The following is a 144,179-nucleotide window of genomic DNA, read 5'->3' as shown; positions in this document are numbered from 1 at the left end:
ACACGGGTATATGTATATGTGTAGACGCGAGGAGGATTGCCGAGGCATGCATGTAAATGTGTGGACGATATAGAATAGTGTAGCTACCATAGGTTTAGAAGTAGGTATACTTGTAGTTAATCGGCAAACCTTGAGTTATTCCGAGGTTGCCAGTATTATATCTAGTAGTGTAAGCTGGAAGTTATTCAGTAGGAAATTGAGTTATACTTTTATTTTATGAGATATTTTTAAATGATTCTTATTTTTCAAAAGTTCAGTTCTATTTCTACGTTAATATTATCAGTAGCTGGTGTTAACATGATTTATTACTACATACATAATACAATAGATTTATGTCACCATGATTATTGAACACTTATGACCCGTTTAGTGTTTCCAGATAGCATGTCTAAAATTCGTGGCAATAAATTGAATGGAAATGAACTGAGTCACTTTACATAAAATTAAAGAGAGCGGAGATGGTGGTGATTTGTGTGTAAGCATTTACACTCGAATTACCTGATAGTTGGGTCGTAAGACACTGTCACAATCGCCTTTTGTTGTGAGGTGTCATGCACCCACAACTAAGGCAGACGCTGTCATCCTGTCTCGCATTTACTGTCCTACAGCACCCGAGGAGTACCGCTGTGATCTTGCGTTTTTTATCGATAAGCTGATGATGATCACAAGTCATTGATAGCTGAATATGAGATGCTAACGCCAAAAAAAAAAAATGGTTCAAATGGCTCTGAGCACTATAGGACTTAACTTCTGAGGTCATGAGTCACTTAGAACTTAGAACTACGTAAACCTAACTAAGACTGTAGCGCCTAGAACCGCTCGGCCAACACGGCCGGCTGCTAACGCTAAAGACGTGGCAAAATATCGATCTATATGCTGCTATGGCTAACGGCCGAGTTTTTCTCCCAATGTCACCGTCCTCTAAAGGATTTACATGCATTCCAAAGACGCCCATGGTTGCTCTCGGGAGGCACCGTCAGGAAGCTGCCATGATGAAGCTAGCAGGTAGCATCTTGTCAAAGCAACCGACATCAGACTAGAATAAAGCCAGTATTAAAAAAAGAAAGCAACGCTACCCCATTATCTTTGTTACATGTCTCTAATTACCGAGAACATGCACTATTAACCTTCAGTATACTGGGCAGAGCTCTGTTCAGTATACTGACTGGTTTGATGCGGCCCGCCACGAATTTGTTTCCTGTGATAACCTCTTCATCTCAGAGTAGCACTTGCAACCTACGTCCTCAATTATTTGCTTGTGGTATTCCAATCTACATCTACATCTACGTCTACATTTATACTCCACAAGCCACCCAACGGTGTATGGCGGAGGGCACTCTACATTTACAATTATTTTCTGCAGGTAAAATGTCACTGGTATAAAAAGTAATCTACAGCATCCATGACAAATCATCTTCATATAGAAGTAGAATTTACAAATTAATAACTACAAAGAGGAAAGGAAGACTGGGAAATTAGTTGCAGCACTATAATAAATGAAAACAAAAGCAAAGCTCTGCATACTGGCCCTGATGGGCCAATCAGGACCAACGGATCCCCGTGTGTCCTCTGCCAATGGCATCACTGCACGCAGCATGGAGAGGCATAAAGTCCACACACCGCCCCCCCCCCCCCCCGGCCATTGTCGGCTCTCTTGACCCCGGTGCCACCACTTCTCATTCAAGTACCTTCTCAATCGTTCTCACAAGGCAGAGTGAATCCCACATCAGTCCTCCCACTAACAGAAAACCCCTGGCAGTACCTGTCTTCCTCTACAGTTTTTGATCTTTACAGCTCCCTCTAGTACCATGGAAGTCATTCCCTCATGTCTTAGCAGATGTCCTTTCATCCTGTCCCTTCTCCTTAACAGTGTTTTCCATATATTCCTGTCCTCTCCAATTCTGCGTAGAACCTCCTCATTCGTTATCTTATAGGTCCACCTGATTTTCAACATTCGTCTATAGCACCACATCTCAAATGCTTCTATTCTCTTCTGTTCCGCTTTTCCCACAGTCCATGTTTCACAACCATACAATGCTGTACTCCAGACATACATTCTCAGAAATTTCTTCCTCAAATTAAGGCCGGTATTTGATATTAGTAGACTTCACTTGGCCAGAAATGCCTTTTTTGCCATAGCGAGTCTGCTTTTGATGTCCTCCTTGCTCCGTCCGTCATTGGTTATTTTACTGCCTAGGTAGCAGAATTCCTTAACTTCATTGACTTCGTGACCATCAATCCTGATATTAAGTTTCTCGCTGTTCTCATTTTTACCACTTCTCATTACCTTCGTCTTTCTCCGATTTACTCTCAACCCATACTGTGTACTCATTAGACTGTTCATTCCGTTCACCAGATCATTTATTTCTTCTTCACTTTCACTCAGGATAGCAATGTCATCAGCGAATCGTATCATTGATATCCTTTCACCTTGTATTTTTTTCCATAATTGTTTCCTCGATGTACAGATTGAAGAGTACAGCCTTGTCTTACACCCTTCTTAATACGAGCACTTCGTTCTTGATCGTCCACTCTTATTATTCCCTCTTGGTTGGTGTACATATTGTATATGACCCGTCTCTCCCTATAGCTTACCCCTACTTTTTTCAGAATCTCGAACAGCTTGTACCAATTTATATTGTCGAACGCTTTTTCCAGGTCGACAAACCCTATGAACGTGTCTTGATTTTTCTTGAGCCTTGCTTCAATTATTAGTCGTAACTTCAGAATTGCCTCTCTCGTGCCTTTACTTTTCCTAAAGCCAAACTGATCGTCACCTAGCGCATTCTCAATTTTCTTTTCCATTCTTCTGTATATTATTCTTGTAAGCTGATTGTGCGATAATTCTCGCACTTGTCAGCTCTTGCCGTCTTCGAAATTGGGTGGATGATGCTTTTCCGAAAGTCAGATGGTATGTCGCCAGACTCATATATTCTACACACCAACGTGAATAGTCGTTTTGTTGCCACTTCCCCTAATGATTTTAGAAATTCTGATGGAATGTTATCTATCCCTTCTGCCTTATTTGACCGTAAGTCCTCCAAAGCTCTTTTAAATTCCGATTCTAATACTGGATCCCCTATCTCTTCTAAATCGACTCCTGTTTCTTCTTTTATCACATGAGACAAATCTTCACCCTCATAGAGGCTTTCAATGTATTCTTTCCACCTATCTGCTCTCTCCTCTGCATTTAACTGTGGAATCCCCGTTGCACTCTTAATGTTACCACCGTTGCTTTTAACGTCACCTAAGGTTGTTTTGACTTTCCTGTATGCTGAGTATGGCCTTCCGCCAATCATATCTTTTTCGATGTCTTCACATTTTTCCTGCAGCCATTTCGTCTTATCTTCCCTGCACTTCCTATTTATTTCATTCCTCAGCGACTTGTATTTCTATATTCCCGATTTTCCCGGAACATGTTTGTACTTCCTCCTTTCATCAACCAACTGAAATATTTCTTCTGTAACCCATGGTTTCTTCGCAGCTACCTTCTTTGTACCTATGTTTTCCTTCCCAACTTCTGTGATGGCCCTTTTTAGAGATGTCCATTCCCCTTCAAGTGTACTGCCTACTGCGCTATTCCTTATTGCTATATCTATAGCGTTAGAGAACTTCAAACGTATCTCGTCATTCGTTAGTACTTCCGTATCCCACTTCTTTGCGTATTGATTCTTCCTGACTAATGTCTTGAACTTCAGCCTACTCTTCATCACTACTATATTGTAATCTGAATCAAAATCTGCTCCTGGGTACGCCTTACAATCCAGTATCTGATTTCGGAATCTCTGTCTGACCATGATGTAATCTAATTGAAATCTTCCCGTATCTCCCGGCCTTTTCCAAGTATACCTCCTCCTCTTGTGATTCTTGAACAGGGTATTCGCTATTACTAGCTGAAACTTGTTGTAGAAGTCAATTAATCTTTCTACTCTTTCATTCCTTGTCCCAAGCCCATATTCTCCTGTAACGTTTTCTTCTACTCCTTCTCCTACAACTGCATTCCAGTCGCCCATGACTATTAGATTTTCGTCCTCCTTTACATACTGCATTACCCTTTCAATATCCTCATACAGTTTCTCTATCTGTTCATCTTCAGCTTGCGACGTCGGCATGTATACCTGAACTATCGTTGTCGGTGTTGGTCTGCTGTCGATTGTGATTAGAACAACCCGGTCACTGAACTGTTCACAGTAACACACCCTCTGCCCTACCTTCCCTATTCATAACGAATCCTACACCTGTTATACCATTTTATGCTGCTGTTGATATTACCCGATACTCATCTGACCAGAAATCCTTGTCTTCCTTCCACTTCAATTCACTGACCCCTACTATATCTAGATTGAGCCTTTACATTTCCCTTTTCAGATTTTCTGGTTTCCTACCACGTTCAAGCTTCTGACATTCCACGCCCCGACTCGTAGAACGTTACCCTTTCGTCGATTATTCAATCTTTTTCTCATGGTAACCTCCCCCTTGGCAGTCCCCTCCCGGAGATCCGAATGGGGGACTATTCCGGAATCTTTTGCCAATGGAGAGATCATCATGACACTTCTTCAACTACAGGCCACATGTCCTGTGGATACACGTTACGTGTCTTTAATGCAGTGGTTTCCATTGCCTTCTGCATCCTCATGTCGTTGATCATTGCTGATTCTTCCGCCTTCAGGGGCAATTTTTCAACCCTAGGACAAGAGAGTGCCCTGAACCTCTATCCACTCCTCCGCCCTCTTTGACAAGCCGTTAGCAGAATGAGGCTGACTGCTTATGCCGGAAGTCTTCGGCCGCCAATGCTGACTATTTATATTGTATTGTAAACGTTTTAAGTGGACTGTCCTAAGAAAAAACTCATCCAGCCAGCAGATTTCGTCTTATACATACTGACAACATCAGCTAGGGGTATTACAAATCTACTTAGATAGTCACATCATAAAGTGACATGTTCACATGACAATTTTATAAATATAAATTATCCAGAATAACATTCTGAAGCGATTCCTCACATAAAACGTACAAGTGCAATAAACTATGAGCTGCAATTTGATGATACCAAAGCAGAGAACTGTGAAAATTATTCTGACATACGAGTGTTGCTAGAGTGTCTACTGCAGTCAGCATGTTGCACAGTCTTGGTTAAATCATAATGTTGTTGTTGTGGTCTTCAGTCCTGAGACTGGTTTGATGCAGCTCCCCATGCTACTTTATCCTGTGCAAGCTTCTTCATCTCCCAGTACTGACTGCAACCTACATCCTTCTGAATCTGTTTAGTCTATTCATCTCTTGTTCTCCCTCTCCAATTTTTACCCTCCACGCTGCCCTCCAATGCTAAATTTATGATCCCTTGGTGCCTTAGAATATGTCCTACCAAACGGTCCCTTCTTCTGGTCAAGTTGTGCCACAAGCTCCTCTTCTCCCCAATTCTATTCATTACCTCCTAATTAGTTATGTGATCTACCGATCCAATCCTCAGCATTCTTCTGTAGCACCACATTTCGAATCCATACATGGCTACACTCCGTACAAATACTTTCAGAAATGATTTCCTGACACTTAAATCTATACTCGATGTTAACAAACTTCTCTTCTTCAGAAACGCTTTCCTTGCCATTGCCAGTCTACATTTTATATCCCCTCTACTTCGACCATCATCAGTTATTTTGCTCCCCAAATAGCAAAACTCCTACACTACTTTAAGAGTCTCATTTCGTAACCTAATGCCCTCTGCATCACCCAACTTAATTCGACTACATTCCATTATCCTCGTTTTCCTTCTGTTGATGTTCATCTTATACACTCCTTTCTTTTGTTTCCTTTACTGCTTGTTCAATATACAGATTGAATACCATCGGGGAGAGGCTACAACCTTTTCTCACTCTCTTCCCAACTACTGCTTCACTTTCATGCACCTCGACTCTTATACCTGCCATCTGGTTTCTCTAATAATAATAAATAGCCTTTCAGTCCTTGTATTTTACCCCTGCCACCTTTAGAATTTGAAACAGAGTGTTCCCGTCAACATTGTCAAAAGCTTTCTTTCAGTCTACAAATGCTAGAAACGTAGGTTTGCCTTTCCTTAATCTTTCTTCTAAGATAAGTCGTAAGGTCAGTATTGCCTCACGTCTTCCAATATTTCTGCGGATTCCAAACTGATCTTCGCCGAGGTCCGCTTCTACCAGTTTATCCATTCGTCTGTAAAGAATTCGCGTTAGTATTTTGCAGCTGTGACTTATTAAACTGATAGTTCGGTAATTTTCACATCTATCAGCACCTGCTTTCTTTGGGATTGGAATTGCTATATTCTTCTTGAAGTCTGAGGGTATTTCGCCAGTCTCATACATCTTGCTCACCAGATGGTTAAGTTTTGTCATGACTGTCTCTCCCAAGGCCGTCAGTAGTTTTAATGGAATGATGTCTACTCCCGGGGCCTTGTTTCGGCTTAGGTCTTTCAGTGCTCTGTAAAACTCTTCACGCAGTATCGTATCTCCCATTTCACCTTCATCTACATCCTCTTACATTTCCATAATTTTGTCCTCAAGTATATTGCCCTTGTATAGACCCTGTATATACTCCTTCCACCTTTCTGTTTTCCCTTCTGTGCTTAGAACTTGGTTTCCATCTGAGCTCTTGGTGTTCATAGAAGTGGCTCTCTTTTCTCCAAAGATCTCTTTAATTTTCCTGTAGGCAGTGTCTATCTTACCCCTTGTGAGATAAGCCTCTACTCCTTACATTTGTCCTCTAGCAATCCCTGCTTAGCCATTTTGCACTTCCTGTCGATTTCATTTTTGAGACGTTTGTATTTCCTTTTGCCTGCTACATTTACTGTATTTTTATATTTTCTCTTTTCATCAGTTATTTTCAGTATTTCTTCTGTTACCCAAGGATTTTTACTAGCCCTCGTCTTTTTACCTACTTGATCCTTTGTTGCCCTTACTACTTCACCCCTCAGAGCTACCCATTCTTCTTCTACTGTATTTCTTTCTCCAGTTCCTGTCAATATTTCCCTTATGCTCTCCCTGAAACTCTGTACAACTTCTGGTTTAGTCAGTTTATCCAGGTCCCATCTCCTTAAATTCCCACCTTTTAGCAGTTTTTACAGTTTTAATCTACAGTTCATAACCAATAGATTGTGGTCAGACTCAACATCTGCCCCTGGAAATGTCTTACAATTAAATCTCTGTCTTACCATTACATAATCTATCTCATACTTTCTAGTATCTCCAGGATCCTTCCATGTATATGATTCTTGAACAAAGTGTTAGCTATGATAATGTTACGCTCTGTGCAAAATTCTACCAGACGGCTTCCTCTTTCATTTCTTACCCCCAATCCATATTCACCTACTATGTGTTTCCTTCTCTCCCTTTTACCACTCTCGAATTTCAGTCACCCATGACTATTAAATTTTTGTCTCCCTTCACTACCTGAATAATTTCTTTTATCTCATCATACATTTCATCAATTTCTTCATCATCCGCAGAGCTAGTTGTCATATAAACTTGTACTGATGTAGTAGGCATGGGCTTCGTGTCTGTCTTGGCCACAATAATTCACTATGCTGTTTGTAGTAGCTTACCTGCACTCCAATTTTTTTTATTCATTATTGACCAACGGTGTTGTTGCTCCTGCCACCGAACTTCACTAACTTTATCGATACCTACTAATGTAATAATTATGAAATCCTAGTAAGGTTGACCATAATTAATTTGACGAATTGTATGGCACCAAATCCTGTAATGGAGGGATACGCCGAAAAAATGATACGAAATGGGTAGAATGGGCTCTAAAATTGGCAGATTGGCAGGATAGACAGTAAAACAATTGACATTTGTAATAATGGTGTAACGCGTACCACAATTTTCCTCGGGTTTTCTCCATGCCAGCTTATGCTGACTGCTAAAACTGCTCGAAATAACCAATTTATGAAATAACTAATTTTTAATTTCTTATTGCTACTTTCCTTAACAAACCTAGAAATCAAATAAAGATTGAAAAATGTTGACTCCTGCAGTGTCAAGACACATAGAATAAAAATATCAAATGGGCAAACAAAATAAAACTTAGTGTGTCCAATGTTCGCCGCTTTTGTCGAAAAGGTACAACTGGGTGAACATTACAACAAATAACCAGTATTGCAGTGATTCTAACTGTTTAAAACTCTGTTTAAAAATCATGTTGTAATCGTGGATCTTGCCACTGTTTGGGCTTTACGAAGAGTCAGTGTTAAAGGATGAAAACTATAAGTTTGAAGAAGTGTGTTTTTCGTGTTAATTAGCCAGTTTTCAAGGGATACAAGCACATAAAAGCATATTATGTAGACACAGGCTACAGATCAGCAACTTTCCATTTTTATTGTGTAGTATGAATGCATTGTAGCTAATTTTGTAATTTATTACTGTTACCATAATTTCGTTCCTCTTTATTGTTTCATAGAAATGCCAAACCTTTAATCTTTTAAAGAATATCAAGCATTGCGCTTCATTGCTGCGTCTCTTGGCAGCAATATTTCCAGACTAGGATTGGTGCCATTCTGTAATGAACAGATTTTCGGCGAGCACAGAAGCTACTGTATAGATCAGCTGGAGGCTAGATTTGCACACTAGAAGTACACGCGTACCTTAAGCCAAAAAATAGGCCTCAGAAACGCTATACTAGGTCTTATCCCATGTATTGCTCGTTTCTGTTGACATTGTTATTAAAACAGCAATAATCGATTTTCCCAATTTCTATAATAACGCAGTATTTCATACCAACTTAAAGTTTATGGTTAAAAATTACTCCTCCTTTAAGAAAGGGTCACTTAAAAATATTTTAGCGCTGCTGCTATTGCCAAATGCTATTTCAGTTTTTTATTCGATTATTTGTAAAAATAGCAAAACATCTGTTATATATGAGACCAAACAAATACCGAAAAATGTCGGTTATATAGAAATAAAACACCAGTATTGGTGTTAACCAGACGGTTTTCTCGATACCTACTCCTTTAGAACTACCAAACGTGCGCGTCTCAACCAAGTCTTGCCTGGAGACAGTGGGCTCTCCCTCCAACCATCTACCAGCCCAAATTGTAACGCCTCCCACCAACCAGATAAGGTTGGTTGGTTGGCTTAAATGCGGGAGAAGGGCAACCAAATAAGGAAACGCAAGTCTCGAGTCTCTTGGCGCTACAGAGATGTTCTTCAAGCTGTGCAGGAATGTAATTAGAAAAAAAATTATTAGAAAATGTGCTTACAATTTAGAGCTATGCACACCGCAGAGACTAGATATGATCAAAGGTATCCTGACAATAATATGATATTGTCTGCTGTCGAATGGGATGCCGCGTGTATACCAGTTAATGCCAATGTCATTGTTCCAAAACACTGCATGCAGCTAACCAGGGTACAACGGCGCAAAAACTAGCCTCTTTACCACCATTTCTTCTTGTCATTTGATGTTGGTTAAGCACTTACAATTATTTGTGGTCAATGTACCTCACTGATTAAGGTAGCTGATTATAAACATAGGTTTATGCACTGATGCGCCAAAGAAACTGGTATAGATTTGCATATTCAAATACAGAGAAATGCAAACAGGCAGAATACGGTTTTACGGTCGGAAACGCCTATATAACACAACAAATGTCTAGCGCAGTTTCTAAATCGGTTACTGGTGCTACAATTGCACGATTTCAGGATTTAAGTGAGTCTGAACGTGGTGTTATAGTCGGCTCACGAGCAATGGGACACAGCACCTCCGAGGTAGCGATGAAGTGGGAATTTTTCCCTACGACAATTTCAAGAGTGTACCGTGAAAATCAGGAATCCGGTAAAACGTTAAATATCCTACATCGCTGCGGCTGCAAAAACGGGATCAACGACGACTGAAAAAAACCGTTCAACGTGACAGAAGTGCAACCCTTCGACAAATTGCTGCAGATTTCAATGCTGGGCCATCAAAAAGTGACATTGTGCGAACCATTCAACGAAACATCATCGATATGGGCTTTCGGAGCCGAAGGACCACTCGCGTACCCTTGATTACTGTAGACACGATGTTTTACGCCTTGCCTGGGTCCGTCAACACCAACGTTGGACTATTGATGACTGGAAACATGTTACCTGGTCGTGATAGTCTCATTTCATATTGTTTTGAACGGATGGATATGTACGGATATGGAGGCAATCTCATGAATCCATGGACCCTACAAGTCACCAGGGGACTGTTTAAGCTGGTGAAGGCTCTGTAATGGTATGGGTCATGTGCAGTTGGATATGGGACCCCTGATACGTCAAGATGTGACTCTGACATGTGACACGTACTTAAGAATCCTGTCTGATCATCTGCATTCATTCATGTTCATTGTGTATTGCGAAGGACTTGGGCAATCTCATCAGGACAATGCGACACTCCACTCATCCAAAATTACTACAGAGTGGCTACAGGAACACTATTACGAGTTTCAACGCTTCTGCTGGCCACCAGACTCTGCAGACATAAACATTATTGAGCATATCTGGAATGCCTTGAAATGTGCTGTTCAGAAGAGATCTCCACCCCTTCGTACCCTTCCTGATTTATGGGCAGCCCTGCAGAATTCATGGTGTCAGTTCCCAAGAGCACTACTTCAGGCATTAGGCGAGTCCATGCAACGTCGTGTTGCGGCACTTCCGCGTGCTCAGGGGGCCCTGGACGATATTTGTCAGGTGTAGCAGTTTCATAATGGTTCAAATGGCTCTGAGCACTATGGGACTTAACATCTGAGTTCATCAGTCCCCTAGAACTTAGAACTACTGAAACCTAACTAACCTAAGGACATCACACACATCCATGTCCGAGGCAGGATTCGAACCTGCGACCGTAGCGGTCGCGCGGTTCCAGACTCAAGCGCCTAGAACCGCTCGGCCACCCCGGCCGGCGTAGCAGATTCTTTGGCTTTTCGGTGTACATACATAAAGTAGAACAGCTGCGTTAGCACTAGCCCACTGGCTGTATTACATGGGCTCCACATTTTTGTAACAACAAGCATATCCATTACAAAAGTACTCGTATTTTGTTTATCCTTTTACAGCTCTCATAGATTAATTCGAGGAAGTCCAACAACTTGACATCCTGTATTCAGGTCATAATGCTTATAGCAAAGATCATTTTTATTTTATTGTTATTTACTATGTGCAGTTTCTCCCATGTGAGATGGGCCTATTTTTTAGGTGTGTAAGGTAAGTAGTCCTACCTACAAAACATTTTGTTAAAAATGGCTACTATCCGTTAATAAGTCTTCAGAAAAGGAGATGTAATGTTCCTCTCCTTTTCACATGCATTGACACACTTTCATTAAGAAATTCCATGTGGATGTGCGTCGGGTTTCTCAGTGCGAGGTTTACGGAATGAAAGCAATATTCTTCCTTTAGAACACAAACAATGGTAGAACTGAGAGTTCAGATTACCTGGCTATATGCATACACTAGCGATGCAGTAGCAACTAACCGAAAAAAGACTAAAAGCAACTAACCACCGAGAAAACAATATTGTATCAATTCATCAATTAATTCACAATTTTATTATACTTTTTGGCGAAGTTCTTTCTTTCTCAGGACTTCATTAACTTAGCAAATGCCAGATCGTTAACCTATCAAGTTTCCTAAGACAGACATAGCACCAATAATTCGCATGTATGCTTCTGTAAGAGAAAAGGTGAATCAGTCCTATTTATGTTTTCCTCAATATTGTCTGAAATTATGCACATGAAATTTTATTACTAACGTGCGTTTATATTTTGCACAATTGCCTTTCGATCTTTATAATAGTATGTCTGATTGAGGCTAAGTTGCAGTGGGCCGACAAGGAACTTGTATTTTCTTTATAAGTACACGCTGAACAAGCTAGCATTGTGTACCAGACGGGAACTCTAACCTGTATATCTGCTTTTTAAAGTTGGAGTTGGTCCATTAAACGTGAAGTTGGTTGTGCATTATCCATGAAAGGCACACAACATGGCGCATATGGAACGTCAACCTACAATTGCAACGATCATACTTTTGTTATCCCCATAGATCTCATTATAAGACTGACATTCAACGAATCCTCTGAGTTGCTCTGCTGGTTGGTTGGTTGATTTGGGGGAGGGGACCAAACAGCGAGGTTATCGGCCCCATCGGATTAGGGAAGGAAGGGGAAGGAAACCGGCCGTGCCCTTTCAGAGAAACCACCCCAGCGCTTGCGCGAAGCTATTTTGGGAAATCATGAAAAACCTAAATCGGGATAGCCGGACCTGGTTTTGAATCGTCGTCCTCCAGAACGCGAGTCCACTGCGCCACCACGTTCAGTGATTAAGCCAGGCAGTTTCCTCTCAGGGCACACGGTATTTCATTCTGTTTGTTCACGGGCACCGATTAGATAGATATCCCACTGAGGCTTTACTGGAAACGGGTAACACATCTCGTATCTGGCGTTATCGAGTAACAAACACAGGAAAAGCTGCTGGAAAATAACACTGATCACTGGGAACTCTATGTTATCACCTACCATACACGTGGTAGCGACGTGTTAAAACCTATCAGTCCATATTGGAACGATGTGGTGCCGACGTAACACCGATACAGGAAAGCGTTTGCATATTTATCCACAGTAATTACACAAAGCTCAGTGCTGAAACTACGCTCAACGTAGATGACGTAATTCTTAACACTACGGATTAGTTCGTCCACCGAAAATTGTGTTGTAAGCTCCCCGAGGTTGCTGTAAGTCGTTTAAGGTTAATGCCTGCCGGTATCGTTCTTCTGAAAAGTAAAAGGTCAGCTTTGCACTCGTTTTGTGACCAGTTCGAGGTTAGACATGCTCTCTGTAATGGCCCCCTCCCCCTTGTCGTATTAACATACTTCTCTTTCCAAGGGCTCCTTATAGAAGAATCGTTGGTTCTCAGATAAAATGGTAACCAGAGAAACTACAAGTAACACTTTTACATAAAAGTACTTTCCCTTTAGATGTGCAATAGACTGCTACAATAATTTCCTGTAATACTGGGTGGATGAAATTAAAGTGCAGCTACTGACAGAGATCCAATGTGGGTTGTAATTATCGAAAGGCAGCGAAACTTGGTAGATATTATAATGCTTTAATGCGGAATAAATCAGTGGTGGAAAAATTTAGTTTCAATTTTGGCCACCCTGTGCAGATCTGGTGCCGTGATTGCAAGGAAGGTGTAGAGAAATGTTTCCATAAGTAATGCCTTAGGAATGCGACGTAGGTAGAAATGGTCATACAATTGAGAATGCATAATTTGATTTCATTACCTGGCGCTGACACAACTTGTCCAATGTCAGCGCCGGAGACGTCGAGGAGACGCTGTGCGGCACCTGATTAGCAACTGGTGGTCAAAATTGGAATAAATTCCTTTTCAGCGTAAATCGGTTCCGCATTAAGGCGGCATGATCTATCAAGTTTAATGGCCATACGACAATTACAGCCCACACTGGCCCCTGCCAATAGCTGCACTTTTTATAACCACCTGGTACTTTCTTCGTGTTGGGGGTGTTTGTACCGTGGTATTAGTTTATTACTCGGAATTCACTAGTATGACTAATACATCACCTGTGCCACAAATGACATGTATTTAGTAAGGCAACTGATTTCATAATGTGTTCATTTCATCTTCACGTGTCTACGCTCTATTGCGCTAGCATTTTATCCAAATAAAAAATCAGATCTGCATATAAGCCAGGAAGCACTCGCATCTTGCATATAGTTTTGTAATACTATAAGAGAACATTTTGAACGGCCCGACTGTATCCCCTTAAATGTAATGCATCCTGCAATTTTCGTAACGTACACAAAAGTTCTAAGACTCTAAGACAGTGGAGAGCACACAAAAAGACGCAAAACGTCACATTTTTGCTGCCGGAGTCTGCGTCTATTATCTGCGTTTCCTGCAAATGTCGTAAAGGTTGATAACATTTCTACTATCAGTGGTGGTGGTTAGTGTTTAACGTCCCGTCGACAACGAGGTCATTAGAGACGGAGCGCAAGCTCGGGTTAGGGAAGGATTGGTAAGGAAATCGGCCGTGCCCTTTCAAAGGAACCATCTCGGCATTTGCCTGAAACGATTAAGGGAAATCAGGGAAAACCTAAATCAGGATGGCCGGAGACGGGATTGAACCGTCGTCCTCCCGAATGCGAGTCCAGTGTGCTAACCACTGCGCCACCTCGCTCGGTCTACTATCAGCGTTCTAACTAATCCTGAAAAGGCCAATGCAGTGAGAAGTGAAGAAAGTCTGTGTGATTTCTTAGCTGTTTTACCATCAAGTAGTCCTTCTTATCCCACGAAGACGATAGCCACCCATCTCCTGTGCTATATGAGACCGTTGACCTAGCAAATTGCCGGTTTCTAATACATTCAAATTAGGTAATTTCAGGTAATAAGAATGACCCAGACAGAAAGTCTGTCAGGTCGGGAAGTTGGAAGATGGGAACCTGACTATTTAAATAATCTGTCCCCTCTTATCAGTGAACCAACAAATTTACTTCTCATGAGGTACAAGAAAACAGTAATGAATTCTTTATATAGCTTGACTAGTCAAAGTGTATGCCTGGGTATGAGGGTGGTACTGTAACGGTGTACTATGTGAGAGTTGGCTACACACATATATTGTACGAAATGGAATTCAAACATCATTGTCATAATCCTTATATCAGTTGATAGTGAGTGCCGTAACTGGTGTTCAGAAATAAATGAACAGCGTAGTAGCAGTTTTTTTTATAGTATAAGACAGCTTCTACACAGGGGCACACTGAAAGAGGTTACACTGTTTCAACAGACTAGCGTTATATTTGGGACGCCAAAATTATCGCTGAATCCCTGACATGTTTCACTCTTGGCAGCAAGCAGTATGCCGATTGATAACACAAACATTTGTTTGTGAATGCGCTGCTGCAACTCTCTTCCGTATATTGTTATATATATGTGTGTACAACGGCCGTTTATTGCACTTAATTACTCCAAAAATACACTCAATATAGCTGCAATAGGATTTCAGCACTTAAAGCACACAGAGAAATGAGAGGTGCATATGGTATATTTGTGATTACACTGAGATATGAATGGTAATCATAACTGCAGAACTTTATAGAGGAGGAACAGATATTCCCAAGCACTTACCTCTTCCCTAGGATTTGTGCTAGAGACACTACGTTTTCTGTTATAATTTACTAAGTTACTTGACATGATGGTTAGTATTTTCACATATTTCATAATCCGTCGAAAGAGAATGCTGAAAATTAACAGTTAGATCATTACACAGTGTCAACTTACTGCAAAAATTACATGAAAATGTGACGTTTTTATATGTCATACCACTGCGTGGTTACGGGGAAGTGTGAAGTTAAGATATGCATGAGTATAACGGCAAACTGTCTCTCGAAGACCCCCTCCCCCCCCCCCCTTCAGTTGGGTAACATCCTTGATTCAAGTCACACATCTTAGATGAGCAGATTACAATTGTACCTGTCTGAAGGTTCAACAGACATTCTGCCTTGCGGCTACCATAGGGCCTGAAGACAGGCAAACGAGGGGTATCGCTAAGCAACTGTGAGGCTCAATGTTTGTCGATACATCATAACGCGTTCAACTGAATCGTTTGAGTGGGACTCAGGGGCCTGCCCAGGAAGACCTAGAGGGTGTGGAAAAGGACGGATGAAAATGCGTGAGTACAGTTTCCTGTCAAAAATCACGTTCAAATGTCGGGGAATGGTTTTCGATGGTCGATAGTGGTTTCAACTTGTACGCAAGAGCTATAACTATGGTCACGCTGCCCTCCAAAGGGGTTAGATTACCTTTAATGACATGTTTCTCCAAAGTGTCCTTACAGAAGGGATGAAACGTTCTAGGTTGAGAGGGGTGTGATCAAAGGTGTTCAGAAGTGGTCAAAGAACCTCTTCCTGTTGCTCGTCACAGTGTTATTGACCGCGAAATTTGTGGGTATCAACGCCCCAGGGAAAAGGGAGGTTTCGTAGACGCCGTTTATGCCAACTCCTGAGGCATTTACGAGTCGATTTTGAGCGGTGGCGTGTCTGTAATGTTTACCTCGGCCACTCATAAGAAAACGTACGGTTTCAACGTGGGCGTCACGGTTCTGCCCTCCATCGCAGAGGAGTCAAAATAAGGGGTGAAATGTGGTCAGAGGGGCTGTGACACCCAGCAGCAGACCGTATTATTAATTTCGGACCTTTCGATAAGTATGGAGGTGTGATTACACATGTCAATCACATCGTGATTACGGGCAGCATGGGGTTCACGCCTGAGCCTCAGGACGTGCGCTAGCAGCGCATGTCGGGTGTTTCAAGCGTCAACTTCGCGTCTCAATATCTCGGGATGTAATGGGAATATTGGGATGCAATCAACGCCATTGTGTATGTGCTTTGTCATGCTATGAATTGCTGAAGAAAAAAATATAGGAGTTCCATTTGACAAAAAAAAACATAAGTTTGTGTTAAAAAGCACATATCCTTTCGTTTTAGAATGTTTCAAAATATGTACATTCTTGGCCCCAGCCCTACATTGATACCAGTGAAAGTCGTTTTCCAATAGCTGTTATTGTTCCAGAGATATTTTGGGTGGACAAGATATCTGGGACACCCTTTATAGTGAAGGACAATGACTGCGTGTCACCCATCGCTTGCGACAACCCTCTGTAAATTCAAAGTTAAGTATTGTCAGTCTCCTTTATTGTAATGAAAACTATTAATGTGATTTGTTTGAATTGTTGTGTAGCTGTCCGAGATAGCAGCATCCTTAGACGCCATGTAAGAGATGAGTGGGCTGAACTCCAAACTCTATGCGGACCAGGTTCCACGTAATTGCACCCTGGCAGTTCCATCATCATTTTTTCCAACTGCCTCAGATATGTTAGCGTAAAAGTGTATGCTTACTAGCTAAAGCGACATTACTTCGCGTTTGCTAAATATGTGTAATAATTGGATATACGTCCTAATCTCGCTCTCTTCCCTCTCTGTTTTCATCTCCTACTCCCCTCTCTCTTTGTTGGTCTCCTCCTTCTTCTCCTCCCTCTCTCAATCGATCAGTTCCTGCCCCTCTCACTGTCTATCTTCTCCTCCCTCCTATCTCTCTCTGTTTCTCTTTCCCCACCCCTCTGTTCAACTCTTTTTCCCCCCTCTCTAACAGTAACTTCAATGGCAGTATTTGTCATAGTTCTAATCTGCAAACGGGCAGGACTCCAAAGTTTCGGACAGTTCAGTTTTCGGTCTAGTAAAAGAGTATATATGGGACAAACTCTTTCTCGAATAGTTAACAGTTTTCATGCCGTGCTGTCGGAGTTAAAACTGATTGTGGGAAGAGAACAAAAGGGCACATCTTACAGTATAGCGTTTCACAGCATTTTCTTTCTTATAGGAAATCTGCAAATTGCCGTTTGAAAAATATAAAGCCAATGTCCGTCAGAATGTTTGTCACAGTATCGTGTAAAAATCTGAAGCAAATCGGTCAAGAACTTACTGAGATTTTTCACAATGATTCAAACATTCTTCTACAGTTCTTTAATAAGACGAATCATGTTGATCCTAGCTAGTGTGACCTAACTATGGCAACACTTTCTCTGGAAATATTAAATTTTGTGGAAATAATTGCCATGGGAAGTAAACATTAACGTCATATGAGAGGTATCAGAGATCTCTTGGAAAAATGTTGTTTCATTTCTTAAAAGGCGTATGTTACTGTCCTGATTGTTCCATTGTCGTCGTTATTTTATTTTATCATTTGAAATTTAGTTTCACTGAACAACAAGTAAACTAAATTCCTCAAATTTTCTGAGAAGCTTGTTAAATATGGTTCTACAAGAACTGCTTGTTAAAAATACGTACAGTTTTATTATAACAGAAAAGAAGAGTTTCTTGAAAATGTTGGCAGGTTGCCTTGTATTGCAGAACAGCCTAACGTACTGTATTTATAATGAAGGAGAGAATGTAAGTTGCCTCTTTCTGTGTTACAGCCTTAGGTTTAGACTATGCTCACGCTGCGTCTCCATCCTGTCCGTGCCAGGAATGGTCCTCACTGGCCGACATAGTATATACACTGTGTGATCAAAAGTATCTGGGCACCCCGAAAAACATACGCTCTTCATATTAGGAGCTCTGTGCTGCCACCTACTGCTAGGTACTCTACATTAGTAGTCATTGAAACATCCCCTTAGAAAAATTATACAAGACTGTGCTTAAACTGTCACACAATATTTTTAGTGCAACGCAATCTCACTTTCAAAAATCCCTACAAAAGAATGCCCCAGACTAACATTAACCTATACCTTCCACAAATCACTTACGTCACCAAAAATCTTCGTTACTCGAACTACTGCAATACAGGTTGGTCATCACAGATCAGACCCACTGTAGGCCCGGTAGAGGTTATGTTATTGGTGGGCCACCAGAGGTGCAGACCCACTGCAGTCCTTGTAGAAATAATGGTATTGGTGAGTCATCAAAGGTCTAGACCCACTGTAGTCCTTGTAGAGATGGCTAGCAGCCAACTTTTGCAACTGTCAGGTGCACAATCACCATTGAAGAGTCTTGTGGACAATATAGCAAGTCCATAAACCACCACTTGTCCACTCACAAAGAATTTGTTTGAAATGTCCTTAGAACCAGCAATGCTGTTGCCCAGTCCCTTGCTGAAGTAATAACATACTTGCAAACACTATCAGTCCCTACTTCTCACATATTGTCCATATACTATGACCAACAGAAAAGTGTGCATTGAAATGTAACTTACAGGTTACTTAATTTGATGAACTGGTGTCAACTACAATTTTATAACATAAGAGTACAATAACAAAGGTACAAAATACATCATTAAAACATAATAATATAGATAACATCTGTAGTAATAGGGGCTTTACAAAAGAATAGAAATAAACATATACATCAGTGTTACAAAAATTATGACATAAGTACATATATAAAAGATCAGAATAACTTTTGAAACATCAACTTCACACATGAGTATTAGAACAAAACAGAATAAATAATGTGTAAACATCTTTACGAAGTAAATAACTTGTTATTAATGCAAATTGTATTTGAGGATAACAGTATTCCTCATCATAGTGAATGTAGCTTAGTATTAGAAGAGAAAAAATTCTATGAAACAGTACACAGAGACAGTAAGAAAATAAATACACAAGGGTACACAAACACATAGTGGGATAACACAAAAGGAAAGGACAGGATTTGTTCTCAGGCTAACATTTGGTACTGCAGTCCAACCCAAAACTTCATTCCATAGATCGTCCCACTTATTTCAACATTTGCTTCAGCCAAAAAAAAAAAAAAAAAAAAAAATCATATCCAAGCATGCTTTCTATATTCTGTTCACATCCTCTTTCAAAAATAGTTTTTCTCCACTGTACACTACTTTTTTGGCCAAACCATTTTCTTACAGTTTCTCAATGCTTTTCTTCCAATTCATCATAGTTAGCTTCTTATATATTCTACCCCCTCTTAAGCTAACTTAAACTTACTGAGCTCAGATGCTAATCAAAGGGACGATGCAATGCAGCAGCACAAAATAATTAACATAAACAGCAATGACAAAAGAAATGCAAATTGGCAAAAAAAAAGGCAGCAATATAGGGCTTAGCAAAGCATATGCAACATTACAAATAATATACAGCAATGAACAGCAACAAGAAAAGTAAATCAGTAGTAAAACTGACTTAACAGGGTAATACAAAGTGAAATTCTGTAACACTATGCCTGGCAAACAGCAGCAGCAAATGCAATAATTTATATCTAAATATGACAAAGCTCAAGCAGAAAAAATATTACAGTAAAGACAACAATTCAGAAAAGGGAAATGTCTATTCACATCTTAATGTCTATGTTATTAAAGTGGTCCACCACAAAACTTATCCTATGAAATAAATTACCAAGTACTTGAAAAGAACATTACGTATGCAGTTCCTGTAAAGGGAAATGTCTTTTTGTGCTCCCTCATTTTTTTCGAAGTATATCACAAAATTATTATATACTGGATCTGTAGACAGAATATTTTTATATTAGTACATATATAAAATTTTATTTTAACCATTGCTGCAGTGCCGCTAGAAACTAGATATTAAACAAAATAGACAAAGCAAGGCGTGGAATGTCATTCACTAGCCATATGGCGTTTCATAATGCAGTAAACGATCTTTCAACTAGCAAGACAATAGACGTGAAATGTTTTTCATGAGTTCATTTCAGTAAATGTCATAAATTAAGAGCTCCACAATGTAATCATATGTTTTCAAGTTTGGGCGTGTCGTATTTGCGATGCTTTCTACAAAGGAAATGAGCTTATTAACGAAATCGTCTGGAATGCAAAGTACCCATAGCTTGTCATCAACAGTGCAGCGTTTGAACAGTATGTTGTTTCTAACCAGATTATAATGCCGAATCTGTGTGTGTGTCTTTTCATGCCATTTACTTTTGATGTCTTTCCAAATCGGATCTTTATCTTGTTCATGAGCAATGTCCTTTAAAGATGTGGTGATGAAGATTTCAAAGGCGACTTTCTGAATGTAAAGAATACTGAAATTTTTCTCGAGGTTGCTTTCTGTGTTACTTTTCTCAATCCCAGCCGCTGCGCGTGACACTGCGTCCGCAACAATGTTCTCCTTGCCGGGAATGTAAACTATTGTGAAGTGGAATTCTTTCAGAAACAATGCCCAACGTTTTAACCTGTCATGATTTAATTTTGAAGACGTAAGAAATTGTAATTCACGATGATCACTGTATACTTTTACGTGCTTACCATAAAGAAAGAAAAAGATTTTGTTAAATGCCCAAACGATAGCTAAAGCTTCTAATTCAGTAACGGAATAAATTTTTTTAAGATTTTGTTAACACTCATCTAGCAAAAGCAATGGTTTTCTGAACGGTAGTGTCATTTTGTATGGCTTCTTGAAATAAATGGGCACCAAGACCGACTTTAGAAGAATCCGTGCTAAGGCAGATACCTTGTGACAGACCTGCATGAGCTAGTATTGGCGTTAAGTAGCGATTCTTTCAAAGAATTGAATTCCAACTGTGTTTGTTCGTCCCAGTTCCAAATAGTATTTTTTCCAGTGAGAGAACAAAGTTTTGGTGAAACTAGAATTTGCATATTCAGAAAACGACGGTAAAAATTTACGAGACCTAGAAAACGGCGAACGTGGTTTTTTGTGGATGGAACTGGAATGGCTCTGATTACTTCTAACTTTTCAGGATCCGGCTGAATGCCTTCAGAAGAAATAATATATCCCAAAAACTTCACCTTTGTCCTACCTAATTCAGACTTTTTCAAGTTAACTGTAATTCCAGATTCTGCAAAAATATGTAACACGCTGTTGAGGATGCGATTATGTTGTTCCCATGAGGCTTCTGCTATCAGAATATCGTCCACATATAAGGTGATGTGACGTTTTAAGAACTCAGGTAATATGGAATTTAGCCCGCGAATGAATGCTGCCGAAGAAATGTTCAAACCAAAAGGAAGTTTCCGAAACTGATAACAAACGCCGAAACAAAGGAAAGCTGTGTATTTTCTACATTCTGGATGAAGTTCGATCTGATAAATGCTGGATCTGAGATCAATGGAAGACAACACTTCTACACCATTAAAATTTTGAAGTAGTTCTTCCAACGTTTGCGGCCTGTCTGTTTCAGGAATAATGATAGTATTCATTTGTCTCGAATCTAAGACAAGCCTGATCGATCCATTTTTCTTCTCATCAACATGTAATGGATTGTTGTATGAGCTTACTGCAGGCTCAATAATGCCCTCGTCAAGCACAGATTGTATTTCTGTTCTAACACGGTCCCTATAATGTGCTAGAATTACGTATGGTCTAAGACAAAATTTAGTATGCTCACGAACACGAAATTGGTATTGAAATCCCTTGATTGTTCCTGTTTTGTGCGTAAAAACTATGGAATGTGCTTGTAAAATCTCAAAAAGGTCCTTCCTATCCGTCTCATTACAATTCTCAATTGTTTGAATTTTATTCTGAATTAACTCATTAGTTTCAAATATGCCGTCGATATCATACCTGTGAGTACTTGCAGAGTGATTGTTAGTGTCTAGTTCCGTAGAAAATTCCGAACTGTTTTCTAACAGAAGGTAAAGCCGATTAATTACCTCGTCATGGTTTGAGAGCCAATCTTCAAATTTCAAAGCTATTGACTTACCTTCTTTCTCTAAACTTATTTCAGCATCGTGAAAGTTTAAGATTGCTTTGTATTCATTCAAAAAGTCTACTCCCAGTATAATTTCCGTTAACAGTAATGGAACAATAAGAAATTTCATAGAGAAGCTGTGGCTTTGACAAAAGAATTCTAAGTTGGTTTGTTGACGTACATCTACACTTTTTCCAATGACTGCACCTTGTAATTTAATCTTGCGTAACGGAAGCGTCCCCCCCCCCCATGAACCATGGACCTTGCCGTTGGTGGGGAGGCTTGCGTGCCTCAGCGATACAGATGGCCGTACCGTAGGTGCAACCACAACGGAGGGGTATCTGTTGAGAGGCCAGACAAACGTGTGGTTCCTGAAGAGGGGCAGCAGCCTTTTCAGTAGTTGCAGGGGCAACAGTCTGGATGATTGACTGATCTGGCCTTGCAACATTAACCAAAACGGCCTTGCTGTGCTGGTACTGCGAACGGCTGAAAGCAAGGGGAAACTACAGCCGTAATTTTTCCCGAGGACATGCAGCTTTACTGTATGATTAAATGATGATGGCATCCTCTTGGGTAAAATATTCCGGAGGTAAAATAGTCCCCCATTCGGATCTCCAGGCGGGGACTACTCAGGAGGATGTCGTTATCAGGAGAAAGAAAACTGGCGTTCTACGGATCGGAGCGTGGAATGTCAGATCCCTTAATCGGGCAGGTAGGTTAGAAAATTTAAAAAGGGAAATGGATAGGTTAAAGTTAGATATAGTGGGAATTAGTGAAGTTCGGTGGCAGGAGGAACAAGACTTCTGGTCAGGTGACTACAGGGTTATAAACACAAAATCAAATAGGGGTAATGCAGGAGTAGGTTTAATAATGAATAGGAAAATAGGAATGCGGGTAAGCTACTACAAACAGCATAGTGAACGCATTATTGTGGCCAAGATAGATACGAAGCCCACACCTACTACAGTAGTACAAGTTTATATGCCAACTAGCTCTGCAGATGATGAAGAAATTGAAGAAATGTACGATGAAATAAAAGAAATTATTCAGATAGTGAAGGGAGACGAAAATTTAATAGTAATGGGTGACTGGAATTCGAGTGTAGGAAAAGGGAGAGAAGGAAACATAGTAGGTGAATATGGATTGGGGCTAAGAAATGAAAGAGGAAGCCGCCTAGTAGAATTTTGCACAGAGCACAACTTAATCATAGCTAACACTTGGTTTAAGAATCATGAAAGAAGGTTGTATACGTGGAAGAACCCTGGAGATACTAAAAGGTATCAGATAGATTATATAATGGTAAGACAGAGATTTAGGAACCAGGTTTTAAGTTGTAAGACATTTCCAGGGGCAGATGTGGACTCTGACCACAATCTATTGGTTATGACCTGTAGATTAAAACTGAAGAAACTGCAAAAATGTGAGAAATTAAGGAGATGGGACCTGGATAAACTGAAAGAACCAGAGGTTGTACAGAGTTTCAGAGAGAGCATAAGGGAACAATTGACAGGAATAGGGGAAAGAAATACAGTAGAAGAAGAATGGGTAGCTCTGAGGGATGTAGTAGTGAAGGCAGCAGAGGATAAAGTAGGTACAAAGACGAGGGCTGCTAGAAATCCTTGGGTAACAGAAGAAATATTGAATTTAATTGATGAAAGGAGAAAATATAAAAATGCAATAAATGAAGCAGGCAAAAAGGAATACAGACGTCTCAAAAATGAGATCGACAGGAAGTGCAAAATGGCTAAACAGGGATGGCTAGAGGACAAATGTAAGGATGTAGAAGCTTATCTCACTAGGGGTAAGATAGGTACGGCCTACAAGAAAATTAAAGAGACCTTTGGAGAGAAGAGAACCACGTGTATGAATATCAAGAGCTCAGATGGCAGCCCAGTTCTAAGCAAAGAAGGGAAGGCAGAAAGGTGGAAGGAGTATATAGAAGGTTTATACAAGGGCGATGTACTTGAGGACAATATTATGGAAATAGAAGAGGATGTAGATGAAGACGAAATGGGAGATACGATACTGCGTGAAGAGTTTGACAGAGCACTGAAAGACCTGAGTCGAAACAAGGCCCCCGGAGTAGACAACATTCCATTAGAACTACTGACGGCCTTGGGAGAGCCAGTCATGACAAAACTCTACCAGCTGGTGAGCAAGATGTATGAGACAGGCGAAATACCCTCAGACTTCAAGAAGAATATAATAATTCCAATCCCAAAGAAAGCAGGTGCTGACAGATGTGAAAATTACCGAACCATCAGTTTAATAAGCCACGGCTGCAAAATACTAACGCGAATTCTTTACAGACGAATGGAAAAACTGGTAGATGCAGACCTCGGGGAGGATCAGTTTGGATTCCGTCGAAATGTTGGAACACGTGAGGCAATACTGACCTTACGACTTATCATAGAAGAAAGATTAAGAAAAGGCAAACCTACGTTTCTAGCATTTGTAGACTTAGAGAAAGCTTTTGACAATGTTGACTGGAATACTCTTTTTCAAATTCTAAAGGTGACAGGGGTAAAATACAGGGAGCGAAAGGCTATTTATAATTTGTACAGAAACCAGATGGCAGTAATAAGAGTCGAGGGGCATGAAAGGGAAGCAGTGGTTGGGAAAGGAGTGAGACAGGGTTGTAGCCTCTCCCCGATGTTATTCAATCTGTATATTGAGCAAGCAGTACAGGAAACAAAAGAAAAGTTTGGAGTAGGTATTAAAATTCATGGAGACGAAGTAAAAACTTTGAGGTTCGCCGATGACATTGTAATTCTGTCAGAGACGGCAAAGGACTTGGAAGAGCAGTTGAACGGAATGGACAGTGTCTTGAAAGGAGGATATAAGATGAACACTAACAAAAGCAAAACGAGGATAATGGAATGTAGTCAAATTAAATCGGGTGATGCTGAGGGAATTAGATTAGGAAATGAGACAAAGTAGTAAAGGAGTTTTGCTATTTAGGAAGTAAAATAACTGATGATGGTCGAAGTAGAGAGGATATAAAATGTAGACTGGCAATGGCAAGGAAAGCGTTTCTGAAGAAGAGAAATTTGTTAACATCGAATATAGATATATCTATCAGGAAGTCGTTTCTGAAAGTATTTGTTTGGAGTGTAGCCATGTATGGAAGTGAAACATGGACGATTACTTGTTTGGACAAGAAGAGAATAGAAGCTTTCGAAATGTGGTGCTACAGAAGAATACTGAAGATAAGGTGGATAGATCACGTAATTAATGAGGAGGTATTGAATAGGATTGGGGAGAAGAGAAGTTTGTGGCACAACTTGACTAGAAGAAGGGATCGGTTGGTAGGACATGTTTTGAGGCATCAAGGGATCACAAATTTAGCATTGGAGGGCAGCGTGGAGGGTAAAAATCGTAGAGGGAGACCGAGAGATGAGTACACTAAGCAGATTCAGAAGGATGTAGGTTGCAGTAGGTACTGGGAGATGAAGCAGCTTGCACAGAATAGAGTAGCATGGAGAGCTGCATCAAACCAGTCTCAGGACTGAAAACAACAACAACAACGGAAGCGTGGGGCAATCGTTCGATTTGTTGCATTTGGTAAAAGCTGTTTCACTAATTACTGAAATGGTACTGCCTCAGTCAAGTACTGCCGTAAATTTTACGGCATTTACAGTTATGTGAATCACAGGATATGCAATGTTGTTATGTTTTACGTCGTGTTCCTGGAGTAAGATGTCCCTAATGTCTTCCATTTTTACGTAATTACTAGCTACGGTAGCTGCGTCGTCAGTTTCATGCATACGTTTTGTGGCTGGCAGTGGTATGAGTCATTGCCTATTGCGTCTTTGTTGGCGCGCGTTGTTATTGGGATTTGGAGACCTAACTTTACAAATTCACCTTGTCGAGAGGGCCCTGCTCTGTTTGAATCCCGCCAGTTCTGCTGCCATTCAGGTCTGTCGTTACGATCATATCGTCTGTCGTCATGTCGGTAGATTCCATACTTCCTTTCTAGTCGGTCACGTGGTGGAGAATCGTAACTGCCCGCTGGACCGTTGTGTCTTAAGTTATTCTGTCTCCCTTGATAATAATTATTTTGGTTTCCATATTGTCTGTTTCTCTGATTGTCTCTGTGAGAGTCATTACTGCGGAGAGGTGATCTTTCCCTGTAATTATTACTACTCTGCCAACGGTTGTCATACGGTTGGTGTCTGTTTTGGTCACGATTTACGTTGTACGAATAGCCTTGTCGTGTATTACTTCTGTCATCGCGGAATTGTGACAGGTGTGACCTGTAATTGTTGTGCTCCTGTTCTCGCGTTCCGCGATTGTCAGTGTCAATTTCCAGTTCTTGTAACAGTCCCTGAAAAGCTTCAGTATCGTCTTTGCATCGTCCTGCTAAAATAATCTGTCGTAAAAGTTCAGGTAATTTTCTTACGTAACATGTCTTCGAAATATTTGACAAGACTGGAAAATTCAGATTGTTCAAAATGTTTCATCATTATGATGCTATGTTTTACTCGGTCTTGTGTAGCTTGATACCAATATGCTGAGAGGAAGGTATGATAAAATTCTCCTTCACTGTGACAATCGTGAATGACCGATCGCATTCATACAGCTGGTTCATTCTCCAAGTAGCCACACATAAATTCTAATCTGTGCTCTAATGACCAGTTGGGAGGAAAACAATGAGAGAATTGATGGAGCCAGGCTTGTGGATAAATGTCGTGTCTAGAATTCTTAAATGTTTTGAATTTACATGCAGTAATGAACAGCTTATAGTCAAAATCATCGTGTCGGCGGGTAGCATATCGGTCATTGTTACGTCGTGTCGGCGGTTCCATCTCAAAATTCGGTGTACCTTGCCAATTCCTTTCATAATTTCCGAAATGGCCTGTGTTATTAGTTTGTGGCTTTACCGTATTTCTAAGTCCCTCTTCCCGTGTTGGAGCGCGAGTGTCGTCTGAAATACGTAATTCTTGTATTACCTGTGTCAGCTGAACTTGTACTTCCCGGATTACTCTTTGGTGTTGCGTATTAATTTGATTCTGATTTTGTTTGAATTTCCTAATTTGTTCGCACTCTTCTGTGTCATTCACATCATCATCTACCTCTGCAGATAAGTTAATGAACTGATCCAAAAGTTCGGCTACTTTCTCCGATAGTGTACTTATTTCTTCAGTATTGTTTTTCTGAACCAAATTTCAGAGTGTCCATTTGTGTTGAAATCGTATCTACTGTGTCCTTTAAGGTTTGCTGAGTTTTTGCAAGTTGCGTAACCGAATCGGTAGATGCAACTGAGTCAATTTTAGCTTGAAAGGTCTCATGATTTTAATGAACAATAGTTTGCAGTTCTTTTATGGCTGATTCGTGATTCCGTAATGTATTTTCATGCCACGAAAAAATAGGTTGGAAATGCTCACAAATTGGTGTTTTTACGTCATTACAGACTTTTTGACATTTCGATTCCATTTTATGCAACTCAGTAGTTAAATCTTCACGTGTTTGTTCAAGCGTATTTTCCACTGAGTCTACTTTTGAAGCTTTTGTTCCACTGTGTCTAACTTTTGAAGATTTCGTTCCATTGTGTCTAACTGTTGCTGTATTTCTCTGGTGTTGTTCCATTGTGTCTAGCTTTTGAAGCTTTTGCTGTGTTTTTCTCTGATTTTGTTTCATTTGTTGCATTAATTGCAATAATAATGTATTAGTGTCTGGAATCTGTTCCTCAGTGCTTTTCGGCAGTGCATTTGCACCGGCAACATTCACATTTTGACAAGCAGAAAATGTGTCTTGACTTATTTGAGAAAACAGTGAGGACGCAAAACCTGAATGTACAGTATCTGCAAGATTGTGTCCTGTCATTTCGGATTCCTGACGCGGGCTGTTGCCGACCGACAGATCGATAATGCTTCCCTGTTCACTAATTGTTTCACTGCCTAAACCATTACTTGCAGCCCGCTCCATTTCCCTATGCACTATTACCAAATTACTACTTTGAACATTAGTTAATTCATTACATGGTGGCGCTAACACACCGCTTTCGTCTTCACTGTCATTTCTCAGTTTACTTTGGAGCCTAGTATTACGTTTTTAACACGCCATTATTGTCACAATATTTCACACGACAACACAGAAAAACACAATTTGAAGAGCAAAAATAGGACAACACATTAACATAGCAAATAATATCTACACTCCTGGAAATTGAAATAAGAACACCGTGAATTCATTGTCCCAGGAAGGGGAAACTTTATTGACACATTCCTGGGGTCAGATACATCACATGATCACACTGACAGAACCACAGGCACATAGACACAGGCAACAGAGCATGCACAATGTTGGCACTAGTACAGTGTATATCCATCTTTCGCAGCAATGCAGGCTGCTATTCTCCCATGGAGACGATCGTAGAGATGCTGGATGTAGTCCTGTGGAACGGATTGCCATGTCATTTCCACCTGGCGCCTCAGTTGACCAGCGTTCGTGCTGGACGTGCAGACCGCGTGAGACGATGCTTCATCCAGTCCCAAACATGCTCAATGGGGGACAGATCCGGAGATCTTGCTGGCCAGGGTAGTTGACTTACACCTTCTAGAGCACGTTGGGTGGCACGGGATACATGCGGTCGTGCATTGTCCTGTTGTAACAGCAAGATCCCTTGCCGGTCTAGGAATGGTAGAACGATGGGTTCGATGACGGTTTGGATGTACCGTGCACTATTCAGTGCCCCTCGACGATCACCAGAGGTGTACGGCCAGTGTAGGAGATCGCTCCCCACACCATGATGCCGGGTGTTGGCCCTGTGTGCCTCGGTCGTATGCAGTCCTGATTGTGGCGCTCACCTGCACGGCGCCAAACACGCATACCACCATCATTGGCACCAAGGCAGAAGCGACTGTCATCGCTGAAGACGACACGTCTCCATTCGTCCCTCCATTCACGCCTGTCGCGACACCACTGGAGGCGGGCTGCACGATGTTAGGGCGTGAGCGGAAGACAGCCTAACGGTGTGCGGGACCGTAGCCCAGCTTCATGGAGACGGTTGCGAATGGTCCTCTCCGATATCCCAGGAGCAACAGTGTCCCTAATTTGCTGGGAAGTGGCGGTGCGGTCCCCTACGGCACTGCGTAGGATCCTACGGTCTTGGCGTGCATCCGTGCGTCGCTGCGGTCCGGTCCCAGGTCGACGGGCACGTGCACCTTCCGCCGACCACTGGCGACAACATCGATGTACTGTGGAGACCGCACGCCCCACGTGTTGAGCAATTCGGCGGTACGTCCACCCGGCCTCCCGCATTCCCACTATACGCCCTCGCTCAAAGTCCGTCAACTGCACATACGGTTCAGGTCCACGCTGTCGCGGCATGCTACCAGTGTTAAAGACTGCGATGGAGCTCCGTATGCCACGGCAAACTGGCTGACACTGACGGCGGCGGTGCACAAATGCTGCGCAGCTAGCGCCATTCGACGGCTAACACCGCGGTTCCTGGTGTGTCCGCTGTGCCGTGCGTGTGATCATTGCTTGTACAGCCCTCTCGCAGCGTCCGGAGCAAGTATGGTGGGTCTGACACACCGGTGTCAATGTGTTCTTTTTTTCATTTCCAGGAGTGTATATATAGCAGTTCATGACATCCAGTCTTACAAATTTCAAAACTCCGCCATCTCCCTCCCCACGTCCACCACTGCTTGCGTCTCACCTCCAACTGCACAACGCTATTCGCTGTTCACATCCAGCTTCCCGACACTACAATGGCGAGTATTACAACAATGCCAACCAGCCACTGACTGCACACAGCACAGCCAGTGATTTTTCATTCAGAGCGCCATGTGGCGTTACCAATAGAAAACCTAAACAGCCTACTTACATCATAGAGCAGAATGAGGCGCTCCGCAGATCTCCCAGACTTCGAACGTTGTGGTTGGGTGTCACTTGTGTGATACGTCTGTAAGCGAGATTTCCACATTCCTAAACATCCCTAAGTCCACTGTTTCTTATGTTATAGTGAAGTGGAAACCTGAAGGCGCACGTACAGCACTAAAACGTACAGGCCGACCTCGTCTGTTGACTGACAGGGACCGCCGACAGTAGAAGAGGGTCGTAATGTGTAATACTCAGACATATGTCCAGATCATCACACAGGAATTCCAAATTGCATCAGGATCCACTGCAAGTACTACGACGTAGGCGAGAGTTGAGATAACCTGGATTTCATGGTCGAGCCGCTGCTCATAAGCCACACATCACGTCCGTAAATGTCAAACAACGCCTCGCTTGGTCTAAGGAACGTAAACATTGGACTTCTGAACAGTGAAAAAGTGTTGTGTGGAGTGACGAATCACGGTACAGAATGTGGAGATCCGATGGCAAGGTGATGGTATGGCGAATGACCGGTAAACATCATGTGCCAGCGTGTGTAGTCGCAACAGTAAAATTCGGATGTGATGGTGTTACGGTGTTGTCGTGTTTTTTTTTTATTAAGGGGCTTGCAGCCCTTGTTTTTTTGCGTGGCACTATCACAGCACAGGACGACATTGATATTTTAAGCACCTTCTTGAGTCCCACTGTTGAAGAGCAATTCGGGGATGGCGATTGCATCTTTCAACACGATCGAGCACCTGCTCATAGACCACGGCCTGTGGCGGAGTGATTAACGACAACAGCATCCCTGTAATTGACTGCACAGACTCCTGATCTGAATCCTATATAACACCTTTGGGATGTCTTAGGACGCCTACTTTGTGCCAGCATTGACTGACCGACATCCTCAGTGCAGCAATTCGTAAATAATGGGCTGCCATTCCCCAAGAAACCTTCCAGCACCTGATTGAACGTATGCCTGCGACGGTGGAAGCTGTCATTAAGCTAAGGGTGGCCCAGCACCATATTGAGTTCCAGCATTACCGATGGAAGGCATCACGTACTTGTAAGTCATTTCCAGCAATGTGTCCGGATATTTTTGATCACCGTAGGTGTGCCGGAAGCTGTTCTGGAGCGAGCTGCAGATTTCTCTCAAAATAAATCCACTTTGCCCGTCAGTGATAAAATGCCGTATTGCCATTTTGTCAGTTTTTTGTAATGCCTTTCACGTTATAGACAACGCGTGACGTGACTGAAAAGCAAACGCCGAATTCAAACAGTCCGCTTTCGTTGTTCGTCTCATGCTCGTGAATTGCCCGTGACCTGGACGTTGCAGCCGCATCATCATTTACTTCTAAGCCTATACTGAGTCTCTAAATCACTGTGTGTCCTCCGTATAGCACACACACACACACACACACACACACACACACACACAGGCGCTCGCGCGTATTAATTCATGGGATACATAACCTACCGAAGAATTCTGTGAAGAAGCAGTTATGAACTGAAGAAAATTTCAAGTAATGTTCAAGCTTGGTGTTCTCGTATTTATCGGCACCTGTGAGGCAGCAGGAATATTTTAAAATAGCTGTGCGTGGGAAAGTTCAAGCACAAGTTATTAACGAACACTGAACACACGCGAGACAGATACTATTATGTGCTCGCTAAGTTAGAGATCCTCCATATCACTGAATAAAGTGCTTGAAAATTTTCTCTAGAGTACCAGCAGTAAGAAAGTTTTCCTGTATACCGTTGTTATAGTTCAGGTTGTAATCAGCAACTCTGAACGAAGACTTCACTCTTATAGTGAAAAAATGAAGATTAAGGATGGAAACAGAAGTAATCATTATAATTAATAATCTGACACTGTCATTCTACATCAGACTTCATTAGGCGGTTCAATCACTTCGCAATGTGTCCTCTTTGAACAATATGCAACATAGGATGGCTGCAGGTTCTTCCATTTCTGCCTATTATCAGTTTCCTGCCGCCAGTTCACTCCAGCTGGTTTCCTTAATTCTGTGTTCCATCTGTCCTGTGGTCTTACCCTTGCTCTTTTTCGGAAAATTGTGCTCCAATCTATTATTTGTTTTGACCATTTGCCATCCTTTCTTCAAGCGGTACGACTAGCCCTCTGCCATTTAAAGATGTTCACTCTTTCCATTAAGTCACTGGCCTTTGTTGACAGACTGATATGAACAACTTTCCTTCTGTTCTTTTTGTGTAGCCCATCACTGACTTTCTATTCCTCTTTGAGTTTTCTTAACAATGAATTTATTTACTGTCAAAAAATGTTCAAATGTGTGTGAAATCTGATGGGACTTAACTGCTAAGCTCATCAGTCCCTAAGCTTACACACTACTTAACCTAAATTATCCTAAGGACAAACACACACACAAACACACACACACACACACACACACACACACACACATACACACATGCCCGAGGGAAGACTCGAATCTCCACCTGGACCAGCCGCTATTTATTGTCCTTGTCTCATAGCGACAAGGTATTATTGGCAGTGTACATTGGTCAAAAACTGTTTTCTTCAGCTCACCCGACATCTTAGACCTCAGAACTGAATGGAGTCTTCCATAAACTTAACAGCCTAATTTAATATGACGAAATATTTTTGACCTTAGGTCTTCTTTAATATTTACAAGTTGACCCTGATAGACATACCTATTCTGTGACACTCTGCATATGCGTAATTTAAGAGATATATTGCCTTCGAGTGTCTATTTATTCTTCATTATGCTGGTTTTCACATAGTTCATTTTTAGAACTATGATAACACAAGATCATGATGACTGAATAGACATCTGAGGGAAATACACCTGTTGGAAGTACGCATCTGAACACGGGTGCAGAATATGTAGTAGATGGAGTTTATTAAATCCGAAGCAGTATGCTACTATCGAATCTTTCTTACACGGAAAAATATATTTTTAAGCAACCGTTTTCGTTGCTACTATTTGGAAAAAAAGCCGCGAACTGGACAATTATCATGTGCGGGAAATTTTTTAAAGGATCACCTTAACTGATAATTTTTTCAACACTACCTTGATAATTTATTAGTTACATCCTAAGTTCAAATGATTCAAATGGCTCTGAGCACTATGGGACTCAACATCTGTGGTCATAAGTCCCCTAGAACTTAGAACTACTTAAACCTAACTAACCTAAGGACATCACTCACATCCATGCCAGACGCAGGATTCGAACCTGCAACGGCAGCGGTCCCGCGGTTCCGGACTGAGCGCCTAGAACCGCTAGACCAGCGCGGTCGGCATATCCTAAGTGATCGCACGAGCCTCTCTGGAGCGCTGTAAATGATACGCAGGGTGCTGTGGCAGAATAAATGCAGATACTTTTAGTGGTGGCTGGGCTCTGTGTGCTGAACAACATTACATCAATAGTAACTTCATTTGCAGACATATAGTCATAGCTATTGGGAGTAATTTGTTTTTCGATTGGTTAGTACCTACACGTACATGAGCAAGAGCCAGCCATTAATGCTTATTTTCGTCTGAGCGGCAGTATGGACACGTGCACACAAAACGGTTAATCTATACCGACAGGTGTAATCCTCTTAGTGGTTAAGTTACGACGGTGCAGAAAACACCAGTTAGTAAGTTATGTGACGTGTTTGCGGGAAAACGGTTAGACGCATAGATGAAAGAGCTGACACACTGACGAGGGAATGCGTTAAGATACTATGATGACAATATCTGTACTTGTATCCTTAATTCCTTGTATAACTGATTTGTTGATGATTTTAGAATAATAATTATGATGGAAATTTGCTGGCGTCGCACAAAGGGCGCTAAAATAGTGAGTTCACTTGGGAGCGTGTATCTGAGCTAATTTACGCACAGAAACACACACTATAGACAGTCAGGTTCGTACACACAAAAATCTGTAACACATTATATTGTATTATTAGTTGGTAGTTGTTCGAGCCGTGAAGTTATCTACCTCCTCTTCTTCTTTGAAGACCATGTTACGGCGTCTAGCTTCCTTTGTTTAAATTTCTGACTTCTGTGATGTATTAAAGGCACCGATGACGCAGACAGGTAGAGTAGGTGAAATAGGAATCTAGTGAGTGACACTGACCTCGTACCATAAGAATGAATACATGTCAATATATGTCACATTGTTAGTGCACTAAACAGAAGTCCACGTCCTCTCTCTATCGTAGACGGGAAAAGGTAGAGAGCACAGAATCGATGAATTATCTCCTTCACCTTTTCTCACTAGCTTTATAGGCTTGATTGCTGTGGGTACACTGTGTTTTAATCTTTGCTGTAAACTACTTAGGCGAACGAATGGATAAAAGTGGACAGAAAATATAAAACATATGCTCGTGTAAGTAAACCAGCATAAATCCCAATACAACTGGTAGCAGATGACCATTAGACCCACAACTACTTCGTGAGTTATTGAACAGGAATTACATGTGTGTGTGGGGGGGGGGGGGGGGGGGAGGGTGGGAGGGGGGTGAGTGTGTGCGAATCGGTTGTATGGAATCTGTGCAGTAAGATGGGTCGACGCGGAGACGTGGCAATATGGCAGAAAACAGCTATCGTATTTGGACATGCCATGACCATAATGTGATTTAAATTGCTCAATTTGTTGGTGTGTCACATCGGACGGTCAGAGGTCTCTGCAAGAAATGATGTATCACTCGCGGTCATCTAACAGGACTTGGGTACAGTGGTTGTAAAGAGATCGACAGATACTCGTACCTAGGAGGAGTGCCACACCCTTTCTATAACGGTCTATACCGAATCGGACAGGAACTGCTGATGTCAGTAAATAAATGTCCATGTCAATTAATTCCCGAGTGAAAATTGAGGAGGAAACTTTCTGCAATGAATATTTCATCACAAAAGTCCCCAGTTCACATACGTATAAAAAACTACACGTCTTCAATGGGCCAAACAAACACTGAAATTGGACAGTAGCTGACTAGAGACGCATAGTGTAGTCCTATGAGGAGCTGTATATACTACCGTCTGCAATTACATTTCAGTGTGAGAACATCCCCCAGGCTGTGGCTGTACCATGTCTCCGCAACACTCTTTCTTGCAGGAGTGCTGGTAACGCGAGTCTGTGCCGTTGGGTAGGTAAGAGACGAGGTACTGGCGCAAGTTAGGAAGTGAGGACAGGTTGTGAGTCGTGCTTGAGGGGCTCAGTTAGAAGAGAACTTGCCAGCGAAAGGCAAAACTTCCAAGTTCAACTCTTGGTCCGGAAAGCAGTTTCAATCTGCACAGGAAGCTTCGGATTTTGTGTGTGTGTGTGATTGCTGTACATTTTCTCACCTTCACGTATCCATCATTAACACCAAAGACGTAGCAGCATCAAACATAAGGACAAACGGTGCTGCGAGCGCACTGAAAATGGATTATTGTTCTGAAATCAGATAAGTTCATGTCAGCTTTATCGTTCACCAGACCACAATCTTCGTAACTTATTTGTAAGAAGCGAAACTGTAAATGTAACCTTTACGCTTCGTTCTTCCATCATTTGAAACACGAGTTGAACGAAAAGCGATCAAGACTAGTTGGGAATAAAAGCTTTCTTCTCAGACTGCTGGACCATACCACACTATATATTCGCGATGTACATAAATTTGACTTAGAATCGATTCCATATCAAACCTATTCTCCATTTTCAGCTTCAGATTTTCTCTTCCTGTCGCAAAACATGAAATTTTATCTCGATAAGAAGGAACTTGCTTTATGTAAAAGTTGTCAAAGTTTTGAGAGACCTGATTCTTGTGACGAATCGCACGAAAAACAGAATTAGAAATTTGGCGAGCCTAAAATATTATTGTGACTGGAAGGTGTATTAAGAGGTGGAGTGTTTTTGGTAAAAAAGATAATGTATGTTTGCTAGCTTGCAGCACAGTCAAAAACTACCATCCTGGACTCCACTCAAGTGTCATAATTAAAATTCAATACAGTACATTCTACTGTGTTATGTAACTAGGAAAAAGTGCTCTTTAGCCTGAGAGCAAGAACTTAACGGTCTTCAGCAACGTATAAGGGAAATGTAAATTCTTCTTAAGAGCTATCACTTCCTGGCCAAATTTCGAACTTGAGGATTTGTGGAAATAGGCAGAAGACCCGGAAAAGCTCAAGAGACGTGAAGAACTCCTGAGATGTAGTTTGGTGAACTGTGCTTAAGAATTAGCTGATAGAGGTCCACCAGGCAACCTCAACGGCTCTGGGAGACTCCCACAGGTACAGCAGAAAGTTTTAATTGGCTGCTTGTGGAGTAGGCCATGGACGACAGGCGTAGTGGGGTGGCAGGCAACATGCGCCCTATCGAAGGCTCCTGCGAATAATTCAAGAGGACTGTTTAGCAGTTTGAGTATTAATAAAACACTGACACACATCTTCAGCAGCAAGTAAACTCAGCAATTCTGCTATTCGAACTGGAAATTGGAAAGAATGTCAGATAATGTTACGGTTGCAAAAGCTTTAAAGAACAGTATTTTTAGTGTTCCTTCTGTAGAGTGGACTTTTCTAATATTTGCAGCAGTACCATTTGTCTTCCTGCTTACAGAGTGCCCTGCTTCAAGTTATAAAAAAATATACATTTCCCGTATTTTCAAGATTTTTACATTTTCGTCTATTCCTTGAACTTATTTCCTCACTTTACGAGCTTTTACATTCTTTCTCTGTGATTTATTATGTTTTCGTCTCTGATGTATCTGTTCCTTTCTCATGTTACTCTTCTTTTCCATGACATGGAACACCTTTACATTAGTTGAAGTTTTGAAACGAAACATTGTGTTCCACTGTCTTTTTACATTTATTTCCGCCATATCTTTCTTTTGACCCAGGGACCACTGTTTTTGTTTATTACTCCTGTAAGTAGGAATTAAAATTAGTTTTCTTGAGTCTAATATTGTTCGTTTCTACATACCTCCCCCTGCAACAATGGCAAGAACAGATAACTCATATTTTCTTATTATATCAAATATTTTCGTGAATGTATTACTTTTTCCATACTTCGGCTCGCCTTTCACTGACCCACAGGTACTTGTAAAATGATCTATTATCTTCTGTACCTTTGTTCTTCATTCAGTCTGCAGCATAAATGTTTTCCCGTTTACCTACTATGGAGAGTAAAAGTAATTGTTACCCAACTTCTAACGTGGACGGAACTTCATAATTTTTCAAGCACTTAATTCGCGTAATTGTAATGCCTAATTGGTCCTTTCTTTGAATATCTTGTCGCCTATCACTCAGCTAAGAAATGTTACAAACAGTCTGGCGTACGTTATTACATGGCACTTACTACTAATCTATGCAAGGTTGTGTCGTCATGTAAGATATCCGTGTTCATAATAATTTCCGTGAATTTGGATCGAGTCAGGATGTAAAATTCCTCTACTTTGCAAATTCGTTATAGGAAAAATAGTTCTCTTTCATTAAATTTCTTTAATTGGCCATTTGATTTACAGACACACCTATGATTTGAGTCTAACGGTTCTAAAAAGAAAAAAAAACCTATAATTTCGTGAATACATGAAGGATGGGACGAGATTCTATTGGATAAGCCGTGGTTACATATTAACATTCAATCCGAACGTTTAATTGATAAAGCAAGTTAGATACGGATCAAATATGAACATAAGCAAAAGAAATTAGAAAATGGTATATTAAATATATTACCGTACCAATATTGACTAGTGATAGGGGATGACAGGGATATGGTCACAAAATACACGTGAAAAGGAAAGTAAATCTCCACTACTAATAACGACTACGATGCCTGACGCGTACGTAGTACGGAAGTCTTAACTCAACCCTGAGCAAGTGTTACGCCGTGAAAAATTCATTAAATTCCACACTACGAAATAAGACAAATAATTTGCACATATGCGTATACGTTTAATTCCGCTGTAGCTTCGTATTTTGGTGAAGTGAGGTTCGGACCATGGGTTGTGCGGATACGTGGAACATATTTTAAAAATTATTTCATTAAACACCAAACTTCCCATAACAGAACATTAACACAATTACAATCATTAACTCTGCAGGATTCTGTGTGAAGTGTCGAACCCGCTCTCGCTGCCTGCCTCCAGTTTTTCCTGTCTTGTGCCCTTTCCTTCCTTTCAGTGATACCCAGCACTCTGCTGTCGGACATCACCTCGTCTTCCCGTTTGCTTGTTGGTCTTCCTTGTAGTCTTGAGCCTTCTGTCTTCATTTCATATATCCGAGGGACTAATCTGGCTTGGTAATCATGACAGCAGGGCTGCTAATTGCAAACGTCACGCTTTGGGGCTGTTCCCTATGAAGAATTGGCCGGCTAGCTTAACTAGTTAATGGTTGTGTCTTCAAATCCATCTCTGTGTTGCTTGGCCAAATTTTTACCCAGAGATTTTTCTGTAAGTTTTATTTTCTAAAACTGAGAGTTCATGCAATTATTTTTTGGTCATCCTCCATGCTTCGTCTCCGTATAGTAGTACGGATCTTGTTTTGTGTTGTAGACTTCAGCTTGGTTTTCTGGTCAAGAGTTTGAAGGACAGAAGTTTTTGGAAGGAAAACTAAACTTTGTTTCCGTAGACTAGTTTCGTATTAGAAGTATCTTCTATTGCAGGAGTCATTAATATTTACACCAAGATACTTGTAGTTGGGAGTGTTGTTGAAAGGGTAGTTTTCTATCTGAAGGTTTATCACTTCTCACTTACAATAAAACAACATAAAGTTCAGCTAAGCCATCAGTCTACCACAAATCTACCCATACTTATGTCTCAGTAACATCTTATACAAGAACGTACGTAATATCTCATGAACGTAAACGTAATAACAGAACAAGATTTTAAATGTAACAGACGTTAATCACTGGTTCAATGACGTCAGATAAAGAACACAACAAATTTTTAAAAACGGTGGCGAAACCCACTGTTTTATACTCACTACGAGAAACAAATCAATTTCTCCTTAGTACCTAATCTTAATCACAAAGACAGTGAATAAATACAATTATGTCAGCTCTGCCTTACAGCATGCACTGTCACACGCCCCGCGTGCCATAAACAACAAACAACTATTTACACAGCACCCATATACTTACATTCAGGAAGTTCTTTACAAGTTGTTACACACGGTGTGCGGTTCATAATCAGTTCTTAAGCGTTTTAATGCGATTCATCAAATATATATTTATGATTCAATGGCAATATAAGAGTTGAATTGTAAGAGTGGCTGTTTTTTTATTATTTTTTTATTGAGCCATCAGCCTTCTGACTGGTTTGACGCGACCCGCCACGCCACAAATTCCTCACCTGTGCCAACCTGTTGACCTCAGAACAGCACTTGCAACCTACGTCCTCAGTTATATTATAATCGAAGTTATTCCGTGATGTATTAACACATGTCCTATCATCCTGTACCTATTATTTCTTCTTCTTCTTCTTCTGAGTGTTTTCCTTATATTTCTTTCCTCGCCGATTCTGTGGAGAACCTTGTCATTACTTACCTAATTTCGTCTGTAGCATCGCATCTGTTCCGGTTTTCTCACAGTCAGTGTTTAACTACCACACAATGCGGTGCCCCAAACGTACATCCTTAGAAATTTCTTCTTCAAACTGAGATCTCCCTTTGATATTAGTAGATGTGTCTCGTCCAGGGAAGCCCTTTTTGCCAATTCTAGTCTGCTTTTTATGTCATCCTTTCTCCGTCCGACAGGGGTATTTTGCTGCCAACGTAGCAGAATTACTTAGCTTCATCTGCTCTGTGATCGTAAATTCTAATGATAAGTTTCTGTTGTTCTTATTTCTACTACTTCTCATAATTTTTGTCTTTCTTACATTTACTCTCAATCCATATTCTGTGTTCATTAGACTATTCATTCCATTCAGCGCCTCCTGTAATTAATCTTCACTTTCACTGAGAATAGCAATGTCACCAGCGGATCTTATCATTGATATCCTTCCACCTCGGATTTTAATTCCACTCTTGATCCTCTCTTTTATTTCCGTCACTTCTGCTTCGATGTATAGACTGGACAGGGGGGGGGGGGGGGGGCGAAACCTTAAATCCCTGTTTCACACCCTTTTTAATCCGAGCACTTCGTTTTTCGTCTTCCACTCTAATGTTTCTTTCTCTGTCTTTCCCTGTAGCTTATCCCTATTTCTCTCAGAATTTCGAATAACTTGCACCACTTTACATTGCCGAACGCTGTTTCCAGGTCTACAAATTATATGAACATGTCTTGATTTTATTTAGCCTTGCTTCAGTTATCAACCGCATATCAGAACTGCGTTTCTGTCGCCTAAGTCTTTCCTAAAGCTAAAATGATAGTCGTTACCAGGTGTTATACTGATTGTGCCTTTTGTAAGTTAATCTCATTGAGGAGAAGTATTTTTATTCGATGAAATATGTATATTTTATCAATAGCGTCTGACAGCATATTCTGTGGTGCCTACGTTAATAATGTGGGTGGTATCTCATTTCTGGGAATTTTATGTTATCGTGTTAGGTGTTAAGCCTTTTGAAAAACTGAACTTGAACCTCCAGTTTGCTTTATCTTATTCATGCGCTCTGCTATTGATATTGCTTATTTTGCTAATAAAATTAAATTACATTTGGTTAAAAGCCCATTCTATAGCACTCCTCAGCCAAGCCCCACTCCAACTTAAATCCATCGCCAGCATATGATACCTTTAAAATGAAATTTTCAGTTGAAATATGGTATTAATTGCCTTTAACTGTCCTTTTTCTATGTTTCTCTGCAGAGCTACTAACTATCCGAACCTTAACTTTCAAATGGAAAGTAGAGTGGTAAATAACAGAAAGAGAGATTTTACTGCTACAGACATTATTTCAATGGTTGTCATACTAAAGCGGTTAATTATCAAAACGTACATTGTAGGTTATTCAGAATAAACTTTATTCTAACAAGCAGGATATAAATATGCAGTAACTTCACACTAACACTTGTATCACTGACTTTAGGAAAGCAAGTTATCACTTGGCACAATCCAAAATAACTAATAAACATTGACTTTTGAATAAATTTGAGCTGAAATGCTAAAGGGGCTAATAAGACCATCAAACTAGTTTTACAGTGTTTGTACCTCTAGTAATCATTTTACTGATTTGTCTCGGCACCGGTAACATGAAAAGCTTTTGTACACCTCACGCCGGTGTTCCATCACACTTTTGAGATGTCTTTTCTTCTATGAATACTATCCTTTTGCATCAGTGACCTCATTGAATGTCGTCGTTTAGGAATCTCCACATGGCTGGCCTTTTTTTCAGTACTCATTTCCCATTTGTCAGTGGCACCTAATGTCTTTTTTTCTGCATACCACAAAAGTTGGCAGCTTTAATCCACGAGGCAGAACTTATATTTGTGTTACTTTTAATCATGATCGTGCCAGTTGCCTGCTGACAATCCATAAAATAACTGTCTTTTATCTGAAAAACTTTAAGAGGTTGCTTATTGGATGTTTTGCTATGGTGTTCATTACATCATCAGGAAGAAAATGCTTCCTCACCTCCGCTCACGCACTCCTTTAGCGTTACCAGATTTTCTGTTACTTCCCTTTGCTGAATTACTCGTATAGCTTTCAGTATCCATTGAACCGCCGATAAAGACACGCAAGAGTCAGGCTTCAAAACGGCAGGAGCTAGCGGAAGTGTATAATCCCTATGTACAGAACAGCAAAGTCGTTTCACACATTCTACAGTTACCACTTTGACATGAACAAGTCATCCATCTGTTGGTCTTCGAAGCATCGGCCATAATTGGAGAGTGACATTTTAACTTGTAAAAACCATCTTCACTTTCCACCTAACGAACTAGAAAACACACTTCGTGCGAAATTGCCTCTTAGCCCTTTAGCACGATAACCCGTATCTTTTAATCTACTCAGATCTTCAAAAAATCTCAAAATCAAGCTAGAGTTGTGTTTGGATAGATATTCTTACATGTTCCTGCTAAACAGAACTGATTCTGTTTTGCTTAGGTCATTCAAGATTCTTGTCTCAGGTTCGGTATCATACATATACATCTAATACAAATTACTGCACAGCACTAACATCCTCGAGGCTCGTCCTCCGCCTTAAGGACTCACGAGGGAGCCCTTCCGCCTTAGCGCTCATCTCGGCAGTGATGTCCTCCAGAGAACGGCCCTTAGTCTCTGGGATGAAGAACCACGCAAAGATGACCCCGACAAGGCAAGATATGGAGAAGAACCAGAAGGGGACGTAGGTTCCGAAGGAGTCTTCGACCAGTTGGAACACCTTGGTGATGCCGAACGCCAGCACCGACAACAGGATGCCGACGCAGGAGTTGGAGAATCCTCTGACGGACGCGGGGGTCAGCTCGTTGCTCAACACCCACAGTAATGCGCTGCCTCCCATGTCGTAGGAAATCTGCAACAAGGAAGCCGTTTGCACTTTCTATGCACCTGAGTTAATTTTTTTAATGCATGATGAACCTGAACTCGACCGATAAAATTCCGGAGCATGTTCAGGGAAAGTTTCTGTGGTTTTTTTTTTTGTGCTAGTGACCCGTGATCGCCGGTAACGTGTTGCAGAGTAACTGCACGGTCTGATTTTATCTGTTTGTCACCACAATTACCTGATTTTCTGTGCAAATAACATCATAACAATGAGAAAACATGTGCAAAGGGCAGCAAAAGTTTAGGTTTGGCTACTTTTTCCATAAGAATAATTGTCAGCGGTGGGAAAGTAGATGTCGTTAATATATTTCGTACAAATTCATGGACTGATGTCTTATGGGGTATATATTTCAGGAAACTCCTCACTTTGACGGAAAGTGTTCGTTACACAAAAGAAAGTAATTAAAAATAGTTGGGAATATTAGCCACAGCTTCATAGTAGATGAACTCACTTATGAAATTTATTGAGAAATATTCAACTTTATTTGAGGGTAATGTAGATATCCACAGGTACAACAAGATAAGGGAAACTGGACTGCATTACCCTTTATGCATCTGCCTAAGCCACATAAAGGAGTGAAACGTGCAACTACAAGACTCTTAGACATTTAATTTTTGTGGGTAGTTAGTTAGTTATATGTTCCATAGATCAGTCTCACGGTAACCAATATCATGTGGAACATGTCAAGGGCATATGAAATGCACACATGAATATTTTTTATTGCATACTATATTTCCTTAAATGGTACGAAATTCACATACTATACCTACATATTTATTTATTCCTATTTAGGAATTCATCTATGGTATACAAGGATTTATATTTATTTTTTAAATTGTTAGTGCTGTGTGTCTGAAATTTTATTTCATCTGGTAATTTATCGAACAGTTTTAGAGCAGCATAGTTCACCCATTTCTCTGCCAAAGATAGGTTAAGTAGAGATTAGTGTAAGTCTTTCTTTCATTTGGTGTGATAATCGTGAATGTCACTTGTTTTAAACTGGTCCGTGTTGTTGAGAACAAATTTCATCACCGAATAAATGTACTGTGAGGCTTTTGTAAGAATTCCTAAGATTAAAGAGATTCCTACAAGATGTGTGATTATGAGCCCCAGACATTATTCTAACCTCTTTCTTTTCAGCAGTGAATACTTTTTTCCCCTAAGTGTTGAGTTGCCCCAAAATATTATACCATATGACATCAGAGAGTGAAAGTATGCAAAGTATGTTAGCTTGCTAATTTCTATATCCTCAAAATTAGCAATTATTCTGATTTCAAAGTTGCTGAACCTAGTCGCTTTAGGAGATCCCAAATATTAGTATTCCCATTAGGATGATCATCTGTATGTACACCAAAAAACTTAGTATGCTCTACCCTGGCATGTTATACTTATTGATGGAACTGTACTGCTTGCAGTAGAAATTTGGATGTAGTGTGTTTTATAAAAGTAGTTGGCAAGCCTACTCACAGAAAACCAATCAATATCTTTTACAAAGACATCATTTGTATCATTTTCTATTGGATTAATAATGAATCTTGTATCATCAGCAAACAGTGTCAGTGTAGCTTCTTGTTTCAGATAAGAAGGCATGTCATTCACATGTATCCAGAACAGAAGGGTATCTATGATTGAATCCTGTGAGAACACCTAAAGTAATTTCATCCCAGTTGGATGAAGTGGGAAACTTCCTTAAATCACTTAAATCATATAAAGAAGCTTTTTGATTCTTCTTATGTAGGTATGACTTAAGCCACTCATATTTTGTTCCATTTATTCCACAGAATTGTAATATCTATTACATAATGTTATGGTTCACACAGTCCAACACTTTGGGAAAGTTACAGGAAATTCCTATTAGTGACATGTTACCTTTTAAAGACTCTATTATGTGGTCAGTGAAACTGTATGTTGCTGTCTCAGTGGAACACCATTTTTAAATCCAAACTGTGATTTACTGAGTATCGCATTTTTGCTGAGATGGCCAACCACTCTTGAGTTCATTACTTCCTCGACAATTTTTGAAAATGCTGTGAATAAGGATACTGACCCGTAATTATTGACATCTTTGGTGTCCCCTATTTTGTACAGAGACTTGACAATTGCATATTTTAATCTGTTTGGGAAAATAACTTGATTTAGTGCTGCTTTGCAAATGTGACTCAGAACATCAGCTGTAACTGCTCCACATTGGTTTAATCTCTTGTTAGAGATGTTATCTACTCCAACAGACCATTTATTTTTCAATGGTTTAATGATTTTCTTATTTCACAAGAGGTTGTTAGATGAGAATTAATCTGATTAGAATTTCTCAAAACTGACTCTTCCATGTATTGCTTGTCTTTTTCTTCTGGACTTTCCTCACTCAGTTTTTCACATACACCTATGGAATGGTTGTTAAATACATTAGCTACTTGTGTACTCTTGGTTAAGCTGTCCTCATTCTCTTTAATAGTAGTACTATCTACCTAAGTGGTTACTTTTCTCGTCTCTGTTCTAACTATGTTCCATTCTGGTATGATTTTTTTGCCGAAGTTGTTAATTTAATCTATAATATTCATATATTTTTTTATTTTCTGACAACTTTTCTCAGTATTTTACAATAATATTTATTGTGCAAAATTACTTCTGAGTCTTTACTAATTCTTGCTGCCTCATGCAATTTTCTTTTCCTTTCTGAAGACACATTAATGCATGTAGTGATATAAGGTTTCCTTGGAAAGTGTTTGGTGTGATATTTCGTAGTTTACATTTTAGTAATTCAGTAATTTTTTATCAAGAAATATGTAGCATTTATCATTGACATTTGGCTCATTATATACATCTTCCCATTTGACATTTCTTAAAATTTCTCTGAACTGGCATACAGATACCAGGTTGACCTGCCTTACATTTTTACTTAATGGTTTCTACCCCAAACTGTACATCCTGCTAATATTTGTAAGTTAATTAGTTGTGCTTCATGGTCTGATAATCCATGTATCACAGGGAAAGCATATGTTAGTTTTAAATCCTTTTGTTGCACAAATACATGATCAATTAGAGTGCTACTGTATTGAGCTATACATATTGGGAAATTGATCATAAATTCTAAGTTATGTACCATTTATAACACTTCTAGTTCACTTTTCCTATCAGAACTACTTAGAAAGCTTACATTGAAATAGCCACAGATTAATAACTACTTCTTCTCGTGTGACAGACAGCATCATATGGAATCAAACTTTTTTATGAAAGCTCCCAATCTCCCAATGGGGACCTGTACACTGTTGCTAATATCAACACTACATTATCTATCTGTAGTTAACAATCACAAACGTGATGTGTTTATCGACAGAAAATTTGCTTTCTTCTACAGTTTTGTACTTATACCCTTGTTTGTTTAAATGGCAACTCCTCCTTTATCCATGCTAGATTTGCAAATGTACGACTCTTATACTGGCAATTTATATTTCCACAATTACATGGTGTTCATACAGACATAGTACATCAATCTCATTCTTATTTTTGAGATAATCTAAACACACTAACAGCTCACCTACTTTATTTTTAAGATTTGGAGAGAAATAGCAGTAATTTTTTTCAGATGCAGTCTGAAGAAGTTTTGCTTTAGCACCACTTACTATACTGTAACGAATTCTTGACTAGAAATAATTAGCCATTTATACCTGAAGAGAGTTTTAAACGATCAACATATGACTATATACATATTTTTCAATTTTAATACATGTCCTATTTTGTTCTGTTTTCAAATTAAACATTGTTATCTTCACAGTGAATTAGATTGCCGGGACATGTAACTAACTGCATCCTCATCCACAGTTATTTATAGTCATTGCACTGTAGAACTCAATAAAAGTTCGTGTAAATTATCGATTTTAATCAATAGTATGTATAAATAGACACACATTCATAGATAAGGCCGTAATATACCTCATGCGTATCCCCGCCCCCCCCCCCCAAAAAAAAAAATTCAAATTACACACGCGAGACAGATCCAACAGAAGTTGCAAGAGGAATACGTTGATTACAATGGAATTTAGGAACTGCAAAACGTTTTTTGTGCCATAGTATACAGCGGATTAAATATACATAAGGCTGTTAGTTGTTTGACAAAAACACTTTAACAAAATCTGTAAGAGACTCCAAACATACACAAAAAACATACTCATTGTAAAAGAATATGCCTATCAACTGCACCATTCTTACTTTTGTTCTTTTGTTCCTGAGCACCTTACCCATGACATGCGTCAATACATACTTTTGTGTATGCTTCTCTCAGGTATCATACAAAAAATGACAGAAGTAATAGCTTAGTTACGTTTCTGTCTATAAATTAGTGTTCATCCATGACACATCATTAAAAAATTTTTTAAAAACATTACAAAAGTCTGGCAAAGACCAAATGCTACTAAACTGAAGTCTGTTATATTTTAAAAAAAATTGAATTGGAAGTGATTGTATACTCGTGAGATATACAGTAACATAGACAAGCAGGAATCTGGAACCGAAGATTACGGAAATTTGTCTCATGAACCATGGAGTTTGCTGAGCTAGGGTGGCTTGTATTCCTCAATGATACAGGTAGTCTTATTACATCAGATTAGTTTTTCGTTCCATAGATCCGTGATGCGTAGATACTCATGGATGTGGAACATGTCATTTTTTTAAGCTGAAATAACAATACTAATTGTATGAATATATACAATACATCATTTGTTTCTATTAAAAAATTCGTCAATGGCGTAGCGGGAGTTGGCCACTAGTAAGTCTTTCAGGCTCCTCTTGAACTGATCTTTATTTGTAACTAATTTTTTTTATGTTTGCGGGCAAATTATTGAAAATGAGTGTTACTGAGTAGTGGACCCCTTTTTGAACTGAAGAAAGTGCTTTTAAGTCCTTGTGCAGATCCTTTTTGTTCCTGGTATTGTATGTATGAACTGAGCTGTTTGTTGGAAAAAGAGATATACTATTTAGGACAAATTTCATTAAGGAATAAATACAATGAGAGGCAGTAGTTAGTATACCCAGTTTTTTGAAGAGGTTTATTTACAGGATGTCCGTGAATTTTCTCCACAAATAATACGTATTACACGCTTTTGGACTCTGAAAACCTTTATTGGACTTGAAGAGTTACCCCAAAATAAATGTACGTCCGTAAATGCTTCATTTATCATATAGACGCCCTAATTGGCTTTTGAATGTCTGTGGGTATCGAGATGAAATTGATGTAATGTTACTGCTTCACATTATTACTTTACTGAAGAAAGAGAATAAACGTAGGTGCAACCACAAGGAGTGTTTGTTGAGAGACCAGACAAACATGTGGTTCCTGAAAAGGGCCAGCGGTCGTTTCAGTAGTTGTAGGGATTGGATGTTTCATATGGCTTGTGATATTGGGATTGAATGATTGATATGGCTTGCAACATCACCAACATGCTCTTGCTGTGCTGATACTGTGAAAAGCTGAAAGCAAGGGGATATTACAGTCGTTATGTTTCCCAAGGGCACGCAGCTGTATTGTTTGGTTAATTAATGAAGAAAACAAATCCCTGGATAAATATTTCAGAGGTGAAGTTGGATCTGTGGATGGCGACTGTTCAGAAGGATGTTTTCAGGTAAAACAAAACTGGTATTCTATGGGTGTGAACGTAGAATGTTAGGTACCTTAACTAAGTAGATTGGCAAGATTATTTTGAAGGGGAAATTGATAAGTTATTTACAGTGGGAGGTAGTGAAGTGAAGCAGGAACACCACGAGTTCTGGTTATATGAAAATAGCATTGCGAATACAATGTCAAAGAAATGTAATGGAGGAAGGGGTCTAATAATGCAGGTAAGTTTGAAAGAAGCTGAGTAATTTGCTGCATCCAGGAGGAGCATTAGCAAACGATTGACTGAAAGATGGGAAAGGAATAAAAGGAGACGAACAGGTGCCATTGCAAGATGAAATGGTGCAGTCAGCAGAGGATCAAATACGCAAAAAGAAAAGCGCAGTGGAAATCCTTGTATAACATAAGAGGTATTTATTTACTTGACGAAAAACTTTATATAGTTGCAACAAATAAAGGAGATAAAGGCAATATAAACGTCTAAAATATGGGATAGAACTGATACGCAAAACTGCAAAGCAGGGGCAGTTAGTCAAGAAACGCAAAAACGTGTAAGTATGTATAACTAGGGGCAAGATAGATGGCACCTGTAGTAAAATTAAAGAAACCATTGTAGAAAAGAGAACAAATGTGAAAATATCTCCGTTAACAAACCAGAACTAATCAAAGAAGGGAAACTAAAACGTGGAAGGAATGTGTAGAAGGGCTATGCATAAGAAACTAAGATACAGAAATAAAATAACAAGTGAATAAATAATGAGTTCGGAGATATTATACTGCAAGAAGCATTCGACAGAACTCTAATGGACCTAAGTCGAAACAAGAGCCCTGGATAAGACGTTATTCTTCTAGAAATATTGAGATACTTGGGAGAACGAGCCATGACAAAAGTATTCCATCTGATGTACAAGATACGGGGTGGATAAAAATATGGGACCACCAAAAACAGAAAACATCTCCAAGCTAATATGGGTAAGGAAAGCCGTCGGCATTCAAAACAACTTCCATTCGTTTCTGAATGGATAAATGCAGGTCTTATAAGGTTTTCAAGAGAATCGTATACCATTTTTCCTGCAAAATAATGGCAAATTCAGATGACGATGATGGTGGCGGAGAACGATCACGCACCCTTGTCTCCAAAGTAAACTACAAAATCTCAATAATATTGAGATCTAAAGACTGTGGTGGTCACGAGAATCACGATAGTTCGTCCTCGTACTCACAAAGGCACTCCTGAAAGATTCGAGCTGAATGAAAAGGGGGGGGGGGGGGGTGGAGAGGGCTGTAGTCTTGGAACACAGCTTCACCATTAGAGAACAAACATTGTACCATGGTACGGACGTGAAGAGCCAAAATGGTCACATAATCCTTGGCAGTCTACCCGTAAAGCTCATGGGAAACCACGATATAGCTATCCAAATCATCACCCAACCTCCATCATTGTTCACTCTTGGAACGTTAACTTAGCCAGAAGTTGGAAACAGTGTGAAATAAGATTCAGTAGATATAATTTAATACGTATATTGTTCGGTAGTTAAATTCTTATGGCTATGACACCACGGTTTCCTGTTATAGGCCTTTTTATCACTTATGAGTCAATGTGGAATTTGTGCCCGCTCTTCAAATCCCTACTTACGGAGCTACTTTCGTGATGTTTTGAGGCTGACTGGTTTCGCGAGTGCAACATTCAGATATGCATTAACTCATGCTGCTGCTGTCCTTTTAACTCTCTCCACAATACTCTTCATTGACCGCCTGTCACAATCAGTCAACACAAAATCTAGTCTGCGTTGAGTCTCAGCGGATAATGTTTCTCCGATTTCCCTGTATGCGGTATAAATCTTCTGTACGACATCTTTTGAAACGCCAAACACTTCGGCTACCCTGGTTACGGAATCACTGATAGTACGTGTACGAACACTTTGCCCACGTTCGAATGCACTTGACTCCAATATAATGCAGTCAATACACAGAAATGCGTTCTGACCAAGGATGACACTATTACAATGAAATGACAACCCTTAGCTGCTTACAGGCGTTGACATACGTCAACGGGGACAGATGAAAATGTGTGCTCCGACTGGGACTCGAAGCCGGGATCTCCTACTTACATGGCAGACGCTCTATCCATCTGAGCCGCCGAGGACACAGAGGATAGTGCGACTGCAGGCATTTATCTCTGGCACGCCTCCCGCGACACCCACATTCCCAACGTATTGTCCCGCACTACATTCGTAGTGCCCCCGCCCATTATACCCATTACTCAAGGCGCGTTGCCTATTCCCGTAAGAATTCGGGCACTTTTTGTGCATCCGCACAGAAGAAGGAGATGGTCAAGTGGCCGGTGAGCTTTAACTATATATATATTAAGATGGTATCATCTTAGTATACATAAGGATGACACTTGCAGCGTGCTGCGGACGCTGCACAAGGGCAGTTCCTGGGGAAATAGAACATTAAAACGTGCAGACTTGGAGGGCATCTGCATTTATGTTGAAGAAGAACGAAACTTTGTCTCGAAACCAAAATCCAAGAAGATTCTGGTCGTATGTGAGATATGCTAGCGTCAAGACACAATAAATGCCTTGTGTGAGCAGTAGCAATCGGAATACTCTGGACGACAGCGATACAAAAGCAGAGCTACTATACATAGCCTTCTGAAATTTCTTCACCAGGGAAGACGAAGTACATACCCGTGAATCCAAATCAACAACAGCTGCTAACATGATTGACGCAGAAGTAGATATCCTCGGAGTAGTGAAGCAATTTAAATCGCTTAACAAAAGCAAGTCTTCACGGTCCGATTGCATACCAGGTAGGATCTTTTCAGGCCATGATGGTATAATAACTCCATACTTCACAACCTTATACAACAGTTCGCTAGACGAAAGGACCGTACCCAAAGACTGGGAAGTTATGTAAATTTTCAAGAAAGGTTGTAGGAGTGATCCACTAAATTATAGGTCCATTTCATTAACGTCGATATGCAACAAGATTTTGGAATACATACTGTGTTCGAACGTTATCTCGAAGCGAACGGTCTATTGACACACAGTCAACACGAATTTAGGAAACATCGTTTTTTGAAACATAACTAGCTCTTTACTCACATCAAGTGTTGAGTGCCATTGACAAGGGATTTCATATTGTTTCCGAATTTCTAGATTTACAGAAGCCTTTTGACACTGTACCACACACGCGGCTGGTACTGAAATTGTGTGCACACTAAATATCGTCTCAGTTCTGTGACCGGATTCGTGATTTCCTATCAGGGAGGTCACAGTTCGTAGTAACTGGCGGAAAGTCATCTAGTAAGGCAGATGTGATTTGTGTTGGTCCCCAGGGTAGTATAGTGTTATATGCCCTTTGCTGTTCCTGATCTATATAAACGATTTAGGAGACAATCTGAGCAGCCCTCTTAGGTTGTTTCCAGATGATGCTGTCGTTTATCGTCTAGTAAAGTCATCAGAAGATCAAATCAAATTGTAAAACGATTTATAAAAGACATCTGTACGGTGCGAAAATTGGCAGATCATCCACATGAGTGCTACAAAGGAGTCCGTTGAACTTCGGTTACACGATAAATACGTCAAATCTAAAGGCCATAAACTCAATTAAATATCTGTTAATTACAATTACAAACAACTTCAATTGGAAGGAACACATAGAAATGGTTCAAATGGCTCTGAGAACTATGGGACTTCTGAGGTTATCAGTCCCCTAGAACTTAGAACTGCTTAAACCTAACTAATCTAAGGACATCACACACATCCATGCCCGAGGCAGGATTCGAACCTGCGACCGTAGCGGTCGCACGGTTCCAGACTGTTGCGCCTAGAACCGCTCGGCCACCCTGGCCGGCGGAACACATAGTAACAGTTGTGGGGAAGGCTAACCAAAGACTGTGTTTTTTTGGCAGGACACTTAGAAAATGTAACAGAACTACTAAAGACAATGCCTAGACTACACTTGTCCGTCCTCGTTTAGAATACTGCTGTGGGGTGTGGGATCCTTACCAGAGAGGAGTGACGGAGAACATCGACAATGTTCAGGTAAGGGGAGCACGTTTTGTATTATCGCGAAATAGGGGTGGGAGTGTTCCTGAAATGATACAAAGTTTGGGGTGGGCATCATTAAAACAATGGCGTTTCCCATTGCGGCAGAATCTTCTCACGAAATCTTAATCACTAACTTTCTGTTCCAACTGCAAAAATATTTTGTTGACGCCGACCTATATAGGGAGAAACTATCAAAATTAAGTAAGGGGAAATCAGAGTCGCACGGAATGATATGTGTGTCCATTTTTTCCGCACCTGTACGAGATTGGAATAATAGAGAATTACTGTGGAGGAGCTTCATTGAATCCTCTGCCAGGCGCATAAACGTGATTCGTAAACCATGAAGACGTAGCTGTAGATCAAGCACGCATTTCTCGCAGTGTTTCGTATTTTAGTCCAATGCCAGCACGTGGAAAAGCTATTACCATAAAGAAACAAAGATCAGCAGAAAAGGGTTACATTGTTTAGAAACATTTTTGTATTGAGGAGTAGGAGTTGTTCCCTTAACACGAAACATAGTAAGTTAATCCACAGATACAGATGAAGTATGGGAATAATGAACCTCAGAGGAGACTGTACTTCACGCCACAAAACGAAGGCAGAAAACCTTCTCAGCAATCCAGAACACAAATGGCCACACAAAGATAATTCATTACTCGGTTGCACAATGCAAGAGCGTCAACAATATATAAATACTGCCTAAGATTGTCGAAACATAATTTTGCATTCTACCTTACTTTTCATCATCAGAAAATGAATGAGTATCAATCATTGATGAGTAAAGGTGCCGGTTTTCTAACAGTATAGGTTAGTGAACAAACTGTATTGCCCCTTAGAAACAGAGATCATGAATTTTTGGAATCTATTTTAGGGTTGTATCGGTTATAAGCAAAATGTTTCAGGTGGGGACGTGGCACAACTAGTACTAATCGTGTTGTGAGTCACCCGTTGTCACTGTCCAGAATGTCCTGAAAACTTGAGGGTTCCGCAAGAGAGAGTAGTTGAAGTAGTGTTACAAAAATAATCGTCCGTGACAGATGAATAAGCATTTCAAGGCCCCACTGTTCGAAGGTGAAACAAAGTCTTTTCGTGATAAAATGAACAACGAGCAACGATTAAAAATGGAGAAAGAATACAAAATAAGTGTTTCGTGGTATGTAACACATCCTGAATAAAGATTATAGCACCAGAAATAATGACAAGTTGTATCATGATTAATGCGTGTAAAATCACTGCGCAAAATAACTACTTGCGTTATCTGAGACATAATGGAATGTGCCACATAAAAAAAATGCACCTCTTCAAATCTAGAATGCAATGAATTCTGAAAGGCGATTTCAACCTTTATGTCTATAAAATACAATTTCACAAAGTGTAAATCTAAATTACCATGAAAAGTACCGAGCAGTTCCTCATTGGGTCCTTGGGAAACACAGATCGGACCATTTCATCAAGAAAATAATAATCACTGATGTGACGCACTTTCTGTTGAATAGCTTCTTGAACAAGAAAATTACGGAATTTGGGGAACAGAAAACCCTCGAGCCGTTGCAATCACTACGAGTGACTGTGTGATATGGTACTGGGGCTGAGGGCGTAATTGGGACGTCTTCTGAAGATGGCAATGGAAAGGCATTAACAATGGACGGCAAACGCTACTGCAAGATATTATGAGAGTTTAGGTGCTTTTAACTGGATCGCATGAACGCCGAAGGGGTTTGGTCGCAAGAAGACGACGCAAGCTGTTTCATTTGAACTGCAGTAGAGGACTTGTTACGAGAGCATACATCGTCACAGGTAGCATACACTGCATTAACTTGTAAATTACTTACTTCATCAATAAATTTCAGTGTTATCATGTACTCAAAAGTTGCGTACTTTATGGGAGACCCTTTAACAAACAAAATTTCATTAAGGCAGCAAATGAAAAGGTATATCCTTTATTAACGCGAAGGTTGGTTTGAACACCAACCATGGTGCTGAGGAAGGTAGGATGTCATTCCTTCCACTGAAGTTTGAAGTGACCTACTCAGTCAGTTATTGGGGTACCTACATTCTAACGTGTCCATCGAACCATGGCACGTCTCCAAATTTATCACAGTGACAAATGATTGTGAGAAGTGAAAGAAGTGACTGGGAACAGATTAAGATCCTAAGACTGACTGGGAATCAAATCTTAGATGTTTTGGATCCGAACTGCAAACGATAGGACATGAAGTACGAAACCATATATACATAACATAAAAATAAACACACTGTAAATTGCATAATCTCTTCACTTTTCTGAAATACTTGTCAATATTGTGCACATGAGATCTGTTCTAAATTTAATTTTTGAATTGATGTTTCCATGTGGAATTGTGTCAGTTCAATTTATGGCACTTAACGTGTTCTTTTGTTGATTAAGTTTCGTTACATTACATAGTAAAAAATTTCGAGATTTCGTTAATTAATGCGTGCTTGATTTGCACAAACAAGTGTCACCTATCTGATCAAAAGCACCCAGACACCTATCTCATCTATGCTCAAAATCTGTCCTAGTTAAAAATAATAAAATCTCATTCATTTAGATGTGAAATAAACAAGCTCTCATCCCTTGAAAAACTGGGAATTTATTTTTAAGACAGAGGGAAATTTTGCAATGTTGTTAATTTTTTTATTGTTACAAAAAAGGGATGTCAATATCGAATATGCGGTAAGTTTACTGAGAGAAGCCACAATGTTTACACAGATGTCATTTTGTATGCTTGGAGGACCTATCTGCCGTCCGTTCTCAGTAATTCTGTGTCTCAAGTTAAATTGTCACAGGTAAGTAAGAAATTTAAGCGCAAACCTTCATCATTCATGGATGTGAAAGACGTATTCATAATTAAAATTTTCTTAAGCAACTATATTTCGTTTACATTTCAGGTTAATTTGACATTAAGAATTCACCTAAGTGTTTTAACACTGGACACACCTTTTTCCATACGTGCAGTGAAGTGACTTTCGTTTCCTAGAAGCGTGAATTAAATTCAAAATAAAGACAGAATATTAACAGTACTTCGACTGTAAAATAATCCTCGGGCACCTAATATTTTCTGTAATTCGTGTACTGTAAATTTACATTGTTGGTTAAATAAAACAGTAAAGCCAATGCCATTAGCAGAGGACCGGCGATAACCTTCATATCGTGTCACTGATCTTTAGTTTTGTACGGCGGCTCCTGTTAAACATGGAATCTTGAGAGAAAAAGCAGACCATCGCTTATTCAACTCTGCCATCAGATACAATACTAGTACCGTATGGAGAAAGGCTGGCTGTTTCAGTTCCTCAAAAACATGTGTCCTAGAGTCTGATGAAGACGTGGAGGGTTAATGCAAACAGCCGCTCGGTCTTTCTAACAGGTTCCAGATTATACACAAGAAACGATCTCTCCCAGCGGGCCACATGAAATATGATAGTAAGATCTTAACGATTAAAATCCGCGGGAGTTGCCTAAAAGCAAGGCCGAACTTCTTGGCTCCAGGCTTCCGCAGTGGAATCTCCTCGGAAAAATGTGAAATTTTCTGTATATAGACGTCGATAAAGAGACTAAACACCATTCTTTGAAATGGAAAACAATCTTATTGCATAAAGTGATGTACATGGTCTGATGGCGTCTTTGAGAATGGAGCATACTCCCGACGACTTTAGACTTCTCACTGACTCATCTAAATTTAGCTTGAAATCTGTTTTGCCTGACGACGGAAACAAACTCGCGTTTGTTCATGTAAAGTCACGCTGTACATATAATGACGAGATGTGAAAATTTAAAATTCGTCCTGGGAAAGTAAATTATAAAGTACATCACTGGAAGATATGTGTCGATCTAAAGGATATTGCTATCATAGTCGGAATGCAGCTAGAATACACCAAATATTGCTGTTTGATTTGCGAGTGGGACAGTAGAGATAGGAAATTACACCATGTCCGAAGTACCTGGCCTGAAACGAAAATGGTGTAGGCTAGAAAACAGAATATGCAGTACACTTTTATTTCCATATTCACACATAAAGCTAGGACTTTGGAAGAATTCAGAGATAGCTTTGAATGATGGAGAAAATTTCAAGTATTTAAAAAGAAAATTCCCAACTTTCTGTTATGCTAAGATCATAGACAGACTCTTACTTATATTGCACATTCGAGAACTATTTAAGCCGGAAACATTTAATAGCGTCATTGAAAGGGATGTGAAAGCAACTTCTGAGGTCTTCAAACATGTGTACAGTTTCTTGGGATATCAAATAGCTGAAAATTAGGGAGTAGATATCAATGAATTATTAAGGACATAGGCCCACCAAGGGCCAGGTCGCAATATTTCATTCAGGATCCATTTATTGGTCTCAGCCCACATCTCGTGGCTGTGCGGTAGCGTTCTCGCTTCCCACGCACGGGTTCCCGGGTTCGATTCCCGGCGGGGTCAGGGATTTTCTCTGCCTCGTGATGCCTGGGTGTTGTGTGATGTCCTTAGGTTAGTTAGGTTTAAGTAGTTCTAAGTTCTAGGGGACTGATGACCATAGTGCTCAGAGCCATTTGATTTTTTTTCTCTCACTCTAATTCATCTATGTAGATAATTAATTCATTAATTTTATTTCTCAGTCCTCGAATATTTTGATGCAATAAAGATAGCTGACATTTCACATTGACTGTGCTGAAATTGGGTAGAGCTAAAGTACCTGATGACTGTTGAAAATTCTTAACCAATGTTGATGTAATAAGCTAGAATTATATTTTTTGGTTTCTTTCTCAAATTGTCTCAGTCCTAACCTCTCTTAAAATTTGAGTTCTAGTGAGACCAGAAAGAAACCAAATTTTAAGAGAGGGTAGGACTGAGACAAACCTTCAGTTTGAGAAGGAAACCAAAAAACATAATTCTAGCTTATTACAACAGCATAAACAGCCATTAGTTAAGAATTTTCAACAGTCAGCAGATATTTTAACTCTACCCAACTTTAGCTCAGACAACATGAAATGTCAGCTATCTTTATTGCATCAAAATATTGTAGGACTGTGAAATAAAATTAATGAATTAATAATCTGCATAGATGAATAAGAGTCTCAAACCCAGTTGACATACTCCGCCTCTCTGAACATCATGTGAGCACTGATATAGAACTTTTAAGTGTTACAGGGTTTAGGTTAGCATCTCACTTTTGTATATCAGAAATGGAGAAAGGAGGAGTTGCCACATTCATCAGGAACTGTCATTAATTTAAGAACGTAGACATTCATAAATTTTACCTAGAACAGCATATGGAAGCATGTGCAACAGAAGTAGAATTTCACAAAAAATCCTTCATAATATTAAGTGTATATCAAGTACCTGCAGGTAACTTTAATCTGTTCATGAACCACCTCGAAGCTGTACTGGCCCATTTAACAACAAAAAACAAAGAAATAGTGGTTGCTGGTGATTTCAATGTAGAGTTCGTTAAAGATTCTCCCAATAAGAACTTATTTGAATTAGTAACACTATCATTCAACTTAATTCCCACTGTAACGTTCACCACTAGGGTAGCTAATTGCTCACAAACAGCCATTGATAATATCTTTATAGAAAAGTCCAAGGAACAAAATTATATTACAAAACCAATAGTCAATCGCCTCTCAGATCATGGCATGCAGTTTTTTCTGTTAAATGTTAACACTGAATAGGATATAAAGTCTGTTAAATCTGAGCTGAAGAGGATAATGAATAATCCAAAAATTGATTACTTCAGGACACTCCTCAGAGCATTAACTGGACTGACGTTTACAGTGCTCATGGCATGAATGAAAAATGTAACACTTTTGCTAATAAAGTACTTACTTTATTCGAACACCGTTTTCCCCAAAACTTACCAAGGTTAGTCTACAAAAAAGCCATGGATTATTCAAGGAGGGGTATCTTCTAAAACAATGAGAAAACTGTATCTGTCAATCCGAAACAGTCCCAATGTAGATGCTATAGCACATTACAAGAAATACTGCAAAATATTAAGGACCGTAATATGGACATCAAAGCAAATATATTACAAGGTAAAGATAGTCATATCAGATAATGTAATAAAGACAATATGGGATTTAGTGAAGGTGGAGACCAGTAGAACCAGACATGAAGAGGGACAAATAGCTTTAAGAGTGACAGATGTGTATAGTGTAGCAGAACTTTTTAACAAACACTTCATAACTGTTACTGAAAAGATGGAAGTGTCAGGTTCTGTAGATACTGTTATGAAATACCTCAGACCAGACATTTCGAGTAACTTCAATAATATTAATTTTACCCTCACTACCCAGAAGAAATAATGTTCATCATAAAATCTTTAAAATCAAAAACATCTATTGAGTACGATGAAATGTCAACAAAGCAAATTAAAGAATGTGATTCTGAGTTAAGTGGCATATTAAGATATCTGAGTAACCAGTCGTTTATCAGTGGAATATCTCCTGAAATGTTAAAATGTGCGGTAGTTAAGCCACTGTTTAAGAAGGGAAATAATTAAATAGAGTCAAATTTCAATCCAATTTCACTTTCGCCAGCATTCTCAACAATTTTAGAAAAAGTAATGTACAATTGGCTTTATAACCGTCTTATCTCAAATAACATACTGTCAAAGTCACAGTTCGGATTTCTAAAAGTTCTGATATATCGACACTTACAGTGAAAATGTGCTTAATTCATTAGATACAAAATTGCAGGCAACTGGTATATTTTGTGATCTGTCAAGGGTATTTTACTGTGTAAATCACAATATCGTTTTAAGTAAATTACAATATTATAGTGTAACAGGAAATGCTGCAAAATGGCTCAAATCATATATCTCTGGCAGGAAACAAAGGGTGTCATTAGGGAAGAGACACGTATCAAGCTATCAGGCATCATCCAACTGGCAACTGATTACATGTGAGGTCCCAAAAGGTTCCATTTTAGGGCCCTTACTTTTTCTTGTGTATGTCAATGACCTTTCATCAGTAACATTACCAGATGCCAAAGTCGTTTTGTTTGCCGATGATGCAAACATTGCAATAAATAGCAAATCAAGTGTAGTCATAGAAAGAACAGAAAATAAAATATTTGTGGGCACAATCACTGTTTCCTAGCCAATTCTTTGTCACTAAACTTCGAAAAAAGACACTGCATGCAGTTCAGAACTTGTAAGGGGTGGCCCATGAGTATATGCCTAACGTATGATGATATATGATTTATGATGACAAGCAGATAGAAGTGGACAGTCTTAATTTCTTGGTATTACGGCTTTATAATAAAATCAACTGGGAAATGCACACCACAGAGTTTCTGAAGCGTCTTCACAAATCTCTATTTGCGATGCGTATTGTGTCAGGCATAGGGGATGCAAAAATGAAAAAGCTGGCATACTATGCTTACTTTCATTCTATAATGACATATGGAATTAGCTTTTGGGGTAATTCATCAAGTTCCAGGCATAAAAACGTGCCGAAAGAATTATATGTGGTGTGAACTCAAGAAAATCCTGCAGAAGCCTGTTTAGGGAACTAGGGATACTAACTACTGGTTCCCAATATATTTATTCTTTGATGAAATTTGTCATTAAAAATATATCACTTTTTCGAACAAACAGCTAAATTCATGGAATCAATACTAGAAATAAGAATAATCTTCACAAGGATTTAAAGTCACTTAGTCTTGTACAAAAAGGTGTGCATTATTCAGGAACACACATTTTCAATAACTTGCCAGCAGCCATAAAAAGCTTAGCAACCAATGAAATTCAGTTTGAGAGAAGCCTAAAGGATTTATTGGTGGCCAACTCCTTCTACTCCAATGATGAATTTCTCAGTGGAACCAACTAATTTGTGTGTATATATATGTAAGTACAATGTAACTTTTGCACAATTTCATTGCAGTAATGTGTTCATTGTAAATAATTGTGTGTGTGTGTGTTTGTGTGTGTGTGTGTGTGTGTGTGTGTGTGTGTGTGTGTGTGTGTGTGTCTGTGTGTGTGTCGAAGTACAATATAACTTCTTCACCGTTTCAGTGCAGTAATTTGGCCATTGTAAGTAAGTATTGTAGCAGTTGTATTACACGTTTATTACCTTATAAATAAATAAATGAACTTTATTTTTAATTCAGTGCATTAGTATTTCTGAAATGATTCTTTCATATAGTGTTCATTAAAAAATGGCGATCATTCCACTTGGGACCTATTGGATGGTTCATTAGCTTATTTGTTTGAGTTGTAAATATTTGCCATTTATTGTTGTATTTCTGCCATGTTCTACATCCTGGAGGACCTCCTCACTGCAGATCAATTGGAATGAAAGCAAATCTAATCTTATCTAATCTAATCACATTTCGATTTCTTTCCAGCCATTTGGGACGCTATGAGTAAAGAGAACGGAGAGCCCTTCCATCAAGTCACTTTATCAATGGCAATAATGTATCAGGGCAAGTGAAACTCAACTGTATTTACAGACAGCTGTTGGAATATTAGAGAGAGGAGCTGCAGAAGCAGATTACGGACGAAAATCACAAAAACAGAAGCTCTCAAACGAGTAATTACGTAGGTAAGGCCCCAAAGTGAGACATTTTATACATATTTATATATAAATAAATATCTTTGACCACCCAAGAGCTAACAAAATATTCCTGGCGCCATATCGTTATTTTTTGACCTCAATTTGGTTTTAATTGTCTATATCTGTAAAGAATAGAGGAAACTCAAAATTTCTTGGAGAACAGTGATTAGTGGGCATTAATACGTGGTGTGTTCCCTGAAGTATCTGAAACTGTGTGTATGAGTGACAATGCATTATTGCTCAAAAAACGACACCAGAGAAGGTAGTGATGTATGGGACAGTGATCTAGAGTGAAGTAGACCCATCCCAAATATGTTCATTGGGTTAACGTCTGGACTGTCGGCAGGTGAGTCCATTTTAGGAATTTTGCTGCCCACAAACCGTTGCCTCACAGATGCTGCTTTATAGCAGGGGGTGCATTGTTATTCTGATACAATAATCGTGACCTAACTGTTAGTCTACTCTACGCTGAACACAGTGTTATATAATGTATTCATATCTTTCTCCGTTTAGTTTTTTCACAATCACTAGATGAAAGCTAACAGCGTAACATCACCTTCTCCACACTTCACTATTGCCACTACACATGATGGTACGTACTCTTCTCCAGGCATTTGCCAATCCCAAACCTTTCTGTCGGACTGCCACAGGGAATTTCCTGTTTCAGAACACTAGATCACTCGTTTCCAGTCATTCACTGTCCATTGGCGTCACATTTTATACCACTTTAAATACCGCTTAGAACTGACAACCCAAATGAGTTGGTCGTTGGGATCCACTCGACCGTTGTACTCCTTTTTTTTTAATTCCCAACACTTAGGAATGATTTCTTCCGCTGATTCTTGGAGATTTCTTGGAACCATCCTCCACAATAGTCGTAGCGCCGTTACTTATCCCTTCGCATTTACATTTAACAATCACATCACCAATAATAGACTGGGTCAACACTGGACTACTCTCTGATAGATTTTTCATTCAGGTTACATCCAATGGTAGTCAACGTTCGATGTTACTTAACTGTGACCGCCCCAGTCTGATGTCTACTGCTTTTCTCCAGCCTACACAACACTCTCTGTGCCTCTTTTTATACTGGTATCCTTTATATTGGCGATTCTGCCTCTCCTGACATCTAGTGGTCACTTCCAGACGCCACAGGAGTGGCCGGATACATTTCATCAGATAGTGTACGTTCGTATTAATGAAAAATAAATAAATAAACACACAGCGTCTTGCATTAGTTAGAATTCCTCTCCACTGTTTTTTTAAATACTTCGTAATACTGTGCATATCAAATTTATTCAAATTTTGAATATCAAATTAAAGTCTCCTTTAGGACATTGTGGCAGTTAGACTCCACAGGCTACATAATATATAATTTCCAAATATTATTATATAAATCATACTTGAATTATGGAACCAAACATATACGAGAGTATTCGAGATGAGTAGACGAGAAGATTAATGTTTACTTACGTAGTATAGAATGAGCGCTGTCAATGGTAACCAGAAGAGGCTGTGGACGGTTCCTTTGTTGCCGAACTCCATCAAGTAGAAGTACGTTCCCAGTGCTGCCACAGTTACAGCGCAGCCTCCGAACGAGAAGAGAACGAGGGGTCTCCTGCCCACTCGATCCACGAGGAGGACGCCGAGGATGCTGAAGGCCACCTGGACGGCGCAGAGGATGATGGCCGAGACGCTGGCGTCTAGTGAGCTGCCGGTGGTCTGGAAGATCTGCGTCGAGTAGACGCCTATGGTGGCGCTCCCTCCGAACACCAGTACGATCACGTAAGTAATCGACAGCTGTCATAAGGAAAGAACAGTCTCGCTTTACTGACAGGAGGACTAATTTAACTGATAGATATTCAGCACGAACATAGAAGTTTTCAAGACACAAATTAATTACAGAGATTAGCTGCCATTGACTTATATCAATGGGCCAAGTTGACAATCTGTGCCTGACTAGGATTCGGACCTGGAACTCCCGCTTTTTAGGCAGATGGTCTGACCACTATGACATCCTGACACAGTTGTCCCCACAAGCGAACGGACTACTCTGGCACGCCTCCTGTCAGACGCCAATTCTCATCTGATACCACTTTCTACTGATGTAACACCCCTGTTCATTAGTCGCATTACATGTTGTATCTCACCAATTCCTGTATGAGTTCAAGCTTGGTGTGCATCTGCACTGTAGGCATCATTGGCCGTCTTCACCTTAACTATTTAAAAGTCCAAAAGATCGTGCTTAACAGCCGTGGACGCCGATGACAGCTCATCACGGACCTTACTTAGGTGAGTCTTAATGACCAGCCGGCCATTGTCGGAGCGTTTGCAGATCATTACCGATAATTTTATCGCGTGAAGAGTTAAGAAGAGTTGAATGATAACTACACTTCGCAGCATGTTTCCCACACCCTCGACAACACAGCAGCATCGTTGCCTTTAGCGGACATTACACAAGACGACGTTCAGGTTGTGAGGGACAGTGGTGCGCTTACCACGTCACTCGGGCCACACAGACTGCTGCTCGAAATCTAACCGACTGTCTGCATCATAATGAAGTCACGTTGGATCACCATGTACCGTGAGCTTGTGTCCACCGGAATTTGCGTGCCACCTGCCTTCGTCTATGGACTACTGACCCCGCTACCGATACACGAGAGGCCGGATGATCGTCGACTACTGCCCAACTACAGAGTTAAATTCGGTCTATAAGATCTTAGCCGGGCCTCTGGCGGCGCATATGCAGACGACCACCACGTATGGAACTGATAACTCTCGCCACATCCTCTTGTGACCTCAACTGATTTCTACTACTCTTTGAACAGAGCGCACCACAACTTTCTTACATCAGTTGTCGCCTGCTTGGGCTTCCCACTTGAATTCCTCGACTCAGTTTTCCGCCTCTTACACAGAGCTTCGTAAGATTTTCAGGTAAATGGAGGTAGGTGGGACCAGTGCAAATCCACCGTTCGGTTCGACAATGATATTCACTCCCCACGATGTTTTACATGATCGCACTGGAACCACTCATAGGAGGGCTTAAAACAAATCTCTGGAATAACTTTGAGGGGCGACAACTATAACTGCATCAAGTATGCCGATGATCTCCCACTGCTGACCCGGTCGAGTGATGAGATGCACTCCATGCTTGATGGATCAGGGGGTAAGGCTTGGCGGCGAGAAGCCATATGAATGTAGCCAAGGCGGCAGGGATGCATATTGGGAGGAGCCTCCGGGAGAGCAGCGTGGCACCCATGGCAGTGGTAAATACGATGAGATATTTGGTTATTATATTTACACAATATGTGTGTTGTGCGGCTACCACAAACTTTAAACGACTACTGCGGGTGACACGCACAGAATTTTGTCAAAACCTACTTCGATGCAAAGACCTACTAGAGCAACCTGAGGTCCTTAATATTCAAGTGGTGACAAGTCGATACAAATAGCTCAGGTGCTCCCACTACCGACAGCAATAGCATGAAGATTGTAGGTGGCGGTAGGATTACCTTACTGCTGGATTGCCGTTTAAAGTCCGCTACGGTAGTTTCATCCACTCTTTGTGCGAGGGTGGATTGGACTTATAAATGTATGAGTGTGTGCTATAGACTTGTATTTGTGTGGAATGGCAGAACTATAGACCCATCAACACTGTTAACTTATGGGCCATCTGTTAGAGGAACTGATTCAAGTATCAACCGTGCCATCTGTTACGGCTGTGCACATTATTCCCTCTCTGTCCCACACCTCTGCATTACTTCTCAGATATAGTTATGCGCAACGTGATCTCCATACCACTAGAGCTCCGAACGTAAGAGACATTTATAAATCGCTGCAGATATCCATCCTTGATGTCGTGATTGAAAGTAGAAGCCATTTCTACGTGGGTGTGAAAAATGTGGTACCATGTTCTCATCTGGAAAACCAAGATCAGGGACAGGTTGCACGCTATCGGACTAACGGGTTCTTCGTTCTGCCTGCAGTGCCACTTGGATCTGGTGGATTAAGGTTTGACACATGGATACTTGTACAGAAGGTCCCCGCCTGCTATCTTCGCACCCCACCTTACACAATTGACTATCGGCTTTTTTATGTTTGGAGGATACTTACTTCCCGACCATCGAAGATTCAAGGTCTGGCATGATTTAAAGCGACGAGAGTTTATTACATATTCTGGGGTAATGAGGAGGTGGTTATCGACTATTGGCAATGTCTCCAAGACAGTCATAGCACACTTGAGCGCACTTCTCGTTACCAAAATGGAATGTCTCATGTACCTGTCTCTAACTACAATTCCACGTTCAAAGTCTGTTAATTCCTGTTGTGTGACCATAATCACGTCGGAAACCTTTTAATTCTATGCCTGAGAACCAATGACAGTCCATCACTGCAATATCCGTTTATATCTCGTGTAAATTATGTATATGTGCATATCGCTCACCTCAGCGTAGTTGTAATCGGAAAGAGAAAGGTGTTAAGTTCGATAAAGTGTAGGTTTTTTACTTTGCGTCAACAGAAAGAGAATATATTATTTTTATTAAAGAATGACAAACGCTTATTTTTATTCGAGAACGAATTGCCAGCCAGAGATAATCTAGCAATCGCCATCACGCGACGAGTAATGGTGCCCTCTACGCAGCTCTATGAATGCGGGACCCATCGAGTCCGTGATGCAATTGCCGTTTTACTTCCATGGTTCCCGTAGTCGGAGACAAAACTTCAGAGAATGGTCGTAGTTCTATGTATCGACCCTCCCCTCTCCGACCGTAAGTTATAACTGAAGTAAACACTGGCCGTGAACACCAACATTGTATGGACAAACAAACTGACTACGACTGCCTGAGAAGTAGGAGAAAACATTGGTGCAACCTGAGAACAAACTCCTTTAAAGATAGTTCTTGACATAATGCGGGTATGTTAACTTACCACGAAGGCCCTACGCGCACCGGCGTTCCTCCGCAGTTCCAGGAAGGCGTCCGCGGCGCTGATCTCGTTCTTGGTGCGCTCTTCTAACGCCCTCTGGATGGCCTCCAACTCGCCTATTACATCTTTATTCGAGCTTTTCCCACGCAACCGCATCAGGGCTTGTGCTGCCTCCTGCGAGCGGTGTTTGGCAACCAAGAAGTACGGACTCTCCGGCATCCACCAGAACGACGCCACAAACAAAATGGGGCCGGCCATCATGAACTCCGTCACGCCGTCGAATGGTGCGTAGGAAGCCACAATCATCATCAGGAAGGCGCCTACACTGGCCATCAGCAGACCAAGTGAGACCAGTAACCCTCTGATGTGGTCCTGTGCTATCTCCACCACGTACAGAGGAAACACCTGTGGGAAAACAGTAAAACATTTTCAATTTTAGCTTTACATACATTCTTATATTTTGTCTCTTGAAGAGGTGTACATCATTTAATTTAATATTGAAACTGCAGAGAAAAATAGAAATTAATATTACTATTTCTCACTTTTTCTTTAAACAGTTAGTGTTTCGAATGCTTGATGCGAACTATTCTCGCTGTTGTCGACAACGACCGGTATAGTGATTTGGTGATCATATGGGGCATTCAATGCACAGAGAACCAAATCACAATCGCATATAGAAAATTTGGAGAGAAATAGCCCATGTTTTACTTTATAATTAATCACAGGTGCCGATATGATTTTAGTGTTCGGTAACAGGGAGTGATCTGACAAACTAGTGACCTTAATCTGTATTCCTGCCTTAAAATAGGCAAAAATGTGACAATAATCCCTTCATAATTGATTGCTATTACTCTTTTAACACATTTTCTGATGATGGTGTCGTACGCCATAAGTACAACGACCACATTGTGGTTAAATGAAGTAGGAAAAATTTCTGCCCTGAAAACGGGTATCACAGGTTTTGAACATAACGCAACAGAAACAACCAGCACAGAATGGCCTTGTGGAGACAAACATAATGTTTAGCCGTACCTCATATGCATCGGAAAATGACCTGGGTAGGCTCGAAGTAAAAGACTGAATTCAAATCATTGGATTTATTAAAAATTACTTTTGTATGAACGAAATTTGAAATGTGAAACAAGCAATGTTTATAAATGCTGCGGTCCCTTGCCAAATGAAGACTTGACAACAATGTAACAGACGAAATGATCCGTATCTGGGTTACCTCTATGGCAACAAGGGAAAGGATTTTATAAACTTGCGCGTGATCCAACATACTGCAGCAGGGATATGCGTTGCTGAGGGCAAAGAACAAAAGAGAAAGTAACCGTTACTGAATCCCAGATATTCGCGGGGCTGATAAACTTACGATTTCCACGGGACAAGAAATGGACGAGAGAAAAATGGATATGAGCTACAGTTAGTGAACCAAGAGAACGAGCATACAGGTGATGGAAAGAATTTAGTTTCGTGGCAAAAATTTCAGCAATTCTGACAGATTTTGGTACAACAAGGAATTTAGAATGCAAACAGTCTCCGATGGCGGCCTAACTAGCAGTACGCCAGTTAGCAGTTGCATTCCGTCTGATTCTCATTGTCTCGTCGTACAGCTGAACGGGGTGTCCACACCGGCCCAGAGGGTGTCCAACACGTCCAGACTATAGCTCGTCCTGACTTCAGCTGTCTACCCTTCCTCCTCTACATCCACAGAGGGGAGGGGGGGGGGGGGGGGGGAGTGCACGTATTACGACGTTCCGGCCAATTACGGGCCTAGCTTCCGGACACAACACAACCGCGCAATCGGCTCGAGTCAAAAAGCGCGTCCTATGGATCCATTGCTCGTCAGTTTTAACGGACATTTTGCTAGAAAGATCTACCCCGAATTTGCAGCAACAAATGGAAACACCCGCCCTCGGATTTCACGCGTAAAGTCGCGGGAGCCAAGAACACGGAGGGCTCGGGTCCTGTGCCGCAATTTCTCTCCTTGTTATTTGATTTCTCCATCCTCCCTACCCTCTACTATTGCCCTGTGCATTTCAGACGTTCAGATCTCCGTTTCTAAGCTCACAGAAAGCAGAACATTTACCTTAGCCCACAGCCTAATTAACAGAACGGATTTCGATGGCGCTTAGCCCCAATCATAAAGCATTTCTTGAAAGAGTACTCCGCCCCGCCATTTGACTGTATGTTTCTTGTGTACAGTCTAGGTTTCAGCTTTCACGCCATTGTCGAATACAATGATCTTTGACACAATAATATGCTGTATTCCACTAAGAAGTTAATTTTCCATCATTTGTATCATGTTAAGCAAGTGTGTTGAACCGTGTTTTGTCATTCTGCGTGGTACACAGCATATGATGTTAATGATCTAAGATCATTCCACTCGATAATGACATGAAAGCCAAAATCTAGGTTGTACACACGAAATAGAAGGAAATATACAGTCATACAGAGATGTATACTTTCAAAATATAATAAATAGGTAAAAATAAAATAAGAATAAGCAACAAAATGAATTTCATGCAAGGCAGTGAGAATTCATGAAACAGAGGCTGCTGATCATAAAGGGAAAGTTAGGATTAAATAAAACACGTACTGCACGGATAATTTCCTATAGGCACTAGTCCAAGTAGAATACGGGAAAGATGGCATATAGAAACGATAAAAGACCGCACCTAATTGAAAGGATAAAGCGTAGCGAAAAATGTACTCAAATAAACGTACGTCTTTCATCAGGACACAGTTTACACAGTTTTGAAATATTTGAATGATAGGTTGCGTTGGTTGGGGAAAGAGACCAAACAGCGAGGACATCGGTCTCATCGGATTAGGGAAGGATGGGGAAGGAAGTCCGCCATGCCCTTCCAGAGGAACCATCCAGCATTTGGATAATAGAAGATACTTTATATCATGTCTTCTCATAATGAATAAGGGAAATTTTGCTACGTTCAGTACAAAAGCAACATTTTGCACTTTATTTTTCTTTACATTGAATGTATCTTCCTCTTTATTCTAGTTTTCAGGTATTATTACCCAGACAGTAAAGAAAACACTTCTTAAATATACAGGGTTTATCAAAAAGAATCATCGGATTCCAAATGATTCAGCCTTACGTTACTGGCCTCCAAGGTCACCGGACCTGACTGTATGTAGTTATTTCTTGTGGGGGTTTATAAAAGACTATTTATGTGCCTTCGTTACCAACAACAATGAATGAACTGAAACATCGCATAACAACAGCTGTGGAAGGTGTAAATCAAGACATTCTCGCTGCAGTGTGGGAACAATTAGAATACCGCGTTGACATATGCCGTGCATCCCAAGGGGGCATGTTGAACACCTATGTAAAGGTATAAGAAAAACCATTTTGAGTTTCCCGTTCATCAAAAAACAAAATTCATTGTATTTGTTTATTAGTTTCAGAAATACAGACTTGCCAAATCGGATGATTCTTTTTGATACATCGTGTATAATTGTAATTTTATTTTCTGTGACTCCTTATGATAAATATTTCCAAATAAGAAGTCTTCCAGTTAAGACTCTAAGAAAAACGTATGCACCCATTTCTGTTTCCTCTTGCGAAGCTGATGAAGCTCTGTCACAGATTCACAATGTTAGGTCCCTACAAAGAAGAAGGTGACGCATACGTGGAATCAGCAGCAGTAAATTCACCATGTACTTTTTCTTCGCTTTTGTTACTGTTCCGCGTTTCGCATAAAGAAGGGCCTGCTGATCGTTACAAATGTATGTCATGGGATAGCAGGGATTTTTTCCTAAATCAGTCCGTCAAAATGCACCTCAGGGTTCAGTGTCTGTTTCAATGTCCGGAGAAAATGAGATTTCGTTTCATAACATAACGATCTCACAGTTAGCCAGCTGAAGCTATAAACATTTGTTCTTGTCGAATTCTCCTAGTTCCTGGACGGTAATAAGTCTGGGAATTTGGTATTAAGTTCAACTTCTGCGGTCATCAGTCCCCTAGAATTTAGAACTACTTAAATCTAAGTAACCTAAGGACATCACACACATCCATGCCCGAGGCAGAATTGGAACCTGTGACCGTAGCAGTCGCGCGGTTCTAGACTGTAGCGCCTAGAACCGCTCGGCCACCCCGGCCGGCGGTATTAAGTCTAGGGGACATATCTTTGCTTGTCTAATGATATCCTTTCAACCATTTGGTGTCTAAATTTGCGAAATTTTCCTACCGGCTTCGGCGAATAAACCAAACTCAGTATCATTAGGTTATTAAGAATGTGCTGGTATCAAAAACTTTTGATCAATGGTTGAGATTTCACGCTCGGATATTGACATAACTTCATAAGAGACAATGATATTTTAGTGTTCTTCTGTTGACCGATTACGGAGCCTGGACGTAAAATCGTGTCAGTAAGCGCAGAGGTTACGCATCCTCACATATTTCACTCCAATCCTTAAGAAACAAATGAAGCTAATGCCTTTAGGATTGGCAGAAACAACTCTTTTTCCGAGGTCTTATAGTCAGACCTGACTGAACATGTCCCCGGAGGTACTCATTGTTCCGTCTGTAATCGCTGATTTTCCAGAAGCAAAGAAATATTTTTTCTCTCCCTTCTTCTCTGTGTTGGTTGTGCTATTGTGACATGCAGCAGGGTGCGTTTCATATGTCCCTCCAAACCGCATTCAAATGACGTGATTGGAAGAGTGCGACTCAGCGGTCTGCACCAGACTGGGGCTTTGCTTTGCTGTTTTGCTGTTGTGGTTTTCACTTAGACGATGGGATTCATAAATTTGTGTTCTCTAGTCAGTCCCGTATAAACCTTTTCAACTCTCTCTACTGCCCACGACATCCACTTAACTCTTTTTACTGTAATCCTGTCCAAACAATCTACAACTCTCCACAGTTCCCTTCATTACAGAATTAGCTATTGCTTGATCCTTCAAGACATGTCCTACCAGCCTGTCTCTACTTTTTGTCACTTTGCGCTATTAATGTATTTTCTCCCCGATTCAGTAATTTTTCATTTTTTATCCAATGAACCTTTTTAACTTTAAGTATTCTTCTGTAGCACTACATTTTTGAAAGATCTATTTCTTTTTTTTCTCTCTGTCGGTTTCTTTTAAAGATTACGTTCTGAACTAATACTTTCAGAAAAGATTTCGTAACCTTCAAAACTTTGTTAGATGTTAAAATAGTTACGTTTTCAAGAAAAGCATTTTGGCTAATGCCTGCCTGAACGTTATATCGCCTTCTCTTTGCCTCCATCAGCTTTTGCTGTACAAATAGTAGTACTCAGCTACTTTTAGTGTCTCCTTTTCTAATCTAATACCCGCAGAGTTATCTACAACGTGTGCATTCTATTACCCTGTTTTGGCCTTTGTCACATCTCATCTTAAAACTTCTTTTCAAGACGCTACCCATTCCGTTCGTGCTAATCTTGCTACTCCCTACAGCCTCCAGAATCTGATTTTCATAATCTGAATTTTGCTGCCCGTATAATTTTTGCTCAGTAATGCTACTCAGCACGTAATTAACTGGTCTATATGGCTCATTAGGGACCATAATTACGTCTTTCTGCCAATAATTATTCTACTACGAATTTCGCTCGTACTTATGTCATTTCACAGTCATTTCGTAGTTTATTTCAACATTTAGAATTTTAATGATCTCTGTAGCATAATATACCACACTCTTTTTGTGTAGTGTTGCAATCGCTGCTTGAGAAAATATTTGTTGTTGTCATATGGTGCTGATGCGTTTTAGAATATATTTTGCAGCGGTATCAGTATTTGTATTTACTTACTAGTATTCAAAACTGTGTAACTAAATGTGCCCTAGCACAAAAAATGAATAAAACTACAACGACAAGAAGAACAAAAATTTGCCTCGATCGCTATTGCTTGTATTACTGATACACTGTCGTCTACAGAGTGACCCAGGACGAAAGCCCACTTTTCAGTGATATGACAGGGACTGTCATTCGATGCAAAAAACTATACAAAGCATGGGATCGAAAATGGATGCCTAAAGAACTATGAACACTCCTTCACCTTATATACTTTGAAACAAATATCTTCTACTGCAAGCTATTTGCTTTTCGCATTATGACAAGTGGTAGTATGGACCAAAAGAAGAGAAAATGGTCAGTAAACTTAGGATCAGAAATGAGTGAGTGTCAGCGATATGTCGGCCTAAAAAGCAGTGAAGAAAGTTGCCAGAAGTGGACTGAAGACGAAGCTGTGCATTTCATTAGTTTGTAGGAGGAAAGGCCAGCGTTATGGAGTGCATAGTTACAGGAATACAGGAACTGAAACATGAAACAAAGTTTATTGTCTGAAATGGCGGCAGTTTTCAACGCCTCCACAGAAATATTCAGCGGAATATTCACAATTCAAGGCAACAGTCGACGTATTTTTATAGTACACATTAATTAGCACACAGAAACAAGTGAAGATAAATTTCGAAATAAACGTATTGAAACACGGAAAACTGCCATTAACTTGAAGTATTATTAATGTATCTATAATGTTATGTGACGTGTTATTTGTTGATTAAGTTATTACATTAACTGTTGAAGAACAGACCTTCAGGAATTCACGAGCTGTTCCGTAAGTCAATACAAGTGAAAAGGTTAAAATAAATGTACGTCCATAAGTGCTTCATTTATCACATAGACGCCGTAATTGGCTTTTGAACGCCTGTGGGTATCGAGATGAAATTGATGTAATGTTATTGCATCGCAGTTATTAGTTTACTGAATGTTAAAGAGAATAAACCTAGCTGACGCTAGAAGTATTACTGACACAAGCAGTGTATCTGTAACAATAACTGAATTATTAATAGTACTATCTGGACTGGCACTTTTGCGTCTAATTATAAAGTATATTTAAACCATCTCTATCACTGTCATAATCGTAAAATTTTGATAATGTCTCGGATTTTCCATTTTGAGCTCTACAATGAATTTGTTTCACGATCCAATATCATCACGCTATCTCGGCCGCTCTCTTTACCGACACGAACACCGTCGTTTCTATTTTTCTTTATCACTGAAGTTATTAAAAGTATCCCTTCAGCACGACGGTTTTCCATCGCCATTTCTTCCATCACGCACAGAGCAACGACAGAAAAATCTCGTGGGACGTGATCTCTCAGCTCTCACAGACACTATCTCCCAGCTGTGTCGAAGCTGCTATCGCAAGACACTCAGACACTTACAGAAATTACTGATATATATCAATCAGACACTATCCATCAGCGAAAATTTTCTCCTAGTGCAAACAACTCCACGAGTATTTTGTGAGAGTACGAAACTGTCTGGGAGCGGAAAACTCTGACGTGTATGTCAGCCCTCAGAGGCCACGACAATACTGTCAACAGAAACATTTATTATTGGGGTGTAACAGTAGCTGGGGCGCCGCTCCAGGTAACCGCGCTTGCAGGTCATGGCAAGCACGCGGCCGCAGCGGTGAGCAGTCGTTAGCCCGGTTAGCGCGTGGCCACTGTAGCGGCGGATGTTGACGTCAGGGGCGGCGCGTGACCGCTGAGGCGGCACGGCGTTCCCGCAACGGCACGTCTGCTGCACTGCTTAGCGGCGACATAGTACATCGCCACGGTGTGCACTGGGACGCACTAGGTCACTCTAGCCGCCAGCACCGGTGTCTGCCCAGAGGAGCAGAGGCTGGCTGTAGTGGGACAGGTCGCCCAGTGTGGTGGCAGAAGAGCGGCTGCACGTCTTCAGTCTCCTACTGTAGGCCAGCCAGCAGGAGGCCCTCTCGACAACAGGCACTACGAGGGGGACACTGCAAGTGGCATAAGCCGATTACCCAGAAAATTCGCTTATTGAAGTAGGGGACAAAATAAGGGAATTTACGTCTCGCTTTATTCGTACATACTCAACCGTTTCTTATAAAAAGTACGTGCCTTTTTGCGAGTAAATGTGCCAAGCGACGTGGTGCCACAATGGCTAGCGCTGAGGCGTGATAATTTTATGCCCCGTGTTCAAAACTGGTTTATTTATTTTAATTCTTTTTCATTTATCTACCCATGTCCATAGACCATTACTACACGAATGTTTTCCTTGTGTATTGAAATAACATTCTCCTTATTTATTTGCTAAAGGTACGTCCGGTGAATGAATTAAAAAATATATAAATATATGAGAAATTTATTTGACATTGCTTACGGTGAAATTCCTGTAGTATATTTTGATTCGCAATCAACTGCAAGCGCCAGTTATTGGCACAGTGATCTGCTATCCGTGGTTTGCCGCGAAATTATTGCCAGCGCGTGAAATATTCAGCAATGGTAACGACGTTTCCTCCCCGAGTGAGATTCATACGAATAAATGTCGCCGTGGGAAACCTGCCTTCGTGCAATGCTCGTTGTATTCGGAATTTGTATATTTAGAATGTTTATATGATCGGTATCATCCAAGGAAATGCACTTCCTGAATAACAAACATGAGAATAAAACCTAGGCGCTTCAGTCTGGAACCGCGCGACCGCTACGGTCGCAGGTTTGAATCCTGCCTTGGGCACGGATGTGTCTGTTGTGCTTAGGTTAGTTAGGTTTAAGTAGTTCTAAGTTCTAGGAGACTGATCACCTCACATGTTAAGTCCCATAGTGCTCAGAGCCATTTAAACCATTTTAAATAAAACCTAAGAATTAATAAGACAATTCATATTAAAATGAAATAAACGAATATGAGAATTTAAGAACATTGTATCCCCTGAAAGTACTATATACACACACATGTTATAAAACAAATGTACGACACTTCTTTTGAAATCCAGTTGTACACATTACAATGAAGTATAACGTCCTTGCATTCTGTAAGTACATAAGAAACAGTCGTATACTAACCTTCCACGGACATAGGTAGATATATGATAAGAAAAGAAAAAAATGGGTTTCCGAACACCGGTGTAAAAATGAAAAACTGCAACACTAGCCACCGTTTTGTCTCTAACTACCATGCGGTAAAAGACACATAAAGTCCCTTGAAAACATTGACCGTCGCTTTCTCTGAAGTGGTCGAGTACCTGCAGATAATACAAGATGTTTTCGCGTATTTCGACTCCACTTCCACTGACAAAATTTTTGGCCAATCAGGTTGCGGCACATAGGTGTACTTCTCGTAAGTACGCCGCATCAGAGTCGGCACAAGAAGCTTGCAGACTGCCAGATGTCAGCAGGCTGTCAGAGGCTCCTCCTCCTTGCTGGACGTTGGTAGGCTGATCTCATTTTAGAACATTTGAGAATGACTTTCTGGTTTGGGGAAGTATTTATGAGAGTGAGCTGGTCACTATCCCTCCAACAGCTGCACCCCAACCACGGAAAAGGCAGCATGTCATCGCTACTGGCTGTTGATGACTTCACTCGTTCGGTTGTTGTTTAGTCAGTTCCTGAATGAACGTAGGTCTAATGTTGCCCTACTGCACTCTTTAGAGGCACTGGTTAGCTTCTTCCACTTTGTCTGTTTCTTGAGTGAGTGTTCTTGGAGTCTAATAAGTCTTCTTACTTCAAAGTGCGTGGTCATCACAATGACAGATCTCTGTCCATTTGAGGTCGTTTTGCTGCACTGTAAGCAGATGGTTCAGTGCCTCCGGACAGGTTATCGCTCATCACACTTCCATTCTTGCATTACCAAGGAAGGTATCCTAACTGTACCCTGCTACGCTAAATACACTGTTTTGCTCTGTGATAACATTTCTAACCCCCCATGAACCGTGGACCTTGCCGTGGTGGGGAGGCTTGCGTGCCCTAGCGATACAGGTAGCCGTACCGTAGGTGCAACCACAACGGAGGGGTATCTGTGAGAGGCCAGACAAACATATGGTTCCTGAAGAGGGGTAGCAGCCTTTTCAGTAGTTGCAGGGGTAACAGTCTGGATGATAGACTGAACTGGCCTTGTAACACTAACCAAAACGGCCTTGCTCTGCAGGTACTGCGAACGGCTGAAAGCAAGGGGAAACTACGGCCGTAATTTTTCCCGAGGGCCTGCACCTTTACTGTATGGATTAATGATGATAGCGTTCTCTTGCGTAAAATATTCCGGAGGTAAAATAGTCCCCCATTCGGATCTCCGGGTGGGGACTACTCAGGAGGACGTCGTTATCAATAGAAAGAAAACTGGCGTTGTACGGATCGAAGCGTGGAATGTCAGATCCCTTAATCGGGCAGGTAGGTTAGAAAATTTAAAAAGAGAAATGGACAGCTTAAAGTTAGATATAGTGGGAATTAGTGAATTTCGGTGGCAGGAGGAACAAGACCTCTGGTCAGGTGACTACAGGGTTATAAACACAAAATCAAATAGGGGTAATGCAGGAGTAGGTTTAATAACGAATAGGAAAATAGGATTACGGGTAAGCTACTACAAACAGCATAGTGAACGCATTATTGCGGCCAAGATAGATACGAAGCCCACACCTACTACAGTAGTAGAAGTTTATATGCCAACTAGCTCTGCAGATGACGAAGAAATTGAAGAAACATATGATGAAATAAAAGAAATTGTTCAGATAGTGAAGGGAGATGAAAATTTAATAGTCATGGGTGACTGTAATTCGAGTGTAGGAAAAGGGAGAGAAGGAAACGTCGTAGGTGGATGTGGATTGGGGCTAAGAAATGAAAGAGGAAGCCGCCTGGTAGAATTTTGCACAGAGCATAACTTAGTCATAGCTAACACTTGGTTTAAGAACCATGAAAGAAGGTTGTATACATGGAAGAACCCTGGAGATACTGAAAGGTATCAGATCGATTATATAATAGTAAGACAGAGATTTAGGAACCAGGTTTTAAATTGTAAGACATTTCCAGGGGCAGATGTGGACTCTGACCACAATCTATTGGTTATGACCTGTAGACTAAAACTGAAGAAACTGCAAAAAGGTGGGAATTTAAGGAGATGGGACCAGGATAAACTGAAAGAACAAGAGGTTGTACAGAGATTCAGAGAGAGCATAAAGGAACAATTGACAGTAATGGGGGAAAGAAATACAGTAGAAGAAGAATGGGTAGCTTTGAGTGATGAAGTAGTGTAGGCAGCAGAGGATCAAGTAGGTAAAAAGACGAGGGCTAGTAGAAATCCTTGGGTAACAGAAGAAATATTGAATGTAATTGATGAAAGGAGAAAATATAAAAATGTAATTAATGAAGAAGGCAAAAAGGAATACAAACGACTCAAAAATGAGATCGACAGGAAATGCAAAATGGCTAAGCAGGGATGGCTAGAGGACAAATGTAAGGATGTAGAGGCTTACCTCACTAGGGGTAAGATAGATACTGCCTACAGGAAAATTAAAGAGACCTTTGGAGAAAAGAGAGCCACTTGTATAAACATCAAGAGCTCAGATGGAAACCCAGTTCTAAGCAAAGAAGGGAAAGCAGAAAGGTGGAAGGAGTATATACAGGGTCTATACAAAGGCGATGTACTTGAGGACAATATTAGGGAAATCGAAGAACATGTAGATGAAGATGACATGGGAGATTCGATACTGTGTGAAGAGTTTGACAGAGCACTGAAAGACCTGAGTCGAAACAAGGCTCCTGAGTAGACAACATTCCATTGGAACTACTAACAGCCTCGGGAGAGTCAGTCCTGATAAAACTCTACCGTCTGATGAGCAAGGTGTATGAAACAGGCGAAATACCCTCAGACTTTAAGAAGAATATAATAATTCCAATCCCAAAGAAAGCAGGTGTTGACAGATGTGAAAATTACAGAACAATCAGTTTAATAAGCCATAGCTGCAAAATACTAACACGAATTCTTTACAGACGAATGGAAAAACTAGTAGAAGCCGACCTCGGGGAAGATCAGATTGGATTCCGTAGAAATACGGGAACACGTGAGGCAATACTGACCATACGACTTATCTTAGAAAGAAGGTTAAGGAAAGGAAAACCTACATTTCTAGCATTTGTAGACTTAGAGAAAGCTTTTGACAATGTTGACTGGAATACTCTCTTTCAAATTCTAAAGGTGGCAGGGGTAAAATACAGGGAGCGAAAAGCTATTTACAATTTCTACAGAAACCAGATGGCAGTTATAAGAGTCGAGGGACATGAAAAAGAAGCAGTGGTTGGGAAGCCTCTCCCCGATGTTATTCAATCTGTATATTGAGCAAGCAATAAAGGAAACAAAAGAAAAATTCGGAGTAGGTATTAAAATCCATGAAGAAGAAATAAAAACTTTGAAGTTTGCCGATGACATTGTCTTTCTGTCAGAGACAGCAAGGGACTTGGAAGAGCAGTTGAATGGAATGGACAGTGTCTTGAAAGGAGGATATAAGATGAACATCAACAAAAGCAAAACGAGGATAATGGAATGTAGTCGAATTAAGTCGGGTAATGCTGAGGGAATTAGATTAGGAAATGAGACACTTAAAGTAGTAAAGGAGTTTTGCTATTTGGGGAGCAAAATAACTGATGATGGTCGAAGTAGAGAGGATATAAAATGTAGACTGGCAATGGCAAGGAAAGCGTTTCTGAAGAAGAGCATTTTGTTAACATCGAGTATAGATTTAAGTGTCAGGAAGTCTTTTCTGGAAGTATTTGTATGGAGTGTAGTCATGTATGGAAGTGAAACATGGACGATAAATAGTTTGGACAAGAAGAGAATAGAAGCTTTGGAAATGTGGTGCTACAGAAGAATGCTGAAGATTAGATGGGTAGATCACATAACTAATGAGAAAGTATTGAATAGAATTGGGGAGAAGAGAAGTTTTTTGGCACAACTTGACAAGAAGAAGGGATCGGTTGGAGGACATATTCTGAGGCATCAAGGGATCACCAATGTAGTATTGGAGGGCAGCGTGGATGGTAAAAATCGTAGAGGGAGACCAAGAGATGAATACACTAAGCAGATTCAGAAGTATGTACACTCCTGGAAATTGAAATAAGAACACTGTGAATTCAATGTCCCAGGAATTGGAAAATTTATTGACAAATTCCTGGGGTCAGATACATCACATGATCACACTGACAGAACCACAGGCACATAGACACAGGTAACAGAGCATGCACAATGTCGGCACTCGTACAGTGTATACCCACCTTTCGCAGCAATGCACGTTGCTATTCTCCCATGGAGACGATCGTAGAGATGCTGGATGTAGTCCTGTGGAACGGCTTGCCCTGCCATTTCCACCTGGCGCCTCAGTTGGACCAGCGTTCGTGCTGGACGTGCAGACCGCGTGAGACGACGCTTCATCCAGTCCCAAACATGCTCAATGGGGGACAGATCCGGAAATCTTGCTGGCCAGGGTAGTTGACTTACACCTTCTAGAGCACGTTGGGTGGCACGGGATACATGCGGACGTGCATTGTCCTGTTGGAACAGCAAGTTCCCTTGCCGGTCAAGGAATGGTAGAACGATGGGTTCGATGACGGTTTGGATGTACCGTGCACTATTCAGTGTCCCCTCGCCTATCACCAGAGGTGTACGGCCAGTGTAGGAGATCGCTCCCCACACCATGATGCCGGGTGTTGGCCCTGTGTGTCTCGGTCGTATGCAGTCCTGATTATGGCGCTCTCCTGCACGGCGCCAAACACGCATACGACCATCATTGGCACCAAGGCAGAAGCGACTCTCATCGCTGAAGACGACACGTCTCCATTCGTCCCTCCATTCACGCCTATCGCGACACCACTGGAGGCGGGCTGCACGATGTTGGGGCGTGAGCGGAAGACGGCCTAACGGTGTGCGGGACCGTAGCCCAGCTTCATGGAGACGGTTGCGAATGGTCCTCGCCGATACCCCAGGAGCAAAAGTGTTCCTAATTTGCTGGGAAGTAGCGGTGCGGTCCCCTACGACAGTGCGTAGGATCCTACGGTCTTGGCGTGCATCCGTGCGTCGCTGCGGTCCGGTCCCAGGTCGACGGGCACGTGCACCTTCTGCCGACCACTGGCGACAACATCGATGTACAGTGGAGACCTCACGCCCCACGTGTTGAGCAATTCGGCGGTACGTCCACCCGGCCTCCCGCATGCCCACTATACGCCCTCGCTCAAAGTCCGTCAACTGCACATACGGTTCACGTCCACGCTGTCGCGGCATGCTACCAGTGTTAAAGACTGCGATGGAGCTCCGTATGCCACGGCAAACTGGCTGACACTGACGGCGGCGGTGCACAAATGCTGCGCAGCTAGCTCCATTCGACGGCCAACACCGCGGTTCCTGGTGTGTCCGCTGTGCCGTGCGTGTGATCATTGCTTGTACAGCCCTCTCGCAGTGTCCGGAGCAAGTATGGTGGGTCTGACACACCGGTGTCAATGTGTTCTTTTTTCCATTTCCAGGAGTGTATGTTGCGGTAGGTACTGGGAGATGAAGAAGCTTGCACAGGATAGAGTAGCATGGAGAGCTGCATCAAACCAGTTTCAGGACTGAAGAACACAACGACAACAACAACATTTCTAAGCGTCAGTATCAGCGATTGTAATCATAATGATTAGTGACAGCCTCCACGACGTGAAAATTCAGTTTTAATCGCCCGCATGTCTTGGTCGTGCGGTAGCGTTTTCGCTTCCCACGCCCTGGTCGATTCCCGGCGGGGTCAGGGATTTTCTCTGCCTCGTGAGGGCTGGTTGTTGTGTAATGTCCTTAGGTTAGTTAGGTTTAAGTAGTTCTAAGTTCTAGGGGACTAATGACCATAGATGTTAAGTCCCATAGTGCTCAGAGCCATTTGAACCATTGAACCAGTTTTAATCAGGTTCACTGCTGGTGATGAAAGTTCCAACACAATGAAGGTTGCGTGTAGCTAATGTTAAACTGATGTATGCTATATGTTTGTATACACGAATAATTAGTATTTAAGCGCAACACAACAAAATGGGACGAATGCTATTCTACTTTGTAAGGAAAGATTACACAACAGGTATCCGGTACTTAGATCGCACTTTCATGTTGCCTGTTTGTGAAAAAATCGTGTTACGCGAAATGCCTACTTGCAAGTGTCGGAAAGTGACGGCAGGATTCTGGTCTATCGAGACTGCCGTTTATGGTACTGTGATTGCGTTGATGGTGTTGATCTGGAATTCACAGCTGTCAAGCTAATAAGGCGTCGATGAGTTCAGTTGGGCCATACTCAATGTCAAGCGTGATTTTATTAGCGCTGCGCGACTCGTGCATGAGAGGACAGATACATTGTTCTCTCGAGCCTGCAGGACCATAAAGCCACGTCGCGTACCTTGAGTCAGGATCTGGGTTTGTCTGCAGCAAGAAACATACACACGGACAGACTGGATACCTCCTTGTCATTATGGCGACCAATGTTGCGGCTTCCCTCAACACAGCAGCAGACAATGGTGCGTTTAACAGCACGAGACATAGCAGTTGTACCACGTCATGTTTTCGGATGAGTCTCAGTACTGCGTATGGCAAGAAGAGATAAGGGTAAAGATAAGGAGTGATCTAAAAGTCAGTATAAATTTGTAAACTTAATGAACCACGGAATAATGTAGATAGAGAGGTAGAAATTGACACTCGTGCTTGGAATGACCAAATAAATACAAAGTTCACAAAATGTCCGACAGATAGCGCTGGACAGCAAAACGTCAGTGACTGCGCATGACAATCGTTGATAAACGGAGCTGTAATGAGAGAGAGAATCAGATGCGCCAGCACTCGCAGCATGTTGACGTTACTTGAAAAGGCGCTTTAAGTGAAGCTGTATAATCAGAATGGGGAATGTGCTAGTTTATCGTTACAATCCAATCGCCATAGGAAGGGGATTCGAATGGATAAAGGTCCGTTGACAAATGCAGCTGTGGCGAGAATGATTTCGAAGTTCGAAGCCACGGGTTGTTTAGACGATAGACATCGTAGTGGCCGACCGAGCACAAGGCGTAATGCTGCTGAGACAGTTCAGGAAGAAATGGAGACTGTAGCTGGTTCGTCTATGCACTGGGAAGTCAGCCCTCGTGCAGTCGCACGTCGCACCAGCATTCCATACAATACTGTTTGGTTGGCACTGAGGCGCATCCTCCGGTGCTATCCGTACAAAATCCATCGGCATCATGAACTATTACCTGGCGATTTAGTGAAGCGGAGGACATTTGCGGTGTGGGCGCTTCAAAAGACGGCGGAAGATGATTGATTGAGTAAAGTGTTGTGGACGGACGAAGCTGATTTCGCGCTCCGAGGGTCTGTCAACGCCGACAACTACAGAACTTCGGCTACCGTAAATCCTAGAACTGTCGTGAAAACTCCATTGTACGACGACAAAGACACGGTATGGGTTGGATTTAGCATATCTACCGTTATCGGACCTTTTTTCTTCGAGGAAATGCGTGATTCTGGTTTTGTAACTGCTACTGTGACGGGTGAGAGGTTCGTCGATATCTTACAGAATCACATCATCCCCAGCCTGGCTGATAAACACCTGCTGGAACGTACGATGTTTATGCAGGATGGCGCTCCACCCCATATTGCTAGACGCGTGAAAGATCTCTTGCGCGCCTCATTTGGTGATGATCGTGTGCTCAGCCGCCATTTTCATCATGCTTGACCTCCCAGGTTCCCAGGCCTTTATTGGCTTTGGGGTTACCTGAAGTCGCAAGTGTATCGTGATCGACCGACATCCCTAGGTATGCTGAAAGACAAAATCAGACGCAAATGCCTCACCATTACTCTGGACATGCTTTACAGTGCTGTTCACAACATTATTCCTCGACTACAGCTATTGTTGAGGAATGATGGTGGACATTTTGTGCATTTCCTGTAAAGAACATCATCAGTGCTTTTTCTTACTTTGTTATGATAATTATTGCTATTCTGATCAGATGAAGCGCCATCTGTCGCACATTTTTTTAAGTTTTGTATTTTTTGTGTTCTAATAAAACTTCATGTCATTCCAAGCATGTGTGTCAATTTGTACCTCTCTATGTACATTATTCTGTGAGTTATTCAGTTTTCAAATTTATTCAGACTTTTTGATCACCCTGTATATCGAGGTTCACGGGCTCCTTAAAGAATGAACACTCCCATATTCCACTCATCAGTGTCATACTGTTGCAGCACCTAGAGCTATAGTACACAACGCGAGCTCATCGGTAAAGTTTTCTTTTTTGTCATATCAAGTGCCGCAGCGACGAATGTATTAAGAGAGGGTTACATTTTCAGCCTTGACTATATTAAGGTCACAGTTACTTATTTCACACCATCACGTGATTTCAGTACATCGTAATTTGTATACTAGGTGTTTCGTTTGTGACGTGGCTGGTGAGTGTACCCTGTGTTAAGTCTAACATTCGGGAAGAGAACGGAAGATCGTCTCGACTTACCTCGAACAGATGCTATTCGACTGTCGACTGTCACTTTGATGAATACGTTCTCATAATCGCTCAGCCACGGAAAACATCCCGTCATGGGTTGGCGAGGGGTGACAACCCATTACTTGCCATCAGACATGACAATGAGTCCAGCCAACATAGAATGACATACCTGTATGTTTCATCCAAGGACTTGACGTCCATCTGCATTAAAACCGCTGTTACTGTCAGGGCTGGCATTTCTGTGTAATAATTTTTGCATAGTGCATAACTCCATATCACCTAGAACTAAACCATGTCTTGTTTCTTCTGTACTGTGTAAGAGGTCCATGATTAAAGAGTTTGTTGCTAGCGCACTCGAGCTGATGTAATTTCGATGTATTGCTCACGCGCTGCCTGCGATATGTAAGCTAGAAGAGAATCTGAGACCAAAGAGTAGTATTGACTGCAGTAGGAACTGTGTAGCAGTAGGAGTAAGTTGTTGCTAGCGAGCAGTCTGGTCTGGTGTATCGTGTTGGCTGGGCCGGTCGTGTGCAGCGATGGCGGAGCCTGAGCGTTGTAGGATAAGGTAAAAGCAGCCTCGCGCATATGTAGTATTGTTACATCAAGTCCCATGCAAATATTTTTAAAAAAAATCTGTTAATAATAATCTTTCTCATAAAAAGTAACTTTTGACATTTATCTCAATTTAAAGAATTCACTAATTTCTCCAATCCTTGGCAATCCCGATTATTGAAAAGAAAAGTCAGTTCTTTCCTTTTTTGTAAGACAAATCTATCGGCCAGCATTGCACTTAGCTGCGCCAGGAAAATTTCCGGCGACCTAATTAAGGTAAGATTTTTCAGCTTATTCAGAATGATGTATCAGGGCCATGACGCAGCATTGCTGACGTCCAAAATTTACCAGGTTAACTTGACTGTCAATTTTTTTTTAATGGCCAAAATTATAGAATGTATGTAGCTTACTAGGCACTACAGAAATTTTTAGAAATAATTATACGTAGCTTTGTAAGACAATTTGGAGCAGGCTAAACAGATTACATATCTTTTTCTCATGTTTTCATGCATTTAAAAATAATTCCTCTTCCTATGGGTATGCATACAATCATTAGTATTTCGCATGGGAGCTAGAGGCGTTGGGTGAAGGGGTTTCGGAAAAAGCTTCTGACCTGGACTTGGGATCCTTTTCTCCTCGTCGGCGGTCTAGAATCTATCCCAGCGACAAATAATTCGGCTTAAGGTTGGATGTATTTGGTATCCATACCAGCTAGTGATTTGAGGCTCACGGTTTTTCGCGCACCACCGAAGGCGCAGCCTTTGTGAGATCCTAGACATCGTCGAAAGTACCGCTGTCGTCTCGCCACGTGGGCGACACCTGTGGCAGCGGTCTGCGCATAATGAGCCTGCTCTGCAGCGTACAGCCAGAACTGTGTTTGCCTGAATACCGACTACATCTTCTCGCTCTACCGTTCACCCGCTTCCTACTAAGGAGGGGAACATGACAAATGCCGTAACCCGATTTCCCAGAAACTTCGTTCAATGCAAGACGGGGGAAAACATGCAAACACGTGTTACAGCTTATCCGTAGATACTCAACTGTTTCTGAGAAGACGACGGTCAGAGTAATCGAGGTACTTTATATGCCTTTTAGCAAGCAGCTGGTTGACCCGAAGGCCTGGCGCAGTGTCTAGGGTTGCCACTTCACACTACTTTATGTGTCTTTTACCGGGTGATATTCTGACAGGAGCTGGTGCCACATGGTTAGCGACATGGCTCCTTACTCTTGCAACCCGTGTTCCAAAGCTGAATAATATTTTTATTTATTGTTTTCATTTATTTAACCATGTTCGCATTAGACTAATGCGCAAATGTTTTCTAAAGTATACTGAAATAACCCTGTCCTTATTCGTCTACTAACTATGTCTGATGAATGAATTAAAAAAAAAAAAAAGGTTAAAAATTGAAATTATTTTCAGTGAATTTCCTATAATTTAACTTGATCCAAAATAAATTGCAAGCGTCAGTTTTCGATTAAGTTATCTGTTATGCGTGGTTTGCCGCGAAATTACTGGCTACGTGTGAAATCTTCAGCAGTGTTAATGGCGTTTCTTCCCCGAGTGAGATTCATACAAAGAAATGTCACCGTGGCAAACCTGCCTTTACGCAATGCTTGTTGTGTCCGGAGTTTGTATGTTTCGAATGTTTCTACGTTCAGTATCATCCACGGGAATGCACCAAATCTTTCTGAAGAATAAACATGAGAAAAAATATAAGAAAAGATATAAGAATTTTGATGTCTGCCTGGAGTGGCAAACATGAGTTGGAATAGGTAGCAGGACGTGACCGGGGTGTGACGCAAGATCTGATGGCTGAGAAAAGATTAATCTCAAAGTAAGGCGCTAGCGATCAGAAAGATTACTTATCATTATTCTCCACACTGAAGCAGGTACTGTCTATTGCTCTCATAGCAAGTACCTGCGTAATTAAGTTCACTTAACTTCACAATACAATTCACAAATCCACAGTGCAATCCAAATCGTAAATAAGTTCTAAGCCCAAGGTTGTTATATAAGTTCTATACAATAACACCTCGATATTAACACAGCTAGCGAGCAAGAGCGAGTGGCCGTGGCGTCAATCTGTGCTCCCGTTTTATCGTAAATGCATAGAAGGAGCTGCACGCAAGAACTATTGAATGGCGCGACGTCTTCAGCCGGAGATAACGCCATGAAACTCCGGTGGCCGCGACGTGAACTATTAACTATCCAGTTAAGAACCCAGGGAACTTAGTTAGACAGTAATTACGAAGGCATTATTATAGTGAACAGACGACACAATGTTATTGTGTGTATATTCTTGCTTGTTAGTTACAAGATTACGTAACGACTCTAAGGCTTACATACTTAGAACATATACTGCTAACAAAACTTTAATGCAACAGTTTTGTTTAGTTGAAAAGACATTCTTTGTTTACAGTACTTTCTGTGACATTACAGATGACTTAGTATATGGTTTGTTTGACACTGTTAATAAGTGTGACGATTTATATTATTGCTTTTGCGTTTTTTCTGTTTTATATCTGCACAGTTTTTCTGTATTATTCTGGAAAGTAAGACATGTTTTAGTATTAACTTCTGCGGTATAGCTACAATGAGACAGCCTTTTTCGTAACACAAGAATTCGTCACAGTACAGTACTTTCTTGGTCATGGTAATGTATGTAATAACTACGATATCTATACATATAGCTTTTCACTTTTGTTTGTGATAAGGTAAGTATATTGACATTTGCGGACCTTTGTTAATGGACGACGACAACTACGATACTTGTCACATTTTTACCGTTAAGTAATGACAGAAATTATCTTACAGCAAGACGCGCAGTTTAGCGCTACAGGACACGTATTTGAGTGATTAAATTTTGTACTTAAAACATTTTTTTCAAAGATTTTTTTAATTACAAAGATAAAAAGAAGATTTTCGGTTATACATTTCATTCCATTGCTGTAATATGTAACGACTGAGGGTATAATTACATTAATCCTCAGGGGGTACACATTTACTTGGTGTACTAAGCGTGTGGCAAGCGCTTGGAGCACTAGCTAATATGCTATTTGCTTATACAACTTTACACGTCGGTTTTCCTCTAAGACTGAATTACACAGCTATCTGATCATTTAACAGAGAAACAAACATTTTTTTAACGACATCAATTGAACATGTTTACTCAATTACACAGTTAGATAACTTCACAATTATGAAATTGTATTCTGTCTGTACTTTGTGAACTGGTCATATTGTTTTGGAACGATTGTGATACTATGAGAGCTTTGAATCAAGTACTTGGTAAGGGATCATGATTTTTGAAGTATGTTTGATGTAGATGACTTTATTGAACGAGCAGACAGCATTTTTTAAAGGGTTTGAGGTTATTTAAGAAAGCTACAACGTTTTTGAGATTTGACTTAGGTGCTATGATATTATTACGACGACAAAGTGTATTTTGCTGTTGAGGTATGTTTATGATCAATAAGATAATGCTATATGAGGAATTTGATTATGCTATGTATTTATTATTTTTAAATATTGAAGAAGTGTCGACAAATATGTATATGTGTAATAAGGTAAGGAATAATGAGTAGTGGTTAGGGACTCTGGTTTGTGAAAAAGGATGTTTGAAACCAAGAATCGTACTTTATGATTTATAAAACGTGTTTGCATGCGTGAATGTGAGTACCACTATGCTGACAGAAATTTTAGACACTGCTATTCATGAGATTTCGTTTTTACACACATCTAACGTAAATTTTCAACCTGTGAAATTTTTTGTATGAGTGTAACTGTAGCGGAAACTGCCGTCATAAATATTCCAGTAAGGAAGGTAGGTGGCCTTAATGTGTTGTGAGCACCCAGTTGCGCGACAGTCACCTGGAAAACAAATCCATTGGTGTGGGCCTTTCAGAGGCACAGGTGCAGAAAAAAGAGGCCATTGACCACGCTATTGACATTTCTTTGTAGAAAGCATCGCAAATATGACAGGCTCATACTTGAAGATATATGATTACAGTTTGGAGCTCGTAATTTCTGATATTTACTGAAATGACTAATGAAATGATCAGAAATATTTTATGTCTACACATCTGATTGTGACTGCTGTCTTTCTGGTTGAGAGATTTTTTTTGCTGCCTTATGAAATGCCATGTGGCTAGTGAATGACGTTTCATGCCTTGCTGTACATATAAATTTGCTGTTTAATATCTATTTTCTAGCTGCATTGCAGCATTGGTTAAAATAAAATTTAATAAATGCACTAGTAGAAATGTTTTCTGCCTACAGATGCATTTAATAATAATTTTATGATCTACATTCTTAAAAAAGGGAACACAAATGGACATTTACCTTCACAGGAATTGCATACATAAATTTTTCAACGTGGTAATTTGTTTGGTAGAGTAAGTTACTGGGATGCATCATTCTAGTTTTAAGATGTGACATATGCATTAGATATTTCCTATCTTTACTCTAACATTTTTTCTGCTTGAGCTTTGTCATGTTTAGGTATAAGTTATTGCTTTTGCTGCTGCTGTTTGTCAGACATTGTCCAACTGAATTTTACATTGTATTAAGACAGATTCACTACTGATATATTTTTCTTGTTGCTACACATTGCCTTATATTAGTTGTAATGTTGCATTTGCTTTGCTAAATTAGATATACTGCTGCTTCCTTTGCCAATTTGCATATTTTTGTCATTGCTGTTTGTGTTAATTGTTTTGTGCTGCTGCATTACCTTGTTCTCTAGTGTATGTACCTGAGCTCTGTAGATTACAGTTTGCTTAAGAGGGAGGGTACTATATAAGAAACTAACCATGAAGAATAAGAAAAGAATGCAGTGAGAAGTTACCAGAAAGTAGGTTGGCCGAAAAATTATTGTACAATGAATAATAATTATTTTGAAAGAGGATATCAACAAAAAAGTAGGGTGTAGGGGCAATAGGTTTAGGTAGGATTATCTTGGAAAGGAATGATGAGGTAAGATATTTGAAAATAAATAATGAGGTAATAAATATGTGAACATATAAATACAGAAAGCATGCTTAGACAGGATTTTTTTTTGGGGGGGGGGGGGGGGAATGTTGAAATAAGATGAAAATGTTACACTGAAAACGTACCCTGCCCTGTGCTTTTGTATTATTCTGCTATTTGTTTGTGTACCCTTGTGCATTTGTGTTCTTCCTGTCTTGATGTGTTAATCTGATAAGAGATATGTTCTAGAATTTTCTACTACTGAGTTACATTCACTATGATAAGAATACTGTTATACTCAAATATAATTTTCATTAATAATATGTTATCTACTTTGCAAATATGTTTAGACATTATTTATTCTGTTCTGTTTTAATAGTCATGTGTGATTTAATGTTTCAAAAGCTATTCTCATTTATCTATTTATTTACTTATGTCATAATTCCTGAAAAACTGATGTATATGCTTCTTAAAAATATTAGAGAGATTAAAATTCTATCAAACTTCAAAATAGAGCTAATGGACCACCTAATATCACAATAGCTATTCCTTCCTGCAGCCCACTCTCGACAAACATCTGCCCCCCACCACTTTGCTCGCCACTTGTCTACAGAGTTCCCTACTGAAATTATCGTCTTTCATCTCAGGCATTGTTACTTTCACTTCAGTACTTTCCTCTTTCATTAGCCATTCCACTTTTCTAATACCAACCAAAGCTTCAAATGTACTAAGCTAATCCATGTCATTCTTGACACTTTCATTATTTTATTACTATTATTATTGTTACCTTCATTGTCACTAAGGAAAATTATTTCTTTTCATTAATGTTGAAGATTATTAGTATTTAGTTCGTTATTTAATAGCTAATTAATATCGTTCTTAATTCATCTATTATGTTATCATTGTTATTAGTGTTACTATTATTATCACCAGTTTTATTTTTCTATTAATGCAAATTATTATTAATTTGATTATAATGTAATATTTCTTGTTTATGTTGTATCTGGTCGATTTAAGAAAGGATCTTAACGCTTTAATCAGGTCAGGCTAGACAAAAAATAAATAAATAATACTGCAGTACTCTCTAAAAGACTTCGCCTATCAGCATCGTCATAGGATTGTCTTCCACTCTCTGCAGGAAATCGTCATGTTTCCATGTTTGTTACAGAACGTCGTAGAGTTGCCCTCAATTTCCTTGTGACCTTCCCCCCTTCCAGTGTTCGCTGTGAATAGCCTGTAGCTGTTTCACAACCACTATTAGGAAACAGTTCGAACAACATGACGTGTTCATACGAGATGTTTCATATAACTCCAGCGATTGAGCTTCTGTATGTATCATCCATTCCGCAGTTGTACCATGTACGTCACTTTCCGATGCTCGTGCCTTGTGCTGGACCTTCGGTCGCTTTAAGAATTTCTATTCACAAACAATATTAGAGTTCTCTTTCACAGGTACTCCAGGGCCCCGTATGCATGAAATGCCACTGGTTTGATCAACGTTCTTTGCATCAGATGTCTGGCCTTTCTCGATGGTCTAAGTGAAGTAAGCATGTGACTGAAACTATAGCAAGCTCTGGGCTATCTTTGATTGTTTCTTTCACATTCACATGGAATAAGACGTCTGTGAAAATCTTAAGTTGATTCTTAAATCATCTGCAGTAAGTTTGCTTCTAACCATCAACAGTTAGGTTGCACAACCTTAATACATGCAAATGACATGATGTTTCATTCACTCATAAGAAGACAGATCTTACTCGGCCACAATGTTCTCGCTCACTTATGCCAGGGCTTGCTTCTATGAGAAAAAAATTGACACAGTCCGTCAAGAGCTAGCCTTAGTTTGGTTTACATTGAAGTGTTCAACACTGTCTATAAAGGACAAATAAACACAACCGTAGCCTGCTATGTATTATTTGAAATATCGCATTTGTTCCTACGGCATGTAAACTGTAATATCCACTCGACAGCAGCCAGAAAGAATTAAATCTCTGTTGATCTATTATGGACTAGAGACATCAGCTAGTTAAGTAATTGGCAATATTAATGAAATTAAGTGCCAAATATCCGTGTGTTCAAACCGTTTCACAAGTGCTTCACTTGAAGACTTGATAGCAACTCCAAGTCTTCGAGTGAAGGACTTGTGAATCGGTTTGAATTCATGAAAACCAGGGAAATATGGTACTGTATGCCATTACCGTTTATTTCTAGAGATGCATATGGGCCCTGAAGATACATTTTTGTTTTTATCGAAAACATATAAATTTTACGATCACCTCTCTCAACGTGCATCTCAGCTTAATGTAAACAATATGTGTATTCCCTCTATAGCATTTTCCTCTATTATCAGCTTACGTTAAACACTTACTCTCTCATTGTAATAGCAGATTCTTTAGAGTCCAAGTGCTAACAGTGACACACTTTCCCGAAACATTAGTGACTGTGCTGACAACCGGACACTAAACTGTAGTAATCTACATCTACATATTTGTGATTACTCTGCTATTCACAATAAAGTTGCTGGCAAAAGTTTCAATGAACTACCTTCAAGCTGTCTCTGTACGGTTCCACTCTGGAACGGCGAGCGGAAAAACGACCACTTAAATTTTTCTGTGCGAGCCCTTATTTCACTTATTTTATGGTGATGATCATTTCTCCCTATGAGGGTGGGTGCCAACAGAACGTTTTCGCAATCGGAGGAGAAAACTGGTGATTCAAGTTTCATGAGAAGATCCCATCGCGCAACGAAAAACGGCTTTGTTTTAATGATTGCCACTCCAATTCAGGTATCATGTCTGTGGTACTGTCTCCCCGATTTCGCGATAATGCAAAACGAGCTGACCTTCTTTGAACTTTTTCGATGTCATGCGTCAGTCAACCTGATGCAGATCCCACACCGCACAGCAATACTCCAGAATAGAGCGGACAAGAGTGGTGTAAGCAGTCGCTTTAGCAGACCTGTTGCACCTTCTAAGTGTTCTGCCAATATGTCGCATTCCCGGCGGGGTCACGGATTTTCTGTGCCTCGTGATGGCTGGGTGTTGTGTGATGTCCTTAGGTTAGTTAGGTTTAAGTAGTTCTAAGTTCTAGGGGACTGATGACCATAGATGTTAAGTCCCATAGTGCTCAGAGCCATTTGAATCATTTTTCAACCAATATTTCGCAGTCTTTGGTTTGCACTACCCACAACATTATCTATGTGGTCTTTCCGATGTAGGTTATTTGTAATTGTAATCCCTAAGTATTTAGCTGAATTTACAGCCTTCATATCTGTGTGACTTATCGCGTAGACAAAAGTTAGCGAATTTCCTTTAGTACTCATGTGAATATCTTCACACTTTTCTTTACTCAGGATCAACTGCCACTTATCGCACCATACAGATATCTTATACAAATCATTCTTTTTGGTCATCTGACGACTTTACAAGACGGTAAGTGACAGTATCATCTACAAACAATCTAAGACGGCTACTCAGATTGTCTCCTAAGTCGTTAACATATATCAGGAACAATAGAGAGCCTATATCACTTCCTCGGGGAACGTCGGATATTACTTCTGTTTTACTCGATGACTTTCCGTCTATTACTACCAACTGTGACCTTTCAGACAGGAAATCACGAATCCAATCGCACAACTGAGGCGTTACTCCGTAGGCACGCAGTTTGGTTAGAAGACGCTAGTAAGGAACGATGTCGAAAGCCTTCTGGAAATCTAAAAGTAATTGCATTTACGTTGTATTTCACCCTACGCGGAAAATGAAAGCTTTCTTGCAGAGAAGCGACATTGCTACGAGATGTAGGCATAAAGTTTTAGCTATAATCTATAAAAAATGAACTCATGTAATGACGCTTTTTTGAAGTACATGTTTTTGCTTCTGGTACACACTTAATACCTGCACTACAGTAGCCTCTCACACCACTAGAGCAACCAAGACATAATAGAGCGGGACGTTGGTGAAGCTGAGTATCGTGCTGTGTTCTGTTTTCTGCATTTGAAGGGGAACAACACCGCAACTATCCATGCTGAGTGGGTAGTGATGTTCAGGACAATGCGCAGTCATATGGCAGACTCTTCAGGTAGCGCAGAAACTTCAGATGTGGTCCGACATGTCTGAATAACGAATAATGAAGTAGCAGATCTTCTTCTGTGAATATGCGTGAATCATAAGAGGAACCCACGTCTTAGGGTCGAGGACCGGCGTATCACAATCGCCGCAGTGGCGTAACATTTAAAACCACTGACGGAACAATTTTCAGCATCTTGCGCGACATGCAGAACATGATAGTCTCCGTCCGTTGGGTTCCGCGGCCACTCACATTATTCAAAAAGCCGATCAAACAGAGGCAGGAGAGGAAATGTTGCAGCCATGTGAGGCCAACCTAGATGACGTCTCTAGTCACCTGATTACAGTGGTTGAGTGCTGAGTAAATAATCATGGTAAATGCAGGCAGTTAAATTATGGACTCACCAGCGTCGATAAAGTGAAGACTCAACTATTATCAGGCAAGATGATGCTACTTCTTGGGACTGCCATGGCGTGGCGCTGGGGTATCGTAAGGGGCAAGCTGTCGCATACGCTCGCTACCGAAATTTTCTAACGAGATTACAGCAAGTTATCAACAGGAAACGTCTTGGGAGTCTCTCAAGTGGGTTATTGCATGACTGTACGGTGTTGATGGCTGGGAGTCACCTCCTAGGGATGTTCGGCCGCGTATGAGGACAACACAACACTGTGGACGAGCAGAGAAAGTCTGTAAACTAACTGAGAATCGTGCCTGCTGCACTACAGTCAGAAGCACCGACCACTCAGCCAGTTGGGTGAGCCAAAGCGGGTGTTTTTTTCTACGATACCGCCCCACTTACTTTTCACAGGACAAAGTCGCACATGCTACTTGTTTCGGCCATCAAAATTTACCTCACAAATTGCGTTATTCCGGGTTCGCCTCCGTAGCAGAGTGATCAGTGCAGACTACTGGCTTGCGGAAGGCCCAGGTTCGAGTCCTGGTACTACCTAGAACATTTCCTTGGTTGGAAGCCTATTACAATGTGCACTTATCCCCATTATGCCAGCTGAGAAGCTACTTGATTGAGATGTAGCGGCTCCAAAGTCTGGAAAGGCGGCTATACGGTCTGGAGAGCAGCGTGGTGATCACATTCAGCTCCATACCGCATCTGTATGCAGCTGCCTTGTCAGGAGATGATCCGGAGGCCGCTCGACGTCCCTCGGGCTTCCAGAGCCTGGACTAGCAGCTCGTTTTTTATTGTTCCGATAAGGCCCCGGTGACTTCTTCCTCTCTCCTCAGTTGAAGAAACCATTAAGTGGTACGCATTTCCAGAATGGCGACGTTTGCTAACTAGCCCAAATGCGTATTTCTGCAACCGAAGATCCGCCAGTCTTTCATCGCTAGGGAAAATGTGACGAATTGAAGGAGTGAATACGTAGAGAGTGACTACCTGCATCACTAACTCTGCCGCTTACAGCTACATTCCTTTCCAGGTGATAATTAAATCCGTGTGACTACATTTCGTTTACTAATTGTTATTGATCATATTTTATGCACCGTAATAAAAAATGCTCCTATCATAGCACAAAAAAGGAAGATATTTCAAAAGCAGAGATATTGATGTAAAAGTAGGGAACTAGCTTTTAGACTCATCTAGCAGCTTCAAAGACATTTAAATCACAAGATATTGATATATCGCGCTTTTTTGCTTGTTACTATTAGTACCCATGTCATGTAATATAAAGCATCATGTCAAGTAAAGTAACCTGATGCATGAGGTCATCCTCCGAGGAAAAAATCCACTCTCCAGAAATTTTGTCTCTCAGAATTTTGTTTTTAGTTGTTTTATGTATGCTCTTCAGCTATATGGTATAATGCTCGTATACTGTTTACTGTGTTTGCCGAATATTCTGGATTACAGTTGTTGAACTAAATGAAAAGAAAGTAAATCAGTTACAAACATGCAGACGTCACTACAGATATTAGGATTTAGGTTACGACATTTTCGGTATGCTTGCCATTATTGGCGATGATGTGGCGCAGAGGAATAGCGAAATTCTGCAGGACCCGCTTAAGTGTCCGAACATTGATGCTATTGAAGCCCTCCTGAATGGCTGTTTTCAGCTCAGCAATGGTTTTTATGTTATTGTTGTACACCTTGTCATTAATATAGCCCCAGAAAAAGAAGTCGCACGTGTTCAGCTCCGGAGAATATAGCGGCCAATCGAGGCCGATGCCAGTGACCTCTGTGTATCCTAGAGCCAGAATTCGGTCTCCAAAGTGCTCTTCCAGGATATTAAACAGTCTCCTGATTCGATGGGGTAGAGGTCCGTCTTGCATGAACTGTATATTATAAAAATCAGAGTCACTTTGGATAATGGGGTTGAAATCATCGCCCACAACCTTCACGTATCGTTTGGTCAACACCGTGCTATCAACGTATATCGCACCGATTGTTCCGTGGCTAGACGTTGCACAACAAACAGTCACCTGTTGAGGGCGAAGAGACTCCTCGATCCTTCAGTCACCCAAATCCGCTAATTTTGCTTATTGACGAACCCACACAAATGCAAGTGGGCTTAGTCACGAAGCCAAACAACAGTGCACATACTAATTCCCAACATGCCCCCAGTCAATCATGCAGTTTGAATGCTCAAACGCAAACGCTTCAGAAGTTATGACGATTTTATTCCACATGTTTCAGTAATTGTCACTCTGTATATACGTAAATTGTTGCAGCAAAGAGAGCTCACTGCACTGGGGAAGTAGGCTTAAGTCGTAGAAAAGCGCGAATATGTCAAGATGTTCTAATACCGGGTGTACATAAAGTCCGGGAACACTTTCAATTATTTATTTCACAAGAACTAAACATTGTACAGATGTGATACATATTGCATTTTGAAGAGAAATTCTGAAAGATTTTTTAACGAAGATTCGATATGTGAACTATGAGTGACTCTGTAGACGTCAATACGGTAATCGAATTCTTGCCATTCCCGTCCCAACATCGCATCGTCGACTGTTGCAGTTGCTTCTGTTCCGGATCTCTGCTACATCACGTGGTAAAGGTGGCTCATCCACTAGATCTTTAATGTGTCCCCACAGAAAGAAACACGGAGTGTGATATGATGATCGTGGAGGCCATTCCTTGAAACAGCTGTTGTAAGTAGGCTGTTTTGGCTTATGTTGGTAACGCCACGTAGCGCTCTGTTTGAAAATCACTGACATCAGAGACATTAAATTTGTATGACTTTTCAACACTAAATACATTGTTTGTTCTCTATCAAAACCTTGCATTTGCCAACTATGTCTATCAGTATTTGGTGACTTCAGTAGTTAGAATCTTTAATTTAGCTAGCAGTATTTGCGCTCACTGTATTGCAGTTGTTCGAGTAACGAAGATTTTTTGAGGTAAGTGATTCATGAAAGGTATAGGTTATTGTTAGTCAGGCCATTATTTTGTAGGGATTTTTTGAAAGTCAGATTGCGTTGCGCTAAAAATATTGTGTGCCAGTTTAAGCACAGTAATTTATAATTTTTTTAAGGTGACGTTTCATATGTCTACCCTTAGCCGAGGATACCTCAGTGGAATCTTCTGTTTGTTTCTTGTAGTTTGTGTAAATAGTGTAGCTATTGTTCATTGCCAGCGCGTAATTATACAGAGAATTTCCTTTGTAGTTGCCGTTTTTCATTGTTGTACAGTAAAACAGTTGTGGTATGCATGTAGATTGACACCAAGCATTTTGCAGCTGCGCTTGCAATTAACTAGATATTATTTTCAATGCTATGTTAATGTGTTTTCTTATTCTTGCTCTTCAAATTGTGCTTTTCTTGTTATCGTGTGAAATACGTGATAATTCTGGCGTGTGAAAAACGTAACAGTAGGCTCCAAAGTAAATTGAGAAATGATAGAGAGGAAGAGAGTAGCTTATCAGCATCACCGTGTAAGGAATTAACAGACATTCAAAGTAGTAATTTCGTAATTGTGCATAGGGAAATGGAACAGGCTGCAAATAATGGTGTAGACAGTGAAACAATTAGTGAAGAGGGAAGCATTATCGATCGACTGGTAGGCAACAGCTCGCCTCAGGAATCGGAAATGATAGGACACAATCTTGCAAATACTGCAGATTCATGTTTTGAGTTCTCAACGTTGTCTCAAATAAGTCAAGACACATTATCTGCTTTTCAAAATGCGAATATTGCCGGTTCAAATGCACTGCCGAATAGCATTGAGGAACGTGTTTCAGACACCAGTGCATTATTATTACAACTACTGCAACAAATGGATCAAAAGCTTCAAAAGTTAGACACAACCGAACAAAATGTTCAAAAGTTAGACACGATGGAACAAAATCAGAGACAAACACAGCAATAGATTCAAAAGTTAGATTCAATGGAACAAACACTTGAACAAACACGTGAAGGTTTAACTGTTGAGTTACTTAAAATCGAATCGTAATGTAAAAAAGTCTGTAATGACGTAAAAATACCAATTTGTGAGTATTTTCAACCTATTTTTTCGAGTCATGAAAATGCATTGTAGAATCACGAAGCAGCCATAAAAGAACTGCAAACAATTGTTCATGAAAATCACGACACCTTTCAAGCTAAAACTGACTCAATTGCATCTACCGATTTGGTTACGCAACTTGCAGGAACTCAAGAAAACTTAAAGATCACAGTAGATACGATTTGAACGGAAATGAAAACTCTGAAACTCGGTTCAGAAAGACACACAGACAAAATCAGTTCGTCTTCGAAGAAAGTAGCTGAACTTTTGGATAAGTTCACTAACTTATCTACAGAGGTAGATGATGATGTGAATGACACAAGACCCGTAGCCTTCACTGACATAGAAGAGTATGAAGGAATTAGAAAATTCAAACAAAATCAAAATCAAAACAATACACAGTACATAAGAGAAATCCGGGAAGTACAAGATCTGTTAACGCAGGTAATACAAGAATTACATATTTCAGATGACACTCGCGCTCCAATAGGGGAAGAACGACATAGAAATACGGAACAGCCACAAAATAATAGCACAGGGCACTTCGGAAATTATGAAAGAAATTGGCAAGGTACACCGAATTTTGAGATGGAACCGCCGAAACGAAGTAACAATGACCGATATGTGACTCGCCGACATGATTATTTTGACAATAAGCTGTTCATTACTACACGTAAATCCAAAACATTTAAGAATTCTGCCAACGACATTCCTCCACAAGCATGTATCCATCAATTCTCTGATTATTTTCCTCCCAACTGGTCACTGGAGCAAAGATTTGAATTGATGTGTGGCTGGTTAGAGAATAAACCAGCTGTAAGAATGCGATCGGTCATTCACGTTTGTCATAGTGAAGGATAATTTTATCATGCCTTCCTCTCAGCATATTGGTCTCAAGCTACACAAGACCGAATAGAACATAGCATCATAATGATGAAACATTTCGAACAATATGAATTTTCCAGTCTTGTCAAATATTTCGAAGACATGTTTCATAAGAATCAGTATCTTTAAAACCCATACAGCCTCTCAGAACTCATCCGCATTTGCTTAATCAAATTGCCTGAACATTTATGACATATTATTTTGGCAGGACATTGCAAAGAAGGCATGGAAGCTTTTCAGGGACTCTTACAAGAATTGGAAATAGACACTGACAATCGCGGGGCGCGAAAACAGGAACACTACAATTACAGGTCACATCCGTCACAATTCCGTGATGAAAAAATAACAACTGGACACTACAAATCTATTCTTACTACTTAAATAGTGACCAAAACAAACACCACCCGTATGACAACCATTGGCAGAGTAGTAATAATTATAGAGAAAGATCGCATTTCCGTAGTAATGTGTATGACAGAGATAACCACAGAAACAGACAATATGGGAACCAAAACAATTATTATCATGGGAGACAGAATTACTTCAGACGCAACAGTTCAGAGCGCAGTTACGATTCAGAGAGACAATCTCCACCATGTGACCAACAAAGAAGAAAATATGGAATCTACCGACATGACGACAGACGATATAATCGTAACGACAGATCTGAATTTCATCAGAACTGGCGTGGTTCAAACAGAGCAGGGGCCTCTCAACAAAGTGAATTTGTAGAAGTTAGATCTTCAAATCCCAATAAAGACGCGCGCCAACAATGAGACAGACAATGACTCGCACCGCAGGCAGCCACGTACGCCGACTGGCTCAGAGAAAAATACCATTGACGCTAACCTTGAGAAAAATTTTAGCATTGATTACCGACGTATACCACATGACAATGGCGTTGAAGCTGAAACTCTGCGTACTAGGAAGAGTAGAGGTTTACACCATATTTCACATGTAAAATCATTCATTGAGAGATAATCTGCTTTTTAACTTAGTCTTTGATATAAAATTTTTCACTTCATGTTATTAGTACGCTTTGTCAGACTTAGAAACTGTGAACATGCAACAATGTTTAGAGTTAACTACCCAGTCAAGAACTGAGGGAATTTATTTAGACAGTAACAATTAATACATTGTTATTGCGAACAAACGACACAGTGTTGTTATTTGTACATTCTTGCTTGTTAGTTGCACGCTTACATAACGAATATATGGCTCACATACTTAGAACATATACTGCTAATCAGATTTTAATGCTACATGTTGGTTTACTTGAAAAGGCATTCTTTATTTGAAGTACTTTATGTGAGATTAGTATTATATTTTTTGACAGCTACACGATTATATCACACGCTACTAATGCGTGACACAATTTACATTGTTGTATTTGTACTGTATGTGTTTTATATCTGCAGTTTTTCTGAATTCTTCTGGAAAGTAACACATGTTTTGGTAGTAACTTTTGTGATATAGCTACAATGAGACAGCTTTTTTCGTAGCACCACAATACATTACAGTATAGTACTTTCTTGATCATGGTAATGTACGTACTAACTACAATATCGATATGCATAGCATTACACTTTTGTTTGTGATGAGGTAAGTACATTGACTTCTGCAGAACTTAGCTTTCAGAGGAGGATAACTAAGACACTTCCACAGAATTATCTTACAGCAAGACGCACATTTAGCGCTAAAGGACACGTAGTTAAGTAGTTAATTTTGTATGTAAAACATTTATTTTTAATGATTTTTTTAATTATAAAGATACAAATGTTTTTCACGATACATTTCGTTCCATTGGTGTAATCTGTAACACCTGAGGGTATAATTACATTAATCCTCATTGGGGTACACGCCTACTTTGTGTGCTAAGCGTGCAGCGAGCGCTAGGAGCCCCAGCAAATATGGTATTTGCTTATAAAACCTTACACACCGGTACCATATTTCTCTAACACATAAATTACACAGCTATCTGATAATTTAACTGAAAGAGAGATTTTTTTTTCTACATCAGTGATAGATGTTTACGCAATTACACAGTTGAACAACTACACACTTATGAAATTGTATTTTGTCTGTACTTTGTGAACTGTTCATACTTTTTGGAATCATTGTGATACTGTGAGAGCTTCGAATCATGTATTTGGTATGGGATCATGATTTTTAAAGTACGTTTGAGGTACATGACACTATTGAAATGAGCAGAGAATTTTTTTAGGTTTTGAAATTATTGCAGAAATCTACAACGTATTTGAGATTTGGCTGAGGCTTTATGATGTTATTTATTACGTTGACGATGTATATTATGCTGTTGAGGTACGTTTATGATCAATAAGCTAATAGTATATGAGGAATTTGATTATGCTACGTATTTATTATGATGAGATATTGAAGAAGTGTCGACGAATATATATATGTGTAATAAGGTAAGGAGTAATGAGTAGTGGTCAGGGACTTTGATTTGTGAAAAAGGATGTTGGAAACCAAGAATCGTACTTTAAGAGTTACGAAATGTGTGTAAATGCGTGAATGTATCAAAATGCCGGCGAAATTTTTTTGGACACTGTTATATTTATAGGATTTTGTTTCTGCATATTTGTAACACAAATTCTGGACCTCAAAATTTTTATATGAGACTATTACTGTAGTGGAAACTGCTGTCGTAAATATTTCGGTAAGGCGCCAAGCTTTGCCTGAATAAAAAAAAAAAAAGGCCGTTCCTTTCAGAGGCACAACAAAAAATGGGAGAGGCCATTAACCTCGCTATTGACATTTCTTTGTAGAAAGCATCGCAAATACGACATGCTCAAACTTGAAAACATATGATTACACTGTGGGGCTCTTAATTTATATTTATTAAAATGCCTAATGAAATGATACGAAACATTTTACATCTATTGTCTTTCTAGTTAAGAAATTTTTTTACTGTGTTTGGGGACGCCATTTGCCTAGTGAATGACGTTTCATGCTTTGCTTTATGTATATATTTGCTCATTTTATTTCACATCTAGTTTATTGCTGCACTGGAGCATTGTTTAAACTAAAATTTAATAGATGTACTAATGTAAATATTTTCTGTCTACAGACCAAGTAAAGAATAATTTTATGATGTACTATCTCAGAAAAGATAGCACAAATAGACATTTCTCTTCACAGGAATTTGAAACATAATTTTTTCAACGATTTGGTAACTTGTTTCATAGAGTAAGTGAGGGTGATGCATCACTCTAGTGTTAAGATGTGACATAGTTATTAGACATTTCCTATCTTCACTGTAATATTTTTTCTGCTTGAACCTTATCATGTTTCGATATAAGTTATTGAATTTGCTGCTGCTGTTTGCCAGGCATAGTACTACTGAATTTGGCTTTGTATTACTCTGTTAAGCCAGTTTTACTACTGGTTTATTTGTCTTGTTGCTGCACATTGGCTCATATTATTTGTAATGTTGAATTTGCTTTGATAATTTTGATTTATTGCTACTAGCTTTGCCATTTTGCATTTTTTGTCATTGCTGTTTGTGTTAATAGTTTTGTGTGCTGCATTTCCTAATCCCGTAGTTTATAATTTGAGCTCAGTAGATTTAAGTTAGCTTAAGAGGGGGCTGGCGATAAAAGAGAATGAGTTGTGATGAATTGGAAGAAATGCATTGACAAGGTATAAAAAAAAGTGAAATAAGAGGAAACATTTACGAAATGAAATTTTGGGTTGGACAGCGGTACCAAATGTTACACTGAAAACGAACCTTGTCCTTTCCTTTTGTATTATTCCGCTCTGTATTTGTGTCCCCTTGTGTATTTGTGTTTTTCCTGTCTTTATGTGTTTAGCTGATAAGAGTCATTGTTGTGGAATGTTTCTAGTAATATGTTATTTTCTTTGTAAAGATGTTTAAGCATTATTAATTCTGTTCTGTTTCAATGCTCATGTGTTTCGAAACTATTCTCTTTATTTTATATATTTACTTATGACATAATTCCTGTAAAACAGATTTATATGTTTATTTCTATTCTTTTGTAAAGCCAGGATTACTACAAATATTATCTGTATTGTTAAGTTCTTTAATGATGTATTTTGTACCTTTGTAATTGTCTTCTCATGTTATAAAATTTTAATTAACACCAGTTCATCAAATTAAGTAACTTGTAAGCATTCATTTCACTGTATGAATTTCTGTTGGTCATAATCTATGCACAATATATGAGAAGTTGGGAATGTTAGTGTTTGCACATGTGTTAATAATTCAGAAAGGGACTGGTTAACAGCACTGCTGGTTCTAAGGACAATTCCAGGAACTTTGGAAGTGCACAAGTGGTGGTTTATGGACTTGCTATATTGTCCACAAGACTCTTCGATTGTGATTGTGCACCTGCACAGTCGCAACAGATGGCTGCTTGCCGTCTCTACAAGGACTACAGTGGGTCTGCATCTTTGATGACTCACCAATACCATTATTTCTACAAGGACTGCAGTTGGTCTGCACCTCTGGTGGCCCACCAATATCATAATCTCTACCAGGACTACAGTGGGTGTGCTCTGTGATAACCTACCTACCAATATTCTTCGACTGACTCTGCTGTGGGTTTGCTCTGTTGTGGCCCATTACCTGTCTGCATGTCAAGAGTCAGCACTGTCTTTCCGTTGGAAGGACAACACTACTTCTTCAAGACTGCATGGAAATCCACTACTTCTGTGTGCATTTTCTTTTACTGCTCAGACTTTGAGAAGAAAAACAATGTAATTTTACTGTGATGAATGATCAGGACTGTCTTTATTTACTGTGAGAAAATTTTAGCTTTTGACCAACATTGTATCAAGAAGTGTGTGCATTTGATTTTTTTGTTATACTAATTACGAAAATTTTTTTCAAATCATTATTGGCCAGAGCCCGTACCAATTTGTAAAATTTTTTGTGGGGAGCATGGGGACTATGTAAGTGGGCTGTTAAGGTTTTTATGTTGGTAAGCGACGTAGCGTTCTGTATGAAAATCACTGACTCGGCTGTGTGAAGTCTGTGGCTGGTTTCCATTGTTGGAATACTTGCTATTATAGTGTTGGACAGTTGGATGTGAACAGCGTGTAGCGTTGCGCAGTTGGAGGTGAGCCGCCAGCAGTGGTGGATGTGGGGAGTGAGATGGCAGAGTTTTAAGAGCGGATGATCTGGACGTTTGTCCATCAGAAGCAGTAAATTTGTAAGACTGGATGTCATGAACATATATAAATATATTATTTATTATTTATTAATTATTTTGACATTCTACATTTATCTCAACTTTAAACCATCGTATCTCGGAATAGCGTAAAGGGAATTGGACATAAAAATTTGTTTTTAGTTTTTCCATCTTAGTGCTAAATTTTAACCGATTCTTACAAGTTAGATGTGCAGAAGTGGAGTACTTTGAAAAGCTCATAGAAAAAAGGTGTGTTTTCATGTACTTGGACATAAAATCGGAACAGTGCACGTACAAATGATGCCATTAGTTGAGCGATAATTTCAGTCCAATTAAGATCTAGTGGAAAAGGAATTAATCGATTCTCACAATCTGCCTTGGTGCCAGCTCCTGATCGATGTTCAGACCTTGCTTACTATATTGTAACACCCCTACAATAAGAGAGACGTTCGAATGGGTATACAAATAGTCGTCGGTCCAGGCTAAACCGAAAGCTTTTCACCTCATGTTCCTAACTCAAAGAGGAATCAAGCACTAAGTCCTCCTCCACTAAACAGTGAACCAGCGCGGCATTCTGAAACTATTTGTTCGTGATGTTGGATTTCGATTAGGGGTTTATGTCCACCATTACGATGATATCACTAACCAAATCAGATGGATGACAACGGGAGGTTCGGTGTGCGTTTTGTACTCACGGGGATGATGAAGCCGACCGCAATGCTGGAGAGGATGTTGCTGGCGAGCAGCTCCCAGAAGGAGGAGGCGAAGCGCTGCCAGACGGCGGTGACGAGGAAGGGCAGAGCGCAGGCGAGCAGCATGGCGCGGCGGCCCACCACGTCCACCAGCACGCCGGCCAGCAGCGACGGCGGCGCCGCCACCAGCCCGCCCGTCGACGCCAGCCACGAGCCCTCCTCCGCCGTGATGACGATGTGCGACGTGTTCTTCTGCAGCCGGGGCACCAGCGGCGAGCTCCAGCCGATGCACACCCCGGCCACCAGGTACACCAGCGACGCTGCACATACACACACGACCGTGCTCAACAGACCGCACTTCCTGTGCTGATAAATTTATCCGTCTTGAGATGGTCGACTTTGACATTACTGTAGGGAATCTGACAGAGTGTATAAAGGCAAGTGCTCATGTAGAAAACCTCAGACGCACAACGTGCTCCAAAGAAGTTTTCAGCAGTTAAGATAAAAAGAAAATCTGAAAAAAAAGACTGGTCAAATGTTTTTTAAAATGGTACATCTAAAAATTGGAACAACATAGGTTATAAAAACATCTGACGCGCCATTGAATGATGCTTCAGATCATATACGGCAAATGGGACTTCACGGTCTTTATAATCGAGGAGGTAAATATCCTCTAATATTCTTTAAAATACTTAGATTCTAAGTTACACACTGAGTTTTAAATTGTCAACCAGCGCCTCTTTAGCTGGACGTGATTCCGAGCGTAATTCAAAGGTGCGTCAAATCTTTCAGTTCCTGCTTTAAGAGAAATCATTTTAGAAGAGATTTGACCGCTTTTTTCAGTTTTTCAGAAATGGCTCAAAGCACTATGGGACTTAACATCTGAGGTCATCAGTCGCCTGGACTTAGAACTACTTAAACCTAACATACCTAAGGACTTCAGACACACCCATGGCTGAGGCAGGATTAGAACCTGCGACCATAGAAACAGTGTGGTTCCGGACTGAAGCCCCTAGAGCCTCTCGGCCACAGTGGCCGGCTTCTCAGGTTTTATCTACAGGTAAATATCAGTCAAGTGTAACTTTTTATGTGCAAAATAACTGTGCCGTGAAGAGATGAACTTTTGACCCTTCATTTACGTAACTATTACCATGTGCCCTTGAAATATTTCAATATTTCCTCACTTTGTCTAATTAAGCTTTTCTATACTATCCTGTAAACATTCAATCACTTAAACATTTTTAGAAAAATTGCACCGCTCACTGGGCAATTTGAACCGCTATACGACATTTCCCACTCTTCGTCTAGTTGTGAAAATTCTGGCAAAAGTTCATTCTATAACTTCTAGTAAGTCTTGTTTTTGCTGTTCTAAAATACTATACAGACGATCATCTGTTGGACAACAAGTCTTTAATGAGCACTCAAGTAGCTTCAGGAAAAATGGAAGTGTGAATATTGATAAGATAAAAGAAAAATTCACAGATACCACTCAGAGAAAATTCAGGCTTTGACTCTTGATGATTTGGGTGTAGCATCATGAGTGCTACAACACTGTATGGAAGATCCATATTTTTCTTAGTACATAATTTCCTTCATGAAACATGTGTCAGCAGAGTTGTTCATTTACATGAATTATGTAGGTCACTGTAATGCTGTGATATGTTGGCACCTCTCCCCCATCCACAAAAATTTCTACCTTTCTCATTGAAATGCTGTACACATGTATAGAATTTCTGTATGCAGCATTTCCACGACAATAGTAGAAACTTTCTGAGATGGCGGAGAAGAGCGAACGTATCCCATTTATAAGGAAAAGTTGTGAAACTTCCTGCATGTGCAATGTCACCGTGACGCAGAAAAGTAACTAAGAGCCAGACACACTTTGAAGAAATAAGTTACAAACTGTGTGCATCGATTAATAGATGATACGGATTATTAAAGGTCCTAGATACAGTCCCTAATGTGCAGCTTTGGACAAATGAATTATTTAATATGAATGATAGGCGTTTAACAGAAATAGTCTTTTCATTATCACAATAATTAGTTGGGTGAAAAGATAACTATTCTCAGGATGTGAAATGCTTTACACATTTTGTATGCAAACCATAAGTAATGGATACGTTTGATTTTTAGAGTCAGATGTTGTAACTTCTGAAGGGATAACAGTGACTATTGATCAGATTTCAAGTGAAAAACTCATTCATTCACCACAGCAATGCGGAACATGAAACACTTGATCTTACTGATTTCCGAAGGATGGAGGAAGAGAGTGCCCTAACGCACTGGTGCTCCCAATTATGTTCACCATAATTATTCACCCACAACCTTGAAAAATGCCACCACTGTGTGAATGGCGGCAGTAGAGGCCAAAGGGTCCCATCATATTAAGCCGGCCGGTGTGGCCGAGTTTTTCTAGGCGCTACAGTCTGGAACTGTGCGACCGCGACGGTCGCAGTTTCGAATCCCGCCTTGGGCATGGATGTATGTGATGTCCTTAGGTTACTTAGGTTTAAGTAGTTTTAACCTCTAGGGGCTGATGACCTCAGATGTTAAGGCGCATAGTGCTAAGAGCCATTTGAATTCACCATAGTCACAACTATGGACCCATCTCGTCTGCTAAGAAGCATGCTATTGTCCATATCCAGTATTTGTGGCTGATATGCTGAAGAGGCAGAGAGCTCCACATTATTGAACAAATCTAAAGATACTCTCACTAGCGTGTCTGGCCATGGACTCCTATGCACCGTCTTTCACGTGTACCAACAAAATATTTTAATATTTTTAGACAGTCTAATGACTGGCCATTTCTTTGCACCAAACATGACATGCCAGCAATAGCAGGAAATGCATATGTGGCTACCGAACTGCGGTGTTCCTTCAATCGCACAAAATCCCTCCAACACAGTGCGTCGATATTAAATGAAAATCACACTACACAGTGTCCTTCTATGTCCTGATAACTCTGCCATTTCAGTTCTATCTCTGTGACATCACTGACAAATTTAGGGATAGCGCATTTTCGTGCCCAGCAATTAGCCTCACATCAGAAGCCCTCTGAAATTAGAAAACTGCTCATAAGGCTAGGCCATTGTTTTTGGCAAACCGTGTTCTTCTAAAACTCTAAGGTGTTTGTATTAAAAATACTCTGCAAAATACGAGAAAGCGTTACTCTCGAGCTGCTTGAGTCGCCTCCTGCCATCAATTTGGCCACTGGGCAGGCTGTAGTTGTAAAAGTCTAGCCCTCGAGCCACGGCTCCCATCAAAACAGACACCTGAGATTCTAGCCTGGACTAATGGCACAAAATGCAACTTTTACCATTACAATCAGTTCCCTGCCTGTACGAAACCCAGCGCTCTGTGATTTCCCATACACACGGAAATCACCCAGAAAACATGAGAGTCCGGCACCATGCTAACTGGAAAGAAACGAAGCTAGAAAGATCGGTGTGTGAACAGTCATAGTGAAATGACGTATGTTAGTAAGAACATTGCTATTTGATTCCATTCTGTTATCACCCCCCCCCCCCCCCAATGACATCTACATCTACATGTACATGGATACTCCGCAAATCACACTTGATGATGATGATGACGATTTTGTGCACTCAGCTGCGCAGTTATCAGCGCCTATACAAATTTCCAACCTTTGCTCAGCCCAATCTCGCCACTTTTCATGAATGATGATGAAATTGTGAGGACAACATAAGCACCCAGTCATCTCGAGTCAGGTGAAAATCCCTGACTGCGCCAGGAATCGAACCCGGGACCGCGTGCTCGGGAAGCGAGAACGTGGCCGCGAGACCACAAGCTGCCGAGAATCACACTTGATTCCTTGGCACAGGGTTCATCGAACCACCGTCACAGTAATACTCTATTATTCCAGTCTCTATCAGTGCACAGGAAAGACAAACACTCTATATTTCCTTGCGATCTCTGGTCGCCCTTATTTTATTGTGAAGGTCGTTCCTTCCTACGTACATATGCGCCAACAATATTTTTCACATTTGGAGGAGAAAGTTGGTGACTGATATTTCGTGAGAAGATTCCGCCATCACAAAAAACGCCTTTGTCTTAATGATGTCCGTTGCAAATCCTGTATCCTGTCAGTGACACACTCGTATTTATCGATAGTACGTTACGTGCTTCTCATTCTAAACATACTTGATGTACTCCGTTAATCCTATCTGATAATGATCCAACACCGCACAGCAGCACTCCAAAAGAGGACAGACAAGCGTACTGTAGTCAGTCTCTTTCGTGAAGCTATCGCATCTTCTAAGTGTTCTGCCAATAGAAAGCAGTCTTAGGCTCGACTTCCCAGCAACATTTTCTTTCTGTTCTTTCCAACTGAAGTTGTTCGTAAGTGTAATTCCTAAATCTAAGTTACTCATGTTGGTAGCTGTTCTTCATTCGAATTCTGGAAATTTACTTCGTCTCCTTTGGTGAAGGAATTTCGATACGCTGTGTTTAGTATCACTGCCTTACCAGCACCCTCGTCGATAATATTTCCATTTCTATCGCGTGGAGAAGGCATTGATTGTGTCTTGCCGCTAGCATATGTACTTTACATACTAGCAGAATCTCTTTGGATTCTCTGTCAGGCTTCAAGACAAGGTTTCGTTGTGGAAACTATTACAACCATCTTCGATTGAAGTCCATGCTAAATTTCTAGATTCTGTAAAAAATCGCCAATCTTGGAAATTTTGCGTCCATTTCAATTTGGCATGCCTTTTTCGTTGTTCCTGCAACAGTGTTCTGACCTGTTTTGTGCACCAAGGATGATCAGCTCCGTCATTTGTTCATTTATTTGGTATAAATCTCTCAGTTGCTGACGATACTATTCCTCTGGATTCAACTCACATCTGGTCTTCCTTTACTGGTATATTGTTAATTTGGAAGCAGTGGAGATTGTCTCTCAGGAAGAATACAAGTGATTTTTTATCTGCCTTTTTGCGAAGGTATATTTTTCGTTTATTTAAGGAGGATTTGGGAGAAAAATATTCAGTCTCACTACGACAACCCTGTATTTACTTATGCCTGTGTCCGTTTTGATACTCGTTATTAGCTCAGGATTACTTGTTGCTAAGAGGTCAAATGTGTTTCCACAAAGCATGTGGGCTCATGAGCTGATAATTTTCAGAGAATGTGTTTAGCACAATTTCGGACGATGTTTTCTACGTACCTCTGTATTTAAACATGTGTTTTTGCCGAGTGCAGATTGAACTCACTATGAACTATAGTTGTATGACTCGGGTACATGTTTGAAATTCAACTCAAGTTTCCTTTGAACGTTTCAGTAAGTAACCTTCCCCCAGTTTCACACCGAACTATATTATTCACATACGCTGTAAGTGAAGCTACATTTTAATTATTTTAGCATAATATATATCTCTCCTCCTTGTCATGAGACTCATTGTTGTCCACTTCCGTTGTTGTGAAAACTACTAAATGATAACATCTCCATTCTTAAATACTGGAATTTATTAATTAAATCACTCAATTTATAAACATTTATGAACATCAAACACTGTGTGTCATTCTGCCACTCATCTCCGGCCTCGCTACTGAGCAACCTTTCTCTAGCCTCTCACACCCGACTTCCACCCACAGACTCCAACACTCGACTACTGCTTACCCACTTCCACACTGTTGACTGCACTACAGTCTTTGCTTAAACCACGTATGATCTCTGCATAGTGCATAATCGATGCTACGTAAGGGTACTGTACCTTTACATATCCACACCAAAATAATACCTTAATATGAAAAAATGTAATAGTGATATTAGATTTGAATAGTAATGTAGAAAAATACGTAGAAAGAAAAAAAAGAAAAATGTAAAATTACATTATTTAGTCAGAACTACATGCTTATGACTGGAGCACCTCAAGGCATTAACAATAATTCTCATTTTTTGTAAGGAAAATGGTGTTTAAGAAATTCAAGTATCACTTAACCACAGTACATTAATCAAATTATATCATTAAACCACTCACTAATTAGCAACAAGATAAGTCAGGTTAATCGCAAATGCTTGTGCACACATTGCATAATGTCTTTGGATTAACATAGCAACATGAAACACAATGCTGTAACGTCCCAAATAAATACTATACCTTACTGTGATACAAGAATAACAAGCGTCTATTAGCTTGTTCATGTTTTTTTTTTGTAATGTATTAAATACTAATGATCAGATAGTCACTGTATTGAATGAATAGAAACATAGGCCTAACTAAATGAATGTGATCAAAAAATAAACAAAATAATAAACAGACAACTCTAACTACTACACAATAATCACAGGAAACTATTCTATTACTACCCCACATAAATTAACACTCCAAGTGGCAGCATATTTTGAAAATGCGATACTGTTATATTTATGGCACACAGTTTACAGGGTTAGTAATACAAGAAATTTGAAAAAGGCACATACCTTGGAAAGTAATCCATAAACAGATAATCAGCTATAAAAACACTTTGTTTACATAGCACTTCATATCTAATTACTCTGCTTTAAGTCCCTGCCTACATGTGTGTACCCTCCGAGAGGCAGGGGGGGGGGGGGGGGGGCAGCTGCCCCACCCCCTGAAGATATTCGCAGTTTTTTACTAGTTTACTGTTTTATTTAATAAGAAATGCTGCATGTTTTCTCGGATTGTACAAGTGCATTCTTGTATTTGAAATGTTTATTAAAAGCAGTTTTTCACTGGTTTACTGTTTTATTTAATAAGAAGTGCTGTATGTTGTCTCGACCCCTTCTTTCCTGAGACTAGTATGACCTGCCCCCCCCCCCCCCCCCCTCAGTTCAGATCCTGGGTACGCCCTTGCCTGCCTATATATTGAGTCGTAAATCACCCTCAAACACGTTGGTTCACTGCGCATTGGGCTGTGGCATCCATGCCGCCGGGGGTATATCTCCACAATAAAAATAACACTTTCACTGTTTACTCTGCTTTTTCACTTCCCTATATGATGCGATGCAAAACACGCGTATTCGTAGCTTTCGAAGAATTATAGGGCTGTGGCATCGAAGCCGCCGGGGACTGTAGACTCGTTGTCTCTGCAAATTGGTGGAATTGTAGTAACTGCGTCATAACAGCGACTCCCGCGCCCTGAAGCTTGTTGTTGTTGTTGTTGATAAGCTGGCCGCTGACGTCAGCATCCCATGGTTCCACGTTCCACACAGCTCGCCAACCTGACAGGCTAGCGCAGCGCTGGAACAGGCGACAGTCGCGTTGCGTGCTAGGTCCTCGTGGGGGTTGATACATCCTCTACTGCAGTTGTAACATGTGGCGAACGCGCTGCGCGCGCATCGCTTCATGTCGGTGGCTCCATAGCGGCTCGCCAACATACAAACACAAAACGGAATTACGGCAGTGGGGAAACAAAATACACTGTGCGTGCACGTCAGTCAGTCTGTAGTAACCACAACACTCGCGCCACGCGTTCTTATTATTCCTCACAGAATTGTCTCTGACTCAAGCACTGCACAATGTTTACGTGACGGCATAAAATGCTTAAAACTGACTGCATCTACCTCACAGTACCTGCGTACTACTGCCGACTATAACTAAGTCACAATAGCCACCGACTATTGTCCATTTATTTTCACACGCAAAATGATATGTACACAAATAAGACAATGTTAATTTTTTTCTACAGAGCGTCTCTTGTCCTGCAACACTTCTTGTAGACGATACGGTTTAATGTTTTCTACAGGTTGTAGGCTATGATACTGACCGGATTGCACCATTTTAATTTCAACCGAAGTAGGGTGAACAAGTTTTCTAATTTTGAATGGTCCTCTGTAGTAGTGATGACACTTTTTATCTCTTCATTTGCACTCGATGATTTCGTATGAGTATGAATAAGTACTAACTCACCGACTTTGTACGTAATAAGCTTCACTATCTTGTCATGTGCCAGCTTTCGTTCTTCTTCTTGTTTCTTCATCGTCTCCAACGCGATTTTGAAGTGCTCCTCTTACGTAATTTCCTTTTCTTGCGGAAAGGAAATATATTCATGAAAGATACTGTCAGGTTTCTTTCCAAAGAGAATTGTACATGGCGGCAATCCGGTGAATCGTGCGACAAAATATTAATCACTGTTTCAAAATCTGTCAATCGTTCTATCCATCTTTTATGTTTCTTCCCACAATGTGCACGACATAAACGTCCTATTTCACGCACTTGACGTATGTCGGGTTGGACGCGTGTCTGAAAGGCGAAATTACAATGTGCCGAATACCTTCATCATTAATAAAAACGAAACTTTTCGAAGCTCCAAAGTGCTTCTCTTTCCGTGACAGTGTATTTTCGCTCCCAGCTTGTGAGTGTGCGGCTCGCAAATGCGATAGTATGATGTTCAATAACTCCATCGACTTCAGTTAATTGATATAACTGCGCCAAGCGTATAATCACTCGAATCGGTGCTAAGGTATACCTTTTCACTTAAGTCATGGTGGTGAAGGATAAATGTTTCACACAGTTGGTTTTTTATTGAATCAAACGCTTCCTGATGTTCATGATTCCATTTCCATATAGCATCCTTTTTCAGCAAGTCCATTAAGACAGGAGAAGATAGGCAGCATACAAAAAGAAAGCGACGATAAAAATTACAGAAACCAAAAAACCACTCAAGTTGCTTATGGCACTTAGGTGACAGAAAATTTCTTACTGTGTCCATTTTTTGTTGGATCCGGTTCAATCCCTCGCGACGAAATAATATGCCCAGGGAATTTAATTTGCGACTTAGGGAATTCCGATTTTTCCGGGTTAACGGTCACTACAGTTTTCCTAAATGCTTGAAGTATCCGATGAATAATTTCCAAATGTTCTTCCCATGAAGCTGTGCTAATCAAGATATCGTCAACATAAAGCGTTACATATTTCAACAAATCGGTGCCTAAAACTTTGTCCAGTGCTCTCATAAAAGCCGCTGAAGAAACAGAGAGACCAAAAGGCATTCTCTGAAATTGGTAAATTCTACCATTATAAAGAAATGCTGTACACTTTCTACTATTCTCTTCTAGCTTTAACTGCCTGTGACTACTAGTCAAATCACGGCTACATAGATATTTGACTCCTTTTAATCTTTGTAACAAAAACTCCAGGTTTTCTGGCTGATCATGCTGTGGTGAAATTATGCGATTCATTGCACGGGCGTCAAGAACAATGCGAACTGTGCCATCCTTCTTTGCTACAGCATGTATTGGGTTTTAATATTCGCTATCTGAGCCCTCAATTAATTGATTATTCAACATCCTGTGTATGTTCTTGTTAACAGCTTCCCTTTTTGCCAATGCTATTGCGTATGACTTACTGCAAAATGGATCATTGTCCTTTAATTTTACAAACATATCCTTTAATTAATCCTGGTATCCTTGAAAATATATCGACGTAGCATCTCAGTAGTTCCCTCAGTTCTTCTCGTTCAGCTTCAGTCAAGTCCACTAACGCTCGAATCTTGGTTTGAATACAATTTAGAGTATCCTCCTCGTTCCTCTCCTGCAGCTTAGCGCAGTTCTCTGAATGGTTGAAAGTGACAGCTTCATATTCTCGTCTATAACTCATCATCCTTATTTTCACGCCCGCAGCGCCCTTATTATCCATAATAAACCCTTTGAACACAATTCTTCTTTCTTTATTATCTCTCTACGTCCGCAGACAATTCTCCTCAAAATTAATACAGTATCTCATCTCTGACAACCAATCAACTGCGAGAACTAGACCAACATTGAGAGAATCAACGATTAACACACTCTTCTCATATTCGTCTCCTTGAATACGAAATCTTAGTAATGCTTATCCTTTAATTGGTTTGCTTCGGTTTCAAACTGCACTGACAATACGTACGCCATTAATTGGAAATGTGGGAATAGCGACAAGATTGTTTATTTACGAAAACTGATTTTCAGAAATAGCACTTGCCTCGCTAGCTGAATCAATTAATGCATCCATAACAATACGTCATACTTCGACTTCCACAAATGGCATCAGAATTTTTTTATTAGTTTCTTCATTTTCTCGACATAAATCTTCGTTGACATCATTTACATGTTTACACTTTATGGCATTTATCATAATATCCGACCCTTGTCCCTGTGACAGAGTTCCGGAGCTTTGCATAGTTTAATTGTTCAGAATCTCGCTGATTGCGATCGCGGCTTCTTGCACGTTCTGACGATCGATACTGTCCTCTGTCTCTGTTATTGTGTGGCCGGTTCGGCGGATGATTTGACCTGAATCTGTCTTACACATTGCGTTTCTCCTGTGTCTATCGTCGTCTCGGCGATCAAATACTTTCGGTCGTTCGTGTTTTGGGATTCCTTCCCGCGCTGGGCCGTTATAACGATTCGGGTAATTGTTATTACTGTGTCGCTCACGTTCGGCATCGAGCAATTCCATTCGGTCAATTAGCCAACACACTTGCTCCATTGTTAACAGTGGTGTGAGTGCTAACTTCTCATGCATCAAAAATGGTAATTTCTGGATTAATATAAGCATTACCTCTTCAACCGGATCGTCCAAGTATGCATTGCCGTTCCAGTGCCTTTGCATACTCTCACGCATTGTACCGTGATGTCTTGCATAATTTGGCGGTGTGAGAATTTTTGATTTTATGTCTCACTGTTTTTCTTTCAATCAATTTTTTTTAAAAATGCTGTTTCAAATTCTTCATACTTGGTGTAATTGTCGGATGCACTTATACCCCAAATATGTGCCTCTCCCGTCATGTGACTGACGCAAGTATCAATTTTAGCACGTTCCGTACAATGCCTCGGAAACGCATGGTTGAATTGTCTAATGAACGCAACTGCGTGGATGCATTATTTAGGTTCATATTCATAAAATTTGGAACCGTTCAGTCCATTGTCAACAATTACTTGCTGCAAACCAACAATATTGTTATCTGGTTCTCGTAATACTGCATTAATTTCAACACGCAAAATTTCTTTATTAATTGCATTTGACACTATCGTTGTTCGTTATCTTTTGTCGTATCTCATGTATTTCATCACTTAGTTCATCACACCGCGTTTGTACGCCATTAGCCATCTTAATTATCGACTGTTTGTTGGCTTTACAAGAACTTTTAATTTTGACGATTTCGTCATCTTGAGCCTTAACTTTGTCATTAACTTTGCAAATAAAATCTTCCGTTTGCATACACCGTCCGTTAACTTGAATTTTAAGATCTGTTATTTCGCTGCAAATGGCCTCATGTTTGTCTTGACATTCTCTTCGGATCTCATAATGATTTTGTTCAAATGAGCTGGTGAGTTCCGTTCGCAAATTGCTAAACGCATTAGTTAGTGTCTGATAATCATTTTTTATTTCCTGATGGAACTTTCTTGTTTCCTCATAAAATTTTGTTATTTACTCAAGCACCTTTTTATTTTCCTCATGAAACGCTCTTATTTCTACACGCGTCTGTTTATTTTCTTCATGAGAAGCTTTTATTTCTACACGCACCTGTCTATTTTCTTCATGAAACGTTTTATCTCTACAAGCGCCTGTCTATTTTCCTCATGAACATGTTTGATTACGTCTAACAATTGAGATATAAATTCTTTACTGACAATAGCAGTTTCTGTTTGCTGGATAATCATCGGTGTTGAACTTCTGTTAGGCAACTCAAAACTAAGAATACCACTGTCCTCTGTCGAATTAACTGTAGTGTTTTCCATCACATTAATTTGTTCTCTATCAACCACGTTATTAAATTGTCCTCCCTCGTCTTTAGTAACACTACCGTTTTGTTCTGAATTAGCCATATTAACACTGTTCACAAAAATGACTGTTAGTTATAACTTTTGCTTGCTCTAAATTGAAAAGTTCACTCGCAACTTAAAAGTCAGTAACACTATTGATTATTCCTATTCCTGTTCATTCCTACACGACGTTGAGTTCACTTGATTTCGAAGCGCTGCTGTGCTGAAATGCTGCAGACTCGCCGTTTGCCGTGTTGTCTTCTCCGTCGTTTCCGAAGATTGCTGTGGAATCGAAGTCCGACACACGCATCGCCATATGTAACCTCCCCCAAGTTTCGCATCGACCTATATTATTCGCATACGGTGTAGGTGAAGTTATATTTTAATTATTTTTGCATAATATATATCTTTCCTCCTTGTCATGAGACTCATTGTTGTCCACTTCCGTTATTGTGAAAACTAAATGATAACATCTCCTTTCTTAAATGCTGGAATTTATTAATTAAATCACTGAATTTATAAACATTGTGAACATCACACAGTGTGTGCCATTCTGCCACTCATCTCCGGCCTCGCTAACGGGCAACCTCTCTCTCTAGCCTCTCACACCTGACTTCCGCCCACGGACTCCAGCACTCGACTACTGCTTACCCACTCGCACATTGTTGACTGCACTGCAGGCTTTGCTGAAACCATGTATGATCCTTACATAGTGCATAATCGATACTACGTAAGGGTATTGTACCCTTACAAGCAGTTGTATCATCTGAGTTGGAAGGTGGGTATAAGGATCCAATTTCTATTGTATTCCGGTTGCTAAGAATGACCTCTACCCATACTAACTCACAGGAACAGCCGATTTCAATTTCGCTACTTGTAACAGCAATAAACACACCACCGCCAACTGAGCGTAGCCTATCCTTTCTGAGGACCGATAGGTTTTTCGCAAAAAAATTTGGATGACCTTATCTCTGACTTTAGACGGCTTTCAGTATCTATAACGATTTCAGCATCAATGGTTTCTATTAGCGCTTGGAGCTGTGGTACCTTTCCTATAGAGCTACGACTATTTACAACTGTTATACCGAAGGTACCTGCATCCACGTTCTTCCCAAGTTCCACCAGCAGCTTTTAAGAGTGAAGCCCTTTTGGTGTCTCCCCAAGACTCTCTAACCTAAAAAACCGACCAGTCCACACCACACAGCTGCTGCTATCTGTGTAGATGTTCCCTGCGTGTGGTTGCCTGACCTTCTTAGCCGAACCCGAAACCCAACCACCCTATGGTGCAAGTCGACGAATCTGCAGTCTACATGGTCGTAGAACAGTGTGAGCCTCTGATTCAGACTTTCCACTCGGTACCAGAGACCCACAATCGCTTCTGTTGACTGTGCTGCACATTGTCAGCTCTGCTTTCACCTCACAAGCAAGACTGGCAGCCTTTACCACTTCTGTTAGCCGCCCAAAACCAAAGAGAATCTCTTCTGATCCGAAGAGTCACACATCATTGGTACCGACGTGAGCCACCACCTGCAGATGGCTATACCCTGTGCTCTTCATGGCTTTGGGAACGACCCACCAACATCCTGAATGACTCCACCTGGTGTGTGCATAGAGTGCACATTGGCTTTCTTCCTCTCCTTGGCAGCTGTGTCCCTGAGAGGTTTCCTCTGAAACAGGACAAGCTACTACATATGGGTTAGGGACAGCGCCAAACACAGATATCATCTGGAACCTGTTTGTCAGACTAACAGGGTATGCATTATGTTCGGCTCCCAGGGATTCTTTCGTCGCCTACCATGCCCTGTGGCGACCTCCCACTCGAATATGCATGAGGGGTCAACCTCAGTGTGATCTGTAACTGTGTTGGGCATCCGTGCAGATGTGCGGGACGTCTGTCGGGTCCCCACGGCCGAACCACAATACTGATGGACATCCACTGCAACTTCAAGCTGTGTCGCCCTAACCGCCGTCTGCTTCATGTCTGCTGTGCAGCGAGCTACCTTAATTTAAGTATTAACTGTATTTTTCTTACTTGTCACTTCTTCTTTCGTGTGTTTTTGCTTTTAGGAAGCTTTAATTGTCGAGTGCTAGTAATAGTGTTCCATAGATTTCGTGTTTGTTTTGAATACAGTCAGAGAGAGAGTCCCTTTAGTCAGCCATAGTGCCAGTAGTGCTAGTGTTTGTTTTGAATACAGTCCAGAGACAGGCAGTGCTATTTTCATTGTTTTCCACAAGAAGTGGTTAGCAATCACAGTTTAGTCAATAATCAGCCGCCTTTAGTGAATTAGCAGTCTAGTTAAAAGTTGATTCTCTTCAGTAAATTGATTCCTTAGGATGGATAGGATGTGTGACTGCTGTGTACGGACGCAGAAGGAGCTGGCCACTCTTCGCGAACAGCTGAGCGTGTTGATGGCCGCTGTCAGCCGTCTTGAGGTTGCTGCCTCGGAGTGTAGCGGCAGTGGGGAGTCTGGTGTGTCGCAAGGTACACCCCAGGTGTTACATGCTTCACCCACTGTCCCTGCTGTCGAGACATCTTCGCGGATACCGGGCGCGGTTGGGCCACCCTCTCCCCAAGGGGAGTGGCGGGTTCAGCGGCGTTCGCGGCGCACGAGGCGGAGGGTCAATGTGGAGGCTGGCCGTGTGGCATCGCCCGCTCTGCCTGTGAGTGGACATGTAGCTGCTCCTTCAGCAAGGTCCGAGCAGGCACACGGGGGGAGGGGTTTATTAGTTATTGGGGGCTCCAACGTTAGGCGGGTGATGGAGCCCCTTAGGGAAATAGCGGAAAGGTTGGGCAAGAAGGCCGGGGGGTCTCATCCGAGATGTGGAGGAGGTCCTACAGGCGGCGATAGAGAGCACTGGGTGCACCCGACTGCAAATTGTTGCTCATGTCGGCACCAATGACTCCTGCCGGCTGGGTTCAGAGGTCATCCTCAGTTCGTACAGGCGGTTGGCGGAGATGGTGAAGGCGGAAAGCTTCACTCGCGGGGTGGAATCGGAGCTAACTATTTGTAGTATCGTTCCCAGAACCGATCGCGGTCCTCTGGTTTGGAGCCGAGTGGAAGGCTTAAACCAGAGGCTCAGACGAGTCTGCGGAGAGCTGGGGTGCAAATTTCTCGACCTCCGCTATCGGGTGGAGAAATGTAGGGTCCCCCTTAATAGGTTAGGCGTGCATTACACGCCGGAAGCGGCTACGAGGGTAGCGGAGTACGTGTGGAGTGCACATGGGGTTTTTTTTAGGTTAGAGAATTCCCTCCCTAGGCCTCCTGAGACGCGGCAAGGCAGGAGTAGGCAAAATGCAACAGGGAATAACACTATTAATGTGCTAATAGCAAACTGCAGGAGCGTCTATAGAAAGGTCCCAGAACTGCACTCATTAATAAACGGTCACAACGCCCATATAGTACTAGGGACAGAAAGTTGGCTGAAACCACATGTAAACAGTAATGAAACCCTGAACTCAGATGGGAATGTATAGCGCAGAGACAGGCTGGACAGTGAAGGGGGAGGCGTGTTTATAGCGATAAGAAGTGCAATAGTATCGAAGGAAATTGACGGAGATTCGAATTGTGAAATGATTTGGTTGAAGGTCACGGTTAAAGCAGGCTCAGACATGCTAATTGGATGTCTCTTTAGGTCTCCGGGCTCAGCAGCTGTTGTGGCTCAGCACCTGAAGAATAATTTGGAAAATATTTCGAGTAGATTTCCCCACCATGTTACAGTTCTGGGTGGAGCTTTTAATTTGCCGATATAGACTGGGAGACTCAAACGTTCATAACCGGTGGCAGGGACAAAGAATCCAGTGAAATTTTTTAAAGTGCTTTATCTGAAAACTACCTTGAGCAGTTAAACAGAAAACCGACTCGTGGCGATAACATATTAGACCTTCTGGTGACAAACAGACCCGAACTATTTGAATCAGTTAATGCAGAACAGGGAATCAGCGATCATAAAGCGGTTACTGCATCGATGATTTCAGCCGTAAATAGAAATATTAAAAGAGGTAGAAAGATTTTTCTGTTTAGCAAAAGTGACAAAAAGCAGATTACAGAGTACCTGACGGCTCAACACAAAAGTTTTGTCTCAAGTACAGATAGTGTTGAGGATCAGTGGACAAAGTTCAAAACCATCGTACAATATGCGTTAGATAAGTATGTGCCAAGCAAGATCGTAAGAGATGGGAAAGAGCCACCGTGGTACAACAACCGAGTTAGAAAACTGCTGCGGAAGCAAAGGGAACTTCACAGCAAACATAAACATAGCCAAAGCCTTGCAGACAAACAAAAATTACGCGAAGCGAAATGTGGTGTGAGGAGGGCTATGCGAGAGGCTTTCAATGAATTCGAAAGTAAAGTTCTATGTACTGACTTGGCAGAAAATCCTAAGAAATTTTGGTCCTATGTCAAAGCGGTAGGGGGATCAAAACAAAATGTCCAGTCACTCTGTGACCAAAATGGTAGTGAAACAGAGGATGACAGACTAAAGGCTTAAATACTAAATGTCTTCTTCCAAAGCTGTTTCACAGAGGAAGACTGCACTGTGCTTCCTTGTCTAGATTGTCGCACAGTTGACAAAATGGTAGATATCGAAATAGACGACAGAGAGATAGAGAAACAATTAAAATCACTCAAAAGAGGAAAGGCCGCTGGTCCTGATGGGATACCAGTTCGATTTTACACAGAGTACGCGAAGGAACTTGCCCCCCTTCTTGCAGCGGTGTACCGTAGGTCTCTAGAAGAGCGAAGCGTTCCAAACGCTTGGAAAAGGGCACAGGTCATCTTCGTTTTCAAGAAGGGACGTCGAACAGATGTGCAGAACTATAGACCTATATCCCTAACGTCGATCAGTTGTAGAATTTTGGAACACGTATTATGTTCGAGTATAATGTCTTTTCTGGAGACTAGAAATCTACTCTGTAGGAATCAGCACGGGTTTCGAAAAGGACGCTCGTATGAAACCCAGCTCGCGCTATTCGTCCACGAGACTCAGAGGGCCTTAGACACGGGTTCACAGGTAGATGCCGTGTTTCTTGACTTCCGCAAGGCTTTTGACACGTTTCCCCACAGTCGTTTAATGAACAAAGTAAGAGCATACGTACTATCAGACCAATTGTGTGATTGGATTGAGGAGTTCCTAGATAACAGAACGCAGCATGTCATTCTCAATGGAGAGAAGTCTTCCGAAGTAAGAGTGATTTCAGGTGTGCCGCAGGGGAGTGTCATAGGACCGTTGCTATTCACAATATACATAAATGACCTGGTGGATGACATCGGAAGTTCACTGAGGCTTTTTGCAGATGATGCTGTGGTGTATCGAGAGGTTGCAACAATGGAAAATTGTACTGAAATGCAGGAGGATCTGCAGCGAATTGACGCATGGTGCACGGAATGGCAATTGAATCTCAATGTAGACAAGTGTAATGTGATGCGAATACATAGAAAGATAGGTCCCTTATCATTTAGCTACAAAATAGCAGGTCAGCAACTGGAAGCAGTTAATTCCATAAATTATCTGGGAGTACTCATTAGGAGTGATTTAAAATGGAATGATCATATAAAGTTGATCGTCGGTAAAGCAGATGCCAGACTGAGATTCATTGGAAGAATCTTAAGGAAATGCAATCCGACAACAAAGGAAGTAGGTTACAGTACGCTTGTTCGCCCAATGCTTGAGTACTGCTCAGCAGTGTGGGATCCGCACCAGATAGGGTTGATAGAAGAGATAGAGAAGATCGAACAGAGAGCAGCGCGCTTCGTTACAGGATCATTTAGTAATCGCGAAAGCGTTACGGAGATGACAGATAAACACCATTGGAAGACTCTGCAGGAGAGACACTCAGTAGCTCGGTACGGGCTTTTGTTAAAGTTTCGAGAACATACCTTCACCGAAGAGTCAAGCAGTATATTGCTCCCTCCTACGTATATCTCGCGAAGAGACCATGAGGATAAAATCAGAGAGATTAGAGCCCACACAGAAGCATACCGACAATCCTTCTTTCCACGTACAATACGAGACTGGAATAGAAGGGAGAACCGATAGAGGTACTCAAGGTACCCTCCGCCACACACCGTCAGGTGGCTTGCGGAGTATGGATGTAGATGTAGATGTAACAGAAGCCATGACAGCCTGGAGCTGAGAGTGAAGTTTCACCAACTCGGCTCGCATCCACACAGAGCAACCACAGTTGCTTCTCTAAATCCTTGCACAAACGAAAAAATGGCTGACATCGAAATAAGTGTCCAAGGAATAGAAAAGCAACTGGAATCACTCAACAGAGGAAAGTCCACTGGACCTGACGGGATACCAATTCGATTCTACAAAGAGTACGCGAAAGCACTTGCCCCCCTACTAAAAGCCGTGTACTGCAAGTCTCTAGAGGAACTGAAGGTTCGAAATGATTGGAAAAGAGCGCAGGTAGTCCCAGTCTTCAAGAAGGATCGTAGATTGCAAAACTATAGACCTATATCTCTGACGTCGATCAGTTGTAGAATTTTAGAACATGTTTCTTGCTCGAGTATCATGTCGGTTTTGGAAACCCGGAATCTACTCTGTAGGAATCAGCATGGATTTCGGAAAAAGCGATCGTGTGAGACCTAACTCGCTTTATTTGTTCATGAGACCCAGAAAATGTCAGATACAGGCTCCCAGGTAGATGCTATTTTCCTTGACTTCGGGGAGGCGTTCGATACAGTTCCGCACTGTCGACTGATAAACAAAGTAAGAGCCTGCGGAAAATCAGACCAGCTGTGTGGCTGGATTGAAGAGTTTTTAGCAAACAGAACACAGCATGTTGTTATCAATGGAGAGACGTCTACAGACGTTTAAGTAACCTCTGGCGTGCCACAGGGGAGAGTTATGAGAGAATTGCTTTTCACAGTATATATAAATGTCCTAGTAGATAGTGTCGGAAGTTCCATGCGGTTTTTCGCGGATAATGCTGTAGTATACAGAGAAGTTGCAGCATTAGAAAATTGTAGGGAATTGCAGGGAGATCAGCAGCGGATAGACACTTGGTGCAGGGAGTGGCAACTGACCGCTAACATAGACAAATGCAATGTATTGCGAATACATAGAAAGAAGGAACCTTAATTGTATGGTTATATGATAGCGGAAAAAACACTGGTAGCAGTTACTCATCAGAACCAAAGTATCGCGTGACCTTCCTGCACAAGACAAACTGCCTCATATCGGATGTGTAACAACTGGCCCTTCAATAAGAAAACATTATGTAAGTCACCTTCCTCTCCTGCTCTTCTGAACAAATGTTCCTCAACGTGTCCTACGTTTCTATGGTGATATAGGATTCTTAGTCTCATCAATAGAATTATTTCTTACGGATTTACGTGGCTTTTGCGTAACGTCCTCTTTTCCGACGTACCCTGCACAAGCTCTTCCTTGAGAACCATTACCGAGTGACATGTAACTGGGATATACCTCTTGCAGAATCTGCTTGTATGAGATTTTATTCCCCTGTGTCTCACACACTGTTCGCTCTTACAAACTATGTTCGATGTTTTGTAATAATATTTTGACTATTATGTAGAATGAAATAAAGTTAGGTAATAAGGTTTTTATTTGTTTCTCGGCACATTTCTGTGATCCTGCTTTACTCTGAAATTCGCACGTCGCAGGAACATAGCAGGTCGCTAGTCGTACCAAAACTAAAAGACACTGAAAAAGTGGAGATGAAGATAGTCAGCTCTTAAGAAGTTCCCTAAGGCGCCATTTATTCACAGTCGCAGTGTTTCTATAAAGCCCTGGTCACCCCAATCCTCTCCATCTCCATCACCTTTTGTAAGAAAACGTCAAAAATACTATGGGCAGTACTGTACAGAAGCTCTTAGCTCTTCACGTCATTACCGAATGTTGGTCACAGGATGGCAAATGCCTACAATGTAAGTAAACCTCAATTTCCAAGATGATTTTTTAGGTAAGTGCCAAAGGTACGTGTCTAGTATGTATAACCATTAGTATTATATTTGTTACAAGTTACAGCAAATCGGAAATTCGGTCAGGATCCACCCAGTTACTGCAGAAATTCTCAAAGCTTCTTGCAATCCTCAACGATAGCCTTTTCTCTGACAATATGAACTGTTGAAGCCCCTGCTCCTGGCTTGTCTGGGACTATGCTAAACGTCAGTTTATGGGCCACTTTACCGAGATAATTAATTCATTCCAATAACTTATCAGTACTTAACAAGGCTCTTGAGCCAGCTATAACAATGCTTCACTGAGAAACGGTTCTGTTAGTTTCCTGATCGCATGAGCAACCTAAGCATATCGTACTGTCACATAGTTCTCAGAAATGTTATTGCAGGTGTTTTTAACTCCGTTAGTAACCGAACACAACAGCTAGCTATCCTTATAAAAACGTTTAGTTTGCATCACTGTGCTAAAGGAATGTGCCCTGGGACAGTACATCTTCCGATGGTCTACTAGTTTTGATTCCGTAACCAGTGATCCAATGATTATCATGTCAAAGAGTCACATATAGAAAACACAACAACAAGCAGACTTTACTTCGAATTTTGCTTTAAAGGAATGTTCATAAAATGTATCTGTCACCTCTGCATATTTTTTATATCTCAAGGATAATGTAGTGCGTAGTGGTCCTTTTCCCTTTAAATCTCCGTCCAGTACATTATCCCATGGAAAAACCAGGAGGTCGACTGCCAAAAAAAGAGATTTCAGAAACGAATAAACGACCTCAAGTTGTGTCCTCTCAAGGGATACGTGTGGAAGTTCTTTCAATTGATTCAGCTAGTTCGGAAAGTGTTACTTCGTAATGTATTCGATGTTTAGGTTCGAAAGGTACCTACTATCAGACCATATTTACAGAAAATCAAAGAGAAATTTAATCGGTCTTACATCTGCTGTGTTGGTAGTCGATCTTTGTCGAGATTATCATCAGCTTAACACGAAGATATGTCGGCTATTAGGAAGTTATTTCAAGAGCTACTTGAAATTGCATGAACCGTATCTGACTTGTTTTTCGATAATAAGATATCATACGACTACTGACGACAGTCTACTACTGTCTTCATGTTTAAAGCAGGAAAGGGAAAATTGGCCATAAGAAATGCAACTGGAAATTCTGAGAAAGAAAGAAAGATAATGTAAAGTTTACTGTTTATTATCTGACTAACAGCAAAGAGCTAATAAGTAGATCATTGTGGTAAGAAGCAAAAGTAAGGACAATTAGGTAAATTGGCAAAATGCATAAAAATAAAGACATTAAGTGGAAGAAGGTCAAAAAGCTTAACTAATCACAGAGCAGCTGCAGCTTGTGCTTTGGAAAGTGTGGTGGAAACAACAGCCCTCTAAGGCACTTCAGCGAAAGTCCACCTGTCAGTATTCCGTTTGTCTCAAAGCAATAGGCTACAGGAAAGTGACCCTGATGTGATTAATGACATAGTGTGTGTATTATTACACTTTTTTTGTTTTACTGTGTAATGGAAATACGCAAATTACACACATAAAAAGAAGTTTTGCATCACTCCATTTCCCAGAACTCCCGAAAATACCCGTTGAGTGTGGTTATTGTATCAAAGACACAGTCCCTTTGACTGTTCAGAGATGTGACTAAAACCATTCAAAGATGTAAACAACCATGCGTGAGCAGCGCCTATTATACGGAGGGTGCCCAACAGCCGATCAGTTCCAGTCATTCCACTAGGAAGTAGGCACACGGCTCGTATTCTGTAGTTCTACCATGCCTAGACGGTCAATACCCGCGATTCAATCGCGTCCGCATTGTTACTTTGTGCCAGGAGGGGCTCTCAACAAGGGAAGCGTCGAGGCGACTCGGAGCGAAACGAAGCGATGTTGTTCGGACATGGACAGGAACTGTCGATTACATGCCTCGCACAGGCCGCCCAAGGCTACTACTGCAGTGGATGACCGCTACCTACGGATTAGGGCTCGGAGGAACACTGACAGCAATAATGTTGAATAATGCTTTTCGTGTAGCCACAGAACGTCGTGTTACGACTCAAACTGCGCACAGTAGGCTGCATGATGCGCAACTTCACTCGCGACGTCCACGGCAAGGTCCATCTTTGCAACCACGACATCATGGAGCGCGGTACAAATGGGCCCAACAACATGGCGACTGGACCAATCAGGATTGCCATCACGTCCTCTTCATCGATGAGTGTCGCATATGCCTTCAACGTGCCAATTGTCGGACACGTGTTTGGAGACAACCCCGTCAGGCTGAACGCCTTAGACGCACCATCCAGCGCGTGCAGCAAGGTGGAGGTTCCCTGCTGTTTTGGGGTGCCATTATGTGGGCCTACGTACGCCGCTGGTGGTCATGGAAAGCGCCGTAACGGCTGTACGATAAGTGAATGCCATTCTCCGACCGATAGTGCAACCATATGGGCAGCATATTGGCGAGGCATTCGTCTTCATGACCGACACTTCGCGTCCCCATCGTGCACATCTTGTGAATGACTTCTTTCAGGATAACGACATCACACGACTAAAGTGGCTAGCATGTTCTCATGTTCTCCACACATGAATCCTATGGTGCATGCCTGAGATAGATTGAAAAGGGCTGTTTATGGACGACGTGATCCACAAACCACTCTGAGGGATCTACCCCGAATCGCCGTTGAGGAGTGAGACAATCTGGACCGACAGTGCTTCGATGAACCTGTGGATAGTATTCCACGACGAATACAGGCAAGCATCAGTGCAAATGCTGTTAATGCATGTTAACTTTCTGCTATCTTATGACCGCAGTTGTTATGTTATCTTCTGCTCTATAAGTAAAAGATTTAGTTAAGGTAAATAGATTTCCAAGTAATGTAAAAAATCACCACCAAACAATTACCTTCCCGTACTGTGCTTATCTCCCATATTGGAGATAAGGAACTTATTATTACATAAGCAGGCTCCCAACGTGGGGCACTATATATTTAACACTTACCAGAGCCGTCTGCTAGCAGGAGACCCATAAAACGTGGTCAACGCAAAAGTATGTTCAGACTTAATGCTCAAACCTCCAGTCCAATTATTACAGCAAATGTTTTGAAATAATTATGGCTGGTCCATATTAGTTTTATTGGATCGCTTACTCTCAGAAAGACTGCCAAACATTTGCGAATTCGATACACCGCATTCTTACTCGTATAAATTGGACCGATTTCTTTCGAACTGATCGACCGAAAAGCAGTACACTATTTTCTGTAATTGCATGTATAAGACTTTCCTTGGGTTTCCTATAAAATGAATACCAGCTTCTGGGGATTACTCTGTAAATACCGCTGTGTTTGGTTATGTATACGTTTCATCTCAAGTTTCTCCGGTAAACAGGCTGTTGTTGTATGAAATGGTACAATGGTGATGGCAACCGTAAAGGAAAAATAGTCTAAAAGTAAATACGGCAAGTAATTTATGAAAATTCTAAGCAGGTAGCCATTTAACGCTGCTCAAATTTTAATTATGCTGTTTCTGAATCTCGGAAGATTAGAGCGTCTCATAATTTATTTGACGTTACGTCACAATTATGTCGAAGTTCCAGTTTAATCTATGTGTGGAACAGAACAAATAATTATCTGAACAACAACTTTGAATACTGTTCTTTAAAGCAGACTGTGTTACGTGTATTTACTTCGGAAGCAGTATCCTACTATAGTCGTATATACATATGTTGAAATATCATTTACTGTGTAGGTTTGGTGATGTTACAATCACACTTCGAAGAAACTACTTTCAAATACAAACGCTTCATTTTTACACTATGTCCCAATATCACTTTAATATTTTTGTTATTTAAAAACACATAGAAATTGGTTTTGTGATACGAAACTGCATTTTCGCGCTATATGTGTGACTTTACGAACGTACATAATTGTAAGGCTTCTGTCATGATCTCACTGATATCAGTTTAAATGTCACAAGGCGCAGGAAATAAGTGCCATCAGTGATCTGTCTGTCTTTTTACGGCCCACGATGGAGAACTTTCGTACTGATACTTCCACGGAGCTAAACTAGTACCGCTCAGTTCTTTGAAACCAGATAAACAGCGATTTACCATAATAACGATTATGTACCTAGAATGTTGTTAATATTTTAACAGACTATCTGTAATGGCTTATATGCTTTGAAAATTCAGCGAGCAGTCACATATTGGAGCCATAGCTGTAAAAACGGAGCTGTGCAGTGACCGTGCGATGTGCTAACTTTGTAGCTCAAAATTGGAGCCACTGACTCGTACGTACACTGAAGCGCCAAAGAAACTGGTATAGGCATACATATTCAGAATCAGAGATATGTACGAGGATTGTTTGGAAACTAAAGTCCGATTGGTCACGAAATGGAAATCAGAGTCAAAATAAAAAACGTTTTGTTTACAATAGTTAGCTACACCTCCCAACTCATTCTCTATACAGTCGTCGCTCTGACTTCGAAATTTGACGTAGCATTGCAGAAAGTTCCCAACCTCCTCACAGAAGGCGGCCTGTGATTGTTACCAACTCTCTACGTTCATCTGCAGCTTATTGTCTGTGCCAAACAAACGTCGTCTTCATATGAGCGGTTCATGCGACTAGAGAAGGAATTCTGTTACATACTCACTGTACGCTCAGATTTTTTTTAAAAAAAGAGTGACGTGATGCGGTTGTTGGTCGTATTAGAGACACTGTCCAACACATCTATGAAAAGCTTCATCAGATTTTCACTGTGGTTTCCATTTCACAATCAATCGGGCCTTATTTTTCACTATAGCCCTCGTAAATAGGCAGAATTTGCCGCTGCGGTCGGCAACGCCTATATAAGAAAATGTCTGGCGCACTTGTTAGCTCTGTTACTGCTATTTCAACGGCAGCTTAGCAGAATTTAAGTGAGTTTGAACGTACTCTTATAGTCGGTGTACGGGCGATGGGCACAACACTTCCCAGGTAGCGATGAAGTGGGGTTTTTCCCGTACGACCATTCACTCTGAATATCAGGAATCCGGTAAAACATCAAATTTACGACATCACTGTGACCCGAAAAAGATACTGCAACAATGGGACCAACGACGCCCAAAGAGAATCGCCTAACGTGACAGAAGTGGAACCCTTCCGCAAACTGCTGCAGATTTCAGTGCTGAGCCGTCAACAAGTGTCAGCGTGCCAACCATTCAATGTAGTATCATCGATGTTGGCTTTCGGAGACTAAGGCCCACTTATGTACTGATGACGCCTTGCCTGGGCCTATATACACTGACATTGAACTTTTAATGACTGAAAACATGTTTCTGGGTCGGAAGAGTCATGTTTGAAATAGTACCTAGCGAATGGACGTGTACGGCTATGGAGACAAGCTCACGAATCCATGGACGCTGCATGTCAGCAGGGGATTATTCAAGTTGGAAGAGGCTCTGTAGTGGTATGGGGCGTATGTAGTTGCAATGATGTGGGACTCTTAATACGTCTAGATACGACTCTGACAGGGGCACGTACGTAAACATCCTATCTGATCACCTGCATCCATTCACTTCAATTGTGCATTCAGGCAAACTTGAGCAATTGCTGCTGGACATTGCGACACCTCACACGTTCATAATTGCTACAGAGTGGCTCCAGGAACACTGTTCTGAGTTTAAACACTTCTGCTGGCCACTAAACTCTCCAGACTTGAGCATTATTGGGCATACCTGGGATGCGTTGGAACGTGGTGTTGACAAGATACCTCCACATACGCGAATTCTTACGGGCTTATGGGCAGCCCTTTATTATTCACGGTGTCAGTTCCCTCCAGCACTACTTCGGACATTAATCGAGTCAATGCCACGTTTTGTTGCAGCATTTGTTCCTGCTCGAGGGGCCCTACACGATATTAGGCTGGTGAACCAGTTTCTTTGGGTCTTCAGGGTATTTGCAGTAAGCACCTATTTTTTGTCACTGTTAAAGCTATGTTGGCAGCAACTGCAATATTATGAAGGAATCGTTAGAAAGACAAGAAATTCTGTCCCTATTTTACCATTGCATTTGCTACAATTACATTTCATAAAACTCGAGACGAAAAATAAGGCTCCATATGTGGTTAGTCAATTTCCGGTTTGTATATAGTTTTATGTCTGCTTGTCTGATAGGAGCTATCCCTTAGTTTATTGGAAAGAAATTTCTTCAGAAGTTCAAGACCGCTAAATATTACGTATTTCTCGATGACCGGTTTCGACAAGCTTGCATCATCTGATCTACAAACGTAATAAAGGCTGCATGACATTAAAAGTAGATTTTTATAATACTGTGACAGAACTATTTTTCCAGAGATTGGGTAGTATGCAGTTAAATTTTTTTCTGCTTCTTCTTTATTACCTGTATATAAGAGGCTCCTTCCCAGGTACCTAACTGTATGTTGGTGTGGTGCGCACAATGTATTTCTTAGATGAGTCGAGTCTCCATCCTGTCCTTGTAATGATAGATTGGGTGATTACAATTAAAATTTCCCTATTTAATCCATTCTAACCAGGAAACTAATTAACATACGATTACCAAACTTGGTATCAATAGTTTCAAGGACACGGGGAAGAGAAATAATGCAGAATCAATTCAACTGAAAAACTTTTAATGTGGTGCTACGGTACTTCATGCCATTTCATACCGGTACGATTACTGCTACAAAATGGCCTCACTATGGCACCCATCAATGTCGAGAAGAGTCTGAAAGCACAACATTGCATTCTGCACAGCAGAACGAAGCTTGTCTGTAGGCATGCTGGCTACCTCTCTTCATATGCTGCGTTTCAGTTCAGCACATGTGTGACTTCCTGTCCTAAATCATGTCCTTCAGGTAGCCCAACAAACGGCAATCACAGGGAGTGAGATCAGGTGATCATGCCGACCAGTCATTTGGAAACGATCGGCTGATAATTCGATCGTTTCCAAATTTGTTTCAGAGAAGCAGGTGAACTTCACGAACGAATTGGGGTGGGGTCTCATTTTACGTGTCAACTGTTGAGTTCAATGCGTGTCTCTCCTGTAGTTCGGGTATGACATGCTGACAAAGCATAACGTAGTAACGCTAGCCAGCCACAATGCACGTGTTTGGTCCTTAAGGGCCAAACTATTCAAAAAATATAGGCCAATGATAAACGTAGCCATGAAGCCACACGATACGGTTACACGTTCACCATACAGCGAAACTTCATGCACAGTCACTGGAGGTAAAGATCCCCACACTCGGCAGTTGGGTGTGTTCATCCCACCCGTCAAAGAAAAATGAGTTTCATCTGTCCATAGGGCGATCCAGGGCCAGGCATCGTCAATTTCAATCCTTGCGAGAACGTGGAGAGCGAAGTCAACACGTCGTTGTGCGTCACCGTCCACTTCCAACTACGGCCTCCATGTGCTATGATCAGTCACCGTGATTCATAGTCTTACACATCTGACCAGTTGCAGTGCACATGTTGGAATATCAACATGAGCTTCGACAAAAGGAGCAGGGCATTATTGGTGCGTCCTGTGGTGCAAGCTGCTGTACGATATGGATTTGTACGGATACTATTTAAGATTGGTTACAAGAATCTTCTGCACAGTGGACCACGGGACGTTCAATTTTCGTGACGCAGCAAGCGCACTGCCTGACAATCGGAAACTGTGCGCAGCGTTATCTGCATAGCGACAGCAATTTCATCATCCATCTGCGGTGCAATCGGTCGTCGGCCTCTTCCCGCAGCGACGGCCAGTTCTCCAGTTAATTTGAACTTCTTCATCATGCTGCGCACAGCTGGTGGAGAAAGAGGACTCTTCAGTAATCCTTTCAGCTAGCGATATTCTCGAAGTGCAGCTGCAGCATTACTGTTGTTTTGATTACAGAGCAACATGTGCACTGCAACTGGTCAGATGTGTAAGACTGTGAATCACGGTGACTGATCATAGCACCTGGAGGCCGTAGTTGGAAGTGGACGGTGACGCTGTGACGCATGGGAAACATGCACCACATATTCTGGACATTAACGCTGCCGAGTCTGGTACTCGTATGGTAATTAGTTCCCATGTTACAACGTGTTAAATAGGGAAAGTATAATTATAACCACGAGGTATTATGTAAGATCCAGAAGAAAGCCCCCCCCCCCCCATAGCTGAGAGAAATAAAATGTCAATGACGAAGTAACCAAATATTCACAAGTGTGCCCCATAGTTTGAAGCAATAGAACAAATACGTGGGCTTCAATTAATACTAGGTACTGAAGCTGATTAGAACCAAAATGGATAAGGGAGTTTCGAAGAACATTTAAGTTTATATCGAATGGATAGACTAACGGGAAATGGCGGTTGTGAATTTATAGCAGTAAACAAAGAACTCACATTCAACGAAATCGAAACTGAAGCTTTATGCGTGATGTTTGGGCAAAGCCTTAGTTTTAAGGGTTGATATAATATTGTAACTGATCTTTCTGTCGAACACTGGGTTCATCCCCAGAAATAATCGTAAACTCTAGGGAGAACCTTAGTTCCTTGGTGCATACGTTACCAATTTTACTGTCGTCGTCAGAGGGGACTATAATCATTAACTAATCTATTGGTAAAATTACAGTTCTGTAAGTGGGGAGCGCGACAACAATGTCGGATGTTTGTCTCAAAACTGTCTACACAGATAGTTTGAAAGCCCACATATTTAGTGTATACAACCTATTTAATAGCAACAATAGACCTAACACGTTTGAGAACGACCACGTTCAAACGAATCACAGATGTTGTGCTAGTTTTAACAACAATTACTTTGTAACTCTGGGCAGCTATAGAAGTAGAGAATTTTATGTGTATAGTACACCTTAAAGAATTTAGACGGGAACATGTAGAAGAACTGTGGCTCAAGTTTAATGTTCAGTTGGCCATACACGAATTGATGTGTACCCTTTTACTTAAGTTTTCCTTGAGACATCTGAGTCTCTTATTCGTCTACGATAATCATAGACATGTATCCAGAAGAGCAGTACATGATCCTACATGACATAAATGACGAAAGTGATATATCTAAAGAAACAGCCTCTGCATAATAAGTGTAAAACAACAAGTGTGTTCATAAATAGTTACATGCTAAATGAAACACTTTCAGCTCTCAAATGAGAAATGCGCCTGGTCTCGAATGACTGTCGTTGCAGAATCTTACTGAAAGATTTCTCACGACATACAAAGAAATGCTGGTCACACTCAAAGGCTTTTAGTGTCATCCAAGTCAACGTTCGGAGACTCATGGATGCCAATGAAACTGAACCTGATGGTGCCAAAGAAAAAGAGGAAATGAGAGGCCTGTTTTCAAACATTTCTTTTATGGGAAAATCGACGACCATTGCGCAGTTGAATTTTCGTAACAATGCAACAACATATATTATAGATATCAGTGTTAGTAGCGTTAACAAGCAGCTAAAGTCTTTAAAATTAAACTAATCTCCAGTACAAGGTCGACTCCCTGGCAGATTCTATACACAATTTGCAGCTGAAGTGAAACATAAAATTACCGTCTAGTATCCTTAACATGCGTTTTTTGTAGAATCTAAGAATATATTCTGAGCTCAAATGCGACGTTTCTCAAATGGAACGACCACTTTCCTGCTGACCTGAATGTATTCCGAAACACATCAGTAACGCGAAACACAGCTCCTGCTTCTCTCACTTAAAATCGCGAAGGACACTGAGCAAGACAGTCAGCTAGAAGCAGTATTTCTTGACTTCCGAAAAGCATTTTAGCCAGGTCCAAATCAAATGCTTACAAAAGGAGCTACGATTGCATGGGGCAAGAATCGATGTTAGTGACTGGATTGAGTATTTCTTTGTAAGAAAGTACCAACATGTCATCTTAGATGGGAAATCATCGGCAGATGTAGAAGTAACTTCAGGTGTTCCACACTAAAGAGTTTCCAAATTCTTATTGTTGATACTGCATAGTAATAACCTTGCAGATGACGTTAATAATAAACTTAAGCTTTTCAAATATAATGTAGTTACCCACAATACAGCACTGTCTCAAAAGCCGCGATGGCAGTGGTATTTTGGATCAAGGTGATGCTCCATGTTACAAGGCCAGGAGTGCGACGGAGTGATTGGAGGAACACAGCGGCGAGTTCCAGTTGATGTGCTGGCCCCCCAACTCGCCAGATCTGACACGGTGGAACACATCTGGGACGCGATTGAAAGTGGCGTCACAGCTCATCGCCCCCTCCCGAGAATTTACGGGAATTAGGTGACGTGTGCAGATGTGGTGCCAACTCGCTCAAGCAACCTTCCAAGGTCTCATTGCTTCCGTGCCACGACACGTCGTTGTTGATATCCGTGGCAAAAGTGGACATACCAGCTATCAGACATGTAGTCATAATGTTGTGGTTGATCACTGTGTACATATGACACTTTTAATAGTTTGTATTCATTCACAATATATAGATTTAAATATTTTATAATGTAGTTGATATTTTTCATTTTTATACCAGGGATTAATTTATAACGAATACCTGCATTTTCAAGCAATTAGTGATAAAATATAAAAAGTGAATTTAAAAAAAATATGATTCATTATTTTAATTAACATTTCCAACGGGAATGTCATACCATCATACAAACAGTATACAGCGCCCGATTTGAAACTGGTTGCCAACAGTTGAACTAAAGTTTTATCTGGCATAATTTGTTTTCGTGTTAACGTATTAGAATGTCTACCAAATTTCTGCATTAACGTACAAAAGTATCTACCAAATTTAGCTGCCATACGATAGTTACAACAGAACATGGATAATCTCTGTGTGTGGCCACACTTTAATTATAACCACCAGACATTTTGTCAATTGTGCACCATCCCTCACATTGAAATGAAAGAATGTCTTCGACCATTAAACATATAGTATTTCAATATAAACAGGGTTTCTTCAGTGTCTAACAGTTTTCCGCAATGGAAGTTTCTGTTTGTAGTCAATAGCTGTCATTTCAAAAGTACTTAACTTGTGATTTCTAATAATACACCTTCTTAATTTAATTTCACTTACTGATTATTGCTGTGTTTTAGAATAATAATGGAACACACAGATTTTAATTACGGTATTGACAAGATTTTGTCAATTGCAACACTTTATATTCGAGCAGACTATTTCTTCGTAAGTACATTATGTGATCAAAAGTATCCGGACGCCTGACTGATACGAAGATCGTGCGCCCTCCATCGGTAAAGCTGAAATTCAATATGTTGTTAGGCCACCATTAGCCTTGATGACAGCTTCCACCCTCGCAATAATAGGTGCTGGAAGGTTTCCTGGGGGATGGCAGCCCATTCTTCACAGAGTGCTGCACTGAGGAGAGGTATCGATGTCGGTCGCTGAGACCTGGCACGAAGTGGGCGTTCCAGAACATCTCAAAGATGTTCTATAGCATTTAGGTCAGGACTCTGTGCAGGATAGTCCATTAAATAGTTATTACTGTCCTCTAACCACCTCGGCACAGGCCATGCGTTATGAACAGGTGTTTGATCGTGTTGAAAGATGCAATCACAATCGTCGAATTTCTCTTCAACAGTGGGAAGAAAGAAGGTGCTTAAAACATCTATTTGGGTCTGTTCTGTAATAGTGCCACGCAAAACAACAGGTGTAAGACTCCTCCGTGAATAACACGACCACACCATAACACCAGTGCCTCCGAATTTTGCTGTTGGGACTACACACGCTGGCTGATGACGTTCACCGGGCATTCGCCATACCCACACCCTGCCATCAGATCGCCACATTGTGTACCATGATTCGCTCCTACACATAACGTTTCTACACTGTTCAATCGTCCTATGTTTACACTCCGTACACCAAGCGAGGCGTCGTTTGGCGATTACCGGCGTGATGTGTGGCTTATGAACAGCCGCTCCAACATGACATCCAAGTTTTCTCACCTGCCGCCTAACTGTCATAGTAGCAGCAGTGGATCCTTGTGCTGTTTGGAATTCCTGTCTGATGGCCTGGATAAAAGTCTGCCTGTTACACTTTACGACCCTCTTCAACAGTCGGCGGTCTCTGTCAGTCAACAGACGAGGTCGGCCTGTACACTTTTTTGCTGTACGTGTCCCTCCAAGTTCCAGTTCACAATCAAATCGGAAACAGTCGATCTAGGGATGTTTGGGAGTGTGGAAACCTTGCGTATAGACGCATGACACAAGTGACACCCAATCACCTGACCACGTTGGAAGCCCGTGAGTTCCGCGAAGCGCCCTATTCTGCTCTCTCACAATATCTAATGGCTACTAAGGTCACCGATATGGATCACCTGGCAGTAGGTGGCAGCACAATGTACCTAATGTGTAAAACTTTTGTTTGCAGGGGTGTCAGTATATTTTCAATCACATAGTGAAGTTCAGGAGATCTGACACGATAAACACTGAAGCATGTGTGAAAATTCTGCATCAGGCATGATATTTTAGTACGTTCTTTACCACTAAAAAACTCCTACAGTCGAATCAGCTTAAGGAAATTCCTGGTAACTGGGAGTACCTTGGACAGCTTTCAACTGCGAAGCGCAAACGACTGTAGGGTAGGACAATGTCCGTCTGTTGAGTTGTGAAGAGGTGTCGCCATGAAAACGTCCACAAAATGGCTTTTTAGACACGTGAAGTAGCTGCGGCCAGTGTACGGTAACTGCTCGGGATATTTGTACGACTGTTTCATTATTTCAAATGTGTTGTCACGAATACAAGGAAATTTCCGATAATACTCTACAAACACAATTTGGTTTATGCTTTCGTTTCTAAAACACTGACGGGAAAAAATCGCAGCACGAAGAAATAATTAATGTAGAGAATTGAAATTTCGGGAATACATTTGTCTAGGCAACATATTTGAGTGATAACATTGCAAGATCATAGTTTCGTGTAAGAGCGAGATAAGGCATTGCAAATGTGAAATTCTGGTCATTAATAACGTGTGTAGCTGCCAGGAAGTTGAAAGAAAGCATGCAAACATGCATGCGTTGTGTCGTACAGGTGTCGTATTTTAGTTCCACGTCTACTGCACTTGGTCGGCTAATATACGGACGATTAATGCTGTTTGTAGATGAGAGTAGAGTTGTCGTCCAGTGATGCCCCATTTGTGTTCGTTTGGAGGCAGATCTGCTGATCGAGCAGGCTAAGGCTACATGTAGCCACTCTGTACAGCTTGATGCATTACAACAGCGGTATGTGGCGAGCGTTAGGCTGTTGGAAAACACCCCCTGGATTGCTGTTCATGTACATTTGATGTACAGTTTTGTAGTTAGAGCGCCTGGGATAATCACGAAGTGTTCCTGCTTTCATATGAAATTCCATCCCGGACCACATGTCCAGGTGTAGGTCCAATGTGTCTAACATGCATACAGGTTGATTGCAGATCCTCAACTGGCCTCTTTCTAACCAACCCATGACCATCACTGGTACCGGGGCAGAACTAGCTTTCATGAGAAAACATAGCACATCTCTATCCCGACCTCCAATGAGCCCTCGTTTGAGACCACTGAAGTCGTAAATGGTGGGGGTTTTGGGGGGGAGGGGGGTTGGTATCAGTGAAATGCACACTACATGGCGTGTGGCTACAAGCTCTGCTTGAAGTAACAGATTTGTAACAGGTCGTTGTGTCACTGTGGTGCCACCTGCTGCTCAGATTGCTGCTGCAGATGCAGTACGAAGCGCCAGTGCCGTACGCCAGACTCTATGGTCTCCTCTCTTGGTAAAGCCAGATGGCCGTCGGGAGCTGATCTTATTGCTACCTTACACTCTCGTGACTACCCCTGCCAGCAATTACATAGAGTGGCTGATTTATTGCCAAGTCTTTCTGCAATATCGCAGGAGGAACATCCGCTTCTTATTGACTTATTACACGACCTCGTTTAAACTCAGTGAGTAGCTGTTTTTGACTAACACGTACTCACCATTCCATTCCCAAAGGTAAGTAATGCTCATGACCGTTACATCAAACCTGATTTGTATCCGTATAGTGGCACTAGTCTTATATGAAATTAGAATGAGTTCCCAGGCAATGCCAGATTTGTCAGCTAATATATCAGTTTGTGTCGTCAGGCCGCTTACATACTGTGCGCATAGACTGTGTTCTGTCACTATGAGAAATTGCGCTTGTAAACCTTTCTGTTCTGTGCTAAAACTGTGTTTTGCTGTGTAGTCCGCGCTACTTCTTAGTAATCTGGTTATGAAAAAACATCGAAATAAAGGATGTTAAAGTTAAAAGTCAACGAAGTGTTTCAACCATATATAATCAAAAATCCGAATGAAATGTACTTTAATCCAGATTTTCATTGGACGCCAACATCTTGATTCTCATGACAAAGTCAAGATAAATACTCGTTTAGCATTCTCTCTTAGAATTTTAAAGAAAAGCAAAGTAATATTCGTGACGTTTACTAGAAATTCATGCGTGAAGTATTCGTACCCCTCCAAGAGGGTTGTCACACAGTATAATAGCCAATCGTTCCTCATTGCAGTGTAAGAGAACTGCTTAACTAATCAGCTTGTTTAGAGTAAATAAGTCTCAATGCAACTTACGTCCGTTCTACAGTACTTCTAGCAGTACTCTAACTTATCAGCGGGAATGCACGGAAAACAAAATGTGCTCCTGAATTTCATGCCATATTACATAAGTTAAAACGTTAGTGTGAGAGGGGAATAAGGACGGGTGAAGTACAGTATTGGGGTTTGTCATCCTGAGAACGATGAAGTTCTTCCTGATAAAGAAGTGCGGGATGACTGATTTCCAGGGTCATTCAAACAACCCATTCGCCTTTCTCCTTATTTCAGCTCTAGGAAACCTACATTTGCATGATCAAATGGAGATATCAGTCAGAATACAACGTCAATATCTTACTGAATGCACCACATCACTCAAAGAAACCGATGTAAAAAAAAAAAAAAAAAATCTTCTCGCCACGCTGAGAGGCCGTGCGGTTTAGGTCGCCATGTCACGGATTTCGAGGCCATTCCCGTCGGAGGTTCGAGTCCTCCCTCGGGCATGGGTGTGTGTGTTGTTCTTAGCATAAGTCAGATTGAGTTTGTTTAAGTAGTATGTGAGTCAAGGGACCGCTGACCTCAGCAGTATGGTCCCTTTGGAATTCACACACATTTCACCATTTTTTTAAAAACCATGTTGGCAAATTACAGTTGGGTGCCGGGCCAGGATTCCAACCAAAAACCTAGAATATCGAAGGTTACCTTCTTAACTACTGATCTATCCAGGCACGCCGGATCATTGCCTTATGCAGCTTCAGCTATGAATTCGTAACCCGGTCGGGCACAGAGTTTTAATCAGTTAGGAAGTTTCGAAAAAGTGCACCCTCCATTGTAGACTGAGAGATTCATCCCACAAATGGATAAAGAGTAGAAAACGGCAACTATTAGGCAGCCTTGTAAACCAGTATTACGTAGTTTCTGGAAACAGTCGTGTTACTATGCTGTTCCGATATTTACCAGAATGGTAGTCGAAATAACTGTTGCAACAACTGAGGTGGAAGGCACTGGAAAGGAGAATGAAACTAGACTAATATGCTTAATAGCATATTCATCCACGGATCGAACCACATGAGACAGCACACAAATTAAATAAAAAGTGACTGTGTTATATATAACAGCCACAGAAATGGTTTCGAAATGTCATCAGTACGAACGCCCTGCATATGACTACATGTGAGAGCTTCCTTACCTGCTAGGGCAGCTGGTAGCTGCAGGGGAACGCGACACCCCAGCATTCTGAACGTCGCACTCGTGTAATGGCTTACACTTCACTTCCTTTTAAGTGGAGCTGTATCGCTACTTCACTGAACGTCGACGATAAGACGAGAAAGAGGGGAGTTTCCTTACATCATGCATCGCGTTATCACTCATTGTTCTTTGTTTTGAATGGAAGAACGAAGGCCAGAAGAGTACGATGACCAGGACACATCTGGGTCAGCGTGAGAATTTCAGAGATAAGAAAGGAATGCAGTAGCTCTGATACAATGCGATAGCGCTCGAATGGACAACTGTTCTACGCTCAACAATATGTTTACGCTTCCATTTCCTATAGTGAAGCCAATATTAAACAGTTGTGAATGAAAACAGACTTACTTGACAGATCCAAACGAAAATAGTTTACTAATTTTTGTAAATAATGCTGCGTCAGATTATACAAATTTCTCACGTGCTTTCCTGCAATGTTACTACTACGCTGCATGTCTGAATGTAATCTTCTCATTTTTCAAGCGGCGCCATTTCGAATAAAATTCTCGAGCTTTCGATGGTTATCTCCACCGTCGGCGTCAGGAGCAAAACCACTAACTTTCGGAACTGGCACGGTTTGCCGCTTATATAGGTACGACTGCAGCCTGTGGGGTCAATTAGACAGGTCCGAAACAACGCGTCCGTGGATGGTGAGTCCCACCATGGGACAGAGCGACATTAAGTCTCTGTATGTCCATCTCTTCAAAGATGGCTGCGGGTCTCGGTTGTTCGATACAGGACGTCAAATGAAACACCTTTCCGCCATCTAGTTTCCAAACTCATTTTATTTGGCTACCGGTTTCGGCGATTTATTACGTCATCTTCAGGGCCCTGGCCGACGTGTAAGAGGATTCCTCCTCAGTTATGGTCAAAACAAGGGCCAGGAATACTGATATTAGTAGGTTTCTGCTTTCTATAAGATCACTTCAACGATCTTCAGTGTGCAGATGATGGTTGAGGTAATCGCTATAGCAAGCAGAAATCTACTAATACCAGTATTCCTGGCCCCTGTTTTGACCAGGACCAAGGTGGAATCTTCCTACGCGTCGGCCAGGGGCCTGAATAACCGAAACTGGTAGTCAAATAAAATAAGTTTTGAAGCCAGACGACTGAAAGGTGTTTCATTAGACATCCCAAGTGATGTTAGTTTGTGCGAGAGGGCTGCGCCACGTTTGAAACTACGGTCCCGCCTCCCCACAAGCGTCAGCCATCTGTCATTTCGACATCCAAAGCCTACCCTTCGTCTTTCTACATGTATACCCCTGGCCTCTGTTAAAATTATTGCTGCCCTTTCTAATGTCAGCCGCCTCACTCATAACGGGTCCCAATAAGTTGACGTATAAGCCAACACTCTGGTGTTTTCGTTTTTCAGGCAATACTCAGCTATAGGCGACTTGTCAAGCTCCCTTTGTATAATATTTTGTTTTGCTCGGTACAGGGCCCTGCAACTGTGCGAATATGTAGATGCTGCCGCAAGACGACATAACTCTTCGTGTGTTCGGTGTGTATGGTGGTACTTGCGAATGCAGCAGCATTTATACAGGTCGGGCGATTCGCACGGTTGCAGAGACTGTACCGAGCACAAGTAACATATTAAACAAAGGGAGCTTGAAAAACTGGCCATACCCAAGCATTGCACGAAAAACGGAGACAAAATACAGTTTGAAAACACGAGAGTCGTGACTCATGCGTCAACCTATTGTGATACCGTTATAGCGGTGGCGTATTAGATTAGAATGAAGAGCAACAGTTGTAATAGACACGAGGGTTACACACTTAGTAGGACGCGGGGAGGGGGGGGGGGGGGGTTGCTTTGGGTGTCGAAAGAAAGCAAAGACGGATGCTAGACGCTTGAAGGGGAGGGGGGAGAGGCAGTTTCAAACGTGCGCCCTCCGGCGCCACATGACGTCACGTCACTTGGTATGAGCTGCCCTATTCATCCTCCGCACACGCGTCGTTTCGGTTCTATCTGATTCGTCCCTATATAAGCGGAATCCGTGTCCGTTCCCGGCTGTCAGTGGTTTTACTCCTGACGACGATGGCCGAGACAGCCATCGAAAGTTCAAAACCTTTACTCGAATTGACTCGGCTTTAAAACCGAAATTTAACGTTAGTACTGTCATTCATTATCTATATTATACGCCATAAAGAAGATTTCGTCGAGTTTGCACCATGTCTGCAACAACACTACTCATAGTTATTACAAGTAAGATTCATAATTGATGCCACGTTACTGGGTATAACTTACCATAATACGTATTATTTGTAAAAATTCGTACACAGAGTGAAAGAATGTAGAAATTCACTTCGCATACTGTCTTGCACAAGTGACCCAACGAAAAAAAAATTATCCTTTGCTTACTGTGCTCAGAACAAAAAGGAAGCCCAAAATTGGACGCTCTCTTCAACGAATGGAGTAGCATCTTTACTACTCGACCCAACTCGCTTTATTTGTTCATGAGACCCAGAAAATATTAGATACAGGCTCCCAGGTAGATATCATTTTCCTTGACTTCCGGAAGGCGTTCGATACAGTTCCGCACTGTCGCCTGATAAACAAAGTAAGAGCCTACGGAATATCAAACCAGCTGTGTGGCTGGATTGAAGAATTATTAGCAAACAGAACACAGTATGTTGTTCTCAATGGTGAGACGTCTACAGACGTTAAAGTAACCTCTGGCGTGCTACAGGGGAGAGTTATGAGACCATTGCTTTTCACAATATATATAAATGACCTAGTAGATAGTGTTGGAAGTTCCATGCGGCTTTTCGCGGATGATGCTGTAGTATACAGAGAAGTTGCAGCATTAGAAAACTGCAGCGAAATGCAGGAAGATCTGCAGCGGATAGGCACTTGGTGCAGGGAGTGGCAACTGACCCTTAACACAGACAAATGTAATGTATTGCGAATGCATAGAAAGAAGGATCCTTTATTGTATGGTTATATGATAGCGGAACAAACACTGGTAGCAGTTACTTCTGTAAAATATCTGGGAGTATGCGTGCGGAACGATTTGAAGTGGAATCATCATATAAAATTAATTGTTGGTAAGGCGGGTACCAGGTTCAGATTCATTGGGAGAGTCCTTAGAAAATGTAGTCCATCAACAAAGGAGGTGGCTTACAAAACACTCGTTCGACCTATACTTGAGTATTGCTCATCCGTGTGGGATCCGTACCAGGTCGGATTGACAGAGGAGATAGAGAAGATCCAAAGAAGAGCGGTGCGTTTCGTCACAGGATTATTTGGTAAGCTTGATAGCGTTACGGAGATGTTCAGCAAACTCAAGTGACAGACTCTGCAAGAGAGGCGCTCTTCATCGCGGTGTAGATTGCTGTCCAGATTTCGAGAGGGTGCGTTTCTGGATGAGGTATCGAATATGTTGCTTCCCCCTACTTATACCTCTCGAGGAGATCACGAATGTAAAATTAGAGATTCGAGCTTGCCCAGAGGCTTTCCGGCAGTTGTTCTTCCCGCGAACCATACGCGACTGGAACAGGAAAAGGAGGTAATGACACTGGGACGTAAAGTGCCCTCCGCCACACACCGTTGGGTGACTTGCAGAGTATAAATGTAGATGTACATGTAGAAGTACATGAGATACAATGTGTGGTACGAAATTCCATGTAGGTGATGGTACTAAATGTGAAATTCAGCCACAGTATTTCGTCATCTCTCCATTTCTTGTTCAACGTCGTGAGTGGTAGACTCTTCCAGCTACAAGATTCCATAAAATTCTGCAAAGCTAAAGACAATGTAATTATGGAAAGTATTGTACCAACATTTCAGCCACTATTGACAGTGGTGTTTTTCATTAAAAGGATGTCAAATTATTTTACAACAGAAGTGTAGAAAGAGAGTCGTTCCCATTTCTCGATTGTAATTTAAGATTTTGTAAAAATTAACTACTGTCATTAACTATGATCTGTCTAAAATTCATTAGCAAATACAGAACAGGGTGACATCAGAATACATACATACATACGTAATAACAATCACAGGCCCTGCAGACCACGTGCGACTTCCACAAACTGCCTTCATACCTTTCTGTTCTGTTCTCGGTTCTTTCAGAAGTCTTCAGTTCCCAGAGGTACCTGGTCCTTCGCCAGGTCGTCCATCTAGTGCCCATGGGGCGTCTCGTGTGTGGTTTCCCCTCAGGTTCCTTCCTCATACGTCTTCCTTCTGGGATACAGGCTGCATGGCCCGCCCAATGGATTCATTTCCTCTTCAGCTTCTGTAGTATTGTTGGCTGTTACATCATGAGACAGATATCCTCGTTCTTCCTCCACCCACTTCATTTTGCTTTATCTAAGGCCGGTACCATATCTCATTACTGTTTTTTTCAAATATTAATAGTTTTATCCTTTTCTCGTTTTGCCGTGATCCAGGTCTCTGAACCGAACGTTTCCTGTGTGTAACGCTATGCTATAGATTCTCATCTTAGCGTTCGCTAAGCTGAATGTCTCGCTGAGGGATTACACTAATTTCATTCCCACTGGTAGTCTCTTCTTGACGTCCTTTCCTGTGCTGTGGTCACTGATAAACCAAGGCCCCAAGTATGTGAGTCAGTGAACTTTCTTGAACCTCATGCTATCTATTTATAGAAATACTCACTGCTCTTGTCTCCTTCCTTAATTGGATGAGCTACGTTTTGTCTCGATTCGCCTTTAGCCCAGTTTTCTATGTGCAATTGTCCATTTTCTGGCTCATTCATTCAACTCGTGTGCGATTCGCTTAATAGTACTATATCATCTGCGTATGGAGGACGACTGAAGTTATCGTCCATCTGCACTTCTGTGTGCTCCTGTTTCCTATATCCCCTTAATACTTTTTGTAGGATAATGTTGAACAAAACAAATTAGAGAGCATCCCCTTGGCAGAGAGCTGTCTCAACGTCGAAAGTTTTTTATGTGACCTCTCGGAAATCACAAACACTGATAGCTCCAGATTCCAACAATCGGAGTCGTGGACTCTATCATATCCAAGGATGGTCGTTTCATAATGTTGTTGATTTTCTCGGTGCTTGTGACATCAGAAATGCTCCATTAACAACTACCATCTTTACTCATTGAGATTCTCCGACAATGGCTGCTGTTTCCGAATCTATGGCGCACTTCGACCCCCCATGCAGTC

The 144,179-nt window shown here is 40.9% G+C and overlaps 1 protein-coding gene across 1 annotated transcript; it reads right to left on the bottom strand.

Annotated features, from left to right (window-relative positions):
• Positions 1-40,900: 40,900 nt before the first annotated feature.
• LOC126267198 (facilitated trehalose transporter Tret1-like) lies at positions 40,901-139,067 on the bottom strand. The gene is made up of 5 exons (XM_049972167.1): positions 138,990-139,067; positions 103,639-103,955; positions 65,595-65,996; positions 62,139-62,465; positions 40,901-42,407 (listed from the first exon to the last, which is right to left on the bottom strand). The coding sequence occupies exons 1-5, from the start codon at positions 139,033-139,035 to the stop codon at positions 42,054-42,056; spliced, it is 1,446 nt and encodes a 481-aa protein (XP_049828124.1). The 5' UTR covers positions 139,036-139,067; the 3' UTR covers positions 40,901-42,053.
• Between the last annotated feature and the right edge of the window lie 5,112 nt (positions 139,068-144,179).

The sequence above is a fragment of the Schistocerca gregaria genome, chromosome 4 (assembly GCF_023897955.1).
Source record: "Schistocerca gregaria isolate iqSchGreg1 chromosome 4, iqSchGreg1.2, whole genome shotgun sequence".
In the NCBI taxonomy this organism is placed as follows: domain Eukaryota; kingdom Metazoa; phylum Arthropoda; class Insecta; order Orthoptera; family Acrididae; genus Schistocerca; species Schistocerca gregaria.
Note: the sequence above shows the minus strand (reverse complement) of the source record. Positions and strands in the feature narration are given on the sequence as shown.

Coding starts and splice junctions, on each gene's coding strand:
- LOC126267198 (XM_049972167.1), bottom strand. CDS start 139,035: ATGCTGGGGTGTCGCGTTCCCCTGCAGCTACCAGCTGCCCTAGCAG. Junction 103,956..138,989: donor GCTACCAGCTGCCCTAGCAG/GTAAGGAAGCTC, acceptor GTGTATGTGCAG/CGTCGCTGGTGTACCTGGTG. Junction 62,466..65,594: donor GTGCGCGTAGGGCCTTCGTG/GTAAGTTAACAT, acceptor TCCTTATGACAG/CTGTCGATTACTTACGTGAT.